This window comes from Thamnophis elegans, chromosome 13, assembly GCF_009769535.1.
Source record: "Thamnophis elegans isolate rThaEle1 chromosome 13, rThaEle1.pri, whole genome shotgun sequence".
Taxonomy (NCBI): Eukaryota; Metazoa; Chordata; class Lepidosauria; order Squamata; family Colubridae; genus Thamnophis; species Thamnophis elegans.
The window spans coordinates 15,908,541-16,035,413 of NC_045553.1; the positions used below are offsets into that span (position 1 = coordinate 15,908,541).

The following is a 126,873-nucleotide window of genomic DNA, read 5'->3' on the forward strand; positions in this document are numbered from 1 at the left end:
GGTGGTGATGATGATGATGATGATGATGATGATGATGATGATGATGATGATGATGATGATAGTCATAAAGTGGCTCACTGTCTGACTGGACCCATTTTTACTAGCATTTTGCAGTGCCAGTTAAGCAACTGCCATAGTTGTGAAATGACCACTGCAGTCATTAAGTGAATGCTGTGGTCCTAAAGCAAACACTGTGGTTCTTGTTCGCCATGGCTGGGTTTTTGGTTTTCTTTTTTTGCAGGAAATCTGAAATAAAAGCTGGTTCCAACAAAAAGCACTGTAAATCATAGTAACATGACCACAGGGTGCTGCAGAAAACAGTAAATGGAGGGTAACTGCCACTTGCCAAACACCCAAAACATGGTCACATGACGAGGGGGAGGGTGTCAAAACTTCTATAGCTTTGGGGTATGACATCATAACTTGGCTAAGTGGCTAAGCAATCAGTCATATGCTGAGGACTACCTATACCTCTTTCATGTCACAAGACTTACTGCCAGGCTACCACCCACCTTTCTTCCTTCCTTCCTTTTCTCTTTTTCTTTCCTTCCTTCCTTCCTCCATCCCTTCCTTCTCTTTCTCCCATTCTCTTTCCTTCCTTCCTTCCCTTTCACCCTTTCATCTTCCTTCTTTCCTTCCTTCCCTTTCTCCCTTTCATGTTCCTTCCTTCCCTTTCTCCCATTCTCCTTCCTTTCTTCCCTCCCTCCCTCCTTCCTTCTTTCCTTCATTCCTTCCTTTCCTCTCTGCATTCTTTTCAGAGTCTCAACATCTTTCTAGACTGTGGTGACCAAAACTAGATGCAATATTCTCAACTGCAGTGGAATTGTGGGTATGTAATACAACTTCCTCCCTTCTTTCTCTTTCTCCCATTCTCCTTGCTTCCTTCCTTTCCTTCCTTCTTTCCTTCCTTTCCTTCCTTCTTTCCTTCCTCCCTTCTTTTGTCCTCCCTCCCTTCCTTCCTTCTTTCTCTTTCTCCCATTCTCCTTGCTTCCTTCCTTTCCTTCCTTCTTTCCTTCCTTTCCTCCCTTCTTCCTTTCCTTCCTTCTTTCCTTCCTTTCCTCCCTTCCTTCTTTCCTTCCTCCCTCCCTCCCTTCCTTCTTCCTTTCCTTCCTTCTCTTTCTTCCATTCTCCTTCCTTCCTTCCTTCCCTTTCTCCCTTTCATCTTCCTTCTTTCCTTCCCTCCTTTTCTCCCTTTCATCTTCCTTCCTTCCCTTTCTCCCATTCTCCTTCCTTTCTTCTCTCAACCCTTTTCAGAGTCTCAACATATTTTTACATTGCAGTGACCAAAACTGGATTCTCAATATTCTCAACTGCAGTGGAGTTTGGGGGGGGAGGGTGATACAACTCCCTCCCTTCTTAGGACCACAGGAAAGAGCCAAGGTGGCGCAGTGGTTAGGGTGCAGTACTGCAGGCCACTTCAGCAGACTGTTATCTGCAGTTCAGCAGTTCTAATCTCACCGGCTCAAGGTTGACTCAGCCTTCCATCCTTCCGAGGTGGGTGAAATGAGGACCCAGACTGTGGGGGCAATATGCTGACTCTGTAAACTGCTTAGAGAGGGCTGAAAGCCCTATGAAGCAGTATATAAATCTAACTGCTATTGCTATTGCTATCTGACTTCAAAGATCTGAATGGTGACTGGGTGGCAAGCAAGGAACTGCAAGGAACTCTTCATAGCATCCGCACAGACTTTTGCAGCCCAGATCACACAGAGGGGCAGCCACATCTCTTGGCTAGAAGGACTTGGCAAAAACTGCTGGGACATGGATGCCAAGTAGGATGAGCCCTGGTTAGTACACAGATCATGTACCACCAGGAGATCCTAGGCCGAGATGGAAAGTCAGGGGAAAAAACCAAGAAAGCATCAACAGCTTAAAAAGTGCATGCATGTGTCCGTCCAGGCTGAAAGAGAAGCTTGCAAGGCTCCCTTCCTTCTTTCTGCTGTCCTACAGTGCCATCTTTGAAGCTGGCCAGGCAGCCACATTGCAGCTTCTCATTCTCAGGAAGCAAAGGGGCCGTGAGGATTTTGGGGAGGGGGCAGGGAAATTCCTCCTTCCTCCTTGAGCTAAGCTGGACTTTTAACAGAAGTGGAGCCCTCCAGACCAGGGTAGCAGCTGGACGCCTTGATGCCCGTGCTTGGTGGGTTTTCTTTCATGTTATGGTCAAAAAAGCTGGGGGCCAAATGATATGGACCCCATTGTGACTTTTCTCTGTCTCCTGGAAGACCGGGCGCATCCGCGGAAGGTTCGTGCGTGCAGCAAACCTGTCAGCCTCTGCTTTGCTGTTGCTTTGACTGCCATGAAACGGGGAGGGAGGGCATGGTATTTGGGAGTGGTTACTCATTGTGCTGGAGGAAGGTTCTGGAGTTCAGCTACCTGTCTGACTACGCATGCGTAGGAGATTCCCGCCAGGACTAACGGCACCGACATTCCATCTTCATGATGCCTTTTGAAGTTATCTCACACCTGACACTTGGGAGAATTATGATTGGACTGGAGCCGTGATGCCAAGGGGTGGGGAATGGGCTATTCTATATATCAATTGCTTTCGCGCCTAAATAATCAGACTTCGCTTCGCTATGCCTTTAATCATTTATAATTAGTAAAAGTACACTTGATTTCTACACATGGAGTCTCGTGGTCTTCTTTCCTAATTATCTAATGGAGAGGTTCTGACAGTAAGCGAAGTCTCACTCACACCCCACCAGGAGATTTCAACCTTCTGTGGGGGGTGCACTTACAAGAAGAAACGAGGGAGATGTCTTTGCGAGCAAGCGATGAAGAAATTGAAAGGGAAACCGCTGACCCATCATTACCTGGAAGAATGGCTGGGCTAGGAATAGCGGACCCTGTGATTCCCCCTCGATGGTCCTTGAATGTGGAGCAAAAAGAGGACAGCGAAAGTTGGGATGCTGGAGTTACCAGGAGAAAACAAAGGGCGAAGCCAATCGAATTGGAAGAAATCTTGCCCGAACGAAAACCCCGAGGAAGAGACCAAACGGAAGACTTTGAACAAAGGTACTCTATGCAAAAATTTAGGGAGGGTGAAGAGGCCGAGGGAGGATGGGAGCAAACTAACCCAGAAACAGCTTCTCCCCCCCCCCAACCAGGGCGGTTGCCAGAGCAGGGGGGGCCCCCAGAAGATGCAGAATGGCAAAAGTCCCTCCCTTAACTGTAAAATATGACGGGAATCCCAAAAAACTGGGTCTCTTCATTATACAAGTTTATAACTATATGGAAATTTATGGACCCGATTTAGAATCGGATGAAATGAATGTGCGAATGGTGTTACTTGCTTTGGAGGAAGAGGCAGCTGAATGGATGATGAGCCTGCACCAAAGCAATTCCCCCCTCCTGAGGAATTTTGATGCTTTTATGACTGCGTTTAAGAGAAGATTTGATGACCCCCTAATTGAGAAACGGGGAAAGTTGAAATTTATGACCCTCAGGCAGGGAGATAGACCGGTGACTCAGTATATTCAGGAGTTTCAACAATTCTTATATGAGAGGCTGGTCTCAGGATGCCCTTTTGGACCAATTTGCATTAGGATTAAATGAGGACATTTATCAACAATGTGTTAACAGACACCTTCCCAAGCGCGTTACAGCTTGGTATGAAAATGCAGCAGACATTGAGCTCGATTTGATTAGACTTCAACGTGCGAGGGAAGAGAAAGCAGGAAAATCACCCCCCTCCAACTCAGGAGCCCCCTTTCCGAATCAGGAGTGAAGGAAAGGGAAGCTCCACCGGCAAAGTCAAGCCGTTCACATGCTTCCATTGTGGGAGGGGAGGCCACCGCGCCCCAGAGTGCCGCGCTAAACTTCCCACAACTACCCCACCCCCTGCCAAGAGGGAAGGGAAGACAAGCAGGGCCCCAGACAAGAAGAAGAAAGAGGCTGCCTTCGCTGCCGATACCACCCCCCCGCGCTTCAGGCAGGACGTGGAGGGAGAAGCTGATGCCACCACCAGCTCCTCTGATGACTCAGATGACGATGCCTTGCCTCGCTGGGTGAGTTCAAATAAAGGCCCCATGCTGATCCCAATAGAATTAAGGGTACCGCCCGATGGGGTGTCAGAACAGCTTCCCGCCCTCCTTGACTCGGGCTGTTGCAGATGTATGATCAACCCTGCAATGGTGGAAAAACTGGGCCTCAAGTTAAGGACTTTGAAAACCCCTATTGTGTTTTGCCAAATACATGGGTCCATAGCAGGGGGTGGCCCGGCCCATTTCTATACTGAACCTCTAGAGATGAAAATGGGCACCCACATAGAATTAATCTCTTTTATTGTGGCTCCTGGAATGGACAGACCCCTGATTTTAGGCCTCCCCTGGCTTCGAAAATGGAACCCTCGCATAAATTGGAGGGAAGGATGGCTGCGCATTCGCACGAGCATGCCTCCAGACGGGGAGGGCGTTTCCCTGGAGCCTGCTGGCTGCAGCCCCGCTTTGGCCGCCAGGGGTCAGGAAAGAATTGAGGGAGAGGAAAAGATTCCGAAAGTGTATTGGGACCTGAGAGGAGTTTTTAGTGAAAAATCTTCAGATAAACTTCCGCCCCACAGACCTACTGATTGCTCCATCGATATTTTGCCTGGTGTCAAGCTTCCAAAGCCCCAAATATATTCCATGTCCCCTAGAGAGATGGAGGAAATGAGAAAATTCATTGATAAGAACTTGGAAAGAGGTTTCATCGAGCCAGCATGACCCAAGGTAGCTGCACCCGTATTATTCAGAGAGAAGAAGGATGGCTCCCTGAGATTATGTGTTAATTTCAAAAACCTAAACGGTATCTCTGCCCAAAACCTCTACCTGTTGCCGCTGATGAAAGACATGTTAGCCCAATTGGGGAAGGGCCGCATTTTCACTAAACTGGACCTCAGAGAAGCGTACTATAGAGTCCGCATAAAGGAGGGGGATGAGTGGAAGACTGCTTTCAACTGCCCCCTCGGTTGCTTCCAGTTCCGAGTGATGCCCTTTGGCCTGCAGGGGGCGCCTGCAGTTTTCATGCAATTAATTAATGAGATTTTGCATGACCATCTTTACAAAGGCGTTATCGTATATTTGGACGATATCCTTATTTACACTCAGACTTATGACGAACACGTCACGTTGGTCCACACTGTCTTGAAAAAGCTCTGCGCCGCTGAACTGTATGCCAAGTTGTCCAAGTGTGAGTTTCACCAGGAGAAGATTGATTACCTGGGGTATCGTATCTCCCCCGCTGGTATTGAGATGGACCCTGGTAAGGTGAAGGCAGTCACTGAGTGGGAGGCGCCCTGTACACGCAGGCAATTGCAGAAATTTTTGGGTTTTGCCAATTTCTATCATCAGTTCATCCCTTCGTTTGCCAAAATTGCGCTTCCTACCACTAACTTGTTGAAGTCCAAAGGTGGGCCTAAACCTAAGCCTAGCAAGCCATTGGATTGGACCATGGAGTGTCAGGCGGCTTTCGAGAAGTTGAAACGCCTCTTTGCGGCGGAACCAGTTCTGAAGCATCCAGACATGGACAAGCCTTTCGTCGTCCAAGCTGATGCCAGCAACGTGGCTGTTGGGGCTGTCTTGCTTCAAGCCAACGACCAAGGTAATTTGCAACCTTGCGCTTACACCTCCCGCAAGCTCACGGACACAGAAGACGTTGGGCAATCTGGGAGAAAGAGGCATTTGCAGTACGCTGGGCCTTGGCCACGTGGCGCCACTTTCTAGAAGGCGCTAAGCACCCCTTTGAGGTGTGGACTGACCATAAAAACTTAGAGGCTTTGAGGACTCCACGCCGCCTCTCCCCTAAGCAGATGCGCTGGGCTCAGCATTTCAACCGCTTCAATTTCACACTCAAGTACATCCCGGGAGGGAAGAATTTCATGGCTGATGTTTTGTCCAGACTCCCTCAATACAACTGCTCTAAACTGAGTATTGTTCAGCCTGTCGTTCCCGCATCCAGCCTTGCCGCTCCAGTGGTCACTCGACAGCAGGCGCGCTCGAAAGTGGAGGTGCCTCAAGATTTCCTTTCTGACCTCAAACGGGCCCTTCCCCAGGATGACTGGTTCCAGCAGCAGCAGGGTGAGTGCACAATGAGGGACGATTTACCGTGGATCGGAGCTAAGCTTTACGTCCCCGCCTCTCTTCGTCTCATCGTTCTCCAACGGGCTCACGATTCCAAGTTGGCGGGTCACTTTGGATTTGTAAAGACATTGCATTTGGTGAAGAGGCAGTTTTGGTGGCCCTCCTTGAAAAAGGACATTGAACTTTATGTTGCCAGTTGTCCGGTCTGTGCAGCCGCTAAACGGCCACCTGGAAAACCGCAAGGCCTACTCCAATCTGTGGCCCGCCCTGTCACCCCTTGGAAGGAAATTTCTATGGACTTCATTGTCGAACTTCCCGAGAGCCAGGGGCACACCGTCATTTGGGTGGTTACTGACTTATTTTCAAAACAAGTTCATTTTATTCCATGCCACAAGATTCCTTCTGCGAAGGCACTGGCTAAACTCTTCATTTCTCACATTTACCAGTTGCATGGGGTGCCTGATCGCATCATTTCTGATAGAGGTGTCCAGTTCACTTCTGTTTTCTGGAAGGAATTTCTTAAACGCATTGGCTCCGCCCAGGGACTAAGCTCCGCCCACCACCCTCAGACTAATGGGGCTTGCGAGAGGACTAATTCTGTTCTGGAACAATAGTTACGTTGTTTCATCAATTATCAACAAGATGATTGGGTGGACTTGTTGCCGCACGCTGAAGTGGCCTATAATAATTCTGTCCATAGCAGCACTGGGTTCACTCCTTTTCGTGTTGTTTTTGGTCAGGATTTTGTTCCTATTCCTGAACTTCCCCTTGAGCAGCCACAAGTTTCTTCCGTCTCTGAATGGAGCGAACGTTTGAGCCATGTTTGGCCTTTAGCTCTTAGTACTTTGGATGCTGCGCATCGTGCTCATAAGAAACAGGCTGATAAGAAGCGTGCGCATCCTTACCAGTACAGAGAGGGTGACCTGGTTTATTTGTCCACGAAGTTCCTTCAAACTACACAAAAGTCTAAGAAATTGGGACCTAAGTACGTGGGCCCGTTTCCCATCATCAAGATCATCAATCCTGTTTCAGTTTGTTTGCAGCTGCCCAAGCATCTCAACCGTGTTTATCCTGTGTTCCACGTTAACCTCATTAAGCCCGTTCGTGTCTCCCCTTTACGTCCATCTGTGGACCCTCCGCCTGCCCCCCTGTTGATTGATGGTGAACAACATTTTGAAGTTCGTGAGATATTGGACTCTCGGCGGTGGCGGAATCGGATACAGTACCTAGTAGCTTGGAAGCATTTTCCTCCATCTCATACCGAGTGGGTGGACAAGTCCCATGTCCGTGCTCCCCGACTGCTTCGACAGTTTTATTCTGCTTATCCTGACAAGCCTTGATTCCCCCCCCTCTTTTTCTCTTCTGTTCTTTGTTGTTCGTCTGTTTGTCTGTGTTTTGTCATTTTCCAGGCCTGAATGCCTTTTTCCGGAGGACGGCCGGATGTCAGCCTCTGCTTTGCTGTTGCTTTGACTGCCATGAAACGGGGAGGGAGGGCATGGTATTTGGGAGGGGTTACTCATTGTGCTGGAGGAAGGTTCTGGAGTTCAGCTGCCTGTCTGACTACGCATGCGTAGGAGATTCCCGCCAGGACTAACGGCACCGACATTCCATCTTCATGATGCCTTTTGAAGTTATCTCACACCTGACACTTGGGAGAATTATGATTGGACTGGAGCTGTGATGCCAAGGGGTGGGGAATGGGCTATTCTATATATCAATTGCTTTCGCGCCTAAATAATCAGACTTTGCTTCGCTATGCCTTTAATCATTTATAATTAGTAAAAGTACACTTGATTTCTACACATGGAGTCTCATGGTCTTCTTTCCTAATTATCTAATGGAGAGGTTCTGACAGAACCGGTGGTAAAAATGAGTGAGACCCACAACAACTGCGAGCTACACCTCCCAGGAATCTCTGGGGCTATGCAAATGCAATACAAATGCAAACAGGGACGTGAATAGAATAACAGAGTTGGAAGGGACCTTGGAGGTCTTCTAGTCCAACCCCCTGTCTAGGCAGAAAATCCTACACCACTTCAGACAAACCTCTTCTTAAAAACTTCCAGTGTTGGAGCATTCACAACTTCTGGAGACAAGCTGTTCCACTAATTAATTGTTCTAAACTGTCAGGAAATTTCTCCTCAGTTCTAAATTCCTTCTCTCCTTGATTAGTTTCCACCCATTGTTTCTTGTCCTGCCCTCAAGTGCTTTGGAGAATAGCTTGACTCCCTCTTCTTTGGGGCAGCCCCTGAGATATTACAACACTGCTATCTAGTTCTTTTCATTAAACTAGACATACCCAATTCCTGCAACCGTTTTTCATGTGTTTTAGCCTCCAGTCCCCTAATCCTCTTTGTTGCTCTTCTCTGCACTCTTTCTAGAGTCTCCACATCTTTTCTACATCATGGCAATCAAAACTGGATGCAGTATTCCAAGTGTGGCCTTACCAAGGCATTATAAGGTGGTATCAACACTTCACATGATCTTGATTCTCTCCCTCTGTTGATGCACCCTAGAACTGTGTTGGCTTTTTTGACAGCTGCTGCACAGGGCTGGCTCATATTTAAATGGTTGTCCACAAGGACTCCAAGATCCCTCTCACAGTTACTACTATTGAGCAAAGTATCACATATACTGTAACTGTGCATTTTGTTTTTTCTTGCCTAAATGTAGAACCTGACTTGCATTCTGAACCAGCTGAGGATTCCAAGTGTTTTCAGGAGTGGTCCCATGGACAGCACTTTGCACGTAGTCCATATGAGATGTGGTGGGGATGAGGGATGGTGAGCAGTTTCCCCATTCCCAAGATGAGGGAAGCGGGGGCACCAAGGGCCTCATCCAGAGCTGCCATCTCTTTTTCCAGCAACAATTTTCACTCCTGGAGAAAACTCAGATTATGAGACTTTCTGTCCAGAAAGCATAACACTTGTGTTTTCCTCCAGTGATCTTAACTTAAGCTAACATAAAGTGGGGTTCAATGGCAACAGGAGGACTGCTTCAAAAAAGAGGACCCAGGTTAGGCTCCTACTGAAAACATGGCTGCTCCGTGCTGCCCAAAACCCTCTCCTGCTGCGTGGCTCCCAGAGAGGGCTGGGAGAAATGTCCATCTGGGGTCAGTTCCAAGTGGGGAGAAAGACACTGGAAACAATGGTGGCTGTTTGGAAAGATGGTTTTAATGGTGAACAGGACCACGTGGTTTGAGGTTGTGGGCAAAAAAGGGAAGAGACACTGAGTGTACCTGGGTTTTATGCCCTCTCTGGGCTTTTGAATTTGAGTTTGTGTTCTGATTAGTTGGCAGACTCCCATGGGGCCATGCAGGGGCAACTCTGCAGGCTGTCTTGAGTCTTAGGCTTGGTTGACTCTTGCTGGGTGATGATGTAATGAAAGGGCTTTGGGATTCCTATTATGGCTCTGCCTGAAGGAGGTAGATCTTTGTTATGTAGAATAGACTGGTTCAGGCCTTAATGGCCTATTGACAAAGGTGGAGGGGGGAAGGATGAGTTTCTGCCTCCCTTTTAGGGGAAATATTCTGCCTTTTTAATATTTCCTAAAATATCTCATTTTCCTAGGTGGGTGCTAACTTCCTACAAGGATTTGGCTCCAATTCCCATTTCTCCGGCTTCTCTTGACCCAGGTTGGCTGCTGGTTATGAGCAGCCAGCTGGGAAATGCCCTGCAATGGTCCAGTTCACACATATTAAGAAAGGATTGATTTAAAAGGCAGGTTCTGATAAAATTTCAGCTTCCTGCAAAATGTTGGTGGCTGCACTTGCAAGACCGTGCTAAACCAGAGATGAGGTGAGATGAGATTCTCATTTATGGGATGTGTGAAGCACAGCATTTTAATGATAGGAATTGAACAGGGATGAGTTTTTGAAAAGGGGCTGAGGACCAGCAACCCTGCTATGCCAAGAGAGCAGGGGACCTTGCAGGAAAGGGCCTTGCCTTCAAGCAGGCATTAATAAAATATCTCAAAGTCTGATGTAATTTGCTTAACGGGGCAGAGGTATCGTGTGTGTGTGTGTGTGTGTGTGTGTGTGTGTGTGTGTGTGTTCCAGTATAATCTGGAACACCTCAAGCAATTTCAACCAAACTTGATACACAGATGATGTACTCTCTGAAAAAAAAATATTGTGGGGGTAAGATACCCCTAACACCCTCAGGGTATGTGTCCTGTTAAGATACAGTCTGATGTGCCTTGAGATGGCTTCGACTGTACAGCGCAGCAGAATTGCTGTGGTAACAGCTTCACAGTACTCCACAAGGGGGCTCCCTCTGGTAAGGGAGAAAATTCAACATTAAAAATTACATCTGGTCTGGACATTTTCCCCCTATAAATAAATACCTGGGCAACACCAGGCTATCAGCTAGTTGGAAATAATAATTAAAAAAAATAGGTAACCCTTGACTAACAATGGTAATTGGGACCAGACTTTGCTGAACAAGACAGTTGTTAAGTGAGTCAACCCTGATTTTATGAACATTTTGGCCAGAGTTATTAGGAGAGCCACTACAGTTGTTATATGAATCACGTTGTTAAGGAAGGGTGCTCCATCACTGGAGATTTTTTAAGAAGAAGTTGGACAGCCTATCTGAGCAAGGAGTTGGACTAGAAGATCTCCCAGGTCCCTTCCAATTCTGTTGCTATTTAACAGATTAACAGAGTTGGAAGGGACCTTGTAGGACATCTAGTCTAAACCCCACCTACACAGGAATCCCCACGTCTTTGCCTTTTAAGCACAATTTTGCTTTCCAGCCTGGAATCTCCTGTGTTCCCCTTTTATGCCATTCTTCTTAGCTTCTGAGTCAAGGCCAGGTCAATGCTTTTCCCACAAGCTGGAGCAGGGGAGGCATAAGATCCACTCCCCTGTTTAAAATATCACCTTTCCAATAAGGGTTTATTTACCAGAAACTCAAATCCCTTGGCTGCCACTTCCTCTCTTTTAAGAGACCCGATATTGCCCCCTGCTGGTGAGATCCTAAACTGGGCTGTCATATTAACTTTCCAGAACGATGCCCTATTTGAACAACGGCTGCCTAGCCGAGTAGTATAAAGTTATTACATCACTGTCAGTTTTATTTTCCATGTCTTTCCTAATGGCCTCCCCACCCATGAACTAAGGGAGCACTGAGTCTGCATGCTCGCTGGGTGCATCTAAAGTAGAGCAGCGAAGATCAGCGTCACAGAACAAGAGCAGGCTGTGAATTGTCTGTCACACAGATCAACACACACCTACCTGGGGAGGGGATGTTCACTATTAGCCCTCCATGCTTGTCGTGCAGGAGAGAGTAAACCGGTTGTGGGAGCCTCATCCCTGGAAGAGCCAGGACTGCCATCTGTCAGAAATGGTGTAGGGTCTCCTTCTTGTGTAAAGGGGTTGGACTAGATGAACCTAGAAGGTTCCTTCTGACCAGGGGTGGGTTTCAACCGGATCGCACCGGTCCCTGCGATCCGGTTGGTCGCCGAACCCGGAAGTAAGTAACTTCCGGGAACGGCGAAGCCCCCCCCCCCCCCGCGCCCGCGCACGCCCGCACACTCGCACCCGCTCCTTACCCGGTTTTTACGAATTCTGCGCTTCCACGCATGCACAGAACACATAAAGCGCCTGCGCGATCCTCCAGGAGCAGCTGGAGCATCACGCAGACGCTAGTACGCATGCGCACCCGAACCGGTTGGAACGGGGCGAGAAACCCACCCCTGCTTCTGACTCAATCTGTATCTGTATCATTCTCCTGCCTGGCTTGTGAAGGCTGGTGTGGCCTTTTGCTTTTGGGCCTGTTCCTTGGCGCAAACCTGTTTTTCCACCTTTTTTTGACCTTTTCAAAAAGTGTTCGTATTTACACTTCTTTTGCAGGATTTTGCACTGAGAAGCCATATGGTTTGCCAACAGAGGGGGGCGCCTTTTCTGCCATTTACACCTACAGCCCCAAAGGATTTTTTTTTTGTACCTCTATGGGAAGCCACCATTCCCTCCTAGAAGAATGAAATACTTTGAAGAATATTTAAAACAGGCAGATTATTATATTTCCCCAAAGGGAGAAATGGAGAAACATGTTTTTTTAGAGACAGAAAGCAGCTCCCAATTTCCTTAATAGCCCACAGCAGATGTCAGTGTTTCAGAGATAAAGAGCTTATTGAAAGAAGACAAGTATCTAGACAGCTCTCTTCATAAGCAAATACCCTCATCCAAGAGCCAAAACAGGACAAAGCGATTAAGCCACAATAGGAATTGCCCATCACTTTCCAGAACACAAGCCTCTTCATTGCAACATCTCAGAGCAATCCAACCAAACCTGGGAGCTCAGATTAGGTGGACCAGATTAGCTCAGACAAGCAGCTAGGATTGACCTTTCCTCTTTTGCCTATAGAGCCAGCTATGACCCCTACATAACCCCTACATGGCCCCATGGGAGTCTGACAACAGTACGGTATGCCAGAAGAGGTAGTGAAAATCTGGTGGATCGGACCAGACCGGTAGTAATGGTAGCCTTTAAAAAGTAAAAGAGAGGGGGGAGGGAGGGAGGAAGGAAGGAAAGGGAGAAAGAAACAAAGAGAAAGACAAAGAAAGAAAGAAAGAAAGAAAGAAAGAAAGAAAGAAAGAAAGGAAGGAAGGAAGGAAGGAAGGAAGGAAGGAAGGAAGGAACAGCACAGCACAGCACAGCACAGCAATTTAGCCCTAGAAGTCTACTCGGAGGTCATCTAGTCCAACCCCCTGCTGCAGCAGGAAACCTTATATTGTCTGGATTATTTTGGTGCCTCTTAACAGAGAGGAAAATTGCCAGAAAGAAAGAGTTTACTAGGACAAGGCTGCCATGCAGAGGAAGGCAGAGATAGTCCTTGACTTATGACTACAATTGAGCCCAAAATTTTGGTTGCTAAGCAAGAGCATTGTTAAGTGAGCTTCACCACATTTTACAAGTTGGCCAAGCCCACCCAGTCACAGGACTGCCAACCACACCCATACAATAGAGCACGCCCACAGAATAGGTAGTCAACAATTCTGAATGCCATTCCTGACAACAGCCAATAGAATACATGTCCTTGCACAGGAACAGGACGCTTGCAGCCACAGTTCTAGAGCCTTCATGCCCATTTCTGACAAATGGCGGTACAGTCTCTTCTTGAAAGCCTCCAATGATGAAGTCCCGTTGTGGGGAATCAGGCAGAGCTCAGGACACCTTCTCCAGTTTGCCATGGGCGGTCACCACTTGAGCCAAGGGGCTACAATCCACCACGGTGGGGTGGGTGGGGCTTTTTGAAAGTCCTGTGCAAGAAGGAAGAATGAGGAAAACACTTTATCTGCTCTGGGGAAGGAATTAAACTCTGGGAGAGACTGCTTCAACCCTGCTTTAAGTCAGGAGGTGGAAGCAGTGCCTTCCAGTCGTGCAACTTTGTCACCTGAAAATATTTCATTGGTGATTCTTGACCTTTCTTAACAGTGAAACTTCTACCATTTCAGATAAGTGACTGTCTCTAGACTCTACTTAAAAACCTCCAGTGATGGAGCACCCACAACTTCTGGAGGCCGGCTGTTCCACTGGTTAACTGTCCTCACTTTTAGGATGTTTCTCCTTAATTCCAGGTTGCTTCTCTCTTTGATTAATTTCCAACCATTATTTCTTGTCTGGTGCTTTGGAGTATAGTTTGACCCCCTCTTCTTTGTGGCAGCCCCTCAAATACTGGAATGCTGCTATCATGTCACCCCTAATTCTTCTTTTCTTTAGACAAGCCAAACCCAAATCCTGCAGCTGTTCTTCATTTGTTCTGGTCTCTAGGCCTTTAATAATCTTAGTTGCTCTTCTCTGAACTTTTTCCAAAGTCTCAACATCTTTTTTGTAGTACGGTGACCAAAATTGGTTCAGTATTCCAGGTGGGGCCTTACTGAGGCTTTATAAAGTGATACTAATACTTCGTGTGATCTTGATTCTATGCCTCTTTTTATATACGGTAACCCAGGATGGTATCAACTTGATATTGTTCTGTATGCAGCACTCCATATTGCAGGGATTTGGATGAGGAGACAAAGAATTACAGATACTCTCAGAGTTGCATTATCTCCACCAAATTCTAGTGACTTCTTGCAGCCCAAATCTAGAAAATCTGTTTTCTCTGATCCTGAAGTTTAAGTTATGCTCATGAAGGATCCAATGATGGAATGTATGTCCAGATGAGGCCCTAGGGATGAGGACCCAGGTATGGATGGAATGGACATGAGAATGAGGAATATGAATTCTGATAAAGCATTTTCTCTTGTCTTCATCTCTTTGCCTTGACAATTAAGAGCTTTGCTCCTTTCCTGTCTCTCTCATTGCAGAGGGAGGCGGGGGAGTAGGGGGGGGTTGCTGCCTCAGACAAAAGTTTTAAACTGCTTTCACTTTTCTCTGTGGAAGGAGGGTGGTCGCAGGGGAGCTGCTTCAGATAAAAACTTTTTGCTCTTTTATTCTGCTCTGCAATAGGAAGGGAGGGTAGCTACACATGAACAGCGAGACAAAAGTTAGCACCTTAAAACCACTAGTCAGGATATTAGGAACAAGAACAGCTTGCTTATAAGAAAAAACCCCAAACCCACACAGCTGGCACATTTGCAAGATACCCATGACCTGGGGTGAAAAACAGGTGACGTGACATTCAGCTATTTAATAATTAGGGTGACCAGACGTCCCGCATTTGGTGGGACAGGCACGATTTTTCATCATTTTTCCCGCGTCCCGCCCGCTTCTCAAAAAACCCCGCTTTATTTTGGCGCTCGCTGGCTCCCCCGCCCATCATCAGCTGCCGCTAGCTCGCTCGTTCCGTTCCCCCATCTATTCTATTCTACACTAAAAATCTAAGCCAGCCCAGCCTCCCGCTCACTGATTGGCCTGGACTCCAGCCAATCAGTGAGCTGGCTGGGATGGAAAACGCGGTGTGCTTAAAGTTTTCCATCCCAACCAGCTCACTGATTGGCTGGAGTCCGCTTAGCACGCCGCATGAGTCGCAGGAGTCTCCATTTCATTTCGCCTTCGCGGCCGTTTGCTTTGTTTTGCTGCTTCACTGGTGAGTAAACTGGGAATTAGTAACCTGCGCGGGGTTAGTGAAACAGCCGCCGCTGCCCTCCTCCCCTTCCCTGTGTGCGAGAAAGGCGCCTGCTCGCCAGCCCGTGCCAGCCCACTCACCCTTGGGCTCCGGGGGCAGCACCTTCCCAGCTCCGCCGCTGCCGTGCTGCTGCTTCCTTTGTGCCCTGCGGAGTTTTCCCTGTGTCTCCCAGGTCGTGCCCATCCTGTGTGCGAGAAACTCCGCAGGGCGCGAAGGAAGGTGCTGGGGAGGTGCTGCCCCCGGAGCACAAGGGTGGTTGGGCGGACTGGCGAGCGGGCGCGTTTCCCTGTGTCTCCCAGGTTGCGCCCATCCTGTGTGCGAGAAAGCCGTCCGGGACGGCTTTCCCAGCCTCTGTGCCCCTGCCCCCGTTCCACCTCCTCTGGCTGGCGGCCAACGGGAGGGAAAGGCGGGAGAAGAGCAAAGGTGACGATGGTGCTGCTCTTCTCCGCCCTCCGCTCACGCCTCCATGCCCACCCCAGCCGCCCGTTCACCCCGGATCCAGCCACCTAAGCAGATCCCTCGCTGCCCAGGGCGGCTTTCCCAGCCTCCTTTCTCTGCCCGCGCCCCGGTTCCACCTCCTCCAGCTGGCAGCCAACGGGAGGGAAAGGCAGGAAAAGAGCGAAGCCCTCCGCTCGCGCCTCCGTGCCCACCCCAGCCTCCCGTTCACCCCGGATCCAGCCACCTAAGCAGATCCCTCGCTGTCCAGGGCGGCTTTCCCAGCCTCCTTTCTCTGTCCGTGCCCCGGTTCAACCTCCCCCAGCTGGCAGCCAATGGGGGGGAAAGGCGGGAGAAGAGCGAAGCCCTCCGCTCGGGCCTCCGTGCCCACCCCAGCCTCCCGTTTACCCCGGATCCAGCCACCTAAGCACATCCCTCGCTGTCTGGGGCAGCTTTCCCAGCCTCCTTTTTCTGCCCGCGCCCCGCGCCCCGGTTCCACCTCCTCCAGCTGGCAGCCAACGGGAGGGAAAGGAGAAGAGCGAAGGCGACACTGGCGCTGCTCTTCTCCACCCTCCGCTCGTGGCTCCGTGCCCACCCCAGCCTCCCGTTCACCCTGGATCCAGCCGCCTAAGCAGATCCCTCGCCGAGCGGCTCTTGCAGGAGATCCTCTAAGGAAAGGCTTGGCTCGCAAACTGTCTTCAGGAGCTGCGCAGGGCGAGCCCGGTTCTCGCCCTTACTTAAGACGGCGGGCCCGTCCTCGCTTGCGGGGAGCCGCCTAAATCTTGGTAACCGGCCGGACAGGCGGCAGAGCTTCCCGGCTGTTGCAAGATAAGGCACGCAGCTTCCTTGGGGAAGCAGCGCTCACCGCCTCCTGCCCGCAAAGGGCTTGTTTGCTCTCTTCGGAGGATGCTCCCTTTTCAGGGCAGGGATTCCTCTTCCTCTCTCTCTCACACACACAAACACACACTCAATCATACTCATACTTTTTTTTAAAAATCATACTCTCTTTCACACACACAAACACCCTACTCACGCTCAACTTCCTTTCTCTCTCACACACACAAACACACTCAGTCATTCTCTGTCTCACATACACACACCACTCACAATCACTTGCACTCTTCCTTTCTCTCTCTCCTTCACACACCCACCCCATTCTTAAGAGACCTTTGTCCAGTGTATCTCAATTAGGGGTGGGGACGTTTTAAAGCTGGCCCGTTGCAAGATATATTTTTTTTTTTTTGGAACAGAGAACTGCCTGAATACAATCTGTATCATTCACTGGAACCAGAGGTTTACTCTTCCAAGCTTTGGGACTTGTGCTGGAGAGCCCATCCTTAGGGAACTTCTCTCTATTTGAATGTGTGTATTGAGACAGAGGGCTGTCTGTTTTCTTTTTTCCACTGAATTGGTGAAAATTACTTTGTAAACTTAAAAAAAAGAAAAGAAAAATGGGCTGGAAGGAAGAGAGAACACTTTGAGTTAAGATGAGCCACAAGATTTTAGGGAAACAAGACAGGGAAAGAGCAGAAAGACAGAGAAGGTGAAGGTAGATAGGCAGAAGGAAGGAAGAAGGAAGAAATAGGAAGGAGGGAAGGTGAGAGGATGGAAGGAGGAAGGAACAGAAGCGAAGAGGAAGAGAGAAATGGAAAGAGCAGAAAGACAGAGAAGGTAGATAGGCAAAAGAAATGAAGCTGAAAGAATGGAAAGAGGAAGGAAGAGAAAAGAAGGAAGGGAGTGAGTGAGGAAAGAAGAGAGGATGGAAGGAGAAAGGAAGGAAGAGAGGGAAAGAGCAGAAGACGGATAAGGTGAAGGTAGATAAGCAAGAGGAATGAAGGAAGAAGTGAGGTGTCTCGAGGAGGGGGAAAACATTTAGTGACCAAAGTTACAATGGCATTGAAAAAAGTGACTGATGACCATTTTTCACACTTAGCGACTGTTGCGACCATTTTTCACACTTAGCGACCGTTGCAGCATCCTCATGGTCACGTGATCAAAATTTTGGCAACAGATTCGTATTTATGCTGGTTTCAGTGTCCTGGGGTGACCTTTTGACAAAATATAACATTTTTAATCAAGCCCCCCCCCCCCCCCCCCCGCAGGTCAAAGGTGTCCCTCTTTACCAATCTGAAAATCTGGTCACCTTATTAATAATACAAGTGTAAGGCAGGAGTAAAATCCAGCAGGTTCTGACAGGTTCTGGAGAACCGGCAGCAGAAATTTTGAGTAGTTCAGAGAACTGGCAAATTCCACCTCTGGCTGGTCCCAGAGTGGGGAGGGAATGGAGATTTTGCAGTATCCTTCCCCTGCCATGCCCACCAAGACACGCCCATAGAACTGGTAGTAAAAAAAAATGAATTTCACCACTGGCGGTAAGGGTTTAGGGGCGCTGAAATCCAAATAACCAATCAATATTATCTGTCATGCATGAATTATTAGGGGAAGGGCAAAGGGTTGAATGTGATCATCCAGTGACTTTAAAAACTGCTGTAAAATTCTAATCTGGGCCCTTGGTTAGCTTTTCAAACTGGTGTCCTTATATCTTGGTACCAAAATAAAAGTATAATTCTGCATCACACCTTGTGTCCGGTGACTTATCGGCTTTGACACCAAGCAAGAGTCCAGTTTTGGGGACAACACTAATTCTGCCTAACATGGGATTCCTCTGTGTTGCTTGGAATTGATTTTCACTGTATGTTTTTTATGCACACATACATATCTGTTTCCGCGAGCGAAGGTATCTTAAAACAAGGGAAAGGACTCACCTGCCCTATTTTACCACTAATGTAGTCAGTGGATTCATTGAAGTTTAGGTAATGTATGCTCCTAGAAGCTAATTATCTGATCTGAACAGAAATAACTTTTTTAAGTTTGTGAACTGAATTCATTATTTCTGCAGTTTCTGTGCTGATCGGCTTCCTGATTGCTTTCTATTTTCAGAAACAACCAAATATTTTTAGAGTTCCCTTTCTGAATATCACTTGCTGTTTTTGAATGCCTCCATATTCAAATCAAATATTCTGCCCTTTGATGAGCCTTTTAAAATATGAAAGTGATAACTACAATCCCAAGCTAAGTTAAGAGAGCAAAAGTTAGATTTCAATGGCTGCAGGATTTGGGTTTGGCCAGTCTAGAGAAAAGAAGGACTAGGTGACATGATACCAGTCTTCCAGTATTTGAGGGGCTGCCACGAAGAAGAGGGGGTCAACTTATTCTCTAAAGCACCAGAAGGCAAAACAAGAAGCAATGGATGGAAACTAACAGTACTGAACAGAAGGACCAAGGGAGACATGATTGCATCTTCCAATATTAGAGGGGCTGCCACAAAGAGGAGGGGATCAAGCTATTTTCCAAGGCACCTTTGAAGGCCAGACGAGGAATAATGGATGGAAGCTGATCAAGGAGAGATTCAACCTGGAAATAAGGAGGAATTTCCTGACAGTGAGAATAATTAACCCATGAAACTGAAGTTGCCTTCAGAAGTTGTGGAAGCTTCATCATTGGAAGCTTTCAAGAAGAGACTGGATTGCCATCTGTCAGAAATGGTGTAGGGTCTCCTGGTTAGGAAAGACGTTTGGACTAGATGACCTACAAGACCCCTTCCCAACTCTGTTCTTCAATTATTCTGTTAAGGACAGAGTATGATACTAGTGTTCCAATATTTGAGGGGCTGTCACAGAGAGGAGGGGGTCAAGCTATTTTCCAAAGCACCTGAAGGCCAGAGAAGGAATCATGAGTGGAAACTGACCAAGGAGAGATTCGACCTGGAAATAAGGAGGAATTTCCTGACAGTGAGGGCAATCAACTGATGGAACAGAAGTTGTCTTCAGAGGTCGTGGGAGTTTCATCCCTGGAGGCTTTCAAGAAGAGACTGAGCTGCCATCAGTCAGAAATGGTGTAGGGTCTCCTACTTGGGTGGGCTGCAAGGTCCCTTCCAACTCTGTTAATCTATTAATGTCTCTTAATGATGGTTGCAGTGTCCTGGGGTCACCTGATTCCCCTTTTGCAACCTTCTGACAAGCCAAGTCCAATGGGAAGCCAGATTCACTGCAGTCATCCACTTAACAGCTGTTGCAAGAAAAGTCATAACATGGGGCATACATTTTGAGTTCCCTACCTACAGGTTCCTTACCTGTACTTCAGGAGGAGGAGGAGGAGGAGGAGGAGGAGGAGGAGGAGGAGGAGGAGGAAGAGGAGGAGGAGGAGAAGTCCCAAGGAGGCTGAGAGGCAGTGCTGATTTACTGCTAGGTGGACGCTGCAAACAGTTGCTAGCTGGAACGTGGCTTTTCAAGATTCCAGCCTCTCGGTCCTTTAACAGCTTTGCACACACACACACACACAAACACAAACACACACACACACACACACACACACACACGCCAAGCAGATTTTCCAGTCATGGAGTCTTTCTTCCATTATTTTGGCCTTGGTCCATCCTTCAGATGCTGATGGGATTTTATGGGTTTAGGAAAGGGTCCAAAGGATAAAATCCTTTTGCTTCTAAGAATCAATTAAGGCAATTGCATCATTTCTCTCACTTTCCTGGTGCAGAAAACAGTCCCAGCAGAGAAGTCATTCTTCTTCTTGATCTGCACTTCCAAGGAGATGTGGCAGGAAAGCAATTGGAAAGGTGCTGTGGTTGCCCATTGAGGGCATGGTGCGATTGGCACCTCTCCTGTCTTCAGGCTGCCCTCACTGTTTCTGCCAGAAGGACAGTTCTAGTCCCCGGGCTGGCCTAATGGGGCATTCAGCATCCTTCGCCTTCAAGGACATCATCAAGTGACCTATAATCCCAATACTTACTTCTGCGGGTCTTCCTGTTGAGAATGCCTGCCATTCTGAGATTTAACAGATCAGCAGAGTTGGAAGGGATCTTGTAGGTCATCTAGTCCAACCCTTGCCCAAGCAGGAGACCCTACACCATTTCTGACAGATGGCAGTCCAGTCTCTTCTTGAAAGCCTCCAGTGATGAAGCTTCCATAACTTCCGAAGGCAACTTCTGTTCCATCGGTTGATTGCTCCCACTGTCAGAAAAATTCTCCTTATTTCCAGGTTGAATCTCTCATTGATCAGTTTCCATCCATTGTTCCTTATCTGGCCTTCAGATGAATATAATAGAGAGTGTAATGGGAATGGGAGTAGAATAGGGTAGGGTAGGGTGGGGTGGGGTGGGGTGGGGTGGAGTGGGGTGGGGTGGGGTGGAGTGGAGTGGAATGGAGTAGAGCAGAAAACAGAGTTGGAAGGTACCTTGGAGGTCTTCAACCCCCTGCCTAGGCAGGAAACACTACACCATTTTAGACAAACGGTTATCCAACATCTTCTTTAAAACTTCCAGTGTTGGAGCATTTACAACTTTTGGAAGCAAATTGTTCCACTGATTAATTGTTCTAACTGTCAGGAAATTTCTCCTTAGTCCTAGGTTGCTTCTCTCCTTGGTTAGTTTCCACCCATTGCTTCTTGTCTTACCCTCAGGTGCTTTGGAGGATAGCTTGCCCCCCTCCTCTCTGTGGCAGCCCCTCAAATACTGGAAGACTGCTATCCTGTCTCCCCTGGTCTTTCTCTTCACTAGATTAGCCATGCCCAGCTCCTGCAACTGTTCTTCATATGTTTTAGTGTCCAGGCCTTTGATCATCCTGGTTGCTCTCCTCTGCACTTTTTCTAGAGTCTCAGCATCTTTTTTATAGTATGGTGGCCAAAACTTGATACAATAGTCTAAGTGTGGTTTTACCAAGTTTTTATAGAGAGGTATTAGTACCTCTCTTGATCTTGATTTCATCCCTCTGTTAATGCAACTTACCAGGAGTGAGAAAAGGCCTTTAGCCATCTCTTCCCCAAACCTTTGAGTACAAAGAAGGATGCAGCCATTCAGGGCAGTCCTCAAATTATGCTCAATGCTCATCATTGCAGCTACAATGATGCAACCTCCACCTGTTTGTGATGTGTGTTGCAGCTCTTGCAGCAAGGATGGGACTGGCTTCTGTTTCCAAGGGATGGGGAGAGGCTCTGCTAGGACCCAAACAATCCAGAAACCGCTTTGTGGTTGGGAAACGTGAAATTTCAGATAATCCCTATCGATTCTCAAGTGGTGTGACCAACAGCGTTGCCTCACAAACTGACCTTCACTTTCAGCCAGCGCTTGCCTTATCTGCTCGCAAGCCTGCCAAGGGCATCGCAGTACCACTTGGAGAAGAGATAACCAGGGTTTTTTCCCCTTCCAGTTCTTTTTCTACTCTGATAGGTGAGCCAGGGTGGGGGAGGGGTGGTGGGATGGAGAGACTATTTGCTGCAGTTGCAAAGAAAGCCAAACCTGGCACAATCCGATCTACTGGAAGCATGGGTGGATTCCAGGCTTCCCATCACCACCACCACCTCCTGCCCCATCAGCTCAGCTTGGTTTGGTTTACCTTGCCTAAGTATTCGAACCTTACATATTTATCTCCATATTGAAACTCATACTTGCTTACAGTTGTTGGCGATGAAGCCCACCGCCAGTTGAAGAAAATGCAATAAACTTACATATTATAGGTGGGTATATGCATAATTCTGTATTTATTTGTATTTATTTATTCTGGTATATTATGTAAGTATATGCAACTGTATGCAATGAAATTTCCTTTTAATGTATGCTGATTAGTATACATTCAAAGTGACATTAAAGTTATTATTCTATTCTACTCTATTCTACTTGAATGATGTCTTTCCTGTCATAAAATTCCTATTCTAGTCTAGTCCAGTCCAGTCCTGTCCAGTCCAGTCCGTTCTTAATTCCTAATTCTATTCTACTCTACTCTACTCATCTAGTCTAGTCTAATTTATATTCTGTTCTATTCTATTCCATTCCATTCCATTTAGATTGTGTCATTTCTGCTTATTATCTGACCCAGTGGGACTAAAAGTTATTAAAATCAGGGGGAAACATGGGTGAAACAGAAAAGGCACATCATGAAACAATACTTTGTAATTGTAATTATTACTTTACACAATATATTTTATATTTTATTTCCATTAGGTGTTTTTATTTCTCTTGACTACCATATAAAGGTTAGATTACCCCCGCCCCGTTGCACTAAACAAATGTTATTTTAACCATGGTTTGCTGCATATACAACCAACCACTGAGAAGGAAGGAGGGAGGGAGGGAGGGAGGGAGGGAAGGATAGCAATAGCAGACATATACTGCTTCACAGTGCTTTACAGCCCTCTCTAAGCAATTAACAGAGTCATCCTTTTGCCACCAACAAATCGGGTCCTCAATTTACCGACCTTGGAAGGACGGATGGCTGTGTCAACCTTGAACTGATCAGGATTGAACTACTGGCAGTCAGCAGAATTAGCCTGCAATACTGCATTCTAACCACTGCATACCATGGATGGATGGAAGGGAGGGAGGAAGGAAGGAAGAGCAATAGCACTTAGACTTGTATACCACTTTAGTGCTTTCCAGCCCTCTCTAAGCAGTTTATACAGTTAGCCTCTTGCCCTCAACAATCTGGCTCCTCATTTTACCCACCTCCGAAGGAAGGAAGGTTGAGCCAGTGGGACTCGAGCTGCGGTCAGGGTCCAATTAGCCTGCAATCCTGCATTCCAACCACTGCGCCACCCCGGCAGAAGAACGCTCTTTCCAAAAGCCCAGAGGGGAGGGGGTGGACGGGGAGGGGGCGCCCCGCAATTCCCCCTCCCTCATTCCCTCCCTCTCTGCATCTCCAGCAAACTTCCACTTTCCCACCGGGGCCGCCTGTAGGGAGTTTCCACGGGGAGAGACGGCGTCTGATTGATTAATTCCTTAGCTGGAATTCCTCTTTCCAAAGCGGCGCACGGGGCGCGGTTGTTCTTGACCAACCCAGCCTGGCCAGAGGGCACCTAGTTGGGCAAAGCTGCCCCGAGGCGTCGCAGCTCCAGATGGGATTGCGCAATCCTCACGCATCTCCCCTCGCGTCTCCTGAATTGCCCGGGGCGGGGGCGGGGCAGGAGAGGGGGCGGGGCTTGACGTGGGTGTGTCTCGAAGAAGCGGAGAACAATAGGCAAGCCCCGCGGTGGGCGCGGGCCGGGCCGGCAGATCCACCAATCAAACGCTCCCACCGGCTAGTGGGCGCGGCTAAGGGGGAGGTGGCGCCTATATAAGCGTGCCGGATCGTCGGATCGTCCTTCAGTACTTGGTGGGCATGGCCGCTCGCTGTTGCTTCTCCCGGGCGTCGCTGCGCGCTGCTCAGTCCTTCGTCGCCCCGAGCCGTTCGCACTCTTCCCCGGCTGCGGCTCCTGCTGCTGCAGCGCTCCCGGACCAGGATGCCGTCCCCACCGACGCGGTCCCCGCGCACGGGACGCACCTCCGCCAGCACCCGCCGCCGCCGCCCCAACCGCGGACGGTGAACTTCTCCGATGCCCGGGAGGCTTTCCGGAGCAAGAGCAGCGGCGAGCTCCTGCGCGGGCTGCTCGTGCTCCGCCTCTGCGCCCTGGAGCCGCTGGTGCAGCGCTCCGAGCAGGTGAGCGGGAGATCCGGCCGCTTCTTCCTTTCCCGGAAGAACTGAATGGCCGCGGGGGGGGGGGGGGGGGAATGGAGAAAAGGGTAGAGCTTCCGTCTTCAGATGCAGTCTATCGGCATAACGGAAACGGGGCTTTTGCCTTTTGTTTAAAATGAGGCTGGTGTTGTTTTAGACGCGAATTTCCCAAAGGATGAAAAAGGAAACGATGGATATGGAAGAGATCGGACTGCCATTTCTTCAGAAATAGTGTAGGGTCTCCTACTTGGGCGCGGGGGTTGGACTAGATGACCTCCAAGGTGCCTTCCCACTCATCTGTCAATCTGTACCCTAGGGCTGTTAAGGACTTGGCACACACCTCGCGTTCGTGTAACGGAGGAGCGTTAACGTGCTTGTGGGAACTCGGCGGGTGGTTGTCCCCTCCTTGGGAGATTTCTAAGAGTGTGGGGGGGTCTTCTACGGTTGACTGGATCCCCGGGACATTCGTGGGGTTGTTGAGGAGATCTTGGGCTGTCAAACCGAGGAGTTTAAGTCCCCAGAACTACAGCAGTTGGTGACCTCTGGACTTTGCAGACAGCTCAAAGGAGCAGTGAGGAGTTTGGAAGGAGCAACTTTAGGATGGAGTTCCAAAATGCAAAGCTTGAATCTTCCTTTATCAGCACAAATAGTGATGGCTCTGGAAATTATCCTTCCTAAGAAACTGGGGAGTGTTTTTTGCAAAAGAATTAACATTCTTTGGGGTTCCAATTTTGTTAATCTGTAATCTCAGAGGAATTCAATCTCGTGACTCCCAAGGCTGGTTAAGGCCTCCTGAGAAATGACTTGCACTTGGGTCAAAGATGGCACATTCTTCCCTGCAGGAGGCACATTTCCACCACCTCAAGGGTTCATTCAGAAATACTGGACTGGTCCAGGTTCCAGTCTGGGGTGTAGAGTAGAATAGAGTAGTCAATTCTTTATTGGCCAAGTGTGATTGGACACCCAAGGAATTTGTCTTTGGTGCAGATGTTCTCAGTGTACATAAAGAAAAATAAAACAGCATACATTCCTCAAGAATCATAAGGTTTTATGGGGAAAGGGGGTAATAGGACCAGTGTTTACTCTGGGGCTGCCTCTGGGGAGTTTTAAGTGAGAAAGCCAGCCCTGTGACTGCTCCCTCTTTCCACAGTTGATGCACCTCAGCCAGAAGCTGCTGGGCCAGCAGCTCTTTGAGAAGCTGATGAAACTGACCTTCTATGGGCAGTTTGTGGCTGGAGAAGACCAGGAAGCCATCAAGCCTCTCATCCGGCGCAACCGTGCCTACGGCGTGGGCTCAGTGCTGGACTACAGCGTGGAGGAAGACCTGACCAGCGAGGAGGCCAAGAAGAAGGAACTAGAGTAAGAGACTAGTGTGGCAACAGGCAGCAGTGAGGGAGGGCTGCGCTGTGTGCCAAGTGGTGCCCATCCCCTCCGCAGCAATCATTTGGAGAAGTTGAGGTCATAGCCCATTACATAAGAAGGGGCATGACAGGGGGGCGGGGGGGAGCGTTGGCTTACGGAGGAAGGCTGGTTTGGGGGAGGATTGGAAAAGAGGAATGATGTAAGGAGGACCCCAGCAATTAATCGACAGGAACTATTCCAATGATGTGTAACAATAAGCAAGTTTGCCGTGGCCTTTGCAATCTCTTGGGTTCGGGTTTCAGTGATGAGTCGGAGTGGAGCCATGAGCTGCTGGGGCTTTGAGACGTTCCTCCGGGATCTTTTTCTCCTTCCCACAAGGCCACAGGGTGGTGGGGGAGGAAGTGGGGAGCTGAACGCCAACCCTGCAGTTGGGGGAGGCTATCCGTTAGATGAGTGGAACCGGTTAGACCAGGGGTGTCAAACTGGATTTCATGCAGGGCTGCACCAGGGTTATGTTGGACCTTGGGGGGCAAAGGTTGGGTGTAGCAGGCTCGACATCACTCGTGTCAGGGGCACCTGTGATGGCCCGAGCACTCGGCCAGCGAAAACCGGCTCCTGATGTCCATTTCCAGCTGTAACGGCCTCCTGCAACCCTCTTCCAGCAAAAATGGGCTCCTGATGTTCATTTCTGGCTGCAATGGCCTCCTGCAAGCCTCTGCCAGCAAAAACGGAGCTCTGTTTTTGCTGGCAGAGGTTGCAGGAGGCCGTGGCAGTCGGAAATGGACATCAGGAGTCCCATTTTCATTGGCAGAGTCACCAGGGGCTGGTCCCTCGCTATTTCCAGGTTTTTCCTGCGGACTGGATCCAACCCACGGACCTTGAGTTTGACAGTCCTAGTTTTACACCAACATGTCTACGAAATGGATCTGCATTGGTGCTTCCTTTACAACTAATTTGGAGGAAGAGCTTCAGCACATGCGATGCGTGTCCTGCCCATTTTTTCTCTCTGCCTTTTCCTCCAGAATCTGTGAGGTTCTTCTGCATCACTTGCAAAGCAATCCCAGGCTGTTCTACAAATGATGCTTTAAAAAAAAAATTGCAGCTGCCGTCCTGGCAGCTCGTGCTAACTTGCCCAGAGCGATACTTGTGAGGTTTAAAACGAGAGCATGTGCTGGCCTATAGCATTGCAAGTATGAGGAGAGCAGGACAGGGGGTCCCAAACGTGATGCGGAAGGGAGGGAGTCCCTGCAAATTTTATTCCACTAGTTCAGGGGTTCCCAAGGAGGTGTGTGTGAGATGTGAGACAATATTCCAGGGGGCGCGAAAATGTGGGTTTAGAAGTTTCAAAATTATTGTGTATGTGCATAATTATATGCATATAATTATTTACTTTTTCAAGGGCTGCGAAAATATATCAGCATTCTAGGGGTGCAGGGTATAGAAAAGGTTGGGAACCCCTGCACTAGCTGATGCTGACTGTAGGGGGCAGCACTCATTGTCATTTTGAAGCTATGAGCCAGTGCTGTCCAAAGATATTTCTGTAGGTCATGTGGCCAGCATAACATCACAGAGTGCTGTTTCCTTCCTGCTGAAGTGGTACCTATTTACTCGCATTTGCGTGCTTTTGAATTGCTAGATAGGCAGGAGCTGGGCAAAGACAGGAACTCACCCCGTTGTGTGACACTTGGTTTCAAACCCCGGCTGTCAGATTTCCATCGGACAATCCAGGAGTCTTAACCACTGAGATATTTCATTGCCCTAAATGCAATTGGAGAGAGGCGGTTTGATATTTTCCTGCCCAACAGATTCTTAAAATGAAATTATATTGCGGGTAGAGGGTAGAGCTGGACTTGGTTGATCAGGATAATTCTCCAAAACAGAAGAAAGGAGGAGAGACCAGCAGTAGAAAGATCAAGTTTAAAAACGGGTCAAGTTAGAGCAGAGAGAAAAGCACCAGGATGCCTCCCCCCTCAGGGCATTCCGTGATAGGGAGGGACAGCTGGGCAGCAGCAGAAACTGAGCTAATGAAGAGAAGGACTGGGTGACAGTGTTGTGGCCTATTGGCCCCTCCATCAACCGAATCGGAGGAGGAGGTATGGGAGTTAGGGCCAGCATCAAGGCAACCTGAGAGCTCCAGGGGGAAGAGGTAATGGAGCTGGCAGAGAGAGAGAGAAAGAGGCAGAGCCTGGGCCATCCATCAGCCCTCAGGTGGAAAGTCAACAGCCCCCAGGTCTGGAGATGGCTGATGAGGAAGAAGAGGAACAGCTGGGTCCAGTGCCTGACACACAGATCCACAGAGGAGAGGAGAGCAGTGGAAATCTATGGGCCGGTCCTTGGGACAGAAGAGCTATCGCTGCTAGCGAAGCCCCACCCTAGCTCTGGGGATCAAAGGCAGGGGATGGAGATGAATAGGTGTGGCCAACAACTATTCATCTCCCTGCCAGACGTACTTGTTAGCCTGCAGCGAGAGAGAAACTTTTTGCCACGCTGCTGGGATTCTGAGTTAACTTCAGAGGGTTTGCCATGTTTGGGGAGCTGGGTCAGAACAGACAGCTTCTTCCAATTTTCTGTCTCGGAGAAAGAGGGGTCAACCAGTTCTCCAAAACACCAGAGGGCAGGACGAGAGGTAACGGATGGAAACTTACCAAGGAGATCCAACCTAGAGCTCCATCACTGGAGGTTTTTATGGGACAGCCATTTCTCTGGCGCTTGAGCAGGGAGTTGGACTAGAAGTGTCCCAGCTATGTTTTTTTTGCTGTGGGGCTCCCCATAACTTGCCTTCTCCCCACCCAGCCTCATGTTGTGAAGAGGTTACATAAAGGGATCAGGGTTTCATCTTTCCAGCAACATAACATGGCAGATCTCCAGGAATGCTGGCAATGTTGGCCTGGTGAGAGAAAACACCCCTCCCCTAGTCGCAGAAGGTCTGTGGGGTACTCGGGGTCACCTCCTACCTCTCAGCCCAAGAGCTGATTGGGTAGAGGGAGAAGATTTGGATCCTAGTTCTTCCTCATCCATGGAACTCACTCCCCCCACCCCCAGTCCATGCTACCACTCGGTGGGCCAGACCAGGAAATCCACCCAACAGGAAGGTTAGGGAAGGCGACGAGGACTTGACTGGAGAAGGGCTGCAATGACAGAATCTTGCCAGTCTGATTCTGCTGGGTCTCCTCACTCGTACAGTGAATTAGTGTCTACCTGAGCCACCTCCACATATTCTAGATTTTTAAAAATGCTTCGGCCACTTTTGCCTAGGAAGCAGTCCCTGCATTTCTCGGTCAAGATTGTCTTCCTTACTCTCTTGAATACCTTATAGGGTGGTTGTGAGCCAAATTTGGTGTGTGCAGGTTTGGAGAGAGCAAATGCATATTCCATTTGTATGTCTGCTCATCCCACTGAGGGACTCTGTGCCATGCTGAATCCTGAAGGAAATAAAAGGTGCAGGGTCAAGGTTATATGGTGCAGTGGTTAGAGTTGCAGTATGGCAGGCTACTTCTACTGGCTGCCGGCTGCCTGCAATTTGGCAGTTCAAATCCCACCAGGCTCAAGGTTGACTCAGCCTTCCATCCTTTCGAGGTGGGTAAAATGAGGACCCAGATTGTTGGGGGCAAAAGGCTGACTCTGTAAACCGCTTAGAGGGGGCTGTAAAGCACTATGAAGCTGTATATAAGTCTAAGTGCTGTTGCTATTTCCCTCCCTCCCTCCCTTCCATAGTGTACAGTGGTTAAGAGTGCAGTACTGCGGTCTACTTCTACTGACTGCCGGCTGACTGCAATTTGACAGTTCAAATCTCATCAGGCTCAAAGTTGACTCAACCTTCCCTCCTTCCAAAGTGGGTAAAATGAGGACCCAGATTGTTGCGGGCAATGGGCTGACTCTGTAAATGGCTTAGAAAGGCCTGTAAAGCACTGTGAAGTAGTACATAAATCTAAGTGCTAGTGCTATATGCTGAAAGCCACCAACAGACCATTTTGGAGGATGTGATCCCTGCCCCCATCTCCAGAAATAGTAGGCACAAGAGGCAAATGCTCACCCACTCAACACCCGAGTAATCCAAAGCCAAGCTATCGTATTTGGTAGCCCAGTTCTCATCCTTTGCAGAGATGAGTGGAAAGGGGGAGTGATTTTTTCCTGTCTTCTAGAACCCTAAAGCGACCAAAGAAGAGTCAAAACTCTCACTCCATGTGGCCTTCCTCAGTCACCAGAGGGCATCCTGTGACCCTCAGCATTGTGGGAGGAATATGTTGTCCACTTTGCCCCAAAAAGCCTGGTGGGTGTTTGTCAGGGGACTGGGTAGGTTCCCTTCCAGTCTCTAAGGCAGAGTCCTCGACTGTGGCTGTTTTAAGATGTCTGGACCAACTCTCTGAATTCCCTAGCCAGTCCTGCTGATATCCACCCATCTCAATCAGAATAGGGCTGGAAGGGACCTTGGAGATCTTCCAATCCAACCCTTGCTCAAACAGGAGACCCTATACCATTTTAGACAAGTAGCTGTCCACTCTCGTCTTAAAAACCTCCAGTGATGGAGCACCTACAACTTCTGGTGGCAAGCTGTTCGATTGGTTAGCTGTCATCACCGTTAGGAAGTTTCTCCTTAATTCCAGGTTGCTTCTCTCCTGGATGAGTTCCCATTATTTCTTGTCTTGCTTCTGGTACTTTGAAAAATAAATTGTCCCCCTCTTCTTTGAGGCGGCCCTTCAAATACTGAAATGCTACTGCTATCATGTCCCCTCTAGTCCTTCTTTTTTCTAGACTAGCCAGACCCAACCTCTGCAACCAGTTTTAGTCTCAAGGCCTTGGATCACCTTCGTTGCTCTTCTCTGCACATTTTTCCAAAGCCTCAACATCTTTTTTACTAATGTGATGATCAAATGTGCAGTATTCCAGGTGTGGCCTTACTAAGGATTTATGAAGTGATACTAATACTTTGCATGATCTTAAAAAGCGGCCACAGTGGCTCAATGGCTGAGACGCTGAGCTTGTTCAGCGATTTGAATCCCTAGCGCCGCATAACAGAGTGAACTCCCATTACTTGTCCCAGCTTCTGCCAAACTAGCAGTTTGAAAGCACATAAAAATGCAAGTAGAAAAATAGGAACCACCGTTGGTGGGAAGGGAACAGCGCTCTGCCATGCTGGCCACATGACCACAGAGACGTCTTTGGACAGCGCTGGCTCTTCGGAGATGCACACTGCCCCCTAGAGTCGGGAATGACTAGCACCTATGTCCGAGGGGAACCTTTACCTTTAAAAAGCGACCTGGGTTGAGAAACGCAGCTGCTCCAAAAGCTTGCTTGAGGTCACCCCTGGATTTTGCTCGGTGCCTCGGCTGCCCCTCCCTTTGGTGCCTCTGGGCACAACTTGTTCTGCGCATTTTCGCTTCCTGTTTGCATTCTCCCCTAGAGCCGGGCTGGTTTCCATTGGAATCTGGAAGCAGGAACTGATTAGGGAGGGAGGGAGGGAGGGAGGGAGGGGGCCCCCTTGGGAATTTGCTTGCGCCCGGCCCAGGAGGAAACCCGAGAGGGTCTTCGCCCTCTTTGCGTCACAAGGCGCAGTGTTGTTTCTTTGTGGGACACAGTGTGTTCCTCGTGACTTGCCAATGAAACAGCCTTCCGCTTTGCGATTGGCTGAGGGGCGACATGCCCCCTCTCCCAGATTGGCTGCGGGGGAGGCAGATTCCTTACGCAAGAGAAGCAGCTGCCAGAAACATGTGCGAAGCTGAGCTGGAATCCGTCTTTGTCCTGCTCCTCTTCCTGCCTGGCCAGGTGAGATCAGTTAATCCGGCTCTTGGCAAGCCTGGTACTCTGTGCCATCTGATCTCCAGGAAGGCAGTTCAGGGTTTGTTTTGCAAGCTTCCATTCATTTCAGTGCATGGGCTGTGCCAGGGAATTGGCCTTGGTCTGAGGATCACAATCTGGTGATCTTCCCCACCTACCAATAAAGGAGAATATTTATAGCCCAGGGTTGAAATGAGGTGTCCTTGGTGCTCTCTGAGCTTGGTGGTTTTCTTGCAGACATTTCATTTCATGCACTGATTGTGTTACCTAGTTTGGGTAGAGGTATGCCTAGTGAAAAGAAGAACTAGGGGTAACGCGATAGCAATGTTCCAGCATTTGAGTGGCTGCTATAAAGACGGCGGTGGGGGTCAACCAGTTTTCCAAAAACAAGACAAGAAATAATGGATGGAAACTACTCCAGGAGAGAAGCAACCTGGAACCAAGGAAAAACTTCCTAACAGTGAGGACAATGAACCAGTGGAACAGCTTGCCACCAGACGTTGTGGGTGCTTCATCACTGGCGGTTTTCAAGAAGAGACTAGACAGCCACTTATCTGAAATAGTATAGGTTCTCCTGCTTGAGCAGGGGGCTGGACTAGAAGACCTCCAAAGTCCCTTCCAGCTCTATTCTGATTGATTGATCTCATTACCATGCGGGGGTGGTGGTGTTAATGTCCATTTGTCCCAAGGCTGTGCTGATCTCCGGCAGGACTGAGCAAACTCTATGGCTTGGCATGGCCCCTGTCGATTCCACAGTCAGTGCATATATACAGTGCAGTGGTATAAGGTCTCCTGCTTGAACAGGGTGTTGGACTAGAAGACCTCTAAGGTCCCTTCCAGCTCTATTCTGATTGATTAATCAAACACCTGCAAGAAAAACAATCAAACTCAGAGAGCACCAAGGACCCCTCAACCTTGTCTGAGCTGGAGATGGGCTGAATTAAGGGGACTTTCTGGAACAGGAGTCCCCCGTCCCCCCCCCCCCCCCGTGGGCTACCAAGGGGCACTTTGCAAAGACTTTCTCTCCCATCCTGTCAACTTTGGGGAAGTTTTGTCTTTGGAATGAGCTTGTCTAAAGCCATCCATTCTTTGCTGTTGTTTGTTTAGTTCACAAAACCTCCTGGGAAATTTGCATTTTAGGTCTTAAGTTCTTGATTAACTGAATCGGTTAATCAAGTTTAACTTGATTAGCTTTCTCTGTCACTTTTCTAGGCAGCTTTTCCTGCCCCAGAGTAAATACAGACATGCCCTGGCACTGACAGTTCCTGTCAAAGGCCATCAGACACTTAGTGACTTCTGGGCTGGAACTTCAGCCGGCATTCCCTGCCAGGTTGCTGGGAAACAGACACACACAACCTTTACTTACCTTGAAAAGTAGGCACAGCTCATTGGACTGTGGAAAAAATGCAAGTCACAGCTATATGGTATCTTTATAACAACCAAAAATGACGGGCACACTTGGGGATTTTTGGAATTCATTGACAAGGTGTCATTTAAAAAAAACAAAACAGAATAGATTGGCTCAGGCCTTAATGGCCTATTGACAAAAGGGGGGGGGTGAATTTCTGCCTCCCTTTTAGGGGAAATATTCTGCCCTTTTAATATTTCCTAAAATACCTCATTTTCCTAGGAGAGGGTGGGTGCTAACTTCCTACAACTGCAAAGCCCACCTATTCTGATATTGCCAAATGTACATGTAATGAAGACTGGCAGACCCCAGTCCTAACTCTTCCGGTTGCCTCTGGCCAGCTGTGATCCCCTTGTCTGGGCTGCATTCAGTGCTTGCAGAGTGACCCATGGCAGAAAGTAAACGTTTTCTTCCTTCCTTCCTTTCCCAGCTCCTGCGTGTCTGCATTTGAGAAGGAGACAGGCAGTAAGTAAAGTTGCTGCGGAATCCTCTGGCCTCTTTTAATGTCCCACCACTTGTTTGGGGGTCTCCGGTCTGCCCTGTGGGGGGCCTCGTGGCTTTTTGCCCTGGCAGCCAAGAGGCAACATTTTTTCTCTGGTTGCTTTTGACCAAGGAACCCAAAGGTGCTTTTGGCAAGAGGCAACTGGACTTTTTGGTTTGTTTTTTCTTTTGAAGACATTTCGCTTCTCACCCAAGAAGCTTCTTCAGCTCTGACTGGATGGTGGGAAATGGAAGGATTTATACTCCTTGCAGACAGCTGGTCATTTGCATCCTTTTAGAGGGTCCTTGAGGCCACCTGGAGGTTGAGCTGTATAGTCAGGGTCACCTGAACAGCCCTCTCTCAACAGAGGGGGAGGGAGATGACATCTATATCTACAACACAATCCTTTCAGCTGTTCCAAGAAGGCTCCACGTCCATTTTCACCACTTGGGAAAACTCCAAGTGGCCTCCATGACTCTCTAAAAGGATGCAAATAACTAGCTGTCTGCAAGGAGTATAAATCCTTCCATTCCCCGCCCTGCAGTCAGAGCTGAAGAAGCTTCTTGGCTGAGAAGCGCAACGTCTTCAAGGAAAAATCAGAAAAACCAGTTGCCTCTTGAAAAAAAAAAGCATCCTTGGGACAACCAGTTCCTGGATGATGGAGAATCTCCATAGACATTTCACCACGAACTGCTGACCAGGGAGCCCCGGAGGACGCTGTAGGACCAGAGGCCCCTTTCGGTCTTTTCATGGCACGTCAAGGGGTACACACACCCAAAGTGGTGGGGGCCCAGCTCTTTTCCAGGGTGAAGGGGGGATTTCTGAACAGTAAATGGCTGCCCTATTTGTTCCTTAGCTCCTCAAATGTGCTCAGAGAAAAACTGGCCCAAAGGGCTAAGACTGTGATAGCGAACTTATGGCACCCATGCCAGAGGAGACACACAGAGCCTTCATTGTGGGCATGCATGCCCTTCGCCAGCTGCTCTTCTGGTTTTTGCTTTTCTGGTGCTGGAAAATGGCTGGGAAACAGTCCAAAAAAATAGGGTGGTTTTCAGGCTGGTTTTGGCCCAAAAATGGTCTGAAAATGGCCCCCCAAAATGGCCAGAAAACTGCCCAGAAAATGGCCCAAAACAGGCTGCTTTCAGGCTGGTTTTGGCCCGAAAAACAGCTGAAAAAATGGTCTGAAAATGGCCCAAAAATGGCTGGAAATGGCTCAAAAAACAGTCTGAAAATGCCCCAAAAATATGTATGTGCCAGCCAACTGGTCTTTGGATTTCTGGCACTCTGGTGCGCGCATATGCACGTATGCACATCCTGGTTTGGCCACTCAGTGCCAGAAAGATTCGCCATCACTGAGCTAAGAGATTGGCCCTGGTTCCTTGTGAGGGGCTCTGGAGTCCCCAAATGGATGCCTCTCCTCCAGGCTTGGTCACCCTTTTGGCCTGGCTGACTTTGCTCCCACTTATGAGTGTAAGCAGATTAGGCCATGTGGGAGACCACAGAGAGAGAGAGAGACAGAGGCAACCAAGTTAAACCATTATAATTAACAAGGATGGTCACAACCAGCTTTCTTGGTTGAGCATTTCCTAAAATCGCTTGGAGGGAAGGGGGCTTGGTGTGGCTTGGGGTGCGAAGTGGCTGGAGATTCTGGGGCTAAGGGGGCTCCCTTCCCTGCTGGTTGTCCTTCCCAGAACAGAGAGAGAAGCGCTATAGTGTCCATCACAAGTTTGGGGACCGGCGGGATGGTGTCACTGGCGCCCGAACCTACTTCTACGCCGATGAAGCCAAATGCGACCGGCACATGGAAACATTCCTGAAATGCATCGAGGCCTCAGGTGAGCAGCTGAGCAGACTTCAGGGGGGGGGTCAGCCTCCCCCCAAATCGAAGGTCCTTCCTCCCACGAGATGGGCATAAGGGTGCAGGACCCCTCTGTAGAACCTGTCTTCCAAGCTTCTAGGGCAAACATATGGCCCTAGATGATGACCAAGGATCAGGCCAATGGGGGAGAAATGAGGAGCTGCAGTCCATGCAGACCTTGGGTTGTCTCCTCCACTTTGACTGCCCTCAAACATGTTGCCGGCTTTCTTGGCAACTTCCCTGCTGCTTTTCAGTTCTGCTAATGGAAACCAATCTGCTCGGAGGAGATCTAGATCAGAGGTCTTCAATCTTGGCAACTTTAAGACTTATGGACTTGGGAGTTGAAGTCCACAAGCCCTAAAACTTTGCTGGCTGAGGAACTGCAGGAGTTAAAGTCCACAAAGCTTTGCCAGCTGAGGAACTCTGGAGTTGAAGTCCACAAGTCTTAAACTTGCTTAGTTTGGAGAGCTCTGATCTAGATTGAGGGAGTTCAAGAGTCCCGGCTTGGCGTCACTCTGGGTTCACCTGTCTCAAGGCTTCCAGAGAGCCAGGGTGGCTCCTGACCTTCCTGGTCCTCAGGACAGGATGGCTAAAGTGCTCCTGGAGAGGAGATGCCCCTTTGGCTGATGATCTTTCTGCACCCGAAAGGCCCCGAGCACTAACTCTCTTGTTTTTTAGGAGGAAGCTCAGAGGACGGTTTCTCTGCCATCAAGCTCACAGCGCTGGGGAGGCCGCAGTTCCTGGTATGTGATCACCTCTGGATAGGCCGTGTTTGGTTTCTTGGCTCCCTGCTTGCCCCATCACCGTTTAGCTCGGGCCTTCGGGTTAAGAAAGACCCCGCAAACTGCCCGATGTGGCTCTGGCAGTGCCTCTCCCTGCTGGCAAAGACAGCAGTGGGGTCCCCTCCATGGAACAGGGTCAACACTAACCATCCCAGTTGGCACATTCTAAACAAAAGTGAAACTTTATCGAAAGCTCCATGTAGGAGGTACAGCAGAAGCAAAGTTGGTTCTGAGGTTTTCCTGTGAAAACCGGCGTAGGAAAACTGTCAAGAGTTTGTTGCATAAATTCAAATCCAGAAGCAAACACAGATAACTGATGCAACAGGATTCATTAACTTCTTCATATACATAAGAATAGATGAATAAATGTATGATAAAACACAAGGCAGGAAAGTTACAGGCAAACACAAGCAGTTAGTTTCATTTTAGCAGACAAGCCCAGACAGGTTGCTAGTTTACTTCTCAGAGCAGCAGACTGCTTAAGTTTCTGCTTCAATTCTCTGCACAGACTCAGATCTGTTTAAGCTCCCATTGGCTGACTTAGTTGTTATGCCTATTCATTGACTGACCTTGTTCCCACATCTCTCCCAATCATGAATATTTTAACAAAAACATCCCTTTTCTTCCCTGGGCCTCCCGCAGTTCATTGTCCACCAATTACATGCTGTGCTTTTGTTTGGGGAAAATGTTCTGTGCCGTTGGAACAGTTCTCGGAGTTTGGCCTTGGTGGATATCTCTTCTCACAAGCAACAGAAGGCTCTTTTGCATTCCTCAGTTCTCCCCCCTTCCTGGGAATTTACCACCACCCCCCCAAAAAAAAACCTCTCATATGCGGCGCTCCCAAGGTCCGTTTTCACTGGCAGAGGGTTGGCGGAGACTGCGGCAGCCGAAAACGAAGCTTGGGAGCCCATTTTCACTGGCAGTAGCACTGCAGTCCAGTCCTCCTTTGTTTCTAGGGTAGCCCCACGGGCCAGATCTAAATACCCTGCAGGCTGAATCCAGCCCCTGGGCCTTGAGTTTGACACTCCTGTTCTAGTGCTTGTTGTGGTGACTGAATCCTAGATCCCCTGGGGAACCCTTTGGAGACCCTCCTCAGGAGGGCATCTCTGGCCAAGCCCCTCCTTGCATCTCGATATAGATAGCCAACCAGCAGGCACTTCATTCCTGTGAAAAGGCCAGGCTTCCTTGGGGCTTATTGTTTGAAAGAGTCCAGTTTCCATTGTTGTTGTGTTTTAATGGACTCTAGCATCCAATTTGCATTTAAAAGTTGGGGGAGGGGGGAAAGTACCTGCTAACTCTAATTTTGATGAAATGGCCGTGGGACTTGGGTTTTTAGCAGACGGGATTCAACCACTGTGGATCTTAATGGAGTCCCTCAATTTAGAAGGAGCATCTTTTTAAAAAAAATTAAGTGGTGCAGTGGCCTAGAGGTGGAGCTCTCGCCTCACAATCAGTAGCCTGTGAGTTCGATCCGCAGTAGAGGCAGATATTTCTCTTCTCTGGTTACAATGAGAATATATCTGCTGAACAAAACTCCGCATTGGCAAAAGGAAGGGCATCCGGCCATTCAAAAACGCTGCTAGCTCCATTCAGTTGCCCAGACTCCACCCTGCAAGGGATTATGGAGTCGTTAAATGATGATAGGCCTTTTGGGAAAAATAGGGACCAGAAATAAAGACCAGAAAATGAATTATTTTCTGCTTCAGGAGAATCAGATGTTTCTCTCTCTGGTCACAATGAGAATATATCTGCTGAACAAAACTCCACATTGGCAACAGGAAGGGCATCTGGCCATTTAAACACTCAGCTAATTACCCAGATTCCACCCCACAAGGGTTTATGGGATTGTTAACTGATGATGATTTTTTAAAATTTCTTTGCTAGTCCAGGACAATAGTTTGCCTTTCCTCATTGATACCTAAATGCTTATCCGAGAGGTCTTGACCCACCAAGGTCCAAGGCCCATCCAAGGTTCCTGGTCAATGCAGGGGACGTTCCCTGGACTGACCAGACCTCTCAGGGATGTAGGGCAGATGTTTTAACTCAAGACAGGGCTGCTCACTCGGTCTCTGCTTGCCTCCAGCTGCAGTTCTCGGAGGTTCTGGTGAAATGGAGAAGCTTCTTCCACCAACTGGCTGCTGAACAGGGCAAGGTGGGCTTGGCAGCTCTGGAAACCAAGCTGGAGATAGAGAAGCTGCAGGTGAGTTTCTGATGGGGGGGGGGGGTTAACAAAACAGAGTTGTCTAAAGGAGACCAAATTTCTGCATTGAGAGAAAACACCTGTTGGAAAACAGACACAGGAAGCAAAAGTAGAATGGTCTCCTTTTGATTTGACTGCATTTCAGGTTTTAAGTCAATATGTTGTTGTACCAGTGAAGAGATCCCTACAGAGGAGAATGTGATTAGGAAAATATTAGAATGTGCAGAAATGAACAGATTGACCGATTATTATACAATTTGGGAATCTTTTTACTGGTGGTTAGAGAACAGACACAAGAATTAATAGTAAAAGAAGTTATCTAAAGTATAGAAAATGTATTAATAGTCAATATAACTAAGAGATTTCAATAAATTACAGTGGGGATTGTTATAATATTAGATACTTAAGGTATTGGAAATTAAGCTAAAATGAGATTAACTTATGAATGATTGCAGATTTAAGTGTTGGCGCAAAATATGTATTCCCAGACAACACACTGGTTAATGGAAAATGGATTGTTGGTGTGTATGTATATGTGTATGCGTACATACACACACACAAACATATATATACATACATACATACATACATACATACATACATACATACATACATATATATATATATATATATATTTAAAGTCACAACCCCTGGTATGCCCAAATATGGGAGGAAGGTCACACTTCCACTCTCTGTCTTCGGCTCGTCACAAGAGACCATCCAGACAGAAACCCAATATTTTTTACTGTTGCCTTTTTGTTACATTTGTTATATACACATACATACATACATACACACACACACACACACACACACACACACCATATTTTTTGGAGTATAAGACACTCAGAAGTATAAGGTGCACCTAGCTTTTGGGGAGGAAAACAAGGGGAAAAAATCTGCTTCTGTCTCCTAGCAATTTGCCTCCTTGCAACAAACAGCAAACAGTACAGACAATATACCTGCTTGTAGTGTTACATTTCAGACTATACTTGTATAGATACTATTAAAATTGATGTGGCTTTCTGGAAGTATACATTAATTAGCACAAAAAAAAATCTGCTTCTGCCTCCCAGCAATTTGCCTAGTAGAGCAAACAGCAAGTTTCCCTTTCAATTTCAGAATGGGCCTCCCAATCATCAGCTGTTTCAGGCTGCTGGGATTGCCATAGCCTATTGCAGCCTCCGCAAGCCCCATTTTCCCCATTGGCTGCAAGGAGGTAAATTGCTGGGAGGCAGAGACCAAAGGGTGGGTACGGTGGGTGGGCACAGCTACATTTGGAATATAAGATGCACACACACCCTCTTTTAGGGGAGGAAAGGTGCGTCTTATATACTCCCAAAAAGTATGGTGTATTTTTTGGCGTATAAGACACCAAAATATATATAAATATATAAAGAATTAAGAACTGATTGGGCACTGCAGGACTGAAGGGACTCTCTCTGGTTTTGGCAGGAGGCCCTGGCCAACCTGGGGATTGCCACCAAAACTGAAAGCCAACAGTGGTTCGCGGGCGAGAAATTGGGCCTGACGGGGTAAGTGCAGTTCAGCTGGCTGGTTCTGGCTTCCATGAGGACATCGGCCGTATTATTGGGGGAGGTGGAAGAAGGTAGGTCATTTGTGCATTCAGGTCCTCTCTTGGCTTCTCCAAAGACACATTTGTGCTTGAAAACAATTAGGGAGATTCTCAGTCATCCAGGTGTGTCAAAGGTGCTTTTCCAAGAGGCAGTTGGACTTCCTGGTAAGTTCTCAGAAAGTCCAGTTGCCTCTTGAAAAAGCACCTTTGGGACAACTGTCTCAAAACGAAGCAGGAGAGGAGGCCCTGGGGTGCACCGGTGTGCGGGTTGTTTCTGCCAGCATTATAGCCAGTTCAGTGCGCTCACAATTTTGCTTGTGCATAGTTGCCTATAAATAACTCTGCATCCACAGAACATTAAAAAATAGGGAGGGAACAGTTCAGGGGCATGGCAGGCCTGGGTCACTGCTGGTTCCGGCGACCCAGGCCGGCATACCACTACCGATTCGGCCAAACTGGGCCGAACCAGTAGGAACCCACCTCTGCCTGGGTGATGGAGCAGCTTCCTTGCAAAGAAGCAGAAACAGGGTGGCTTAGGGAAGACAGACAAGACCATGGAGATGAGAGCCAACCTCCCTTTCCCCCAGTCTCAACTTCTAAAGCTGAGCAGTGGGCGACTCTGGAGCAGTAAGGAGCCCCTTCCCCCCAATTGCGAAATAGCCTCGCGGCCATCAATTGGGCACCTTCATGGGACAAGACGAACCCACAGAGGAAAAGGCCCACCAGGTGTGATGGCTAAACATTATGCAGCCCCTCCATTCACCAGAGCTTGACTTCAATCTCTTTTCTCAGAACGGTGGACTTGCTGGACTGGAATAGTTTGATCGATGGCCGGATGGAGATTTCCAAACTTCTGCTTGTCCCAAACCTGAAGGTAAACACACCAGACCTTCCAGGAAGTCCTTGGTGGTGATGGAGCGGGTGGGGAATGTAGTGGTTTTGGGAGACTTCTGGATCGACATTGGGACCACATCTTTCTTGGTTTAGGACAGTGGCTGCTTTAAGGGGTGTGGTCTTCAATTCCCAGAATTCCCCAACCGGCATAGCCTTGAAGCTGCCATGGTTGAGAAATGTTGGCTTTAGGGAGCTGCAGTTTCAAATTCCCCCCCAAATACAGAAAGGCTGCACATTTTTTCCCCCTGCCAGGTCGCATTCAATTCAAGGATTCACAGTCAGAGTCAATTATGTGTTGTTCTCTAAATATGCTAGTCCTCAGTGAGTTGTCTATACACACACACACACACACACACACACACACACACAGCCCCTGGTAAATATCAGGCTACAAAAATCTGTAGAGGGATGTTCATTAGTTTCACAATATCTGTGAAGCAGATTCACAGCATGTAGGATTGGTGGTTTATTTATCTTTAAATTTTATTCACTAAATTGATAACGCCGCCCGTCTCCTATCAAGCAACACTTGGCACGCGTGTAATCTCACCTCCGCAGCTGAGTAAGGAGCAGGGTGGCACCTTCTCTTCCCCTGTTCTGAATCGGCTGCAGAAAATTCATCATTTGGCCAGGCTTGGCAGCTTCTAAATATGTCAGGGATGATTCCTTGAGCCTCTGCTGGAAGAAGATAATGGACAGAAGAGATAAAGGACCAGGATGCTCTTTGGCTGGCAGTTGGGAGCATCTGTGGCTCCCTCCTCCCTTCCCCCCACCCCCCCTCCCCCTTGTTCAGAGCCACCGTTACAATGACAAGCCTATTTAATTGAGAGACGAGCCCATTGGCTGATCTTTCAGTGGCTTGGACAGCGTGATGCCATTGGGGTAGGGCAGGGTGGGCAGGATCTCCTGGAGAGCCAGCCCACCATCCATCTCTGGGCTGCAAGGGCAGGGCAGGCTCTTTAAGGCCGAGCTTGGTTTTCATTATCGCTGTGCAAAAATTAGACCTGGGGACTAGATTTGAGCCAATCAGGTGGACCCATCAAAGTTCCAGGCATCAGACATTTGCCTGCAGAGGGTGTGCTGTCCCACTCGCTCCCATGCACACACAGTGGTTTAGGGGGTTTATTAATATTCCTCAGCAATTCCCTTCACCAAAAACCCAGAACTATTTCAATGAAGTCCAGCCAAGAGCACATGGAGCAATGGCCAATGAGTCCACAAGGCACTTGAAAGTTTCCCAACCAAGATAATCCCCAAGACAAGAGGGTCCACCAGGCCAGAAGAATCAAGAGCTCACAAGACACGACCCAAGGTCAAGGCAAGGTGGTCAATCCCAACAACCAGGAAAAATGCAGCTAGGAAATGAATACTTTATTCCCAGCATCATCTCCATCCACCTGCTGTGCTAAATAGCCAGCTTCTGCTTCAACCCATCACCTCAAAAGTATTGGATTAAAATTTGGAAATGGATACAGCAAATTACAGAGAAACAAATAGAATATAAACTGGAACTCTTTCTGCTGGGATTAACCAAGGGGAAATATAGAAAGAAAATTAAATACATACTAATACCCATGTTGACTACAGCCAGATTAATGTTTTCCCAATGTTGGAAACAGAATAATATTCCCCCAGAAGAATTAGTGATTCAGAAAATTCTATATTGCGCAGACATGGACAAATTAACATTAAGATTAAAGGATAAAGAAGAGTCTGAATACTATGAAATTTGGGATAATTGGTATAAATGGTTGCATAACAGGAATAAAGTTAATTCAGCCAAGAAACAATAGAGAAATGTATAGAACTGTAGATGAATGTATTTAAATATAGAAGTGATATAAGATTAATATTTCCAGGTATGATGAAACAACAATGTTAATGGGATGATTGTAAGATGTAATAGAGGGGAAAACAATAAAAATTTGATCAACCCAGAAGGCAGTTCCTCCTCCTCCTCCTCCTCCTCATCATCATCATTGACTGGCTGCAGCTGGATGCTTTCCCCACCTGGAGCCTCAGGTGGTCTTGCTGTAGCTGTGCTCCAGCCAAATCCCCTCAGCTGGTTGTTTAAAGCCATTGATCAATTCCCTTTCTGAAGTGACTGGGACTAGTTTTATCTTCCTCCAAACTGACATCTGGAGAGGAATTTGGGGAAACATCTGGGGGAGTCATCACAGGAGGGGCACAAACTGACTCCAGACCCTCCCCCCACCCCAGATTGGCCTGGCTCCCTTTAGGGATTCAAAACTAGCAGCTGGAATGATGAAATAACCTCAAGCTCCACATTTATGTCTGGAAATACTTTCTAATCTCATCTCTCAACCTTCCCAGACAGGCCAGCTTGAGCCGCTCCTCTCCCGCTTCACCCAGGAAGAGGAGAGGCAAATGAAGCGCATGTTGCAGCGCATGGACATCCTGGCCAAGGTGAGACACTCCTCCCCCCCCCCCCGGCCCATAGCACTTTTTGCAGTACGGTGACCAAAACGAGATGCAATATTCCAGGTGGGGCCTTACTAAATATTTATAAAAAGGTACTAATACTTCATTTGATTCTGATGCCCTGTCTCTGTTGATACAATCAAGGATGGCATTAGCTGTTTTGGCTGCTGCTGCACACGGCTGGCTCCTGTTTCAGTGATTATTAAGAGCTAATCACCATCTTTTACTCTTCCTTTTTAGAAAGCCGTCGGGGTGGGCGTGAGGTTAATGGTGGATGCAGAACAGACCTACTTCCAGCCGGCCATCAGCCGCCTCACCTTGGAGATGCAGCGGCGATTCAACCAGGAGAGGCCAGCCATCTTCAACACGTATCAGTGCTACTTGAAGGTGGGATTTCCTGGTGGTCTCCTACCTAAGTATTGATCAGGTCCAACCTGACTTGCTTACGAGCCCAAAGCAGTCATCAAACTTCCCCCTTCATCCTCTACATTGGCCAAAACAGCTGAACAAGACAGGTTGCACTAATGGATGACAGGAATCATCATCATCATCTTTTAATGACCCTTGCGGGGTGGAATCTGGGCAACTGAATGGAGTTGAGTGTTTACTGGCCGGATGCCCTTCCTGTTGCCAATACAGAGTTTTGTTCAGCAGATATATTCTCATTATGCCCAGAGAGAGAAATATCTGTCTCTGCCTAGGATTGAACTCATAGCCTTCTGATTGTGAGGTGAGAGCTCCACCTCTAGGCCACTGCACCACTCTAATGGTTGACAGGAATGCTGGAGGAAAAAAGGCTTGAGATATATTGAAGATTGAATTTATTTATACGGAATTCTAACTGGTATTTTTAACTAAAGAATCCTAAATCAGATCATATTGAAATGTTCATTGGGATCAACAGAATATAAAGATCACCCATCCTTTAATATCTGCCAGAGCCCTTAGACGTATATGTCGCTTCACAGGGCTCTCTAAGCGATTTACGGAGTCAGCCTCTTGCCCCCAACCATCTGGATCCTCATTTTACCCACCTCGGAAGGAGGGAAGGCTGAATCAACCTTCAGCCGGTCAGGATCAAACTGCTGGCAGTGGGATGTTTGTCTGCAATACTGCATTCAAACCACTGACCACAAAGGGAGGGAGGGAGGGAGGAAGGAAGGAAAATAGCAATAGCACCTAGACTTACTGTATTTTTCAGAGTATAAGACACACCAAGGTTTTCAAGAGGCAAATAAAAAAGAAGTTTTTGCACTCTGCAAACTTCCCAAAAACGAGCCCATTCCCCCCCCCCAAAAAAAGGCATGAATAGCCTTTAGGGGGCTTGCAGAGTGCTCCTGGGGAGGGGGCAAAAACCAGCAAAAAACGGCCCGATTTTCATTTTAAAAAGGGGGATGGATAGCATTTAGGAAGCTTATACAGTGCTCCTGGGGGCTGGGGGGAGGTAAAATTGAGCAAAACATTTTTTGCTCATTTCTGCCCTCCCCAGCCCCCAGGAGCTCTCTGAAAGCCTCCTAAAGGCTATGCACAGCCATTTTGATGAAGGGGGCGGGGTTTCAGGAGGCAAAAAATGCTGTATTCAGTGTATAAAACGCATCCAGATTTTCACCCTCTTTTTTGAGGGAAAAAGGTGTGTCTTATACTCCGAAAAATATGGTATATACCGCTTCATAGTGCTTTATAGCCCTCTCTAAGCGGTTTACAGAGCCAGCCTCTTGCCCCCAACAATCTGGGTCCTCATCTGACCCACCTCAGAAGGATGGAAAGCTGACTCAACCTTGAGCCTGGTGGGATTCGATCTGCTAAATTGCAGACAGCTGGCAATCAGCAGAAGCAGCCTGCAGTACTGCAGTCTATCCACTGCGCCTCTTGATGTGCTTCTTGATGCTGGAATCGAGCAGTGTGGAGAGGATCTTCCTCCACTAATATAAAATTTAGTTAATTTTTAGAAAGGAACAGATCTCAAGGTCTTTAGGTTATAACTGCCAGGAGAATCCTGTTTTGCCTTGGAAACCTTCAAGGTACAATTGAAGGCACATTCTCAGGCTCCTCTTCCTCCTCTTCCATCCATCCAAACAGGAGGCCTATGATAACGTGACCATCGATGTGGAGCTCTCGCGCCGGGAAGGGTGGCATTTCGGAGCCAAGCTAGTGAGAGGCGCATACATGGAGCAGGAACGAAGCCGGGCGTCTGAAGTGGGCTACGAGGACCCCATCAATCCAACCTATGAAACGACGAGCGAGATGTACCACAGGTGGGGAGAAGTCGGCTCTGGGTTGTAAGAGGGGAAGGGACACCTGGCAGGCCAAGCTGATCCCTTCATCCCTCTTTCCTGCAGATGCCTGGACTACATCCTGGAGGAGGTTCGGCACAGCCGGAAGGCCAACGTGATGGTTGCTTCTCACAATAAAGAGACGGTCAAGTTCACCCTTGGCAGGTAGTGGTCAGTGTGAGGCCCACCAACCCATCTTTTATATATATATAACATTTTATTTATTTATGTTGTATGTTTGCATACAATTCTGATAATAATATTACCATTTAAGTCGGGGGGGGGGGTTCAGCTACTGCTACTGCCGGTTTGCTCAGGGATGCGCTGCGCACTTGCGCACATGTGTAGTACTAAAAAGAAGCTCATGTGCAGAAAGCAAGTTGGTGGCCCCCATGGCACCGCCGAGAAAACCGGTTCGGGGGCGTAGCAGACTGAGCTACTACTTACTCGACCGGTCCGAACTGGTATAATTGTGTATGTATAGCAATTATAATACCATGTTTCCCCCAAAATAAGACAGGGTCTTATTTTCTTTTGACCCCCAAAATAAACACTTGGCCTTGTTTTGGCGAGGTCTTATTATTTTTGAGGTGCAGGAGGCAGCGAGCCTGGTCACCTCATGGCTGCTGCTGTGTTGTGCATCACTGGGCTTGCCACTCTTTTTGCGACAGCCATTAGCGTGACAGAAAGAGCACGGTGGCTAGGGTTGTGGGAGCAGCGGTTAGGTAAGGGCATGTGGGGTGCATGCAGGGGTGGGTTCCTGCCAGTTCTAACTTCTTCTATAGAAGAGGTTCCACAAATCTACCATGCCATTTAGAACCGGTTCCAGCTCCTGCCCATCTGCATCACGCTTGCCCCGTCCGCTGCTCACTGATTGGCTGGCTCACCAATGGTCCCCCCCCCGCCTCTAAGAGTCCTATCTAAATCTTAGTCTTAAAGCTGTCAAGTTTGAACATCCCTGGTTTTTTTTTTTCTAAAAGGTTAGGGGTGCCAGGGTCTTGTAACTTGACAGACTTGTGTGCTTCAAATGCCAGAGTTTCTGAGCCTGTAACATTTTGGTTGCTAAGCAAGAGCGTTGTTAAGTGGGTTTCACCACATTTTACAAGTTGGCCACGCCCACTCAGTGACATGGCTGGAAAGCCACTCCCACTCAGTCACATGAGTGCCAAGCCACTCCCACTCAGTCACATGGCTGGCAAGCCACTCCCACAAAGTAGGCCACACCTACAGAATATTTGAAATCCACCACTGGGTGCATGGGACATTTTCCCCCCTCCCTTCCCCCCCTCGCTTTACCTCATGCTGTTTGCACAGCAACCAACCAGAGGAAATGGGGGGGACCAGTTGTGCATAAGTTTAAATATTTTCAAGGAGGGCTTATTTTAGCGCATGTACTCAAAAGCCCGATTGGGTTTATTATCCAGGGAGATCTTATTTTTGGGAAAACAGGGTACGTTCTATTATATTTCAGTATACATAATATTTTCCCAATTTCTATTTTCTACTTATTTTTTCTAACACTTAATAAAATAACCACCCTGTTAAAAAAATTCTATATCTATCCATCATCTCTTGCCCTTTTTAGAGTTTTAACTCTTAATAATTTTTTGGATGAATCTTTCCTGCTTCTCCTCTGGTACCTTGCAACTCCTTTTATCGTGTTTATTTAAATATTTCCTCTGCCATGGCATCTGTCTCTTGCTGTTGGATCTCTAGAGCAGTGGTCACCAACCTTTCTGACCTCAGGGACCACTACATTCATAATTTTAAATCCTGCAGATCACTAATATGATCTGCCTAATGATCGGCTTGGTGGGCATGGCTAGGTGGTCGCCTCGCCAGCCTCTACTCACCCCTCCCCTCCCAGCCACTCCTCCCCTGCCTGCCCGGGCTCCTTAGGGCCCCAACAGGAAGCAGTTGTTGGAGCTAAGCAGCCACCATGAGAAAGAGTTGGCAAAACAGCTCAGTTCAAATTGGATCTGGTCGAGAAGGAGGCTCAGCAGAAGCACCTCACTGAGGACTAGGAGCATAGGCTTTCCAAGCAGAGGGAGGGCCTGCGGGAGTGCAAGGCCAGGTACCGGCACCTGGAGTCTCAGCAGGCTGAGTTGGTCAGCCAGTTCCGGGCCATGATGCAGTCCCACTGGAACCAGGCCCTCTGGCTCTTCGCCACCAGCGGCCCTTCCCCCCAGCCTTTGTCCAAAGCCCCTCATCAGGAGACCGAAGCAGACCCCAAATCAAAATTTCTGCCCCCCCTCTGACCCTCACAAAAAGACCCCAAAGGGGGAGACTCTCTGCAGCAACATAAGCATTCATGGCACATGTCCAGCCCAGGGGCCGTAGTTTTAGGACCCCAGATTCAGTGCAATACAGAAAATGCCAATAATTTTTCTTCAGTAGGTGATCGCTGCCCTGGAGCACCCATCCGCAGTTCCCCCATCTGATGAAGCCTGAATTCTCCTCCTAGAATTCTCAAGCCAGGGCCATCTTGCCCAGGACACTCTGCAAGATGGTGTCTGCACACCTGGAAGGGGGGTTGGCTATTCTTCAACATCTGGAGACTGTCCGGGGGTTGTCTTCTGAAATCCTTTCTTCTTTGCAGGATGGCAGACCTTGGCATCCACCCCTCGGAGAACAAGATCTACTTTGGGCAGCTCCTGGGCATGTGTGACCAAATCACCTTCCCTCTTGGTAAGGCAGGGCTTCCGTAAGAGTGATGTGACTCTTGGCCAATGGCGGAGGGCAGTGGGGGGCTGAGTTGAAAAAGGTGCAACCAACTGACTTCTGAATTCAATCCCCCCTCCAGGTCAAGCTGGGTTCCCCGTGTATAAATACGTTCCCTACGGCCCCGTGAAGGAGGTCCTGCCTTACCTGTCCAGGAGAGCCCAGGAGAACCGAGGCCTCCTGGCACGGGCAGAGGAGGAGCAGCAGCTTCTCTGGACTGAGCTGAAGAGGCGCCTGTTTGCGGGGACCCTCTTCAACGTACCGAGCCCCCCTTGAGTACTTCTCCCCTCGGCCTCGCACTGGGGCAGCTTGGACAGGGACCCCAGTCGTGGACGCTTCCTTGCAGGCTGACCGGATTCTCTCTCGCCCGGTGCCAGGGTGGCACAGCTTTGGGGAGGGGGGGGCTGGCAACAGAAGCCCCGAGTGTAGCAGCTACTCTAGCATTACAGGCCTTTGTGGCACCTGCCCCTTGCCATCTCCCAGATTTGACACCGAGTATTCTGGAATCACCTTCTCTTTGTCACCCGTTTGCTCTTCCACTTGTCCGTCTCTGGGATGAAGGTGGCTGTACCAATAAAAATTCTTTTCAGAAACTGCTGGAGTGACAGCCGTGTTGCAGAAGAGCCTTTTCCCAGGACAGTTGCTGAATGTCCGGTTGGTCTCTGGGTGAGATCACCCCCTCCCCCTTTTCTGAGGTTTGCAGCTCTTGCAAAACCACAATCTACTTAGCCACAGTTTATTAGTGAATCGAGCAGGTTTGCAAGGGCTTAGAAAGGAGTACGATAATTATCAGAGTTATCATGGATTAAACAAGGTGCACCAGAGAAATCTTAGTTTGCTTTGACAACCGAGCTAGATTACTGGAGGAAGACTTTAATAAGGAATTGGGGAAAATGTGGACACACCCTTCTTGAATAACTTGAAGAAGGTACGATTGAGGGATTGGGAGTGGGCTGAGCTACTACAGCCAGCCCATGGTCCTTAAGGGAGGAGAGATGCAGGGGGTACCCGGGGTTCCAGCCTGGGCCAAGGACTCGTCAAGATCTCCATAAATGTCCAAGATGAGAAATAGAGGGATTCTTATAATGTTTGGAGATGATGCAAACCTTGGCAAGAGTGGGTTGCACCAGAATACAGGCTCGAGATTCAGAAGGTCTAGATAGACGTGAACTCTGGGTCCGATCTAGTTGAACAACCGGTTCAGTGATCACATGTTTCCCGTGTAGTTTTAGTTGGGAAGTAACACAGCTGAGGCACAGCAATCCACTCTGCCACGCTAATCAGCTGAGAGGATCTAGGAAGGTAAAGCACAAGGGCAAGCGGGTGGGCCAACCTGATCGTCGCAGCGAACCAGTTTGCCCAAAGCGGTTCAAACCGGCTGAATCCCACCCCTGGTCCTATCTAACAACATGTTCAGACATGTAAGGTTCTGCATTTGGCAAGAAAAACCAGGTGCACAGGTACAAAATAGGGGTGCTACCTGGTTCAGACATAGTGTTTGCAAGGAGGATTTGGTGTCCTCGTAGACCACAGATTTTGCATGACCCAGCAGCATGCCAGAGGTGCTAACGGAGTCAGTACTGTAGAGGTGGAGATGGGATCATACTCAAACAATATCTTCTCCAGTTCCAGTCACCACAATTCAAAAAAGAGTCAGGGGACTTAGAGAGGGGGCGGAGAAGAGCAACAAAGAGGCTTGAAGGCTAAGTCTTATGAAAAATTGGTTAAAGGAACTGAGTATTGTTTAGCCTAAAAAAGAGAAAGCTGGGAGGACGTGCTAATTCTCCAATCTTGAAGGGTTGACACAGGGAAGAGGGGGTGAATTCTATGTTCTATAGTGCTCAAGGGTAGAACAAGAAATAAGGGATGGAAGCTTTTCTGAGAATTATTCAAGCTCAAATAGGAATTTCCTGGATGTTGGGAATTATTAAGCAGTGGAAGAGTCCTGAGGGGTCGCTCCATGAAGGTGTTCAAAGAAAGGCCATTTGTCTGGGCTAGTTGGAGGAGTCCCACTCTAGAAGGCCTCCCGGTTCCACCACAAAACCGCGGTAGACAAAAGCGCGCTCGATGAAAGCGCGTACGTGACGTCATCACAGCGCGACGAAAACATCGCGCTGTGATCGATAAATGTAAAATTAAAGCGAAAACCTTACCCTAACCCCCCCAAACCTAAACCTAACCCTTAACCTAACCCTAAACCTAACCCTAAACCTAACCCTTAACCTAATGCTAACCCTTAACCTAACGCTAAACGTAACCCTAACGCTCTAAACCTAACCCTTAACCTAACCCTAACTCTAACCCTTACCTTTATGTGAATCGGCTTGCTTTAATTTTATTTTTATTTCAATTTTTAATTTTTTTTGTCGCGCTGTGATGACGTCACGTACGCGCTTTCGTCGAGCGCGCTTTTGTGGACCGCGGCTTTGACGGGTCACGGGCCTCCCAAGTCCCTCCCAGCCATAAGGGCTTGTGGCTGGATCCCCTTCTCACCCTTTTTGGTCAAACCATGATCAAACATTGTTCCGTTCCTAAGTCTAAGGAGGCATCCCCTGACCAGGGGAGTTCTTCAGTGGACAGTCTTCCTCCTGGACTCATGGAGGCTTCATCCAAGGAAAGGTTGGACAACCATTTGTCTGGGATACTGAGGATTTCTGCCCTGGGCCATAGGATGGACTAGGAGGCCTCTAAGGACTCTTACCAAACCCAGGATTGTAGTGCAGTTGGCTGGGAAGAGGTTGTAAGGCAGGAAGTGTCATTGGAGTTAAGTCGGGTTGTCCAGTAAAAAGCTGGATATGAAACTTGATGAAAAAAAAAATAAGATTTTACATTTGGACAAGAAAAAACAAATGCACAGATATAGAATAGGTGGTGCCTAGCTCAAAACTGCAAGAGGGGTCTTGGAGTCCTGGTAGACAATCACTTAAATATGAGCCAGGATTGAGCTGCAGCTGCCAAAAAAGCCAACAATCCTAGCCAGTATTAATAGAGGAATATAATCAAGATCACGTGAAGTGTTCGTATTGCTTTATAATGCTTTGCTAAGATCACACTTGGCATCCTGCATCCTGTACTGCACAAAAGATGTTGAGAGACTAGAAAGAATGCACAGAAATGCAACCAAGATGATTAGGGGACTGGAGGCTAAAACATGAACGGTTACAGGAATTGGGTTTGTCTAGTCAGAATTTGTTGCAGCAATCACATCCAGAAAGCACACACAGGTAACTGATTCAGCAGGATTCATTAACTTCTTTATATACATAATAACCCATAAGTAAACATACAAAACCAAAAGCAGGTTTTCCAATGTGGTAGTAAAATACAAGCAAAACATAGGCAGAGGAGAGAACAGTTTCTGTTTCAGTTCAGAGCAGCAGACTAGAGCTCAGCACAGACTCAGAACTTTAGTACAGAACAGTTGAGCTAAGCCACGCCCAGGCTCCTTGCTGTCTCCTTATTGCTCACAGCAAATTCTATTTCAGCTTCCAAATAGCACTCTGGCTGACCCAGTTGCCGTGTTTATTCATTGGCTGATCTTGTTGCCATGTCTCTCCCAAGTCATGAACTCTCATATACATTGACACTAATGGAAAAATAGTCTGATGAAAAGAAGGACTAGGGGTGACATGATAGCAGTGTTCCAATATTTGAGGGGCTGCCACAAAGAAGAGGGAGTCAAGCTATTCTCCAAACCACCTGAAGGCAGGACAAGAAGCAATGGGTGGAAACTAATCATGGAGAGAAGAAATTTTCTGAGAGAACAATCAGTGGAATTGCTTGTTTTCAGGAGTTGTGGGTGCTCTATCACTGGAGAGTGGACAGCCATTTGTCTGGAATGGTATAGAGAATCTCCCGCTTGAGCAGAGGGTTGGACTAAAAGATCTCCAAGGTCATCAACAGAGGGATGCAATCAAGATTAAGGGAGGTACTAGTACCACTCTATACAGCCTTAGTAAGACCACACCTAGAGTACTGCATCCAGTTTTGGTCATCACACTATAAAAAAGATGAGACTCTGGAAAGAGTGCAGAGAAGAGCAACAAAGATGATGAGGGGACTGGACGCTAAAACCTACGATGAACGGTTGCAGGAACTGGGCCTGGCCAGTCTAGTTAAGAGAAGGACCAGGGGAGACAGGATAGAAGCCTTCCAATATTTGAGGGGCTGCCACAGAAAGGAGGAAGTGGGTCAAGCTATTCTCCAAAGCACCCAAAGGCCAGAAAAGGAACAATGGATGGAAACTGACCAAGGAGAGATTCAACCTGGAAATAAGGAGAATTTTTCTGATAGAACAATCAACCAGTGGAACAGAAGTTGCCTTCAGAAGTTGTGGGAGCTTCGTCCCTGGAGGATTTCAAGAAGAGACTGGACTGCCATCTGTCAAAAATGGTGTAGTGTCTGTTTGGGCAGGACGTTGGACTAGATGGACCTACAAGGTCCCTTCCAACTCTGTTAATCTATATATACAGATAAGTCTAAGTGCTACTGCTATTCCTTCAGCCTGCAATCCAAAAGGTGTCCACTAGGTGGCAGCGCACCACTCCATTCGGGACAGCCCAGCTACAGGAGAAAGCAGCATTAATCAGCATGACAGAATTTTAAAAAGCCAGGAACCTGAAGGCAGCAGGAGGATCCTGCAAAAGAAGACATCTTTATTGCAATGAAAAGCCAGCAGATCATAAAACTTTATCTCTCAGCAAAACAGAAAATAAACTCTGCCTCTCAATCCAGCCAGGTGTGCACGTTGCATAGAGAGAGCAGAATTCAGCTACATGTACAACTGATGAGAATTTAGGCCAAGAAATTTGCCTAAATGTGGGGTTATCAACTCTGAGCCTGCTGGCATAAAACAATATAATGAAACGTGTAGGGGTTGATAAGCCCTTCACTGCATGGCAACCTTTGCGTATTAAGCTACCAAAATGTCAGAGTTGCGAGACTTCTGTGTCTTCTAGAGATGCCTCAGCCACACCTGGCTTCTGCTTTTCAAGTGCTGGAGAAGGTTTTGGATTTCTCCTGGAGCATCTTGAGCTGGCTTGACTGGCAGAGGGGGCCAAGCAGAGGTGAAATTCAGCAGGTTCTGACAGATTCCGGAGAACCAGTAGTGGAAATTTTGAGTAGTTCAGGGAACTGGCAAATACCACCTCTGGCTGGCCCCAGAGTGGGGAGGTAATGGGGATTTTGCAGTATCCTTCCCCTGCCATGCCCACCAAGCCACACCCACAGAACCAGTAGTAAAAAAGTTTGAATTTCACCACTGGGGCTAAGGGTGTTACCCTGGTGTCATTCAGTTGTCCCTTCCATTTCCTGCAGCCCCCTAACTATCCACACTTTTCAAGTTGGAAAAGTCAAAGCGAGTCCTCCGATTTAAAGGAAAAACAGGAAGCTGAAGACCAGGGAGAGAATTATATTGTGCAAAGCTAAAAACAACAACAACATGCAATCATAGAAGGGACCTTGAAATTTAGAATAGAATGGAATATGGAATATGGAATATGGGAATACAGAACGTAGAACAGAAGAGAAGAGAAGAGAGAATAGAATAGAATAGAATAGAATAGAATAGAATAGAATAGAATAGAATAGAATAGAATAGAATAGAATAGATAGAACAGAAAATAGAATAGAATAGGAACAGAAAATAGAAGAGAGAATAGAATAGAACAGAACAGAACAGAAAATAGAAGAGAAGAGAATAGAGCAGAAGAGAATAGAGAATAGAACAGAACAGAAAATAGAATAGAGCAGAACAGAACAGAAAATAGAATAGAATAGAACAGAAAATAGAAGAGAAGAGAAGAGAGAATAGAATAGATAGAATAGAACAGAACTGAAAATAGAAGACGAGAATAGAGAATAGAGCAGAACAGAACAGAGAATAGAACAGAACAGAACAGAAGATAGAATAGAGCAGAGCAGAACAGAACAGAACAGAAAATAGAATAGAATAGAAAATAGAAGAGAAGAGAACATAGAATAGAATAGAATAGAATAGAATAGAATAGATGATTAGAGGACTGGAGGTAAAACATATGAAGAATGATTGCAGGAACTGGGTATGTCTAAAGAAAAGAAGGACTAGGGAGGACCTGATAGCAGTCTTCCAATATTTGAGAGACTCCTACAAGATGAGCAGGTCAAACTATTTTCCAAAGCACCAAAAGGCAAGACAAGAAGCAATGGATGGAAACTAATCAAGGACAGAAAGCAACCTAGAACAAAGGAGAAATTTCCTAACAGTGAGAGCAATCAACCAATGGAAGAGCTTAGCTTCAGAAGTTGTGAGTGCTCCATCACAAAGGTTTTTAAAAAGAGACTGGACAACCATTTATCTGAAATAATACAGAGTCTCCTGCTCAAGTGGTGGGTTGGATTAGAAGACCTCCATGGTCCCTTCCAATTCTATGATTCTGTGTTTTATGTTCTATTATCACTTCTCCTGATCTTGATACTATCCCTCTGTTGATTCAGAGAGGACTGGCTTTTTTCTCTCTTTACTTCCTCCCTCCCTCCCTTCCCTTCCCTTTATTTCCTCCCTCCCTCCCTCTCCTTCCTCCCTCCCTCCCTTCCTCTCCCTCCTTCCTTCCTAGAATAGAATAGAATAGAATAGCAGAGTTGGAAGGGACCTTGGAGGTCGTCTAATCCAACCCCCTGCTTAGGCAGAAAACCCTACACCCTGTTTGGGGGCACCCGATCCCCCCCCCCCAGGTTGTCTGACGCCTCCTTCTGCTGCTGTGCAGCTGTAGGGTCAGGCTAGGGACAGGGTAGGGTTAGATTAGAATAGGGTGGGGTTAGTTTAAGTTAGGTTAGGTTAAGGTTAGGGTTAGGGTGAGGGTGGGGGTGGGGTTGCTAGCCTGATGGCCTACCGACGGGCTGCCTCCACTGGGAGTGTCACGGTACAGCTGGGAGTGGGGTTCCCCCCGCCCTTTTTACCGTGGGGTTTCCCTGGCTCCCGGGTGTTCTCTGTTCCTGGCGGGGGGGGGGGGTGATGTTGCTGGCCGCCGTTGCCTGTGGGTGGCCCTACAACTTCCGCCATCATTTATCACCTACGGCCTGCTTGCTTCTTGGACTTTCCTGGCTTCTCTCTGGACTATTGCTAGGTTATCATCAGATGCCCCGCTATTATTTTTCTGGACTTCGGACACCTGTATGGGAGACTTCGACACCATCCCCCTTTGGCCTCTTCGGACTAAATAACTTGCGATAGTGCGCAGATTTATACTTTATAATTTTTATATATTGGTAACTGTACAAAATTTTATAATTTTAATATATGGGGAGTGTGTGGTATGAGTGTGATTGATTGAATGTTCCCACTTTTTATCATAATATTGCTGTTTTTTTGTTTTTAATTTGTTTTGTGGGGATTGATTGACTGTATGTATGGGTATGTTTGGTGGGCCGGGAGCCTAGTTGGGTGCCTCCTGTACTGCTTTAGCGGTGTCAGGGGGGCCCAGGTCCGGTCCCGGCCCTTGGATGTGTGTGTCGAAGGGCCTGCCGGTGATTTTGGCGGTAGGGGGAGAGGGTGGAGGGACCACAGATGCGGGAGTGGGCCGGAATATTGGGGTCATATTGGGGAGGGGCAGATATGGTGGGAACTTCAGGGCGAGCCATTACCGGGGAAGGAGGGCTCCCTATGTCAGAGGGCTCCCTCTTTCCGGCCCTGTGAGTTCCACTCCAAGGCCAGATTGCGCGAGTAGTCAGGACCCTGGTCTCAGGTTGCTGTTGCTAAATGCCAGGTCTGTGGTTTACAAGGCTCCCCTCGTCCAGGACCTAATTGTAGACGAGGGGGCAGACCTGGCATGTATTACTGAAACCTGGCTGGGCCCGGAGGGAGGAGTCCCCCTCACCGAGATGTGCCCAGAGGGTTTTCAGGTGCTTCATTAACTGCGACCCCAGAGAAGGGGCGGAGGAGTGGCCATTGTCATCCGGCAGTCCTTAGCTCCCCGTAGGATCCCTGCTCCGGAGCTTGTCGGGTGTGAGTCCTTGCTGGTGAAGATGGACCTTGCGGGTCAAGTGGGCTTGTTGTTAACGTACCTGCCTCCCAACAGCGTGACAACAGCCCTCCCCTTGCTCCTCGAGTCAGTAGCTGAGCTGGCAGTTGAGTTCCCCAGACTTATGATACTGGGGACTTCAATCTGCCTTCGCTCGGCGAACACTCGGATGGAGCACAGGAGTTCATGGCTTCCATGACAACCATGGGCTTGACCCAAGTAATCCAGGGTCCGACTCACTCAGCGGGCCATACACTCGACCTCGTATTTCTCTCGGAGCAGTGGAGTTGTGATCTTGGTCTGAGGGGTAGTGAGACCTTGCCCCTATCATGGTCGGACCACTTCCTACTAAGGCTTGACTTTCGGAGACCAATCCCCCGCTGTAGGGAGGAGGAACCGATTAGGTGGTTCCACCCCAGGCGTCTTATGGATGCCCAGGCTTTCCAGACAGCGCTTGGAGTTATGCCTGATACTCTCGCCCGCAGCTCGGTGGAGACCTTAGTCACTACTTGGAACTCGGTGGCGGCTGAGGCTCTCCACCGGATTGCGCCTTTACGGCCGATCCACGGCAGTGGATCCAGGAGGGCCCCTTGGTTTATCGAGGACCTCCGGGAGATGAAGCGCCAAAAGAGACGCCTAGAGCCCCGCTGGAGGTCCAGTAAATCCGAGTCAGACTGAGCACTATTAAAAGCTTGCATCGGAGCATACCTCTCGGCAATACGGACAACCAAAAACAACTATATTGCCGCTCTGATAGCATCCGCTGAGTCCCGCCCTGCCGTCCTGTTCAGGGCGACCCACTCCCTCCTAAATACGAGGGTTGCAGATAACCCTTTACAGGGTAGAGCAGAGGAATATGTCCAGTTCCTCGCGGACAAAGTTGCTCGGCTTCGGATGGACCTGGACTCCAATTGCGCAGAGCCAACCGGGGTACCGGGGGAAGGTCTTGACCAACATCTCTGGACTGACTTTCAACCTGTTGCCCCTGATGAAGTGGACAAGGCCATGGGAGCGGTGAGTGCTGCCACACATCTACTGGACCCGTGCCCCTCCTGGCTGGTCGCGAACAGCAAGGAGGTGACACGGAGCTAGATCCAGGCGATGGTGAATGCCTCTCTTCGGGAGGGCTTCTTCCCACCGGCATTGAAGATAGCGGTGGTGAGACCCCTCCTGAAGAAGCCATCGCTGGATCTGGCCATTTTGAACAACTACCGTCCAGTCTCCAACCTCCCCTTTATTGGGAAGGTTGTTGAGAAAATGGTGGCCTCTCAACTCCGACGGTCCTTGGATGAAGCCGATTATCTGGACTCCTTTCAGTTTGGATTCAGGCCTGGCTACAGCACGGAAACCGCTTTGGTCATCCCTCCATCCTAGTGTTCCTTGACCTCTCAGCGGCCTTCAATACCATCGACCATGGTATCCTTCTGCGACGGTTGCGAGAGGTGGGGGTGGGAGGCACCGTTTTCTGGTGGTTCTCCTCCTACCTCTCGGACAGGTCGCAGTCGGTGTTGGTCGGGGGGCAGAGGTCGACCACTAGGCCCCTGAAATATGGGGTTCCTCAGGGTTCGGTCCTGTCCCCCCTCCTGTTTAACATCTACATGAAGCCTCTGGGTGAGATCATTCGACGGCACGGGATAAAATACCATCAATACGCGGACGATACTCAGTTGTATCTGTCTGCCCCGTGCCAACTCAGTGAAGTGGTCGACGTGATGTGCCAGTGCCTGGAGGCTGTCAGGGTCTGGATGGGGGTTAACAAGCTTGTGCTCAATCCAGACAAGACCGAGTGGCTGTTGTGTTTTCCTCCCAAAAATTTGGTTAGTATTCCATCACTCAGGCTGGGGGGTGAAATTTTACACCCCTCAGACAGAGCTCGCAACTTGGGAGTCCTCCTGGATCCACAGCTGACTTTAGAACATCATTTGTCGGCTGTGACCAGGGGGGCATTTGCCCAGGTTCGCCTGGTGCACCTGAACCGGGAGGCACTCGCAACAGTCACTCACGCCCTCGTGACCTCAAGACTGGACTACTGCAATGTGCTCTACACGGGGCAGCCCTTGAAGAGCATTCGGAGACTTCAACTTGTCCAGAATGCAGCCGCGCGAGCGATTGTGGGTGTACCTCGATACACCCATGTTACACCTATCCTCCGCGAGCTGCACTGGCTTCCAATCGGTCTCCGGATACGCTTCAAGGTGCTAGTTATCACTTATAAAGCCCTTCATGGTATTGGACCTGGGTACTTGAGAGACCGTCTGCTGCCAATTACTTCCCAAAGACCCATTAGTTCGCACAGGGTCGGCCTCCTCCGGATCCCGTCTACCAGCCAATGCCATCTGGCTACGACCCGGGGGAGGGCCTTCTCTGTTGCAGCTCCAGCCCTTTGGAACGAACTCCCCGCGGAGATTCGGACCCTCTTTCTAGAGTCTCTACATCTTTTTTACATGGAGTTAATCCAAAGCCTTGGCTAGTAGTTGTCACCTACAAAGCCCTGCATGGTATTGGATCTGGGTACTTGAGAGACCGCCTACTGCCAATTACCTCCTCTAGACCAATAAGATCCCATAGATTAGGCCTCCTCCGAATTCCATCAGCCGGCCAATGTAGACTGGCAACTACCCGGAGGAGAGCCTTCTCGGTGGCTGCTCCGACCCTCTGGAACGAACTCCCCATGAGAATTCGCACCCTCACCACCCTCCAGGCCTTCCGCATAGCCCTTAAAAGCTGGCTGTTCCAACAGGGCTGGGGCTAGTGATTTGTAACCCCACTCGAATGGCATGACTGTTGTGTTTTTAATGATGTATGGTTCTATGTTTGTAACTTGTCTGTCTTTCCCCTCCCTCCAATTGTGAGCCGCCCTGAGTCCCCCCAGGGAAAAGGGCGGCATACAAATAAAGTATAAACTAAACTAAACTAAATTTCCGGGAAGTGTCTCCTACAAGCGTGGGAGAGGCAATTAGCTTCAACCCAACCCTGCTTAACTTCCCAGACAGACCAGCTGAGGGCCACCAGAGGCCAAACCGTTTGAGGGACTCTCAGATTCTGCTTTGGTTCTCCTGAATTCTTGGGGTTTCCCTTCTGTGAACTTCCCTCTTTGGTTTTCAGCCTTCAAACTACTGGAGATAATTCCCCGAGATCCGGGCACTGAGGATGGGTCGTTCGGGGAATCCCACAATCTGCACCGGCCAGTCCCGGGCATCCAGTCCCAGCCACGCCCGCAAAAGTCCCGCAAGCGCAAAAGGGCGTCCGTTCACACGACCCCCGCAAGTGCCGCCGCTTCCAGGCCAGCCTCCCTGGCAGGGGAATCGCAGCGCCCAAAGCCGCGGAGAGGGGACCCCGGCGGCCGCTTCGGAGGGCAGCAGAGCGGCCGGGCAGGCCGGGGCTTCCCTCCCTCCCTCCCCTCTTCTTGCACGGCCCCAGAGCCTCGCAGCCAAAGGCACCGAGGCGCATCCGGAGCGCCTGGGCGGCTGGGGCGCGCGGGGCAACGGGGCAGCGTTGACTGTCTGGCCGCCCCGCCAGCTGCTCCTGCCGCCGCCCGGGACCGAGGGCCGAGGGGGCGTCGGCGGCTGCTCTCGCGCTGCCGCTTCCGGCCGGGATGCTGGAGCAGCCAGGCGGAGGAGAAGGAGGAGGCAGAGGAGGAGCCGCCGTCGGGGAGCCCAGCTGCCCCAGGAGGGCCGCAGGAGAGCGCAGCTCCTCACGCATGGAGGAGACGCCGCCGAGGGCCCGGCTCGCCGGCGGGGCAGCGGCTGCGGGGGCCGGTCGGGCGCTCCTGACTCTCGGCCCGCGGCTCTTACTCCTGCCGCTGTTGCTGCTCTTCGGGGCCGGCGGGGATGCGCAGGAGCTGAGTCCGCGCGGGAGGAACGTCTGTCCGGCGCCGGGGTAAGAGGCTCCTTGGGCAGTGGCGGGACGGGCGGGAGGGGGGGGCTCCGCTGGCTCGTCCTCGGGGTCCGGCTTGGGGGGCGGGAGATGCGCTTCATCCCGGCCAGAGTTGCGGGCGAAGCTCCCGCGCCTGCTGCTCACGGGAACGCCGCCGCCCCTTCCCTCCCAGGCCGAGAAGGGGTTCCGGCTTCCCAGCGGAGGAAGGCGGCATTATTCCCCACTCAACCTTCCCTCTCTGTCCGGGGCTGCGGAACCGGGGCGGTCCGGGGGGGGATGTCCAGCCACCCCGACGGGGGCCATGGAGGCGCGAGGATCCTCCCCCCCAAAGGCCAGGCGGAGCCGGTGGAGGGTCCCCGCACGCAGAGCTCATCCCGCCCCTGCCGCTGACAGTCCCGGTGCCCCCCCCCCGTGGCCCGAGCGCATTTTGACACGCCGCCCCCACCCCCCGGCAAGTTTTGCTCTAGGCGCTTCTCCTTAGAGCTCCGGAGGTAGCGCGTTTGGGGCGAGGGGCTCCCCTGAGTTAGAGAGCCGCTTGAGCAGGGCAGAAGCTGGGGGGCGTCCCATGGAGGGGCGCTAATTGCAGCCTTCTTGAACGCCCGTGTTTAAATTCCGAGGGAAGGGGGCCAGCAGCAACCCAGCTTCCCCTTCCCCGTCTCTTGCTCTCGCTTCCTTCCCTCCCAGCAAAAACCGCTTTCTGCCGCGCTAACCCATCCGCGCATCCCGGCTCAGAAAGCGGATTTCGGTCCCTTCCTCCTAGTGCCCGGGAGGAGGGAAAATCCCCCCAGCCCCCCATTGTTCGCTGACAGCCATGTTGGGCAGCGAGTGCACGACTTCCAGAACGAAAAAAAATCCACATATAAAAGTCAGGCGCCGAGGTTTTGGGAGACCCAATAAGTCCCCCCCTTTTTTTCCATGAGGTTCAAAGAACAACAACTAACGCGGCACCCCCCCCTTCCCCTCCCCAACCCTCCCCTTCCAAGTGTAACCTAAAACCTAGTGGAAAGCGAGGCTACATCTGTTTTTGATTTAAAGTCTTGCAAACAAGCTCTCTTCGGGCCTTTGCAGATTCTGCGGTGGAATTTTTGGCTGAGCCTCATTCTGTCTCCCCCCCCCCCCAAACCCTCAAGTTTCCCTGGCCCACATTTTTCCTACCCAGACAATGTCTGTTTTGCAATGGAAGAAGAAAAAGGAAGAGGGTGCAATTTAGCTTTTTGTGGGCATTAGAGAATGTCCTCGCTCTTGCAGATTGTGGGCTCTTGTTGCTATCAAATTTTTAAAAATCAGTTTTGATTGCAGACTTAGAGAAATGGGGGTTCACACAAATGAGGAGTTTGCTTGCTTGCAACAGCAGAAGAAGCTAGAAGCAGCTGGACCCTTGATTGCTCGGAGCAGGTTTCCTAACATGGCAATTTTTTTTAAATTTCTTAAATATTAGCAAACCAGATCCTCCAGATGAACCCATTCAGTTCCATCTCAAAAAACCCCATAGGAGGAGAGAGCTGGCACTCAGCACACTTTTGGGGATTGCAGCTCCGGTGTGCTTTTCCATTGATGTGTCAACTAGCATTAACAAAGTAAAACTCAAAACACTGTGTGGCTGTTCTGGCTTGGATGATGTCCTGGGTGTTTGTTTGTTTATTCTTAGCAACAATATAGATTTCCCCTATACAATATATAATAAACTAAATTACTAAACGTAGGGAGAATCAGGACAAGTTATCTTATTTTGTTTGTTTTTTTGATTGATTGATTGATTGATTTGTAATGGTCTTTAATGGGACCTGCTGTATGTAGTTTTTGATATGAGTTTGGGTAACTCCCTGTGGAAAAAAGGCACAAAAACTTTGCCATAATGATTTCTATCTCTGCCAAAGGAGAGCCTCCCTCAGAGAAATGCAAAAGAAATTTCCGGACATCTGAAAGGTAGATGTCCCTTTTGGCAGGGGAAGCCACAATGCGGATTAGTATATGTTTGAATAAAGGTGGGCTCTGTGTGAGTTTGCCCCCAACCACGGGGAGCCTCACCAAGCTTCAGTCAAACTAAATTTAGCAGGATATCAGCAAAATGTGGTCCCATCTTAAAAACTCTTAAGACAATTCTTTTAATCAAAAATAACAAATGTATTGGTGTATGTAAACAGTGTTCGGAAGGGCTGCTTAACGTGCTGCTGTTTTCTAGGCTGTTGATTTACATCAACAAAGAAATTACTCAACAGTAATGATCTTCTCTCAGAATCTTTAAAAGGTCCCTGCTCCCCCACAGAGGCCAATAGTGCAGAGACTGGCATAACATTTCTATTTTCTCCCACATAAGGTGGGGAAATGCCACCTTCCCCTTTCTCTCTCCCAGGAAAACCATTGTAGGTGTCAGACAGGCCAGTGGGGGGAGGGGGCAGAAGGTCAGAAAGTGTTCAGAAGTTGGAGTAAGAGAGGCAGGTTGAGAAGCACTGTGCTGGCAGCCTCAGGCACCTGTAGGCAGGCAGGGGATGGGCAGGCCGTGGACAGGCCAACCCAGGAAATCAAAGATGGCACATGTTTGAATTTTTGTCCATAATGGTCTTGTCCAGAAGCATCCAGTTTTGGTCACCACATTACAAAAAAGAGCTTAAGACTTTGGAAAAAGTTCAGAGAAGAGCAACTAAGATGATTAAAGGCCTGGAGAGGCAGTGGATTGTATCCAGGGGTCATTGTGTTTTACTTAACTTCCCTCCATTGATTTTCTCTCCAACATAGTTGTATTTTTTTACTTTATTTTGGTTTTCATTGCTCCTTGTTGCTCTTTGTTGCGAATAGTAAACGAAATGAATGAAATTGCTAAGTGAAAACCCAGTTAAAAGGAAATCACAGGAATATGAGAAGAAGACCATCTCTTGAAGCTGGTTCTATGCCAATTTGCCACAGCCATCTCCCCACAGCCAATGCGACAATTTGCCACGGGACAAGAGTTAATCTAATATCAAAGAAATGGTAGAAAGAATCATTAAAGAGCCGTGGTGGCACAGTGGTTAGAGTGCAGAACTGCAGGCTCCTTCTGCTGACTGCTGGCTGCCTGCAATTTGGCACTTCAAATCTCACCAGGCTCAAGGTTGACTCAGCCTTCCATCCTTCAAAGGTCAGTAAACTGAGGAGCCAGATTGTTGGGGGCAACAGGCTAACTCTATAAACTGCTTAGAGAGGGCTGAAAAGCACTGTGAAGCAGTATATACGCTATTGTTCTTCCTTTTTTCCTTCCTTCCTTCCTTCCTTCCTTCCTTCCTTCCTTCCTTCCTTCCTTTCTTCCATGATGTGCAGTGGATAGAATGCAATTCTACCAATTGTTATCAGTTCAGTCCTGACTGGCTCAAGGTTGACTCAGCCTCCCATCGTTCCGAGGTAGGTGCTTTTGCTATTGTTCCTTTTCCTCTCCCTCCTTCCTTGTTTCCTTCCATGGTACGCAGTGGTTAGAATGTACTATTGCAGGCCCAGAGCCAAGAGTTTGATCCTCCTTCTATCCTTCCAAGGTTGGTAAAATGAGGACCCAGATTCTTGGGGGCAAGAGGCTGACTTTGTAAACCGCTTAGAAAGGGCTGTAAAGCACCGTGAAGTCTAAGTGCTATTGCTATTGCTAAAGAAAGGATGCAAAAGGAGGGACATAATGAAATGTGAAATAAAAGCCATTTCAATTCATTGAAATGACTTTTATTTCAAGTCATTGAATTGTTAAATTGTACGGCGGTGAGTTGGCTGTGGCGAGTTATCCATTTTCTGCTTGAAGCTATCCAGGGGGATTCCCCCAGGATTGTTCTCAAGCTCCTTGCCCCCCCCTCCCGTGTCCATAAAGTGTCCATGAAGAATGGCATGCTAAACCACATGCCCCTCCCTCCCCCACTGTCCAGAAATCAAGCCAGACTCTGCTGCCACCCAGGCACCCCTGGCAATCCAAGAGCCAGGCTCAGCTTGCTGGGAAATCAATCCATAGACTTTGGCACAACCAAGATGGTTCAAAGGTGGTTTCACTCACTTCCTGCAGTAGGTCCCCTCCTTATTCATTGCAGTAGGTCTGCCTTCCCCAACAGGATCCCCTCTGGGGATGGGGGATTTCAGTTCCTATCATCCCCAGCCAGAGTCGTCTGTCCATTCTGAACAGGGAGTGTGGAAACTGTGTTCTGGCTCCCAGATTGAGGGAGATTCTTTGAATGGCCACTGATGGGCCAGTTCTATTTTTACTCTTTCTTTTATCGGTCCAAATATTTAACAGGCGGCCTTTGAAGAGCCCTTCCTGGGGAAGCGCAGAAGCAGAATGGGGAAGCTAGATTAAGAACAGAGCCATTAAGACTAAATAATAAAAATACAAGATCCAAACCTCCAGCCTGCATTTTTAAATTAAAGAACGACATGGAATAAAAAGTTTTTATTGCTCATCTGATACCAGGTCCTTGGATGAAATCCCATGTCTCGCCATGAGGCATATATTGTTATTGGTACATATTTCTTTTGATCTCGAGGCCGTCAAAGTTGCAGGTAGATGGGGAGTAAATGAAGCCAGATGTGCAGATGTGAGAGAGGCTGGACTGAAAAGAATCACCAAACTCATTTATGGCATAAACAAAGGGATAGAATCAAGATCAAGTGAAGTGTTAATAGCAGTGGTGAAATTCAAATTATTTTACTACAAGTTCTGTGGGCATGGCAGGGGAAGGAAACTGCAAAATCTTCATTTCTCTGCACTTTGGGGCCAGCCAAAGGTGGCATTTGCCGGTTCTCCGAACTACTCAAAATTTCTGCTACTGGTTCTCCAGACTCTGCATTTATAATCCCGTAGTAAGACCTCACCTAGAATACTGCATCCAGTTTTGGTTGTCATGATGTAAAAAATATGTTGATACTCTCGAAAGTGTGCAAAGAAGAGCAACAAAGAGGGTTAGGGGGCTGGAGGCTAAAACATACGATGAACGGTTGCAGGAACTGGGTATTTTCTAATCTAGTGAAAAGAAGGACTAGGGGTGACATGATGGCAGTGTTCCAATATCTCAGAGGATGCCACAAAGAAGAGGGAGTCAAGCTATTCTCCAAGGCACCTGAAGGCAGGGCAAGAAGCAATGGGTGGAAACTAATCAAGGAGAGAAGCAACTTAGAACTAAGAAGAAATTTCCTGACAGTTAGAACAATTAATCAGTGGAACAATTTGCCTCCATAAGTTGTAAAAGCTCCATCAGTGGAAGTTTTAAAGAAGAGATTGGACAACTCTTTGTCTGAAATGGTATAGGGTTACCTGCCTAAGCAGGGGGTTGGACTAGAAAACCTCCAAAGTCCCTTCCAACTGTTACGTTATGTTACGTTCTGTTGTGTTGTGTTGTGTTGTTATGTTATGTTATGTTATTCTTTTCTATTCTTTTCTATTCTTTTCTATTCTTTTCTATTCTTTTCTATTCTTTTCTATTCTATTCTATTCTATTCTCCACTCTACTCTATTCTATTTTAATCTGACACCAGGATACTACTCTAAATTTGCGGGTCATCCTTTAAACCAGTCTGGACTCCAACAGAAGGAAGCAGCCTCCTGAATGCTGGGTTGGACTGCAGTTTTTCCAATTCTAGATGATTGGTCAGCTACAATCCCCAATTTATGACCTCATTTGCGATTTGAATTTTGATTGCTAAGCAAGGCAGTTGTGCGAGTCACACCCAATTCTATAGCCTTTTCTTTTGCCACTGTTATTAAGCAATTCATTGCAGATGTTAATTTTGGTCCTTAATGGAATCCAGGTCTCCTTCGCCCAATGAATTTGTTTCTCAGAAGCTGGCTGGGATGACTGCGGGTGGCGATCACATGACCCTGGGATGTGCAATGAATGCATGACAGTTGCCATGCACCCAAATGTTGAGCACACGGCTTTGGGACTAGGACTAGGACTAGGACTAGGACTAGGACTAGGACTAGGACTAGGACTAGGACTAGGACTAGGACTAGGACATGGAATGGAATAGAATAGAATAGAATAGAATAGAATAGAATAGAATAGAATAGAATCTGGAAGGGACCTTGTAGGTCATCTAATCCAACCCCCTGCCCAAGCAGGAGACCCTACACCATTTCTGACAGATGGTCTCTTCTTGAAAGCCTCCAGTGATGATGCTCCCACAACTTCTGAAGGCAACTTCTGTTCCCTGGGTTGATTGTTCTCACTGTCAGGAAATTCCTCCTTATTTCCAGATTGAATCTCTTCTTGTTCAGTTTCCATCCATTCTTCCTTTTCTGGCCTTCGGGTGCTTTGGGAAATAGCTTGACCCCCTCCTCTCCACGGAAGCCCCTCAAATATGGGAAGACTGCTATATGTCTCCTGTGATCCTTCTCTTCACTAGACTGGCCATGCCAGTTCCTGCAACCGTTCATCGTATGTTTTAGCCTCCAGTCCCCTCATCATCCTGGTTGCTCTTCTCTGAACTCTTTCTAGAGTCTCAACACCATTTTTGTATTCTGGTGACCAAAAACTGGATTCAGGATTCTATGTGTGGCCTTACTAAGGCTTTATAAAGTGGCAGGGGTGGGTTTCTGCCAGTTCTAACCTTTCTATAGAAGAGATTCCACAAATCTACAGTGCTGTTTAGAACCGATTCCAGCTCCCTCCCCCCGTCCATCCACACATCATCAAGATGAAGAGCGAGAGGGGGAATTCTGGGAGTTGAAGTCCATAAGTCTTAACGCTGTCAAGTTTGAACACCCCTGGAGTTTTTTTTCTAAAGGGTTAGGAGTGCAAGGGTCTTGTAACTTGACAGCTTTAAGACTTGCATGCTTCAAATGCCAGAGTTTCTGAGCCAACATTTTGGTTGCTAAGCAAGAGCGTTGTTAAGTGAGTTTCACCACATTTTACAAGTTGGCCACGCCACCCAGTCACATAGGTGGCAAGCCACTCCCACAAAGCAGGCCACACTACAGAAGAGGTTCTAAATAAATTTGAAACCCACCACTGTATTAGATCCTCCATGGTTGAGTCCCTGAGGTCAGAAAGAGATGACTTCAAAGAAAGGTTCTTTTATTTATTTATTTTTTGTATGAATTCCGTAGATAAATAGAAGCTCCCAAATCAGCCCCAACAGCTGAAGATTAAACTCATTCTTTCAGTTGCATCCTGAAACTCCAGACAGATGGATTTCTCTGCTTGCTTTTGGGAAACTGTCAGTCCTATAGTATTATTAATAATCTCTGCCTGTCCTCCTGTCTGTGCAAAGCCAAGTGAGGGAGAAGGGTTTTGGGGTGTCAGCTGTTTTTTAGCAGCAACTGCTTTCACAGTCAAAGTTCGACATTTATTTGCAAGACCCTGCAGAAAGAATTCGCCTGCATTTTTCCCTATCAATTTTTACTATTTAGTGTGAGAGCAAAGACCATTTGCTTTTAGAATCGCCTTCCAAGGGAAATTCATTTGGGCAGAGTGCGGTTTTCCTGCATCCATTTCAGTGGCAAAAAATGGGTGTGAGTGAGTCTCCTTTCTTTTCTCCTGCATCGTCTCTCTGTGCTGTGCAGCCTCCCTGCTCTCTCCATTCATCTCAGAAGAACAGGAATGCATTGGAATGCCTTCTTCAGAGGGAGAAGTGCTGGGCAGCTAGGGAGCTGCAAGATGAGGGGGAGAGTTAGTGGGATGGGATGGGATGGAATTGGAATTAGGATATGATAGGATATAGAATAGAATAGAATAGAATAGAATAGAGAGGATAGGATGGGATAGGATAAGAAGAATATAGGATAAAATATAGAAAATAGAACAGAATAGCATAGCATAGCATAGAATGGATAGGATAAGATAAGATAGGATAAGATATAGTATAGAATATAGAATGGAATGGAATGGAGAGGAGAAGATAGGATAGGATAGGATAGAATATAGAAAATAGAATAGAATAGAATATAGATTAGAATAGAATAGAATAGAATATAGAAGGGACCTTGGAGGTCTTCTAGTACAGGCCCCTTGCTCAAGCAGGAGAACCTACACTATTTCAGATAAGTGACTGTCTAGTCTCTTCTTTAAAAACCTCCAGTGATGAAGTACCTACAACTTCTTCTGGCAAGCTGTTCCACTGGTTTAATTGTTCTCACTGTTAGGAAATTACTCCCTTAATTCCAGGTTGCTTCTCTCCTTGACCAGTTTCCAAACCATTGTTTCTTGACCCTGCCCTCTGATACTTTGGAGAATAAGTTGTCCCCTTCTTCTTTGTGGCAGCCCCTCAAGTATGGGAATGCTGCTATCATGTCCCCCCTAATTCTTCTTTTCTCTAGACTAGACAAACCTAAAACCTGCAGCCATTCTTCGTATGTTTCAGTCTCCAGGCCTTTGATCATCTTAGTTGCTCTTCTCTGAACTTCCCCCACCCCAAGTCTCAACCTTTGTTGTTACATGAATCACTGCAGTTAACTGAGTCACCCAGTCATTAAGCAAATCTGGTTTCCTCCATTGAATTTATGTTTCAGAAGCTGTCTGGAAAGGTCACAGATGTTGATCATGTGACCCAGGATGCTGCAACCATCATAAATAATATGCTGGTTGCCAAGCACCCAAATTCTGATCACATGATTGTGAGGATGCCACAACAGTCACAAGTCATAAGACCAATCATAAGAAGTCACTCTTTTCAGGGCTGTTGCAACTTCAACTTCAGTTGTTCCATGAATTTTTGAAGATGAAGGCGATACGTATTAGCTCGTCTTTTGGAGAGCAATGTTTCATAGCTGGAGGTTCTCAAGAAGATTGGACCACCTTTTGTCTAGGATAATATAAGGCAGTGATGGCTAACCTTTTTGTTGTTGGGTGCCAAAATGTGAGCGCATGCGTGTGCTATAGCATGTGTGCGTGCACGACCGCCCTTGCATGCATGCACACACTCCCACGCTCCCCACCCCCCACATGCACCACACTGCTTGCCTCTAAGCTGAGTGTGGTATTTCCTTCATGGGGCGGGGCGGCGGTGTGGTGTGTGTTTTCACCCTCCCAGGCTCCAGGAAAGCCTCCGGAGCCTTGGGAGGGCGAAAAATTAGCCCAAGGGGCTACCAGAAGTTTGTAAACAGTCGAAAATCAGCTGGCAGGCACACCAGAGCTGACAGCTCGCAAGTGGCAGATATGGCTAGGCATGCCCACCGTCATGTGAGCATAAGAACTCTGTCCTTGGTAAGAAAATGGATAAGAAAAGTATGTGTTTAACATTACATGTTTTCACAGCAGCAAGTATATATTCACACAATACTGGGAAAATGAAGATACACCGCGAGATGAAGAGATAGTGAAGAAGAGATGAGATTGCACTTTATCTAACTGTATGTATGTATGTATGTATGTATGTATGTATGTATGTATGTAATATATATTATATATAATATATATATATATATATATATAATATTAATATATATATATATATATATATAACATACATACTACATACATACATACACACACACACAAACACACACTTTTTTCTCTTTTTTCCAAGAAAGGATGTTAAAATGAAATATGTACATTGAAAAGGAACTATAAATACCATCAACATAAAACAGAGCTTGCTCAGAAGCTGAAATACACCAAGTAAATGATAAGAGTGGGAAGAAAAGAGGGGAGGCAGGGGAAGGGAAAGGGATAGATGAAAGGGCAAGGAGGGAGAAAGAGGAGGAGAGAAATGAGGAGTGGAAAGGGGGGAGAGGAGAAGGAGAGAGGAAGGGGAAGTAGGGTAGGGAAGGATGACAGAGGGGAGAAAGGAGGTAGGGAGGGGGAGGAGAAAGAGGAGAAGAAAATGATGGATAAGGATAAATATGGTGTATGGAGAGCAGAAGAGCTAACAATTATGTTTTGGGAGCTGATAGTAAGATGAATTGATGTAAACATTTAATAATAATAAATGATGTTGGTATGTAATAGTAATATGTGATTATATGTTGTGAAAATGGAAAAAATATTTTTTACAAAAAAAGGAAGAGATTAGATTGGCAGAATGAACAGTTTGAAATTAAACAGAGAGAAGATGCAAGTCATTATCAAACATGGAATCTATTTTTACCAGTGGTTGAAAAAAAGATTGTGGGGGTTAGGAATGTAAATTATAATGATTAAGCAATAATTACCCAGACAACACAATGTTCATTAAGCACTAAGATGTGTATTTAATAGAAAAAAAACAATTTTAAAAAAGAACTCTTGCCTTGGGCAGGAACTAAACTAGAAGACCTCCAAGGTCACTTTCAGTCCTAAGGTTTTATGGTTAAAAATGTCAAATTAGGGATGGGCAGCCTTTGGAGGCTACTCTCATCATTCATGACTGAGATGGATATGCTTCCAAACATGGAGGCTGTTTGGAATGATGGTTTAATGATGAAAGAAACCAAAACATGGTTCTCTGGTACAGCTGAACCCATGGAGCTGAGAGGGGGGGGGGGGTTAATACCTTATTTTGCACTTGAGCTTCCTGTTCCTGTGCAAGGACATATATTCTATTGGCTGGTGTCAGACTCCCATGGAGCCATGTACAAATCCTAGCAGTTTGTCTGAGCTATATGTTTGGTTGAAATTTGGTCTGCTGATGCAATGAAGGGGCTGTTGGGCAATTCCTATTGTGCTGAGGGCTAATCTTACCTTTGTTCAGACCTTGTTACAGGGAATTTACTTATGAATAGAGCTATCTATTTCTTTATCTCTTAAGTGCTGACATCTGCTGTGGGCTATTAAGAAAGGTGGGGGCTGCTTTCCAAGAGCATGTTTCTCCATTTCTCATCCAGGGAAATAATATTCTGCCTTTCTAAATATTTCTCAAAATATTTCATTCTTTTAGGAGGAGGGTGGTGCTAACTTTACAATTGGATGCAGCCATCAGGGGACTGATGGAAAGGGTTTGTGGCTGGAAGTTTTCCTCTGGTTTTAGCCATGTTGCTGTTGGTTGTATTTTCACAACTGTGGTTTGCTTACTTGGTATAAGCCGTCATTTTCGTTTTTTTGCCATCTTCAGAGTGCTGAGACCAGAGGTGGGTTCCTACCAGTACGGTACGGTACGGCCGAATAGTAGTAACTCAGCCGAACACGTGACCATACCGGTCCTATCCTCGACGCTACCAGCTTTATTTTCTGTTCTGCACATGCACAGAACAATCTTCATTGAAAAAAAGTAATTTCCCCCCTTTTTTAATGGTGTGCGTATTCCAGTCCCAGAGAGGTCCCAGAAATAGGCTGTTTTTCTTTTTTTTTTTTTTTTTTTTTCTTCCTGCAAAACGGAGGCGTTTTCCCTTCCCCCCAGCCTCCAGAAGCATTCTGCAAGCTTCAGCTGGGCTGGCAGAAGGGGAAAATGCCCCCATTTTTGCACAAAAAAAACCCAGTCCATTTCCCGCCCATTTTTCACAAAAACGGGGGCCTTTCCAAGTGTTCAGGAGCCTTGGCAAGTGTTTTTTGCTTGGCCTGAGATGTGACGATCCTTCGCAATTTCTCTAACTGAGTTTTGTCTCCTCTTGCAGGTCCTCTGGATTGTTTGCTGCCCAGGATGGAGACAGCAGAGGAGGAGTGCCCGATAGGTAAGATCTCAGCTGTCCTCCTTTTCAAGGCCAGTCAGAAGTTCTGCACAGCCTCCATGGAGTTTGGAGGAAGGTGGGCAAAGGTCTGACCCCGGAGTGTGTGTGTGTGTGGTGACTGTGAGGAAGGGTCCCTAGGGGTCTCTGCTGCGGGAGCCCCAATATTTCTGCTTCACTAACTGCTTCATCAACCTGGGCCAGAATGTGGAACGGGACAACTTGCTGCAGCCAACTCACCTCGGCAATTCACTGCAGGACAACCTGCCATGGGGCAACTCATCATGGGACAATTTAGCAATTCAATTTACTTATTTAAAATAACAAAAAGCCCTTTCATGTTCATCATTCCCTTTTCATGTTGTCCCTCCTTTTGCACCCTTTCTTCAATGATTCTCTTCCACCATTTCTTAGTCTAACTTTTGTTCCGCAGTGAGTTCTCCTGCCATGAGTTAGAGCCGAGGTGGCGCAGTGGTTAAATGCAGCACTGCAGGCTACTTCAGCTGACTGCAGTTCAGCAGTTCGGCTGTTCAAATCCCACTAGGCTCAAGGTTGACTCAGCCTTCCATCCTTCCGAGGTGGGTAAAATGAGGATCCGGATTGTTGGGGGCAATATGCTGACTCTGTAAACCGCTTAGAGAGGGCTGAAAGCCCTATGAAGCGGTATATAAGTCTAACTATTGATGGCAATTTGGCTGTGACGCGATGGTCTGAGTGAGCTGGCCGTGGCAAATTGCCTAGACCCCCTGGGGCTGAGGTCTGTGTCTCAAGGAGGGAGCACACTGTGGTTTTACGCAGCACAGTTAATCTGATTGCATTGAATTAACCCAATTTATACAACAAATTGTCAATATATTGAACAATGTGGCTAACCGTTCTGATTCATCTTGTCCAGTATGCCTTAACTGGTTACTGAAGCAACCTAGTTTCCAGATTCTCGTGGTATTTTGAAGCATAAACTTAGCTTATTGGTTGGCTTTGCATAAAATGGGGGGTTGTTGGTGCTCTGGAGCTTGGTTTGCTTGCTAATATTTTCTTATTCAGCGAGGTCACATCTTCAGGACTAGACATAATAGGTCAAGTCATCAAAGTAAACTCACCAAGGTTAATCCCAAGAAAGACGAATGAGATTGCAAATGGAGCTGCTCATTCCTTGGTTAAGTGAATTGTTAGAACCCTACTATGGAAAGGATGTGGTGGCTCAGTGGCTAAGATGCTTAGCTTATTGATCAAAAAGGTCGGTGGTTCAAATCCCTAGCGCCACGTAACAGAATGAGCTCCCGTTACTTGTCCCAGCATCTGCCAACCTAGCAGTTAAAAAGCAAGTAAAACATGCAAGAAGAAAAATAGGGACCACCTTTGGAGGGATGGGAACAGCGTTCCGTGCGCCTTCAGCGTTTAGTCATGCTGGCCACATGACCATGGAGATGTCTAGACAGTGCTGGCTCTTCGGAAACAGAGATGAGCACCGCCCCCTAGAGCCGGAAATGACTAGCACAGGGGGAACTTTTACCTTTACCTTAAAGGAAAGGTTGGAAGGAACCTCAGAGATCATCTAGTCCAGAATCCTGCAGAATGCACTTAAATTGATTCCCAACAGTTCGCTGTCCAGCTTCTGTTTAAACTCTTCCAGTAGTCACCTCACAATGTAGTATGTTCCCATGTTGAACAGCACTTAAAGCTGGGAAATTCTTCCAGACGCCCAACCGAAAATTCACTTCCCTGAAATTTCAGCCCCTTTCTTGTCTTGGAAAAAGTTTGAACAATCCTTGTGCTACTCCCTGCAGTCGTTGGTTCTGTAGGGCAGGATGAAGAAGGGCTTCAGATATTCCTCCTGCTCTCCTTCCGGGGGTCCTTCCCACCTTGGTTGCTCTCCTCTGAACGGTCTCCTCTTTTTCCACTGTGGTCAGACTGGATGCAGAATTGCACCCTGGTCCTGAGCATAAGATAAGGATGTACACCTGTGGCCATAACTTGCCTTGGTCCAGTGGGCAAGGATCCCCAACTATTGTGAGAACCAGGAGGGCATCCTGAGGGTGCATAGCAAAAGGTCAAGAGCTGGGCTTAGAGAGGGGCAGGACTACTTAACAAAGGGGCCAGAAACCAAGCAGGGAAGGTAGATGGACAAAGATAACCACTTTCAGGAGCCTGGGTGGATGTGGTGAAGTCCCCAGGGACCAGGTCCTTTTGGGGGTGGGAATGGGGGTCTTGATTGCCACCTCCAACAAATGCACTTGATGCCAGTCTCCTGCACCCCACCGCACTCCTCCCAGCCCCAAGAGTGCCACTGCTGGGCATGGGGCCATTTGCTCCAGAGTGCTGAGCTGCGGCTTCTACCCTATTTCCCCAAAGGGTCAGTGGGGGCTTAACTGTCATAAGGTTCTAGTCCACCGCCACCCCCACAGTCGTTCCTTGTGGCTTTGGGCCAGTTGCCTCTTTGCAGCCCAACCTACCTTATAGGGCTGTTGTGATGAGGATAAATTGGAGGTGGGTACATCGCCATGAGCTTTTACAGGTACCGTATTTCCCTGAAAATAAGGTATAATTATATTAATTTTTGCTCCAAAAGATGCAATAGGGCTTATTTTCTGCTTAGGTCTTATTTTGGGGGGAAATACAGTTCTAAAAGTGTCTAGCTGGCTGACAACCTTAACTGGGGCTTATTTTGGGGTAGGGCTTATATTACGAGCATCCTGGAAAAATCATTCTAGGGCTTATTTTCTGATTAAGTCTTATTTGGGGGAAAATACGGTAGTCCTCGACTTATCACCATTACAGAGGTGATACACATCATGTTCATGTCATGTGCTGGTCATAAAGTGTTTCATCATATGACTGAACCAACTTTACAACCGTTTATTGTGGCGGTCATTAAGCGAACCAATTGTTTGCTATGAAGCCTTTTTGACAAAAACCAGAAGGAACCACGGAATGCTGCAAACAGCCCTAAAATACAGGCCCCTTGCCAAATCCCCAAAATGTGATCATGTGACCAGGAGGAGTATTGGCTAGCCGTCAGAACTTTGGTAATAGTATCTTTTGGAGGGGAGTTCAAATGGCTGCTAAATAACTCATTGTAAAGTCAAGGACTAGAGCAGTCCGGACATCTTCAAGTTGCCAAGGTTGAGAAACACTGGACTAGAGGTATATAGATAATCCTTAACTTAAGAACACAATTGAATCCCCAAATTTTCTGTTGTTCAGTGAGTTTTCCCCCTGTTTTATGACAATTCTTGCCAGAGTTGTTAAGTGAATCGCTGCAGTTGATAAGTTAGTTACCCGGGTGTTAAGTGAATCTGGCTTCCCCATTGACTTCGCTTGTCAGAAGGTCGCAAAGGCGGATCGCAACGTCCTAAATTTGAGCCAGTTGGCAAGGGTCTAAATTTTGATCATGGGAATGCTGCAAAGGTCGTAACTGTGAAAAAAAGGTCACTTTTTTCAGTGCTGTTGTAAGTTTGACCGGTCACTAAGTAAACTGTCGTAAGTCAAGGACTGGAATCTGCCTGACAAATTGTCACTTCCTGAAAGATTTAAAGCAGGGGGGCTGGAAGAAATCGGTCAGGAGAAGACAGAAACTTTACTTATGTCCTAGAGAACATATCCAGTGCTACACAGAAGCTCACCAGAAATGTCACTCATTGTTTATGGCTGGGGAATTCTGGGAGTTGCAGTCCACACCTCTTAAAGTGGCCAAGCTTGAGAAACACTGGTTTATAGGTATCAGATTAGTGGTACGCATAAAATAAAAAGCTTAATTTTTGCAGGCTTTTCTTGCAGCAGAATTTGGGTTGACCGCTAAGCTCCAGAGCCTGCCTGTCGCCTCCCTGCCAGGCTCCCCGATCCTGGAACTCCGGTGGAGAGCCAAGGAAGGGAGCCCGTAGCTGTCTCTCTGTGTGCACCATTGTCTGTGCCTGGCTCGGCTGGAACTTGGCCTCCAGAAGTTCCGGTTCCAGTCTTTTGCAGGCAGAGGAGGGAGGGGCCGAAAGGCGAAGCAGGCTGGCCGTTCTCGGGACTTAGAGTCCCAAGGCACCGATGGGAAAAAAACTTGGAGAAGTTATTTTTAGACTCCTGGTCAATGTGCTGCTGTTCCAGCTGGCAGGGGGGAGGCCTCTTCCTTTCCTGCCCAGCCATATTTTGCAATGCGTTTAGTCTCCAGAGCTTTGGGGGGGGGGGGGGAGCTAAAGCCACAGAACAACTTAGTGTGGAAATTCATTGGATTGGGGTGGGTGGGGGAGGGGACATCCAACTTGGAAGCAGCTCGAGGTTCCTACCTCTGTCCTAGGAAGCCAAGCCAGAAGTGAATGGTTGGGAGCAGAGGTGGGTTTGGCCCGGTTCGGCTAAACTGGTAGTAACTTGGCAGCTTGGGTTGCTGGAACCAGCAACGACCCATGCCTGCCACACCCCCAAATAGGTTCTCCTACAAGGCCGCCATCTTGTTTTTTGCTTCTGTGCGTGAGCAGAACAATTTTCAGTGGAAAAAGTTATCCCCCCCCCATGTTTTTAAGGTTTTGCGCATGCGTAGACCTTTTTATTTGCAAATTTGCCTGCACGCAAAATTTTCGAGGCACCAAACTTGTAGAAATGCAAGTAGCAACCCACCCCTGGGAGGCTGGAGGTGGTGCCACTTGTGCACCTCTCTCCTTACAGGAGTTAGCACCCACCCTCTCCTAGAAGAATGAAATATCCTAGGAAATTAAAAAGGCAGAATATTATGTTTCCCTGGATGAGAAAGAGAAACATGGTTTTAAAGACAAAGCAGCTCCCTGCTCCCCTTCAGCTTCAGGGTGATGGGATTAAGACATGGCCCTGGAGACATTATAGGATTAGTCCTCCCCCATCCCACCACATGCACCTGGGAAGATTACATCACCCAGCAAGGCTCAACCAAGCCTGGAGACTCAGACAGCCTACAAAGTTAGCTAAGACCCCCTGCCCCCTGGGAGTCTGACAGCCAATGGGATACATTTCTTGTACAGGAACAGGAAAACTCTAAGGCAGGGCCCAAGAGAGCATAAATATATCCTCTCTCCACTCCATGTGCTCTTTTGCCCAGACCTCCCAAGGTATGTGATCCTGCCTACCATTAAACCATCTTTCCAAGTAGCCTCCATGTTTCCAGTGTCTTTTTCCCCACTTGGAACTGAACCCAGATGGGTGGGTTTTCTTCCAACATTCCTAGGATCCAAACCAGGGGTGGGTTTCTGTCGCCATTACTGCCAGTTCGGTGCGAGCACGATTTGCCTGCACTCTGCATGTGTGGGCAATTGCCCTAAATAGGTCTGCATGCACAGAATCAGTGATGAAATTCTTTTTTTTACTGCCAGTTCTGTGAGCAGGCTGGTGGGGGTGGCAGGGGAAGGATACTGCAAAATACCCATTCCCTCCCCACTCTGGGGCCAGCCAGAGTGGCCTTTGCCGGTTCTCCAAACTACTCTAAATTTCCACTACCGGTTCTCCAGAACCTGTCAGAACCTGCTGGATTTCACCCCTGTGCAGAACATTAAAAATGTCCAAAATACATGCCGTGGCGACCAGGAAACCAGTTCGGGGGTTCTGAGCCTGCCGTCCCTACTGGTTCAGCAATCCATTGCAATTTGCACTACCGGTTCACCCTAGTAGTGATGGGTAGTGCAAATGGGTAGCAACCCATCTCTTTTCCAAACCATGTTTCCAGGATTTTCCAGCTTTTTTAAAAATGGAAATATATTTTTTAAAAAGTATTTTATGCCAGTTCAATCCAATCCAGGGGTGTCAAACTCAAGGCCCATGTGCTTAATCTGGCCAGCAAAGGACAGTCTGTGGTGCCCTCTGGCAGCTAAAATGGGGCACAGGGGGGCCACACATGGCCCATTTCAGCCTGGGCAGTTTCCTGCAGCACTTTGCCAGCCCAAACAGGGCCCGGGGTGGGGTGGGAGGCACACAGGAGAACTACAATGCTAATCTGCCCCTCAAAGAATCCAGTCTGCACCCCTGATCTAATCGAGGTGGCGCAGTGGTTAGAGTGCAGTACTGCAAGCCACTTCAGCTGACTGCTAACTGCAGTTCGGCGGTTCACTCTCACCGTCTCAAAGGTTGACTCAGCCTTCCATCCTTCCGAGGGGGTAAAATGAGGACCCAGACTGTGGGGGCAATATGCTGACTCTGTAAACTGCTTGGAGAGGGCTGAAAGCCCTATGAAGCGTATATAATAGTCGAACTGCTATTGCTATTGCTATTGCTATTCCATTTTTTAAAAGATGAGCAGACATTGCATTCTAACATGCAACAGCTCTCCTCCCTGCTTTGAGGGACGGTGAGTCCTTCCCCAGGCTGCGAATTCCCCAACCTTCTGTCTCTAAGGCCCCTGACTTTGACACCAGGGACCTTAGAGACAGGAAGAAGCATAGAAGCTGCAATTTGTTAGCCCCCCCCCCCCCCCCACCACACCACGGAGTCTCCACAAATGTGCGAATATGGAATGGCTGTGAACACGCTCCCAGTCCCCCTGGATATGGCAACCCTGGCAGGGCCCAGGGACACAGAGGGGAGACATGTACCTCCACTTCTCTGTGCGCAACATAATCCTTTATGCCACCACACTTGAAATGTTGGCCTTAGCAACTTAGAACTTTGCCGCCTTCAGTCTGACCTAAGCGTAGTACATAAATCATCTGCTGCAACATCCTACCTGTCAATGACTACTTCAACTCACCGCAACAACACACGAGCACACAGTAGATACAAACTTAAGGAAAACCTCTCCAAACTCGATTGCAGAAAATACGATTTCAGCAACAGAATGGCCAACACCTGGAATGCTCTACCTGACTCTATTCTTACATCCTCAAACCCTCACAGCTTCAATCCTAAACTGGTTACCGTGGTCCTCACCCCACTCCTAAGAGGTCTGTAAAGGGGGCGGCATAAGCGCACCAGCGTGCCTACCGTCCCTGTTCCTAATGTCCAAAACCTGTATATACATATATATCTAATCTAATACATGCTTGATGAAATAATAAAATAACTTAAATATAAAATAACTTAAAATATAAAATAACTTAAAATATAAAATAACTTAAAATAAAATAACTTAAAATATAAAATAACTTAAAATATAAAATAACTTAAAATATAAAATAACTTAAAATATAAATAACTTAAAATATAAAATAAATATAAAATAATAAAATATAAAATAAAATAATAAAATAATAATAAAAGTCAAACATTAAAAGGCCAGATGGAGGCACTGGCCAGTCCCATGGAGCCAAGTCAGTCTGAAGAGCACTGGGGCCCAAGGGGCTGGAGAAGCAGCAGAATTGGGGGGTGCCATTGAGAGACAAAGGCCAGCAGAGATGAATGTGACTACATTTGAGTGCAGCAGAGGGCAACCCTTGGCTGACCATCTGGCTGATCAGGAGGGGAAGCCAGGTTGGGCCAGGACTTGGCTGGGAAGAAGCTAGCAGAGTCTGGCACAAGCCGGATCGGAAAGGGAAGCAGCAAAATCACTTTCCTGCTGTCTGTGGTGTGTCAAGCAAAAACCTGAGGTTTTAAATGAATACACCATTTTCATATTGTATATTTATAATCCACCTTGTCTTTCAAACGAGATCGCTTAATAGGAGACAGCCGTGTGTGGCAGCAGCCAAAAAAGCTAATACAAACCGTTGCTTGTATAACTAAGGTGACCAGATTTTCAGATTGGTTAAAGAGGACACCATTGACCGGGGGGGGGGGGGGGGGGGGGGGGGGGGGGGGGGGGGGGGGGGGGGGGGGGGGGGGGGGGTGGGGGGGGGGGGGGGGGGGGGGGGGGGGGGGGGGGGGGGGGGGGGGTGGGGGGGGGGGGGGGGGGGGGGTGGGGGGGGGGGGGGGGGGGGGGGGGGGGGGGGGGGGGGGGGGGGGGGGGTGGGGGGGGGGGGGGGGGGGGGGGGGGGGGGGGGGGGGGGGGGGGGGGGGGGGGGGGCTTGATAAAATTTTATATTTTGTCAAAAGGTCACCCCAGGACACTGAAACCAGCATAAATACAATCTGTTCCAACAAAATTTGATCACGTGACCATGAGGAGCTGCAACGGTCGCTAAGTGTGAAAAATGGTTGCAACCATTGACTTATAAATAGACTAATGTTCTGAAAACCTGACCTAAATACTATATATTTTAAATAGCTGTAACTATGCTGAAAAAGTTGTTCTCAAGGTATTGTGATAAATGCAATAAAAGAAGGGAATTCTTCATGAACTTACGGAAAAAGGAGAGTATTGTAGTAAATGGGCAAATAATTACCAATCAAAGAGAATTTGCACCTCAGGGTTGAAAGAGATGTTTCTCTTACTCTTTTCCTCTTCCTCTCTTCTCTCCTCTGTCTCTCTCATACCTCTTTCTTTCTCTTTTCTCTCTTCTCTTTCTCCTTCTTTTCCATTCTTCTTCACTTATTCTTTCTTTCCTCCTCCTCTCTCCTCTTTGTCCTCTTCTGTTCTCATCCTTTCTCTTTGTCTCTCTTCTCTTTCTCTCTCCTTCTTTCCATTCTTCTGCACTTCTCTCTCCTTCTCCCTTCTCTCTCTCTTTGTCTCATTCTCTCTCACCTCTTTCTCTTGTCCTCTCTTCTTTTCTCTCCTTTTCCATTCTTCTACCACTTTCTCTCCTCTCCTTCTCCCTTCTCTCTCCTCTTTGTCTCTTTCTCTCTCTCTTACCCTCTTTCTCTTTTTCTTTCTTTCTCTCTCCTTCTTTCCCACTCTTCTGTCACTTTCTCTCTCCTTCTCTGTCTCTTTCTGTCTCTCTCCCCTCTTTTTTCTTCCTCTCTCCCACTCTTTTATCACTTTCTCTCTACCACCCAACCTGCCCCCATACATATCTTCTACTGATCATGTTTGCAATAATTTACCTTTTCTAAATAGGCGCAGTTCCCTTACTGGATCCCTCGCTCAATCAAACACACACATACACACACACAAAACCATTTTTCTCCAAACTTTGGTCACAGCATAGTTCTGACTTCGGCTGGTGGGAACAGCTTTCTCCTTTCCCCATCCAGTTTGGCAGCGAGTCTAGCGGAGAGCTGTCCCCATCCCCTGTGACCGGGGCGGAGCGGGGGTAGCGAGAAGGCAGGCCCGGCTCTTCTTGGCTTCTGCCTCTCCTTGCAGCATACAAGAAACCCCGCGATCTCCGGTCTCTCTTAAGATACGGAAACTAAGCCCGGCGCCTGATACAGACGTCACAATAGGAACGGCTCGTGGTCACAGATCAAAAGAGGAGATCGCAACGGAGAAAGAGCATCCATTAGTGCTGCCCTCCCTCCCTTCCCTACTTCTGCGCCCGGACTAGTTTCCCCTCCCGCCTCGGAGGCACCCCGCTCACCATCTGCCGGTGGGCGTCTCTGGCGATCCCCTGCTGACGGCGAAAAAAAGGCCCAACAGCATGCGGAGGGCGGAGAAGAGCAGCGCCATCGGCGCCTTCGCTCTTTCTCCTGCCTTTTCCTCCCGGTGGCCGCCAGCCGGAGGAGGTGGAACCGGGGCGGGGTCACAGAAAGGAGGCTGGGAAAGCCGCCCTGGATGGCTTTCTTGCACACAGGACGGGCGCAACCTGGGAGACACAGAGAAAGGCGCCCGCTCGCCAGTCCGCCCACCCACCCTTGGGCTCCGGGGGCAGCACCTCCCCAGCGCCGCCGCTGCCGCGCTACTTCATCGCGCCCTGCGGAGTTTCTCGCACACAGGACGGGCGCGACCTGGGAGACACAGGGAAAACTCCGCAGGGCCGAAGGAAGCAGCGCAGCAGCGGCGGAGCTGGGAAGGTGCTGCCCCGGGAGCCCAAGGGTGGGTGGGCGGGCTGGCGAGCGGGCACCTTTCTCGCACACAGGGAAGGGGGGAGGGCGGCGGTGGCTGTTTCACTAACCCCGCGCAGGTTACTAAAGGCCCTCAGCAGCAGCAGCAGCAACCGCCGCCGACCTCGCGGCGGGCGGTCCTTGGGGGCGCTGCGGAAGCCCTGCCAAAGCGCCCCTTTCCCGGCTGGAGCGGGATGAGCAGCGAGCGGAGCCTCGTTTAAAACGATGGCCGTGGCCGCTCGTTCGCTCTGCCGCTCTTGCGTGGAGGTCTGAGGAGGCAGAGGGGTGGGAGGGGTGCGAAGGAACCAGTGCGGCGACGCTGGGAAGGTGCTGCCCCCGGAGCCCAAGGGTGGGCGGGCTGGCGAGTGGGTGGGCGCCTTTCTCACGCACAGGGAAGGGGAGGAGGGCGGCGGCGGCTGTTTCACTAACCCCGTGCAGGTTACTAATTCCCAGTTTACTCACCAGTGAAGCAGCAAAACAAAGCAAACGGCCGCGAAGGCGAAATGAAATGGAGACTCCTGCGACTCATGCGGCATGCTAAGCGGACTCCAGCCAATCAGTGAGCTGGCTGGGATGGAAAACTTTAAGCACGCTGCATTTTCCATTCCAGCCAGCTCACTGAGTGGCTGGAGTCCAGGCCAATCTGTGAGTGGCAGGTTGGGCTGGCTTAGATTTTTAGAAATAGATGGGGGAGCTAACGAGCGAGCTATCAGCAGCTGATGGGCAGGGGAGCGAGCGAGCCCCAAAATAAAGTGGGGGTTTTCTAGAACGGCCCGGGACACGGGAAAAATTATGAAAAGGCATGCCTGTCCCGCCAGATGCGGGACGTCTGGTCACCCTAGTATAAACAGAGGCACAGAATCAAAATCACGTGAAGTATTAATGCTGCTTTATAAAACCTTAGTAAGGCCGCACATGGAATGCTGCATCCAGTTTTGGTCACCGCTTTATAAAAAAGATGTTGAGGCTTTGGGTAAAGTGAGAGAAGAGCAACAAAGATGATTAGAGGCCTGGAGACAAAAACATATGAAGAACAGTTGCAGGAATTGGGCAGGGCCGGTCTAGAGAAAAAAGGACTAGGGGTGAACTAATAGCAGTCTTCTAATATTTGAGGGGCTGCCGCAAAGAAGAGGGCATTGGTCAACCTATTTTCCAAAGCACCAGAGGGCAGGTCAAGAAACAATGGGTGGAAACTAATCAAGGAGAGAAGCAACCTGGAATGAAGGAGAAACTTCCTAACAGTGAGGAAGAAGAAGTTGCCTTCAGAAATTTTGGGTGCTTCCACTGGAGGTTTTTAAGAAGAGACTGGATAGTTACTTATCTGAAATGGTATAGGGTCACCTGCTTGAAAAGGGGGCTGGACTTGAAGATCTCCAAGGTCCCTTCCAGCTCATTCTATTCTATCTCTGTCCTCTTATCACCTTTGTTCCTCTTTTCTGCAACTAACCAATTGAGAGAAGCAACCTGAATTAAGGAGAAACTTCCTAACAGTGAGGACAATTAACCAATGGAACAGCTGACCTCCAGAAGTTGTGGGTGCTGCATCACTAGAGGTTTTTAAGAAGAGACTGGACAGCCACTTGTCTGAAATGGTATAGGGACTCCTGCTTGAGCAGGGGGCTGGACTAGAAGACCTCTAAGGTCCCTTTCCGCTCTATTCAGATTGATTGATCTCATTGGGGTGGGGGAATAATATCCATTTGTCCAAGGGTTGTGTGGAGCTCCAGCAGGATTGAGCAAACTCTATGGCTTGGTGTGGCCCCGGTTGTTCTAGAGTCAGTGCATGCGGTGTCCCTTGAAGCTTCCCTCCGAAGCCTCCGGATGGGAGTGTGCCATCCCCCCCCCCATCCCGTTTGCCTGTCCTTGGAAAAGCTGGATAATAACCAACTAATCTTCCCCAAAGTCCTCCATAGGTGCACTAACCGCTTCCCTAACTCCTACTTTGCATGCGCCCTCGTGCCCTGGACTGACAGAGGTTGCTCACCATGTGCCAGGGAGCTGCTCTCTCCACTCATCAATGGGGTAAGTATGCCACCTTTCCTCTGGCGGGCATTGTGCCATCCCTTCCCTCTGGCGGGTATTCTTTCCCCTCCACCCCTTTCCTCTCTGCTCCAGCTAACATAGCCTCTAATCTTACTTCAGTGCCTCCCTCCATTCCTTCTCCCCATCCTTTTGGGAGGCATTGGGCAAATTTCCCTTTGATGCTCCCCTTGTGGGAGGGGCTGTTTGGGGGAGCCAGGTTGTGATCTGCCATTTCTCCCTTGGGGGCAATGGGTTGAATTGGCAACCTAGGGAATGGTGAGGCTTTCGGAGGCTCCTGGGAGAAGTTGGTCACCTTCACTGCTCCACCACTTGCAATCTGCAAGTAAAAGCTTTGTAGGATCTGGAAAAGTGGGGAGATGGGTTTGATGTGTCTCTGCAGAACTTTGGTTTGCAGTCAATGATGGAGGCTGTCTAAAGCAGGGGTCTCCGACTTTCGCCACTTTAAGCCTGGAGGACTTCAACTCCCAGAATTCTGGGTTAAAGTCCGCCAGGCTTAAAGTGGCCAAGGCTGGAGGCCCCTGGTCTTGGAAAACCACTCTATTGTCATGCAAACTGGCTGGGGAATTCTGGGAGTTGAAGTCCGCCAGGCTTAAAGTGGCCAAGATTGGAGGCCTCTGGTCTAGGAAAACCACTCTATTGTCATGCAAACTGGCTGGGGAATTCTGGGAGTTGAAGTCCGCCAGGCTTAAAGTGGCCAAGGTTGGAGGCCCCTGGTGTAAACGCTTTTACGGTCATTTTGCAAAGAATTTGGAGACCTTTGTGGTAAATTAAACATCTTCCTACGAGAGAAAAATATCACTGGTAGTCCTTGACCTATGACCCCAATTGGAAAGGACATCAAGGAAGTGGTTAAGTGAGTTGCAGCTGATTTTGCAATCCTTTTCATTAGGCCAGTGTTTCTCAACCGTGGCAACTTGAAGATGTCTGGACTTCAACTTCCAGAATTCCCCAGCCAGCAATGCTGGCTGGGGAATTCTGGGAATTGAAGTCCGGACATCTTCAAGTTGCCAAGGTTGAGAAACACTGGTGTAACCCCTAAGATACTGCAGTAATTGCAAATGTAAGGATTGGTCATAAGTCACTTTTTTCAGCATCGTTGTAACTTCAAACAGGTCGCTAATCAATTACTGTAAGTCGAGGACTTACTGTGCAGGTCATCCTCGACTTACAACAGTTTCTTTTAGTGACCGTTCAAACTTGCAACGATACTCAAAAAAGTGACTGATGACTGTTTTTCACACTTACAATCAAACGGATGCCGCATCCCGTGGTCACACAATCCAAATTCAGACGCTTGGCAACTGATTCATACTTATGACCATTGAAGCGTCTCCAGGGGTCTCGTGATCCCCTTTTGCGACCTTCTGACCAGCAAAGTCAGTCCGGAGACCAGATTCATTTACCACAGTGTTTCTCAACTTTGGCCACTTGAAGATGTCCGGACTTCAACTCCCAGAATTCCCCAGCCAGCATTCACTGGCTGGGGAATTCTGGGAGTTGAAGTCCGGACATTTTCAAGTGGCCAAGGTTGAGAAACACTGATTTAGCAACTGTGTTACTAACTTAACAAGCACTTAACATTCGCTTATCAACAGGGGCAAGAGAGGTCGTAAAAATGGGGCAAAGCTCCCCTTAGCAAATTTTTCACCTAGCAACGTACATTTCGGGCTCCATTGTGGTCGTAAGTCGAGGATCATGGAATAGTTTCCCTGGTCGAAAACAAAAAAGAAAGTACTAAATATACAAGTATGTATTCAAGAGCCAGATCTAAAGGAGGGGAAAAAAACATAGCTAGGATAGACTAATGAAGGTAAGGGAATATAAGAAATGATACTAAATTATATTCGGGTTTGTGGAAATACCATCCCAAGGAAACATAAACTGAGATTTGAAAGAGACACCTATAACAACAGGAAAGGAAGAGGAGGAGAGAGAACGAGAGGAAGAGAAGGGAAGGAATAAAGAGGTAAGGAGAGGAGAGTGGAAGGGAGAGAAAGAGAAGGAGAGAGGGGAGGAAGGGAAGAGGAAGTAGGAGTAAGGGAGAGGTAAGGGAAGAAGGAAGGAGAAGGAGAGGAAAGGAAGAAAGTAGAGAAGAAAGGGAGGGAAAAGAAAGGGAAAATGAGGTCATGTTAAAACAGGAGGAAGGGATGGTAAATAAAGTAACCCAAACTGTATATTATAACCTATTAAATGAAATAATAAATGTATAAATGACAAGTGTAAAGAAGAATAACAATTATGTGAATGTATATTTATAATGGTATGTAAGAGAATAAAAAATAAAAAATGTTTCTTTAAAAAAAAAAAAAAAGAATCCCCAGAAAGGCTCAAGGGGCCAGTGAAAGCAGAGAAGAATTCCTGGTATAAATCACAGGAAACTAAACCCGGATGGGGAAATTCCCATTTGTGCCCTCCTGGTTGATTTCTCTCCAGCTGGAAGGCCCACCACAAAACCTCCAAGTGTGGGGAGGGGAGGGAATGGGGGATAAGTCCCCGGAGCCCCCTCACCTTCTCTTCTCTCCCCCTGCAGCCATCTGCGAGGGCAACTTCACCTGTACCAACAACGAGGTGTGTGTAAGGCCCAACGAATGCCGCTGTCGCCATGGCTATTTTGGGGCCAACTGCGAAACCAGTAAGCGTGGGAGCATCCTCCAGACTGGGGAGGGCGGGGAGGGGCAGTGGGAGGGGGAAGGAAACACCTGCATGCTTCCCCCAGGGAAAGAGGGCCATCATCAGGGGCCAGAACCTCCAGTGCCATCTAGGTCAGAGTTCTCAACCCCTCAGCGTCCAGAAAGTTGCAGGTTTGAGAATTCCCAGCTGTCCAGAAGAGAAAATAAATGGGGGAGGGGATGATCATCATCATTATTTCAATTTTAATATCTCATCTTTTTAACCTTGCTTTTGGGTGCTCCTTGTGGGCTTCCCAGGGGCTAGGAATCCAGGACCCTCACTTGGGGGCTTCAGGCCAGTCACCAGCATCCCACCTTGCTGGATTGCTGTGAAGGAAATTTTGGATGTGACCCCCCCCCCCCCCCCGATGTGCCGCTTCTGTCAGCGTTCCAAATATCATCCAGAATTATATCAGAGTCCAAGGCATAGCTTTCATAAAAGTTCCAATTTAATAAGAGAGACATGTTGGTACAATCTGTGGAAACCCAAATCTGAAATCCTGTATTCTCAGAGGAAAGGCAGGGAAAGGAAAGGATTTTATTAACCAATGAAGCAGGATGGTTTTAGGGCAGACTGGGCCACTTTTAAGATTTGTGGACTTCAACTTCCAGAACTCCCCAGCCAGTCGTGGTGACGGAGGAATTCTGGGAGTTGAAGTCCACAAGTCTTCAACCTGCCAAGTGTAGAAAGTTAGCGCCACCCTTCCAGAACAGTGTTGGCGAACCTTTTCGGCACCAAGTGCCGAAATGGGAGCATGCACATGGGGGAATGCCCCCAGAAGCTGCTCTTCCGGTTTCCGGCATTCCTGTGTACGCAAAGACCACCTGGACAGAACTCGGAAAAGCAACAGGCAACAAATGGAGAGATGGCTCTGTGAGCCACTTTCAGCATGCCTGCCATAGATTCAGCATCGCAATCCTTGAAAAATGAAATATTTTGAGAAATATTTAAAAAGACAGAATATTATATTTCCCTGGATAAAAAATGGAGAAACATGCTCTTGGAAAGCAGCCCCCACCTTCCTGAAGAGCCCACAGCAGATGTCAGCACTTAAACGATAAAGAGATAGATAGCTCTATTCATAAGTAAATTCCCTGTAGCAAAGTCTGAAGAAAGGTAGGATTAGGCCTCAGCCACAGTAGGAATTGCCCAACAAGCCCTTTCATTGCATCAGCAGACCAAATTCAAACCAAACATAGTTCAGACAAACTCCTAGGATTTGTACATGGCCCCCTGGGAATCTGGCAACAGCCAATAGAATACATATCCTTGCACAGGAACAAGTTCAAGTGCAAAATACGGTATTAAATTCCCCCCCCCCCTAGTCTCAGCTCCATGGGTTCAGCTGCACTAGAGAACCATGTGTTTGGTGGTTCTGCTTCATCATTCAACCCTCTTTCCAATCCGCTTCCATATTTCCAGTGTCTTTCTCCTGGCTTGGAACTGAACCAGATGGATATTTCTCCCAACACAAGTTTGGAGACACCTGCTTTAGTGCAAAGAAGATTGTCTGATAAATGCATTTTGTTGACTCTGAGTGCAAGTGGCAATTCCAGTCCAATTTACGTTCCCAATTTAAATTTATGAAATAGAAATTTAATAAATAAAAATTTACTAGCTGCATTTCAAGGCTGACTCATCTGTGATTTAAATCTTGTATTTCGATTTAATCAAGGACCCGAGGGACTGTACGATAATAAAATGTCAAACCCCAAACTGAAATTTAAAAAACATGTAAATTGAAAGTGGTACAGAAATTAAGTAAGCATTAATCCGCAGTGGCGCAGCAGTTAGAATGCAGTACTGCAAGCTTCTTCTGCTGACTGTCAGCTGCCTGCAATTTGGCAGTTGGAATCTCACCAGACTCAAGGTTGACAGCCTTCCGTCCTTCCCAGGTGGGTAAAATAAGGAGCCAGATTGTTGGGGGCAAGAGGTTGACTCTATCAATCATTTAGGGCTGTAAAGCACTATGAAATGGTATATAAGTCTATTGCTATTGCTCTTTCTTTTCTCCTCCCTCCTTCACTCCCTTCTTTCCATAACATTGCCCACTGCCAGCAGTTCAATTCTTACTGGCTCAAGGTTGATTCAGCCTTCCATCCTTCCGAGGTGGGTAAAATGAGGAGCCAGATTGTTGGGGGCAAAAGGCTGACCCTGTAAACCGCTTAGAGAGGTCGGTAAAAGTGTTGGGAAGCAGTCTGAAAGCTATTGCTGTTCTTCCTTCCTTCCTTTCCTTCTTTTCCTTCCTTCCTTCCTCCCTCCCTTCCTTCCTTCCTTCTTTCCTTCCCTCCTTCCTTGATGCACACATGGTTAGAATGCAGTATTGCAGGCTAATTCTGCCAACTGCTAGCAGTTTGAGTCTCACCAGGCTCAATGTTGACTCAGCCTTCCGTTCTTCCAAGGTGGGTAAAACCCAGATTGTTGGGGCAATATGCTGATTCTGCAAACCGCTAAGAGGGGGCTGTAAACAGTGGTGGATTTCAAAATTTTTTAGAACCTCTTCTGTAGGTGTGGCCTGCTTTGTGGGAGTAACTTGCTGGCCATGGGACTGGGTGGGCGTGGCCAACTTGTAAAATGTGGTGAAACCCACTTAACAACGCTCTTGCTTAGCAACCAAAATGTTGGCTCAGAAACTCTGGCATTTGAAGCACACAAGTCTTAAAGCTGTCAAGTTACAAGACCCTTGCACCCCTAACCCTTTAGAAAAAAAACTCCAGGGGTGTTCAAACTTGACAGCTTTAAGACTTGTGGACTTCAACTCCCAGAATTCCTCCTCTCGCTCTTCATCTTGATGATGTGCGGATGGGCGGGGTGAGGAAGATGGAACCGGTTCTAAACAGCACTCTAGATTTGTGGAACCTCTTCTATAGAAGAAGTTAGAACTGGCAGGAACCCACCCCTGGCTGTAAAGCACCGTAAACAGGTATATAAATCTAGGTACTATTGCTATAATGGGAAGCGAGACTCCCCAGGGGGCTCACCTGCTCCTGCCGTCCCCTGCAGAGTGTCCCCGCCTCTTTTGGGGCCCGGATTGCAAGGAGCTATGCAGCTGCTACCCCAACGGGCAGTGTGAGGACGTGACGGGCCAGTGCACATGCAACGCCAACCGCTGGGGCCCGCGATGCGAGAATGTCTGCTTGTGCAAGCACGGCAAGTGTGACCAGAAGACGGGCAAGTGCTCCTGCGAGCCGAACTGGTGGGGACCCCAGTGTGCCAGCGCCTGCTACTGCAGCCTCAACTCGCAGTGTGACCAGAAGACAGGCCTCTGCCTCTGCCAGCCGGGCTGGTGGGGGCGCACCTGCAACAACCAGTGCGCCTGCAGCACCTCACCCTGCGAGCAGTTCACGGGCCGCTGCCAGTGCCGCAGCCGCACCTTTGGTCCCCGTTGCGACCGTTACTGCCAGTGTCACATGGGGAAGTGCAACCAGGTGGACGGGACCTGCACCTGTGAGCCAGGCTACCGGGGCAAGTTCTGCCGTGAGGCCTGTCCGGCTGGCTTCTACGGACAAGGCTGCAGGCGACGGTAAGCAGGGGCCTCTTGGGGGTCTCCCACCCCCCAGGGATTCGGAGAGGGAGGGCACATCTGCAACGCTCAGCCCCTACCCAGCCCCTTTGTGCCTTTCCTCAGAACAGTTCAGGGCAGCGTTTCTCAACCATGGCACACTGAAGAGGGGCAGGCTTTAACTCCCAGAATTGTCCGGCCAGCCATGCTTGCCAAGGTTGAGAATTGGCATCCTGGACCACCCAGCAGACCCGCACATGATCTTCCCAGAAAGTTTGGGCAAGAAGCAATCTCTTTATCATCACAGCTCAGATCTACTACTTGTGCCATGTCCATCTTTGGACATTGGCGATCACATTGGCGATCCTATTTTTCAACAGCCGTACAAAAAAGTGCCACAGAGTTTTGTCCAAACTGGTCCCTTGGATTTTGAAGCCACAATGTTCTTCTTCTGCCTGGACCTCCTTTGCCTTCAATCTTCCCCTGGAGGATTAAGGGAAGGATGCCGTATTTTTCCAGGTGTCGCATCCCATGTCCAACATATTCTAACTTTCGCTTTTTAATGGTTTTGATCATTTCCCTTGGCTTTTCCAGGCGGCTTATCCCTTCCTCATTTCTGACTTTGTCAACCCAGTTTATACGTTAACAGTCGCCTGTCAATCCACATAAATCAGCCCTACTGGAAGAAAAATGTTCCTCTTCTTCCTCATCAGCCACCTCCAGACCTGGGGGCTGTTGACTTTCCATCTGAGGGCTGACAGACAGCCCAGGCTCTGCCTTTGTCTCTCTCTCTCTCTGACAGCTCCATTCCCTCTTCCCCCTTGGAGCTCCCAGGTTGCCTTGATGTTGACCCTGACTCCCATGCCTCCTTCTCCTCCTCTGATTCGGCTGCTGGAGGGGCAGACGGCCAACAAACTACCCGGCCTCATGGCTTTCACATACTCTCTGCTCCATCTCCACAGGTGCGGTCAGTGTAAGGAGCTGCAGCCGTGTACAATTGTGGATGGCCGTTGCCTGGCCTGCGAAGCTGGTTGGAATGGCACCAAGTGTGACCAGATCTGCTCCCTGGGCTTTTATGGAGAGGGCTGTGAGCAGATCTGCCCACCCTGTAAGGATGGCCACACCTGCAACCATATCAACGGGAAGTGTTCCCACTGCAATCCAGGCTGGATTGGAGACAGGTGAGTAGCTGATTGTCCCTGAGTTCCAAATATTGTCCTTGATCGTATCCTGCCTCTGATGTGTTGGTGTATCTTCCCTTTGCAGCCCTCAGGGTGACCAAGCCTAAGAATTCATCATGCACATGTATGAAATACTCTACACATGTGTGTTTTGGGTTCTAGATTACCCCTTCAAGGGATCGCTCAGCCTTTATTTGATCCCAGATTAATTCATTGCTGCTTCTTCAGAACCTGATACTCTTAGCCCAAATTACCACATTCATTATTCCAGGGCCTCCGTCTTCTTAGAATTAGAATAGAGCTGGAAGGGATCTTGGAGGTCTTCTACTCCAGCCCCACTACTCAAGCATGAATGATGGGAAACTATCTTTCAATGATCTTCTCAGCTGTCCTCACCACTCTCTATAGGGACTTTCTATCTGAGGCGCTGCGTCCACCAAACCAAAGAGGGATGCGGTTTGTGGTTAAAACATTCTCAATTGTGCCTCTATAAAAAAATGTTTGGGACAGAAAGAGAAAGATGTGCTCTTCTCATCTGATGCAGGAAATGCCGATGCAGGTTTGCATGCTTCACTAAGGATGGTGTGTGGAGACACCAATTCAGATTGTAGTTATCTTCATCCCTAGATACTTAATACTGTTGACCACCTCTACAACTGCATCATTGATAGAGTGGAGTATGGCTGTGCCAGCTCTTTCTAAAACCTCCTGCAGCCAGCACCCCAAAGTCAACCCCTGAACCCCAAGTAGACGAAGCCCTGTCTCTACTACCCCTGTTTGTCTTGCTGCCCTTTTCTCCAGGTGCCAGACCAAATGCCGCAACGGGACGTATGGTGAGAACTGTGCCTTCGTCTGCAGCAGCTGTTTTAACGGGGAGTGCCACTTTGAGACTGGGAGGTGCCTCTGCCAGGCCGGGTTCCACGGGACATTGTAAGTGAGCATCACGGGGGAAGGCTCAAATCCCCCACCACCCACCCCTGTATGCACCTGGGCAAGGCTGGGCTTAGCCAAGGAAACTGAAAGGCACTTTGCCTGCTGAATCAAAGCAAAATGGAACATGCGCTTTCTTCAGTCTGAACAATGTATGTTTCTGACTTGTTACAGGTTCCTCTTCTATTTAGGACAAGGTGACTTGTGTTCTTTAAGCCAAATCAACAAACACAGGAGTGCCCTGTTTCCTGTTGGGGCCTCCCTTGCTAATGAGGACACTTAGATCTGTGTTTTACAGCACGTGTTTCTCAACCTCAGCTTGAAGCTTCAACTCCCAGAATTGGCCAGCCAGCCAGGCTGGGGAATAAATCTAAACAGAAGTCCTCAACTTGGACAATTTGGGGAGGGCAGAAAATGGCTCAACGGCACAACCGGAAGTTTGGAAACGAACTTCCGGTTGACCCATTGGGCCTGTTTTTCGCCTTCCCCAGGCTCTAGAGGCTTTCCTGAAGCCTGGGAGGCGAAAACCGCCTCCCCCAGCCTCCAGAATGCCGAAAATCAGTGTGCGCCGGAGCTGGCAAATATGTCTCCGCATGCCACCTGTGCCATGCGTGCCTAGGTTCGCCATCACGGTTCTATAGTGCTCAAGGGTAGGAGAAGTAAGGAATGGAAGCTTTTTAGAGAATTATTCAAGCTCAAGTCGGAATTGCCTGGCTGTTTGGAATTATTAAGCAGTGGAAGAGTCCTGAGGGGTCACTCCATGAAGGTGTTCAAAGAAAGGACATTTGTCTGGGCTCGTTGGAGGAGTCCCACTCTAAATGGGCGAGAAGGCCTCCCAGGTCTGGAGCTGGGAGGTGAGGACAGTTGTGCCAACAAATATGACTCTGTGTGCCACCTGTAGCATGCGTGACATTGGTTTGCCTTCACGGCCCTAGGGCCCTGTGCAATGTAGTGAGCTCTGTGTCTTAGTAGGTTAATCCTATGATGTCCTGGAGGGTCCTGTCTTAATCCCTTCATCCTGGAGCTGAAGGTCTTTTGTTTTGTAGATAGGGTCGCCCAGTCTCTCTTAATGGGCACAAAGTATCTCCTGTGTCTGCTTTCTGTCTTTTTAAGAGAATGAGTCTCTATTTCTTATTTAGGGAAATATAATATTCTGCCTTTTGATATTTCCTAAAATTTCATTCTTCTAGGAGAAGGAGGGGTGCTAACTTTCTGCAGTAATAAGGCCTAATTTCTTAATCTCAGCAGCTTTTATTTGTGTGGATTTCTGCTCTCAGAATTCCCCATCCAGCCTGCTTCCCTGGGTTTCAGATAATAGCTGCTTCTTTTAATCCAGACTCAGCAATGGTCAGCTCCTATGCAGGCTCCCAGAACCTCTTTTGACCAACTGCCTGATTGGGTTTGTAGGCAATGAAATACTTTAAAGGAGCAAGAAGATGTGCGTCTCAGCCCTGCAAAGGTTTAATGCACCCTTCTCACTTCTATTGGAAGAAATGTCCATCTGGGTTCAGTTCCAAGTGGGGGAAAAGACTGGAAACATGGAGGCTGCTTGGAAAGATGGTTTAATGGTGGACAGGATCCCATGGCTTGAGCTCCTGAACAGAAAAAGGGGCTCACATGCTTTCAGGTGTTGGGTGAAGAAGAAAAAGAGAGAAAAAGGTCTTGCTGAGTGTTCCTGGGTTTTTTATACTCTGTTGGGCCCCATCTCTTTGTTTCCTGTTCCTGTGTAAGTAATGTATTCTGATTGGTTATCAGACTCCTAGGGGTGGGTGGGTAGGTCTTAGCTAACTTTGTAGGTTGTGTGTCTTTTGAGTCCCAAGCTTGGTTGAGTTCCCAGATGCCATGTGGTGAGTTTCTGTAGAAGGCTAATCCTACCTTTGTTACGTAGACTAGCTTAGGCTTTTTAATGCCCATTGAGAAAGGTGGGGGCTATTAAGATGAGTCTGCTTCCTGCCTAAAACATGTTTCTCCATTTCTGATGCAGGGAAATATAATATTCTGCCTTTTCAATATTTCCCCATTTTTCTAGAAGAAAAAAACAACTGATTTCTTCAGTTTCTAGTTAAGGACAAAGAATGGAAAGGATCTTAAGTTTTTTCCTCCTCCCCAAAGAGAATTGTATGATCCTACCCACTCTCAAAAAAGTAGCTTTTTTAAAATACCAAAAGAGCATCTTTTGCCAGCAGAAAGTTGTCTCCCTATGGTTGAACAGAGAAGCACAAGATCTTCATTTCCTGCCTTCCACAGTTCTTTAAATTTAGCAGAAAAAGGACATCCTGGCCACTTCGTTGTGTTTAGTCATGGCATGCTTATTCAAGACAAAGCTTGCTGTGTTTTCAGCAAAGAAAACTGACTTCTCCCTCCGAGTAAAGGGGGGAATCTTTCTACCGACCGTTTCTTTTTCTATTATATATGTAAAACAAAATTATTGCTAGCTTGGGATTCTCTTTGTCTTTTTTTCTCCAACATCTGCTTTCCCAACCTGGGGCACTCATGAATGTGTTGGGATTAAAATTCACATCATTCCCAGATGGACTGCAGGATGCTAATCAGCTCCAGACAGTTGGCACTCACCTTCCCTAAAGCATTGTTTCTCAACTTTGGCAATTTTGAGTTGGGTGGGCTTCGACTCCCAGAATTGCCCTGGTTAGACAATTCTGAGAGTCAAAGTCCACCCAACTTTAACAGATTAACAGAGTTGGAAGGGAGCTTGTAGGTCATCGAGTCCAGCCCCCTACCCAAGCAGGAGATCCTATCTACACCATTTCTGACAGATGGCAGTCCAATCTCTTCTTGAAAGCTCCCAGTGATGAAGCTTCCATAACATCTGAAGGCAACTTCTGTTGCATGGGTGGATTGTTCTCACTGTCAGAAAATTCCTCCTTATTTCCAGGTTGAATCTCTGCTTGGTCAATTTCTATCCATTGTTCCTTGCTTGGCCTTCAGGTGCTTTGGAAAATAGCTTGACCCCCACCTCTCTGTGGCAGCCTCTCAAATATTGGAAGATGCTCTCCTGTCTCCCCTGGTCCTTCTCTTCACTAGACTAGCCATGCCCAGTTCCTGCAACCGTTCTTCATGTTTTAGTCTCCAGACCTTTGATCATCTTAGATAGATTCAGATTAATAGAGGTGAAAGAGACCTTGAAGGTCATGTAATCCAACCTCCATGCCTGAGCAGGAGACCCTAGACCATTTCTGACAGATGACAGTCCAGTCTCTTCTTGAAAGCCTACAGTGATGAAGCTCCCACAATGTCCAAAGGCAACTTCTGTTCCATGGGTTGAATATTCTCACGGTCAGAAAATTCCTCCTTATTTCCAGGTTGAATCTCTCATTGTTCAGTTTCCATCCATTATTCCTTGTCTGGCCTTCAGGTGCTTTGGGAAATAGCTTGACCTCTTCCTCTCTAGGGCAGCCCCTGAAATATTGGAAGACTGCTATCCTGTCTCCCCTGGTCCTTCTCTTCCCTAGACTAGCCATGCCCAGCTCCTGCAACCTTAAATTGCCACGTTTGAGAAACACCATCCTGAAGAAAAGTGATTTGACTTTTGCAAGTATAAAAAAACCACATCCGCACAATGAAATTACAAGCTTTAGGATAGTCCAGTGGGGATCTCAAGGTTAACTGGCTCCAGGATCTATGAAGAAGACAAGAAGCAGCTTCTGAATTTAGTTCAGAGATGGGTCCCCACATCCCCAAAACCTCCTTGTAGTTCTTGAAGCCATCTTGGTCTACAATTGCTGAAAATTGTCAGTTCCTGTGGTTGAAAGAATGGTAGAATCGGTATCTCTGTTCCCTATAAAACAGCAAAACAGTCCTAGATATTGTTACCAGATTAGAGGATATGAAAATTATCCTTTCATTGTCCCTTGGACATCATTAATCATCTATAATCAAGCCCCAAAGCTGGAATATGTTTCGTCCTTTCTCCCTCCCTTCTTCCTTCCTGCTTTTTCTTTCATCCTTCCTTCCTTTTTTTCGGTTCCCTTCCTTCCTCTTGCACAGCTTTTGCTGAGTTCCAGGCACCTCTGCATAACACTTTTGGCACATTTGTAAACAAGGTTGGGCGGGGGAGGGAGGGAGGGAGGGAGAGAGAGAGACATCTGGATTTTCTTCCTTGAGATGTGTTGTGGCATGCGTTGCTCTGGTCAAAGGATGAAAGGACTTTGATGCAGATGGGAAGCCCTGGGACATGCTAAAAATAGGTTTGGTGGGGAATTTTTCCTTTTGGCTTCTGATGGATGCGTGTAGTCTTCCCAGTCAGTTCGAGGGTTTGCCTGGGTTTGTTGGTGCCGTCAGAAAAGCTGAAGGTTGGCTTAGGCAGCGTTTCTCCATCTTGGCAGCTTTAAGATGGGTGGACTTCAACTCCCAGAATTCCCTAGCCACATTCAAGTTGCCAAGACTGAGAAATGCTGGTTTAGGATTCTAGGCTACCCATCATCAATCACAATGAACATTTATTGGGTGGGGTGGGGGGGTGAGTTAAAGAGTGTTCCAGCCGGGAGTGGTGCGGTGGCCTAGAGGTGGAGCTCTCGCCTCATAATCAGGAGGCTGTGAGTTTGATCCTCGGTAGAGGCAAATATTTCTCTCTCTCGGCATGATGAGAATATATCTGCTGAAAAAAACTCCACATTGGCGACAGGAAGGGCATCCGGCCATTAAAATACTCTCTAGCTCCATTCAGTTGCCCAGACTCCATCCTGCAAGGGAATATGGGGTTGTGAAATGAAGACGATGAAGGTGATGAAAGAATGTTTTGGCCCCTCCCCACAAGATGATTTTCATAGCCCATCACAGGTTGGCAGTGTGAGTCTGCCTACAGCACCTCCTGAGCCGGTCTGCAGGACATGGCATCCAAATACACTCTTGGGGGAGGGGGGAGCATAAAGATTGCTGAGCCTTTAAGAACTCGTCCTTGCCTGAAACCATCAACCTGCAAAAATATTAAAATGCAAAATTCTGCAGAACTGCAAGCTCTCAAAAGGGTCTTCCAATTGAAAACAGCAGGGCAGGCAGGAAATGCGTTCCTTTGTGAGCCGGCCAGCTTGTAGCTGCTGTGAGGAGCCAGGAAGCCTCTGGGCCAAACCAGCACATGGCCCTGAGGAAGGCAGGATCCGAGCCAAGGAAAAAACTCTGGAGGTCCAAGAGGCATCAGCATTCCTGGGAGAATTGGATGGCCAAAGGGCAGCTTTTGCAGGCCAAGCCTCTTCCCCTGGCTGCTCCTTGAGGGTGAGCCCCCTCCAGCCAGTCTGGACCAGGGCTCCTTTCTTCAGGGTTAGCTCACTCGGCTGGTGGGAGGAGGAACGGATTTCCAGAGGGAAAAAATTGCAGCCTACAGGAACCATTTGCACCACTCAGGTGACCCCGAGGACACAGACAAACCTCCAAGTGGCCTCAACAACCCTCTAAAAGGATGCAAATGACCAGCTGCCTGCAAGGAATATAAATCCTTCCATTCCCCACCATCTGGTCAAGGTTCAAGGTTCAAGGTTCATTTTATTTATATGCTGCCCTATTCCCGGCGGGACTCAGGGCGGCGCACAAACCCAAAGGAGGGGAAGGGAAACACAAGAACTACAACAAAAAGTACAGGGAATTTAAAACAACCAACAGCCACACGATTCGAGAGGGGAAGGGAACTCATCGACCCCAGGCCTGCCGACACAGCCAGGTTTTAACGGCTTTTCAGAAGGCCTGGAGAGAGGTGAGGGTCCGAATCTCTGCGGGGAACTCGTTCCAAAGGGCCGGAGCCGCCACAGAGAAGGCCCTCCCCCGGGTAGTAGCCAGATGACATTGGCTAGTAGATGGAACCCGGAGGAGGCCTAATCTGTGTGACCTAATGGGTCTTTGGGAGGTAATTGGCAGCAGGCGGTCTCTCAGAGTTGAAGAAGCTTCTTGGATGAGAAGTGAAACATCTTCAAAAGAAAAAAACAGAAAATCCAGTTGCCTCTGGAAAAAGCACCTTTGGGATAACCATGACCTGGATGACGGAGAATCTCTACCGACTTTGCAAACTACTATGAAACCAAAGGTGCTTTTTCAGGAGGCGACTGGACTTTCTTGTTTTTTCTTCTGAAGACATTTTGCTTCTCATTCAAGAAGCTTCTCAGCCATACAATTTGGGATGAACCCCCTTCAAATGGTGTGGGAGCATGAAAAGATTTCCAGAGGAAAAAATGGCACAGGAACCATTTGTACCACTCAGGTGACCCTGAGGACACAAATAAGCCTCCAGGTGCCCTCAGGGACCCTCTAAAAGGATGCAAAGGGCCAGCTGTCTGCAAGGAATATCAACCCTTCCCTTCCCCACCATCCAGTCAGAGCTGAAGAAGCTTCTTGGATGAGAAGCGAAACGTCTTCAAAACAGAAACCAAGGAAGTCCAGTTGCCTCCTGAAAAAAGCACCTTTGGGACAACCGTGACGTAGAGGACTGAGAATCTCTACAGACTTTTAGCTATACAATTTGGGATGAAGACCCTTGGAATGGTGGGGAAGTAGGAACGGATCTCCAGAAAGAAAGAAATAACCGCCGACTACAGGAACCATTTGCACCACTCAGGTGACCCTGAGGACCAATGATGGGTTCCTACCGGTTTGGACCAGTTCGGCCGAACCAGTAGTAGTTTGGTGGCCTGGGTCACTGGAACCAGCAGCAACCCAGACCTATGCCTCGTTCTCCCTACAGAACAGCCCCCAAACCAGTTCTCCCGTAGGTGCCGCCATCTTGTTTTTTGCTTCCGCGCATGTACAAAAGCATTTTTATAGTATTGCGCATGCGCAAACAGTGCACATTAAGTGCACATGCTGCATGACCATGAGAGAAACGGCAGTAGCGGCTGCCAGAACCCACCTCTGCTGAGGACACAAATAAACCTCCAAGTGGCATCAAAGACACTGTAAAACAGGAGTGTCAAACTGGATTTATTTGAGGGGCAAATCAGCATTGTAGTTCTCTGTGAACTGGCGGGGTTGGGGGTGGGGATCGGGGACAGATGCCTCCTGCAGCACCCTGCCGGCCAAAACAGGGTGCAGGGTGTCCGCACCCCCCACACACACACTTCATTTTTACCCTGCCTGGCCTCCTGCAGCACTCTGCCAGCCGTTTCCAGCCCTTTTTTGGCTGGCAAGGTGCTGCAGGAGGCCACGCAGGGCGGAAACAAGGCACAAGGCACACCCATGGCAGATCTGACACTAGCAGAGTTCATAAATTGGGCACATCTGCCCTAGTGGAGAAGGTAACCATAAGCAAAGATGACCCAGGGGGTGGCTCTTATAGGTCAGAGGAGCAGGACTTTCCTGTGCTCAAAGGCCACATCTCTTTCCTTTTTTAAAAAAAAGCTGCCCATTTGGGAGGAAAAATGCATGCTCTGAGTCTGTAATTTTTCACTTTAATAGGACCCAAATGGGGAAAATCACCCCACTTCTAAGAATTGCTTTTGAATCGGGGAATTACTTACTTGGCTCTTGAAAAACCCAGCTGCGCCACAGGGCTTAGAATTTAAAAGACATTTCAAAGTGAATGGAGTATTTTTAGCCTTGTAGGTCATTCATTCGGCTCCTTCCGCTTCTCCAAACTTCCCAGGGTTGCCCAAAAGCCCCCCTCCCCCAGGGGGGGGCTCTGGGGAAGTTAGATACCCCCAGGGAGGTGTGGCTGCATCCTGCATTTGGTTGACCCACTGGACTCAAGGCAAACCATGGAGGAAGTGCTTGCTGGACACACAATTTGGAGGGAGACTTAAAAAGAGCTCAGGGCCAGGAATATCCAAGAGAAGGGTCATAAAAATCAAAATGGAGGCCATGATTATGACTGAAGCCCCCTCCCCTTTTCAACATACATGAGAGATGGTGCTTGTTGCAGCTGCCAGATGGATTATTATTATTATTTTTATATGCCGAGGATGCTTGTGCTCAGGGTTTGGGTTTGGCATGGAGCCAGATAGTTTTGTGGTTGGGGGCTGCCTCATTTTTTCCAGCCTCTGAGGACCCCAATGGGGAGGTAAAGCAAAGGCACTGAACAGGCAGGGCCCCAAATGTTGGTTCTCCTTTGTTTTTTGTGGGGTGTACGACAAGCTTTCTGGGGACTCACACATCTATTCTGGTGCTTATTTAAAATAAATTTTGAAAACTTGAACCAGCAAATTTTAACAATGCAATCTTTATTTATTCAAAATATGTATATAACTACCAATCATAAAATAACTCTGGGTGATTTGCAACCCATAAAATAGTGTAAAGGCAATGGTATAAAAACCCATAAAAATAAAGATACAATCCAGAGACCTACATTCCCTCTAAGGCAAAGAAACAGATGTGCAAGATAAAATGTCTTGTGGGCACCAGCTGGATTGGGCACCAATAAAACATGTCCATAATAAACTTTGCAGCTCCCAACATTTATTTAATCTTACTATCAAGTAAATTTGGGCAGCTAGAGAATTAGAAGTTACATGTTATTTGAGGGGCTGCCACAGAGATGAGGGAGTCAACCTGTTTTTCAAAGCACCTAAAGGCCAGACAAGGAAGAATGGATAGAAACTGAACAAGGAGAGATTCAACATGGAAATAAGGAGGAATTTTCTGACTGTAAGAAGAATCAATTGATGGAAAATAAGTTCCCTTCAGAAGCTGTGGGAGCTTCATCACTGGAGGCTTTCAAGAAGAGACTGGACTACCATCGGTCAGAAATGGTGTAGGGTCTCCTGCTTGGGCAGAGGGTTGGACTAGATGACCTACAAGGTCCCTTCCGACTGTTAATCTGAATATCTGAATAAGGCTGGTTTAAAAGGGGGCAGAGTAGTATAGGATTCAGTGTGTAATGGAAATCCATGGAGTTGTGGAGCGAGTTGCACCATTGCATGGAGTTGTGAGACGGTTTCATTTGAAATCCCAAAGGTTCTTTTTTCAAGAAGCAACTGGACATTCCTGGTTTTTCTCTGAAGACGTTTCGTTTCTCATCCAGCTCTTCTCCTCATTCTCTTGCACGAGAAGCGAAACGTCTTCTAAGAAAAACCAAGGAAGCCTCTTGAAAAAGCACTTTTGGGACCACCATGACCTGGAAGGACTGGGACAATTCATTTGAAGCAGAGGAGAAATGCACAATATTTCTATTCAGGCATCCACCAAAGGTGCCTACAAGTTGTGCTGTAGCTCCTGGGCATCATGTTGGAGACCCTGCCATTAAATGTGGCATTATCCCGCTGCCCTTTCCAGTAGGGCTTCTCTGAGTAATTTAAATGGAAGATTGTGGTGAGCTCCAGGTCTGCCTTTGAAGGTCTGACCTCTTTTGCCCTCTCTTCTTTCGCCAGCTGCAACCTGACCTGCCCGACTGGCCATTATGGTGCAAACTGCACTGAGCTGTGCAACTGCCATGATGACACCTGCAACCCCTTCACCGGCATGTGCCACATGGGTAAGTCCCTGGCCAACCTTTCCCCAAAGCTTCTTGCCCCAGCTGGGTGGGGGAGGGTGCAAAGTGTGCCCCCCCCAAGGTTCAAAAGGCAGCCACAACAGCCTCCTCACTTTGTTGCAGCTGCCCTATTGCCTTTTTTTCCCAACACACTCTCAGAGTTGGGATTCAGCCGTTTCGGACTGGTTTGGGCGAACTGGATGCTAATTTTACATCTAGTTCATCAAACTGGTAGTTGGGAGGACTGGCTGGCCCTGCCCACCCCACCCTGCCCCTCCCAGAAGGCTCCATGCGGCCCATTTTGGATGCCAAGTAAGTGTAGGGTCTGCATAGAGGCTCTAGGAGGACGAAAAACAGGCCTCTCGGAAGTCTGGAAACGAGCCAGTTTCTGGCCTCCAGAAGGCCAGCGGAGGCCGTTTTCACCCACCCGGAGGCTCGAAGAAACCCTCCAGAGTCTGGGGAGGGTGAAAAGCCCCCCCCCCCCCGGTGGTGCAGGAGTCTGGGTAGGCCACACCCCTGTGGCCACACACACCAGCAACTGGGCAGAGAACCGGTTGCTAACATTTTTCAATCCCACCCCTGCACACTCTGCAATCACAACACACACACACATCCCACCTTGCAAGGACAGGTGTGGTTTCCTCTGCCCACTGACTCTTGCCAACCTCTTTTCCCCAGAGGCCAATCAGCGGATGGGGCTCATTGGTGCCGGAGTCCTCCTGACGTTTCTGCTCTGCCTCGTCCTCTCGCTGTTGTCCTGCTGTTGCATTTGTCGAAAAAAGGATCAGGCACGGGAGTGAGTACCCACAGGGGATGGATGGGGGGTGGGGGAGAGTGAGTGGGAGGAGGGAAGCTGCAGAGAACCAGTCTTCCAGAAAACGACTCCTGCCTGGAAGGGATGCCAAGACGGGGGAGGAAGGATGGGCCAGGAGGCACTTCGATCTGGCCAGCTTCCTTCAGGTGCCCAATTTCCTGAGAACAGTTACTGCTATTCCTTGAATTATGAGCACAAACCAGTTAAGTGACTTTTGCCCTAGTTTACAACCATCCTTGCCACGGTTGTTAAGTGAATCCCTGCAGTGGTTAAATTAGTAACACCGTTGTTAAGTCCATCTGGTTTCTCCATTGACCTTGTTATGAGAAGGTCGCAAAATGGGATCATAGGATGGTGGAACACTGCTGCCGTCATAAATGCGAGTCGGTTGCCAAGTGCTTGAATTTTGATGACATGAACCTGGGGATGTGGCAGCAGTCATAAGTGTGAAAAGGGGTCACAAATCACTTTTTCAGTGATGTCCAAACTTTGAATCGCCATTAAGGGAACTGTTATAGGTCTACCTGTAACCAATGGAAGAACTTGTGTCCCGTAGTTGTAGGTGTTCCATCACTGGAGGTTTTCAAGGAAAGTTTGGACAACTATTTGTCCAGAAGGTTTGGACTTCAATACCCAGAATTCCTCTTGCGGGCTGGGGAATTCTGGGTATTGAAGTCCAAACGTCTTAACTTTAAGATGGGCAAGGCTGGAAAATCCTGCCTTATTCCATCCATAGCTGTAGATGCCACTTTCCCCTGCCTTCGGATTACAGCCACCCACCCACCCCCACCCCTTCCCTATCACCTTATACAGATAGGATAGGTGAGATGCAGGGAAATCTAAGACAAAAGGAGCAAATTATAAAGATGCAATGCAATATGACCCCTATTGAGGGCTGTGTTGGTGCAGTGGTTAGAATACAATTACAATTTCTGCCAACTGCCAGCAGTTTCATCCTGACCCAGCCTTCCATCCTTCCGAGGTGGGTAAAATGAGGACTCAGATTGTTGGGGGCAAGAGGCAGACTCTATAAACCACTTGGAGAGGGCTGGAAAGCATCATGAAGCGGTATAGAAGTCTAAGTGATATTGCTATCCATGTGGCAACTTTTGACTGTGGTCTCACCGGGTTGTCTGGCTTCCTTCACAGCATTCGCCAGGACTTGGCTCATAAAAAATCTTCAAGGCACCTTTGTGGACAGTTCAGCCAAATCAGCTTGAAGCTGCCCCGGATTCCCCTTCGCCATCAGAAGTTGCCAAAAGTTGTAGGTAAGGATCCACTCCACGGTCTTGGCCACTGTTCCCTCTAGCTAATGGACTTGAAACTGGAAAGGGGGGGGGCGCAGATGCCAGGAGAAAGATTTTGGCCACACAGTCGTCACTGCTAGATTGAGAATAGAATAGGAGTGGGAGTGGGAGTGGGAGTGGGAGTGGGAGTGGGAGTAGAATAGAATAGAATAGGAATAGGAATAGGAATAGGAATAGGAATAGGAATAGGAATAGGAATAGGAATAGGAATAGGAATAGGAATAGGAATAAAATATAATAATAATAGGAATAGATTAAAATAGATTAGAATAGAATAGAATGAGGAATAGAATAGAATGAGGAATAGAATAGAATGAGGAATAGGAATAAAAGAGGAATAGGAATAAAATATAATAATAATAATAATAATAATAATAATAATGATGATGATGATGATGATGATGATGATGATGATGATGATGATGATGATGATGATGTTGTTAACTGGACACAAGCTGATTTGGACCTTTTGGACCGAAAAACCAGGAAACTAATGACAATGCACTACAGTTTACATCCACGTGGTGATACTGATAGACTGTACCTGCCCCGAAAATCAGGTGGCAGAGGATTATTACAAGTGAAGCAAACAGTTGAAGAAGAAAAACATGCACTGGCTGATTATTTAAAAGAAAGTCAAGAACATCTATTAATCGAAGTAAAGAACAAAAATCTACTGAAGGCCCAACAGACGAAACAAGAATACAGAAAAGATGTGATAAAATCAAGAATGGAGAGTTGGCAGAACAAAGCACTGCATGGCCAATTTCTGGAAAAAATAAAAGATAAAGTGGACAGTGAACAAACTTGGTTATGGTTAACAACAGGTACATTAAAGAAAGAAACAGAGTCACTAATCCTGGCTGCGCAAGAACAAGCTATCCGCACAAATGCCATTAAGGCCAAAATCGAAAAATCCTCTGATGATGCCAAATGCAGACTTTGCAAAGAAGCTGATGAAACTGTTGATCACATACTCAGCTGCTGTAAAAAAATCACGCAGACTGATTATAAATTGCGGCACAATTCAGTAGCACAAATGATCCATTGGAATTTGTGCAAAAATTATAATATTAAAACAGCAACAAACTGGTGGGAACATCAGCCTGAAAAAGTCACCGAAAATCAGATGGTCAAGATCTTGTGGGATTTCCGTATACAAACCGACAAAATACTGGCGCATAATACACCAGACATCACACTGGTTGAGAAAAATAAGGTTACAATCATAGACATCGCAATACCAGGTGATAGCAGGGTCGCTGGGAAGGAACATGAAAAAATTGCAAAATACCAGGACTTAAAAATCGAAATTCAACGACTATGGCACAAACCAGCAGTGGTAATTCCAGTGGTAATTGGCACACTGGGTGCTATTCCAAAAGCACTGGAATTACATTTAAAACAGTTAAAAATTGACAAAATCACCATCAGTCAAATGCAAAAAGCCGCACTGCTTGGATCTGCACGCATATTACGAAAATACGTTACGACGTCCTAGGCCCCTGGGTGGGGCCCGACTAGTAACCAATGCCAAATCCGGCGAAACAACTGGCCGCTGTGATACAATTGAATAATAATAATAATAGGAATAGGAAAGAATAGAATAGAATAGAATAGAATGGAATTCTTTATTGGCCAAGTGTGATTGGACACACAAGGAATTTGTCTTTGGGGCATATGTGTAACTTTTTCCAAGACCTGATTTTGGGCTTACGTCCTATTGGATGGTTGCTTGTAGAGAGTCAGGTACCTTGGTCCATAGACCAAACGAAGGACCCATTGGGATCCCCATGTCAAAACAACTTACCTTATGTGAGGTCAGAACCAGAAAATAACATTCAACACAGCACAGTCCTTAAACAAAATGGTTCGGTTGAGATCTGCATATGTGCAATTGATTGGAGTAGATTGCGGGAGTGACACCGAAATATAATTTTATCATATTTTATCTATATCTTAAATTATTGTATTCTATTCCAATTTAATTTTAGACTGCATTTTATTCCAATTCCATTTTAAATTGTATTGTATCAAATTCCATTTTAAGTTGCTTTTGTTTCTGGAACTTTGCACGCTGCTACGGCCCTAGGATTAATCAATAAAGACTCAATGTCAATGAATAGAATTCTTTGTTGGACACATAAGGAATTTCTCTTTGGTGCATATGCTCTCAGTGGACATAAAATAAAAGATGCATTTGTCAGGAATCATAAGATACAACACTTTAAAAACCCTCCTTTTAAGCTAATGTTTGAAAATCAACAAAGCAGGGGCAGGTTATTCAGCCAGTCAAACTCTTTAAGATCAAGGGACATAATTTTAATGAGGCCCATCTGTCTGAAGCTGCCTTCTTGATTTTTGTCACCCCCCTTTTCAGTTTTGATTTTTTTTTTTTTTGTTCCCCAAGCATCAATGTCGGATTCTTGACTTGGCATTCCGCCTCCAAACTATTTAAGCTTTATCTGGTGCTTCCAGTGAACAGCCTGGCTTTATTTCAGCTGTGGAAATATTTGTTATTCTTGGGCTCCAAGTTCTTTTTTGAGTGCATTCATAGGCAACATTGGGACTGTTCAGCTTTGGCTTTCTCTGTATCTGTAATTGAACAAAGACTTTCATAGTGATGTGTCACAACAAGAAGAATTAGAATAGGATAGAATAGGGTAGGGTAGGGAGGGGTAGGGAAGGGAAGGAAACGGTAGGGTAGGGTAAGCTAGGGAAGGGTAGGGTAGTATAGGAAGGATGGGTTAGGGAAGGGTAGGATATGATAGGATAGAGAAGGATAGATAGGGAAGGGAAGGGTAGGATAGGGAAAGATAGGGAAGGGAAGGATAGGGTAGGGCATGGTAGGTTAGGGAAGGATAGAGGAGGGAAGGATAGGGTAGGGAAGGATAGGAAAGGGAAAGGTAGGGTAGGGAAGAATAGGGTAGGGTAAGATATTATATGGTAGGGAAGGGAATGGAAAAATAGGGAGGAAGGGGAGGGGAGGGAAGGATAGGAAAGGGAAGGATAGGAAAGGGAAGGATAGGTTAGGGAAGGATAGGAAATGGAAGGGGAGGGGAGGGAAAAATAGGGTAGGGTAGGGTAAGGTAGGGTAGGGTAGGGTAGGGAAGGAAAGGATAGGGTAGGGTAGGGAAGGGAAGGATAGGGAAGGAAAGGATAGGTTAGGAAAGGGAAGGGTAGGGTAGGGAAGGGTAGGGTAGGGAAGAATAGGGTAGGGAAGGGTATGTTAGGGAAGGGTAGGGTAGGGTAGGGAAGGGTAGGGTAGGGAAGGATAGTAAAAGGAAGGATAGGGTAGGGAAGGGAAGAATAGGGAAGGGAAGAATAGGGAGGGGGAAGGGAAGAATAGGGTAGGGAAAGACAGGGTAGGGAAGAATAGGAAGTGGAAGGGTAGGATAGAGAAGGATAGGGTATGGTAGGGTAGGGAAGGATAGGGGAGGAAAGGATAGGAAAGGGAAGGGTAGGGTAGGGAAGAATACGGAAGGATAGGGAACGGAAGGGAAAAATAGGGGGAAGGGTAGGGTAGGGAAGGATAGGAAAGGGCAGGATAGGGTAGGGAAGGATAGGAAAGGGAAGGGTAGGGTAGGGAAGAATAGGGTAGGGTAGGGTAGGGAAGAATAGGGTAGGGTAGGGTAGGGAAGAATAGGGTAGGGTAGGGAAGGAAAGGATAGGGTAGGGAAGAATAGGGAAGGGAAGGATAGGGAAGGGAAGGATAGGTTAGGGAAGGGAAGGGTAGGGAAGAATAGGGTAGGGAAGGGTAGGGTAGGGAAGGGTAGGGTTGGGAAGGGTAGGAAAAGGAAGGGTAGGGAAGGGAAGAATAGGAAAGGGAAGAATAGGGAGGGGGAGGGAAGAATAGGGTAGGGAAGGGTATGGTAGGGTAGGGATGGGTAGGGAAGGACAGGGTAGGGAAGAATAGGAAATGGAGGGGTAGGGTGGAGAAGGATAGAGTATGGTAGGGTAGGGAAGGATAGGGTAGGGAAGGATAGGGTAGGGAAGGATAAGAAAGGGAAGGGTAGGGTAGGGAAGAATAGGGTAGGGTAGGATAGGGTAGGGAAGAAAAGGATAGGGTAGGGAAGAATAGGGAAGGGAAGGATAGGGAAGGGAAGCGAAAAATAGCGGGGAAGGATAGGGGAGGTAAGGATAGGAAAGGGCAGGATAGGGTAGGGAAGGATAGGAAAGGGAAGGGTAGGGAAGGGAAGAATAGGGTAGGGTAGGGTAGGATAGGGAAGGAAAGGATAGGGTAGGGAAGAATAGGGTAGGGAAGGGTATGGTAGGGAAGGGAAGGGTAGGGAAGGATAGGAAAAGGAAGGATAGGGTAGGGAAGGGAAGAATAGGGTAGGGAAGGGTAGGGTAGGGAAGGGTAGGGAAGGGAGGGGATGGATAGGGTATGGTAGGGAAGGGAGGGGAAGGTTAAGGTAAGGTAGGGAAGGATAGGAAGGGGAAGGGAAGGGAAGGGGAGGGAAGGATAGGGTAGGGTTGCAGAGCAGAGCAGACTGGGAAAGCACTGTGTAGATCATTAGTCGAACCTCCCCCATCCAAGCAGGAGAGCCTACACCAATTCTGACAGATGGCTGTCCAGTCTCTTCTTGAAAGCTTCCAGTGATGAAACTCCCACAACCTCCGAAGGCAACTTCTGTTCCATCGGTTGATTGTTCCCACTGTCAGGAAATTCCTCCTTATCCTTTTCTCCTATCTGGAAATAGCTAATTCAAAGGATAAAATCCCCAGAGCTGTTTATTAGGACGAAAATAAGAGTTTTATCAGAGGAAACAAATGCATGAGACACTCTGATGTCCAGTGAGAACCTTATACAGGTAGTCCTCAACTTACAACCACAATTGAGACCAACATTTCTATTACTGAGACATTTGCTAAGTGAGTTTTGCCCCATTATAAGACCTTTCTTCCATGGTTGTTGTGTGAATCACTGCAGTTAAGTTAGTAATACAGTTGTTAAGTGAATATGTCAGGAAGTTTCTCCTTGATTCCATGTTGTTTCTCTCCATGATTAGTTTCCATCCATTGACACCTCCCCCTCTTCTTTATGGCAGCCCTTAATATAATTAATTATTAATATACTTTTAATGATTAATGTACTGAATCACTTTAGTTTACATGTATCATGATAATATACAGTGCAGTACAAAATCTTTATTTCCCTGTCTCTCCTTGTTCTTTTCTGGAATTAAGCATTTAGTTGGGATACAGATTCTTTGTATTTTACTTTTCACTTTTATTTTCACAAAATCAGCAGATAGCCATTTTCTCTCTTTTTGCTTCCAGGCTATTTTTATTTGTTTCATCTTTAAGAGCCGTGTGTCTTTCAGTCTGAGTTGTCCCAGAAATCTCTTTATCAAATCCAACCCATTAAATCTAGTTTTTGTTTTCGCTGCTGTGGTATATTGTTAAAAAGATTGGCCTGATAAATTTGTTTCCTTCAGTTTTAAGTTTCTTTAGTTTTAGGAAACTTGGGATCTGAACAATAGTCAATGCCTGGTTTTTCTTTCTTTCTTTGTTTCCTTTTGCTGACTAAACGGAGCTTTTCCATCTTCGCCTGCAAAGCAGCTCCTCAGTTTGATGTTTGTGTTTTCCATCCAATGATGTCCGTGTTTCTTTTAAGTTGCTGTCAGTGTTTGCTCTACTGCAGTGGTTCCCAAACTTGGCAACTTTAAGACTTGTGGACTTCAACTCCCGGAATTCTCCAGCTCTGCCTGCTGGAGAATTCTGGGAGTTGAAGTCCACAAGTCTTAAAGTTGCCAAGTTTGGGAACCACTGCTCTACTGGATTTTCTTGGCAGAACACAATGGATCTGTCTTCTGCTTCAGTCACTAAATCGCGTCAAATATTCCTATTATTTCAGATGCTATTTTACTTCCAATTTTAGCATTCTGCAGAAAGCCCTCGATTTACGATCACTGTGGAGGGCAAAAATTCTGTTGTTAAGTGAGACATTTTTAAAGTGAGTTTTGCCCCATTTTACGACATTTCTTGCCACCTTTGTTAAGCGCAGTTGATAAGTTAGCAATCTGGTGGTGTACTTGTGAATCTTGACTGCTTGTCAGGAGGTCACAAAAAGGGAATCACATGACCCCGGGATGCTGCAACGCTCATAAGTATGAAGCAGTTGGAAAGCGTCTGAATTTTTGATCACACCGTCATGGGCTGCAAAAGTCCTAACTATGAAAAACAGTCATAAGTCACTTTTTTTCAGCCCCATGGTAACTTTGAACGGTCACTAAATGAACTGTTGTAAGTCGAGGACTACCTGTGTTTGTCCATCATCAGTAGGAATGTTATTTGGTTCTACTTTGACAAGATGCTGTGAGGCCTCCTAGAAGCGCTCAGTTCCTGCTGCCTCTGCACCTGCAACTGGAGCACGGACTTTGAACACCTGCTGTGGTTGACTTACCTGGGAACAGAATTGAGATCTTTCTCTCATTTTGAGTTGCAGCTGACAGCAACCTCAACCCTTTGGGTTATAAAGATGGCTGTTCCTTCTTTCCTATCATTTTTTTCTTGGCCCATAATAGAAGATGTGAAGAAAAGAAGAATTAGGAGTGGCATGACAGTAGTATTCCAGTATTTGAGGGGCTGCCACAAAGAAGAGGGGGTCAAATTATTCTACAAAGCACCAGAAGGCAAAAAAAGAAACTAATCAGGAGAGAAGCAACTTGGAATTAAGGAGAAACTTCCTAACAGTGAGGACAATTAACCAGTGGAACAGATGGCCTCCAGAAATTGTAGGCACTTCATTGCTGGAGGTGTTTAAGAAGAGACTAGACATCCACTTATCTGAAATGGTAGAGGTTCTCCTGCTTGAGTAAGGGGCTGGACTAGAAGACCTCCAAGGTTCCTTCCAGCTCATTCATTCTATCTTCTTCTAAAGTTTTTTTGGTGTGAAGTGACCCATTCCATTCCAGTTCTAGAATGTCAATCTGTAATTTCTGCTTTGACAATCTCAGGAGTGTCTTGGTTTACTGTTCTGATAGTCCTTGTGTGATGCATATGGCCTCTCCTTTTGCCTCTGGACACAGCAATCTCTGGACCTCCCTTTGGCCTTAATCCGGTGGCATCATAAACCTCAGAGCTGGCCATATTTGCCCTCCGTAACACCATACTTGGAATATGGCATTCAGTTTTGGTCGCCATGATGTAGAAAAGATGCTGAGACTCTAGAAAGAATGCAGAGAAGAGCAACAAAGATGATTAGGGGACTGGAGGCTAAAACATATGAAGAACGGTTGCAGGAACTGGGTATGTCTAGTTTAATGAAAGGAAGGACTAGGGGAGACATGACAGCAGTGTTCCAATATCTCAAGGGTTGCCACAAAGAAGAGGGAGTCAAACTATTCTCCAAGGCACCTGAGAGCAGGACAAGAAGCAATGGGTGGAAACTAATCAAGGAGAGAAGCAACTTAGAACTGAGGAGAAAATTTCCTGACAGTTAGTACAATTAATCAGTGGAACAGCTTGCCTCCAGAAGTTGTGAATGCTCCAATACTGAATAAGTATAATCTTTATTGTCATTGTAGTTAAATACAATGAAGTTGGAAGCTGGAAGCTTTAAAGAAAAGATTGGACAACCCTTTGTCTGAAATGGTATAGGGTTTCCTGCTTAGGCAGAGGGTAGGACTAAAAGACCTCCAAGGTCCCTTCCAACTCATTCTATTCTATTTTTTCCAAATCTCGTTGGGAAAGGTCCTGAAAGCCGCAGCGCCAAAGCCCCTGGAACGTTTTCCTCCCAAAATGATCCTTGGAGCTGTGTTTACAGTAGCACGCTGGGTCTGGCTTCCCTCCCCTCGCCAGCATAGAGGCCCTTTCTCCGAAGGAGAGACTCGGACTGAATGAGTCTGTGTGTCTGCACTTCCTGGCCTTGACTGCTGCTTGGAGATTTTGTATAAACAATGGCAGCGAGAGCTTTCCCCTTGGCCTCTGTCGTGCAGTTGTGTTCTTTGCTGGCACTCCAGAAGCAGAGACCAATTGGGCCACACAATCCAAGGTGCATTGCTTAGAAATGGAGCATCCCGGCTAGTCCCGCTGCCCATCCTCAGACCAGGATTTGGATCAGGAGTATCCAAATTTGGGAACTTTAAGATTTATGGACTTCAACTCCCAGAATTCCCCAGCCAGCAGTCCACAAGTCTTAAAGTTCCCAAGTTTGGATACCCCTGATTTAGATGAACCTGGTCCAATTGAGCCAGCTCCTTTCAAACCCTGCTTCCCAGCAGCTGCTAGCCAGATGCTCCATCCAGGAAATGAAGAGACAGGAGCCACAACAACTGCATCTCCAGGCTGTGCAAAATACTGAGACGAGCCAGCTGGATTCCAGCAACATGCTCAGCTGAAATGGGGCCTGCCTCTTGCAGTCTGCAAACCATAGGAGATGGGTTTTCATGTTGTGGGAAGCTTGCTAGTGGGGATTGATTCAATAAACCAGGACTGAACCATGGTGTAAAGCAACTCAAACTATACCGGAACCATGTAAACTGTTGAGACTCGCTAGCTGTGTGTCCCAAGACGTGCTGAGCCACAGAGCCTGGAAATTGTGCAGGGAAGAGCCAGAAAGATAATAAAAGGTCTGGGGACTAAATCATATGAGGAAGGGTTGAGGGGGCCCTTGATATTTGTACTCCGAAGAAGAGAAGGATCGGAAGAGAAGAAATAATTGTCTTCCAGTACAGAACTTCAGGGATTGTCTATGGAGATTCTCCGTCCTTCAGTCATGGTTGTCCCAAAAGCGCAACTGGGACTTTCTGGTTTTTCTCTGAAGATGTTTTGCTTCTCACCCAAAAAGCTTCTTCAGCTCTGACAGGAGGGTGGGGAATGGGAGGATTTATACTCCTGCGTGTCCTGTTATCTGTTTGAATGAATTTCCAGAGGAAAAATTGCAGACCATTTGCACTACTCTGGTAACCCTGAGGACACAGATAAAACCTCCAAGTGGCCTCAACCACCCTCTAAAAGGATGCAAATGACCAGCTGTCTGCAGGGAACTTAAATCCTTTTATTCCCTGCCATCCAGTCAGAGCTGAAGAAGCTTCTTGGATGAGAAGCGAAACGTCTTCAAAGAAAAAACCAGAAAGTCCAGTTGCCTGTTGAAAAAAGCAGCTTTGGTACTACTTGAGGGATTATCACCGAGAAGAGGGGATTGACTTATACCAGAGGGCAGGCCCAGGGGTGGGTTCTGGCTTCTTCTACTGCTGGTTTGCTCAGGGGGCACTTAATGGACGCTATGTGCGCATGCACAGAAGCAAAAAACCAGATGGTGCCGCCTATGGTTCAGGGGTGTGGCTGGCCAAGTTACTACTTACTCAGCCAAACTGGGCCGAACCAGTAGGCACCCACCTCTGGGCAGGACAAGAAGCAATGGGTGGAAACTTGTTAAAGAGAGATGCAAAAAAGAAGGAAGGCGAAATTCCTGCCACCAAGAAGAACTTAGCAATTGGAATAGTTTGCCTCCCAGAGTTGTGATGGAGATTTTTCAAGACAAGATTGGACAACCATTTGTCTGGGGTATTATAAGGACTTCTGCCTTGAGCAGGGGGTTGGACTAGAAGACCTCTGAGGTCCCTTCCAGCCCCATGATTCTATGTTTTATGTAGACTGGCTTGCTCCCTCTTCCACTCACTTCCTCTTTCCTACAGGATTCTTGGGATGGCAAAAAAACCCCAAATATGGACTGTTGGTTTCAGGTTGGGCTCATGTGCCGTGCAGATTCAAACACCCAGATTTGTAAACTGGGCTTCACAGCTGTTGTTGTTGTTGTTGTTGTTAGCTGCGAAGTTGTGTCTGACTCATTGCGACCCCATGGACAACATTCCTCCAGGCCTTCCTGTCCTCCACCATCCTTTGGAGTCCATTTAAACTCATGCCTACTGCTTTGGTGACTCCATCCAGCCACTTCGTTCTCTGCCGTCCCCTTCTTCTTTTTTTGCCCTCCATCGTTCCCAGCATGAGGCTCTTTTCCAGGGAGTCCTTCCTTCTCATTAGGTGGCCAAAGGATTTGAGTTTCCTCTTCATGATCTGCCCATCTAAAGAGCAGTCAGGGTTGATCTCCTCTAGGACTGGTAGGTTGGATGGCCTTGCAGTCCAAGGGACTCAATGCAGGAGTCTTCTCCAGCACCAGAATTCAGAATTCTTTGGCGCTCAGCCTTTCTCATGGTCCAACCTTCACAACCATCCATTGCGACTGAGAAAACTATAGCCTTGACTATATGCACACTTTCCTTGGCAGGGTGATGTCTCTGCTTTTTAGGAGGCTGTCTAGATTTGCCATCGCTTTCCTCCCCAGCAGCAAGCGTTTCTTAATTTCACAGCTATGTGTGATGCTAATTCTCAGTGCTTTGGCTGAAAGCCCCCAACAAGCAGCTTCAGGGCTTACTGGACCCATACCCCGATGCTGCACTCTCCTGCGTCCTGTTTTTGCCCCATGGCTCCCTTCCCCTAAAGCACTCTGCATGCAGTTGCCAGGCTCTGCATTCTGGAGGGCTGAGTGTGGCCGCCTGCAGAGCCATTCGGGCCTGACCAGCCCCATGTCCTCCTGCATTGCTCCCTCTGCCTGCCCTAACTGGCACTCCCTGAGCGCCCCTACATTGCCAGAGTTCTCTTATTTCACCAGAATGAAATGCTTTGGTGCCAAGCGCCTTTGTTTGGCTTGGCACACGGGCCCTGCCATATGTTCTCATTGCCCAGATCCACATGGCTGCAGTGCAGAGGGGGTGAGGTTCCAGACAGAGCTTTGGCTTCTTTCCTTCCTTCCCTCCCTCACTCCCTGTCCCCTTCCTTTCCTTCCTTCCCTTTCTTCCCTCTCTCCTCCCTCTCTTCCCCTTCCTTCCTCCCCTGTCCCTCCCTCCTTTCCTTTCCCTCCCTTCCTTCCCCATCCAAGCCATATCCTTTCTTAGTGTCAATCCAAAAAAGGAAGGATGGCTTCGAAGCACCCTATGAAGGCAGTTATTCCAGACCCTGCAGCCTTTGCCTCCTGCTACCTTCCCACTGGGGGGGGGGGGCGCTCAGAGCCACGAAGCCCCCCACTGAAGCTGCCCCCTCTAAGAATCACAGCAGGCCAGAGATTGCAGCAGAATAAACACCCAGGCAGGGATGGCAAGAGGCCCACAGAGGAAAGTCTTCTTCAGCCACTCTGGGCATGATTTATTTGGCAGTGACTCACCCAGAACCAGAGGTCCGAAGGCATCGGAAACGCCGCTTCCCCTCCAAGTTTTGCTGCACACAGAGGCCCTTCTGTTGGGCTCACCTGGTGCATCACTGCCTTGGCAAAGATCTGACTTCAAACCCCTTTAAAGTGGTTGTATCTTTTCCCGGACGTCTGTGGCCGCTTTCAATGTTCCCAACAGAAGTTACATAGATGCCCAAAGACATTTCTAAAGGACACTTTGCCCCTGAAAGTCCAATCTTTGCACAATGCTGCATATGGGATATAGTCTTCGTTTCCAGTCTCTTCTTAAAAACTTCCAATGCTGGAGCACCCACAACTTCTGGAGGTAAACCATTCCACTGGTTAATTGTTCTCAGCGTCAGGAAATTTCTCCTTTGTTCTACGTTGGATCTCTCATTGTTAACTAAGAAAACTGCCTGTCTAGGGAGATTCTCAGTCCTCCAGGCCATGGTTGTCCCAAGGGTGCTTTTTTTTCAACAGGTAGCTGGACTTTCTTTGTTTTTCCTTGAGGACGTTTTGCTTCTCATCCAAGAAGTTTCTTCGGTTCTGATTGAATATTGGAGGACGGAAGGATTTATCTTCCTTTCAGTCATCTGGTTGTTAGCACTTTTTCTGAGAGTTGTTGAGGCCACTTGGAGGCTTTATCTGTGGTTTCAGGGTCCACATTCTGGACAGAGAATGTCTCTGGAGATTCTCAATCCTCCAGGCCATGGTTGTCCCAAAGGTGCTTTTTTCAAGAGGCAACTGGACTTTCTTGGTTTTCTTTGAAGACGTTTCGCTTCTCATCCAAGAAGCTTCTTCAGCTCTGACTGGAGGGTGTGGAATGGAAGGATTTATACTCCTTGCAGACAGTTGGTCATTTGGTGAGCCATTGAGGCCACTTGGAGGTTCGTCTGTGTCCTCAGGGTCACCTGAGTGGTGCAAATGAGTGTGGAGTCTTCTTGGAACTGTTGAAAGGATTGTATTGTAGATTGGAGACAGATGATGTCGTATCCCTCCCCCTCTGTTAAGAGAAGTGACATAGATGGCATCCTTGACCCTGCTTTCAAACCAGAGGACATCTCTGTCCAACGTCTCTATCCAGTGTCTTCAAAGAAAAACCAGAACGTCCTCTTGGAAAAGCACCTTTGGAATAAGACAACTATCATGTCACCCCAGCTCTATGCTGATTGATTGATTGATTGAACCTCCCTTCTCCGACCTCTTTGTGTCTTGCAGTGGCTCATCATGACTTGGAGAACACCCTGAACTGCAGCTTCATTGAACCTCCTTCTGTGGTCGATCAGCCGTCACCCTCCTGGTCATCCAGGGGCTCCTTCTCTTCGTTCGACACCACAGATGAAGGACCCGTCTACTGCGTGCCCCATGAAGGTCAGTGGAACTCCTGGCACAAGCCAGACTCTGATCACGCAAGCTGTCCCTTGAGAGAACTCAGATCTGGCCATTGAAAGCGGTACTCAGTGGTCACCAAGAGCAAAGGGTATCATTTCCTTGGCTGGTGATTAGGAAAAGTTGGGATAACAAAAAAAAACTGTAAGAGTGTATACACAAACACACACTAACACACACACATACAGACACGTTGCTGGGGACCCAATGTCAAGGTTGGGCCACTGCTGTCTAATAATGCCCCAAATGTAATCAAAATACCTTTCTTCTTCTCCTCCTCCTCCTTCTCCTCCTCCTCCTCCTTTCATATCCGTCATCAGTTGTTGGCGATCATGTTGGTGATCCTATTTTTGTCAACAGCCGCATGAAAAAATGCTGCTGAGTTTTGTCCAAACCATCCCTTAGATTTGGAAGCCACGATGTTCTTCTTCTGCCTGGACCTTCTTTGCCTTCAGTTTTTCCCTGGAGGATTAAGGGAAGGATGCCGTATTTTTCTGGGTGTCGCAACCCATGTCTGAAATATTCCAACTTTCACTTTTTTATGGTTTTAATGATTTTCCTTGGCTTTCCCAGCCAGCTTATCACCTCCACTTTGTCAACCCAGTTGCCTGTCAATCCACATTTCAAATGCTTCTCATCTCTTCAAGTGGCTTTCTGTCAGAGACCAACTCTCCACTCCATAGAGCAGGGTAGAAAAGATGGAGCATCTGACAAGCCTGATTTTCAGTCTTAAGCTTGTGAAAAAAGGCCATGTCATTTTTTCAGTGCCGTTGTAACTTTGAATGGTCACTAAGTGAACTGTTGTAAGTCAAGGACTACCTATACTACAGACGTGCCCAACTTTCCCGTATCCCTGATGAAGTTCGTTGCCCTCTCATTTTGGCTACCAAAACATCTCCAGAAGGTTTTTCCCTTAACACAAACGGGACCCACTTCAAGTTTTCCTTTGCAAAACTGAGGACTAGGATGCTGATAAGCCCAGTGGAGTTCTCTGGAATGAGAGGGGTGCGCCGTGGCCATAGCAAGGCAGGCTGGAGTCTCCATTCTGCATTTGGATGGCTGGGCAGTGGTCAGAGCTCCCCATAGGATCTGAGCTCCTAATTTCTCCTCTCCTGTTATTTTGGCAACCGTTATGGAGCCGAGGAATTTGACTCGATTCCAGCTCCACCGCAGCCCTTTTGTAGCAAATAACAGCCCTTCACAAAGGGCCCTGTAATGCCTAAAGAATTCTTGGGCCACACATACATGACTTTGAAAGAGAAAAGCAGCACCATAATTATCAGGCAGAGATGTTCCCACCAGTGGAAATTAACTCCTGCAGACACAGAAGCTCCTTTCGCACAAGATGAAAACTCTGGGACTGCTTTGGCACATGTTGGGGAAGGGGGCACGCATGAACAGGAAAAGGGCCCCCTCTCTGTGAGAACAAACTTTCTCTCTCCAACCTTGCTTCCCACACTCTCTAGTTGACCCCAGCCCAGCTCACTGTCGCCACTCCTCGCCTGAGGGATGTCTTCCCTTCCCTGGCTATCAGCTTTCAAAAGACACATAAACGCAAACACAATAGCAGTAGTCCTTCGACTTATATGCCACTTCACAGTGCTTTCCAGCCCTCTCTAAGGGTTTACAGAGTCAGCCTCTTGCCCCCGACAATCTGGGTCCTCATTTACCAACCTTGGAAGGATGGAAGGCTGAGTCAACCTTGAGCCAGTCAGAATTGAACTGCTGGCAGTGGCAGAATTAGCCTGCAATACTGCATTCTAACCACTATGCAGAAGGAAGGAAGGAAGGAAGGAAGGAAGGAAGGAAATAGCAATAACATTTAACACATATATCACTTCACAGTGCTTTACTGCCCTCTCTAAGCAGTTTTACAGAGTGAGCCTCTTGCCCCCAATAATCTGGCTCCTCATTTTACCCACCTCAGAAGGAGGGAAGGCTGAGTCAACCACGAGCCTGGTGAGATTTGAACTGCTGAACTGCAGCCAGCTGAAGTAGCCTGCAGTATTGCATTCTAAGCACTGTGCCCCCTTGACTCTGCACACACCCCTTCAAACTCACTTCAGATCCTGGCATGACAGCCAGCTACTCCCTCAGCTTTCAGAGCTGCTGGGTTTCAGCCTCTTGAAATGGACTGTCCTCACAGATACACCCTTTAATATGCTAACCCTGGTTAGTTTGTAGTTGGCTTGTTTGTTTTCTGAATTTAGAGTGTTGTATGACTGGCGTGTTCAGTTAGCTTTAAAAAAAACCCAAAGACCTATTGTGTTTTTCCAAGTAATGAGTTAATGTAATAAGCGAGTTAACTGTTGGGGAAATATGCATGATATCCGTGGGTGAAAAAACTTCAAACCTCTCAAAATGCTTTCGGTACAAAAGCCACACATATTTTGAACACACAAAAAAATCCCTTCCAAAACATCACAATCTAGTGGTCTCCAATTTGGCAGCGGAGAAGGATTGTGCCTTCAACTGTTGCCAGGAGGGATCTGTAGGGAAATGTGTAGCTGTCTCAGACTCATTATTGGAAAAAGAAATGTTTGCTAATCTTGATTTTTTTAAAACAAAACAAAACACTAAAAGTCTGTTCAGCATCATGAACAGACTGTTTAATTTTATCTCAAATTTTGCATACCAATCCCTTATTTTAAAAAATAAATAAATACTGAAACCTTTCACCATCAAACTATATGAATAACAGGCATTTGCTTCTGCTTCTTTGACGCAGAACCCATTGGGTTAGAGAGCATCCCTCGGTGGTAGGAAAGGATAAGGTTGTGAGTCTTTGTGATTTCCAGGTGAAGCCCAAGACGGTGCAGCCACGTCTGGGGAAAATCAGAAAAATCTGGAGTGTACAGTAGTATAAAATACACTTTTCCCAAAAGATTTCCACAATTTGGCCACTACTGTAGTCCCAACAAATAGAATGGGGGGGAGCAGGCCTTTGACTGCACAAGTGTACCCATATTCTTGCTTCTACCTCCATCCTCCTGGGAAACCCCAGCTTCCAAGGGCTCCACCTTGCTAAAGGGAAGGAAGCAGCCCTGCTCATACATTTTTAAATTCTGCCTGGGCCACAGCTTCACCCTGGGCTACGTGCAAATCATTTGAACATCAGTCATTAAGTAACAGCTAAAAGGAACAGCTCTTTCCTTTCTGTAAAATGAAATAAAATCCACCCTGAGCACTAACTGTATTCTGTGCACTCAATACGTAAATGTTGGACCCAAATCCCTCCTTTTGCACAGGTTGCTCTGTCACACTCGCTTGGTGTGCAAAATTCTTCCAGGGCTAGAAAGGAGGAAGCCCTGTGGGGAGCAATCTCCAAGGATTGCTTGAGAATTTTCAGATTTGGTTTTTCAGGGGTTTCTCCTTGAAGGGAGTGAAAATTCTCAGGCTGGCTAGCAATGTATTTTCTAAGGCTTTTCTTTGCCAATGCAGCCTTCTGACAATAGATCTCTTGCAATGACTTCTGAAAAGATTAACAGATTAGCAGAGTTGGAAGGGACCTTGTAGCTCATCTAGGCGACCCCCCCCCCCAAAAGCAGGAGACCCTACACCATTTCTGCCAGTCCAGTCTTTCTTGAAAGCCTCCAGTGATGAAGCTCTCACAACTTCTGAAAGCAACTTCTGTTCCATGGGTTCATTGCTCTCAGGAAATGTCTCCATAGTTCTAGGTTGCTTCTCTCCTTGATTAGTTTCCGTTTATTGCTTCTTGTCCTGTTCTCAGGTGCTTTGGAGAATAGCTTGAACCCCCTCCTCTCTGTGGCAGCCCCTCCAATATTGGAAGACTGCTATCCTGTCTCCCCTGGTCCTTCTCTTCACTAAACTAGCCATACCCAGTTCCTGCAACTGTTCTCCATGTTTTAGTCTCCAGGCCTTCAATCATCTTAGACAGGTTCAGATTAAGAGTTGGAAGGGACCTTGTAGGTCATCTAGTCCAACCCCCAATCCAAGCAGGAGATCCTATCTACACCATTTCTGATAGAGGGCAGTCCAGTCTTTCTTGAAAGCCTCCAGTGATGAAGCTCCCACAACTTCGGAAGGCAACTTCTGTTCCATGGGTTCATTGCTCTCACTGTCAGGAAATTCATCCTTATTTCCAGGTTGAATTTCTCCTTGTTCAGTTCCCATCCATTATTTTGTCTGGCCTTTGAGTGCCTTGGGAAACAGCTTGACCCCCTCCTCTCTGTGGCAGCCCCTCAAATATTGGAAGACTGCTCTCATGTCTCCCCTGGTCCTTCTCTTCACTAGACTAGCCAGGCCAGTCTCTCCATCATCCTGGTTGCTCTTCTCTGCCTTTTTTCTAGAATCTCAACCTCTTTTTATTTCTTTCTTTTTTTTTAAAGCAAAGGCTTGGAGGAGGGCAATTTTGGGGATGGGTGGATCAAGGTTTACCCTACCCTCAAAGTGTGTGTCTGTGTGTGTGTGTGAGAGAGAGGGGGGGAGACGAGACAGAGAGTCTTCCCTGCCTCTTTGCAGTTTGGCTCAGTTGACTTGATGGCCCCCGCCTCCAGCCCCCCTGACGGCTCTCCCTTCCTTCCCTCCCCAGAGAGCGACCACAAGGAGCGCGTCTCGGCCCCGAGCAGCACCCTGGAGAAGGCGCCGCAGCCTCTGCGCAAGGGGCCGGCGGTGGCGGCGGCGGCGGAGGAGGCGGGCGAGTACACCGTCTTGAAGGAGGGCCCGGCGGACGGCGGCGAGGCGCCCCTGCTCAAGTCCTCGGACAGCGAGCGCTCCTCCTGCGGCTCGGGCTCCGTCAGCGGCGCCCTTTACGCCCGCATCGCGCGCCTCTCCAAGCAGTCCCGGGAGGAGGAAGAGGCCCCCGCGGCGGAGCCCAGGCCGCCCAAACCGCCCTCCCCAGAGCGGGCCAAGCCGCCCCCGCCGGACCCCTCCACTAAGCCCAAAGTCTCCTGGATCCACCACAAGTACAACGCGACCCAGAGCAACTCCCTGCCGGCCGCCGCCGAGCTGCAGGCGGAGCGCCGGCCCGGCCCCTCCAAGCGGAAGCGGAGCCCCGGCGAGGCCGCGCGGGCCAAGGAGAGGGCCCCCAAGCCCCCGCAGGAGCCCGGCAGCCCCGAGGGCCAGCCCGGCCTCGCTCAGGCCAGGCAGCGCAGCCGGACCGGACCGGAGCCCGCCGAGAACCTCAACGGTTCCCTGCACTCCGCGCTCAAGAGGATGGGGGCCCCGGCGGCGGCGGAGAGGCGGCCGGCCGAGGCGCTCCGGAGCCCCGCGCAGCCCAAAGCGCCGCCCGGCTTCTCCGAGGCCGCCACGCTGCTGGCCGCGCAGCTGAAGGAAAAGACACAGAGCCTCCAGCGGGGCGAGACGGCCGCGCGGCCCAACGGCGTGAGCCCTCTGCCGGCCCAGCGGGAGAAGCCGGCGCCCCCGCAGAAGGCCAAGCAGGCGGCCGCCCCCGCCGGGCAAAAGGCCGGCAAGCCGTTGCTGCCCACCTCCGCCCCGCTGCAGAAACTGCTGGGGCCCGAGGCCAAGAGCGCGGAGAAGCAGAGCGCCGGCGGCAGCCCCGAGGCGACCCCCGCGCCCGGAGAGCCCGCGGCCAAGAAGACGCCCATCAAGAAGCCGCCGCGCAAGAAGGGCCGCGAGGGGGCCGCGGAGCCGCCCAAGGCAGCCGCCAGCTCCCCGCAGACTGTACAGTAGGGCAGGAGGAAGCCGAGGCCAGCGGAGACCCTGCGGCCTCTCTTTGGATGGGGTCCCCCTGGGATGGGCCGAGGGGCTTCCGGGGACCTGGCGCTGGCGCTGGGCTCTGGCAGGGAGGGGGTGAGGGTGGGGTTCCATTAAACCAGCGCTATAACTGCTTCTCGACCTCCGCGGAGACTCTCGCAGGCCGGGGGGGGGGGGTAGGGAGGGGTCTGAGACTGGGACAGTCGGGCAGGACTCAGCAGAAGGTCCTTTTCTTGGAGGAGGGGTGGCTGCATTTCCCTCTGGGAAGCCTCTTGCCCCTTAAAGTGGGAGGCAGGCTTCACTTGTGGGGGGGAGCACAATCCCTGGGAAGTGTGGGCAGATTCTGCAGGAAGATGGGTGTATGTGTGTTGGGGCTGCTGCTGGATCATCTGTGGGCTGGAATCAGAACAGACCTGATTTGGGCCAGTGGTGGAATACAAATTTTTTTGCTACTGGTTCTGTGGGCATTGCAGGGGAAGGATATGCCATTGCCACCCCATTCCAGGGGGAGGATGCAGCAAAATCTCCATTCTGGGGCCAGCCAGAGGTGGCATTTGCTGGTTCTCCGAACTATTCAAAATTTCCACTACAGGTTCTCCAGAAGCTGCTGGATTTCACCCCTGGATGGGACCCTTCCCAGGAACCAGGCAGTGGGCTGTGAATTGCCGATGCAACAGCCTCCATCCTCCTCTTGGGAGCTGGGTGGGGGGCAGCAGTGAGGAGGCTTTGAATGGCTCCATCTGGTGCTTCCTCAAATAAAAGGATGGTATTTTTAGCTCTGCCTCATCTTTGGACTTCTGTTCCTGGTGACCCATTTGTCTCCCCCAGGTCTATCTTCCCCTCCTTAAGGCAGGGGGGCTCAGGATGAATTCAGCAGCTGACTCTATCATGGACAGCTGGCCAGAAGGAAACCGGTCTCCTCTCCTTGGATTTCTCAGGCGGGTTTCCTGGGGGTCTCTTTCGCGAGGACTAACGGGGGGGGGGGGGGTGCACCCTGCTCCAGCCCTCAAGGCAGCTTGGGTTCTTGGCATCCTAGGAGAACCTTCTGGCTTGGGGTCAGCACTACAGCAGTGGCCAAAATTGTGGAAACCTTTTGGGGGAGGTGTACAGTAATGTTGAGGTTTGATGGCTGATAACAACCCCACTTTTTTTTAATAGTACCATAAAATTATATATCAATTTAATACTGAATGTAATGCAATAACTTTTATGAAGGATTTGTTATTAGAATAACAATTATAAAGAAAAAAAGTGAAACATGTAGAAAAAAACGAGATATACAAAAATTATCACCATAGAAAAAACAAGCTATACAAAAATTATCATTATGTCAGTTAATACTTAGTTGGGTAACTTTTAACATGAATTACGTCCTTACAATGTCTTCCCATGGAGTGAAATAAGTCTTTTAGCTCTGCAGTTGTTATAACGTGAAACCAAGATGGAATAGTTGCTTTTATTAACTAGGTTTTATTGCTGGCTATATTTGACTATATCGTTTCAAAAAATACAGATACTTGTTGCATTACATTCTTGATTAAATTATCTTTCCAATGATATATAATTTTATGGTACTACTCCAAAAATAAAAGTGGTGTTATTAACCATCAAACCTCAAAAATACACTTTTCCCAAAAGGTTTCCACAATTTTGGCCACTACTGTAGGTCTTTTCAGTCCCGTTCTCCTGCTGTCTTCTGCCTTCTGCTGTCCTCCAGAATGATCCCCAGAATTGCTCTTCTTATCAGGACAATACATCTGGAAGACACCTCACTGGGGAAAGCTGACTATGGCTTGTGGGTAGGTTGGTTGCTGGCCCATTAATTTCCTGTAATTCTCCAAATGAACATTGTGCCAGGAGATTATGGGAAATTTCAAAGAGCAACTAAGGTTCTCCCCACCCTAAAAGTGTTTCCGGCTTGGATGAAGTCGCCTTAAGGCCATGCTGTATCCAGTTTTGGTCACCACATTAGAAAAAAGGATGTTGAGAGTTTGGAAAAAGTCCAGAGAAGAACAACTAGGATGATTGAAGGCCTGGAGACTAAAACATGAAGAACAGTTGCAGGAACTAGTTATGTTTAGAGAAAAGAAGGACGGGGGGGGGGGGGCGTGAGAGCAATATTCCAGTATATGAGGGGTTGCCACAAAGAGGAGGTCATCAAATTATTTTCAAAAAGCATCAGAGGGCAGGACAAGAAACAATGGATTGAAACTAATCAAGGAGAGACATAGAACTAAGAAATTTCCTGACAGAACAATTAACCACTTTCCTCCAGGAGTTGTGAATGCGCCAACACTGGAGAGTTTTAAGAAGGGAGAGGACAACCATTTGTCTGGAATGGTATAGGCAGTGATGGTGAACCTTTTCAGCACGAAGTGCCCAAACATGCATGTGCTTGCGTGTGTGGGCACTGGAGCCCCAAAGACCAGCTGGCTGTGTGCACATGCCTGTTTTGGGGGCGTTGTCAGCCCCAAAAAATGGTCCAGAAATGGCCTGAAAAACAGCCTGTTTTTTTACCATTTTCCAGCACTCTGGCACTTGCAAAGACCAGCTAGCCGGCATGTGCTGGAAACCAGAAAAACAGCTGGCAATGGCACACATGCCCACAGAGAGGGCTCTGGATGCCACCTCTGGCACGCGTACCATAGGTTCACCATCACAGGTATACGTTTTCCTGCCTGAGCAGGGGTTGGACTAGAAAACTTCCAAGGTCCCTTCCAGCTCTATTCTGATTGATATCTGAAGAACAGTTGCAGGAATATGAATATGTCTAGTCCTAACCCTAACCCTTCCAGGAAGAAGACCTGGAAGAGGTCTTCTTAGTCTGTTAAATCTATAATCTCTCTGTGTCTCTCTGTCTCTGTCTCTCTCTGTCTGTCTCTGTCTCTTTCAAACTATCATATGTCTCTGTTTCAGGAACATTGAGGAAGGCATTGAAGGGAGAATAAATAAAACAAGATTACAGCCATACATAAAAAGTTTGACTGCATAGCTGTGGACTCCATCTTGACTTTTTTGACCAACTCCCTGTGCTCCTTCTCTTTTTATAGGTGACATCAATCAGAGTTTTGAAATATGCCACAGACCATTTTGCAGATACACATCTCTCTTAACCATAGTCCATGGCAGAAAGTGCACCCGCCTTCCTGTTAAAAGTACAGATGTAAGTGTTGTTGGGCTTCCAGCACCCAGCTTTCCAGCTGGCAAAGGACACTGCAGCTCCTCAGTCAATGGGCAGCTGGATGTTTAAGGAAAGGAATATGTTGTGAATTTAGGCAATCCTGTGGAGCTTCAGTAAATTTAACAATACTGGCGATGCCAGGCCAAAAATGGGAACTCCATATAGCACTTAGCACTTAGATTTGTATACCGCTTCACAGTGCTTTACAGCCAATTGTCCCTAATAGTCAGCCTCTTGCCCCCAACAATCAGGGCCCTCATTTTACCCAATTCAGAAGGATGGAAGGCTGAGTCAACCTTGAGCCTGGTTGAGGTTTGAACTGCCAAATTGCAGGCAGACGGCAGACAGCAGAAGTAGCCTGCAATACTGCATTCTAACCACTGCGGCTCATATGCTGTATAAAATCAAGCCACAATACAAGAAATAATATACCTCTAGAAATTCTCAGTCATCCCGGTCATGGTTATCCAAAGGGAGCTTTTCAAAAGGCAACTGGACATTGCCTGGTTTTTTTCCCTTGAAGACATTTCGCTTCTCATCTAAGCAGCTTTTTCAGTTCTGAAGAAGTGAGAACTGAAGATGCTTCTCGGATGAGAAGCTAAATGTCTTGAAGGGGGGGAAAAAACAAAAGAACTCCAGTTACCTTTAGAAACTCACTTTTTGGACAAGGAACAATATAATTTAAAAACCAGTCCAACGATAAACAATCACACCAATAACGATAGGGATTTTCCTGTAGTGCATAATCACCAAAAGACATCCAGAAAAAACTGGCTCTTAACTACCCTCACTTTTATTGACACCAGTGTGTTTCTAATCTGCCATAGCCAACGTTCCCGGGATGATTTAAATGTCATTAAAACCTTTACATTTCTTTTTGGAAAAGGAAAGAGCAGGCATTTGGTCACAACACTGACATGATATATGACTTGGGAAGAAGAACCTACTTCCAAGGCTTGCCAGCGTTTGACCTCAAACTGCAGCAAATGAGCAGAAATGCCAGAGAGAAGATGGCAGCTTCCTCCAGCTGGTTAAGTTGCTGGGAGAATTGCAATAGCACTTTCAATAGCACTTAGACTTACTGTATTTTTCGGAGTATATGATGCACCTTCCCCCCCACAAAAGAGGGTGAAAATCGGTGCATCTTATACACTGAGTACAGCATTTTTGGCATCCCGAAACCACACCCTGCAAAAATGGACGCGCAGAGGGTTTGGGAGGCCTGTAGAGTGTTCCTGGAGTCTGGGGAGCGCAAAAATGAGTGAAAGCGGGCCCATTTTTCACAAAAAGGGGTGTTTTTGCCCTCCCCAGCCCCTAGGAGTGTTCTGTAGGCCTTCCAAACCCTCTGCATGGTCTGTTTTGCAAAAAACAGGCCCATTTTTTGCTTGTTTTTGCCCTCCCCAGCCCATAGGAGCACTCTACAGGCCTCCCCAACCCTTTGCACACCCCGTTTTTGCAAAAAAACCAGGCCCGTCTTTATGAAAAAAACTCATGCGTCACGTTTTTGCCCTCCACGGCCCCCAGGAGCATTTTGCAGGCCTCCCAAACGCTCTGCATGTCCTGTTTTTCTCACACACACACACACACACACACACACACACACACACACACACACACACACCGTGCAGAGGGTTTGGGAGGCCTGCAAAATGCTTCTGGGAGCCGGGGAGGGAAAAAGCTTTTTTTAAAAAAAATTTACCTCTTCCAAATCTTGGTGCATCTTATATTCTGGTGCATCTTATAGTCTGGAAAATATGGTATATACCGCTTCACAGTGCTTTTTACAGCCCCCTCTAAGCGGTTTACAGAGTCAGTCTATGGCCCCCAACAATCTGGGTCCTCATTTTACCCACTTCAGAAGAAGGGAAGGCTGAGTCAACCTTGAGCCTGATGAGATTTGAACTGCCAAACTGCAAGCAGCCAGCAGGCAGCTGAAGTAGTCTGCAGTACTGCACTCTTAACCACTGTGCCACCGTGGCTCATAGAGAAGATGCCAAAGGGCCACTTAGGACTGTTACATCACCCCTCTCAGCCATGATGTGCTCACGGGTTACCAAATAGACCAGCCATGGAGTAATCCATGCACAGCCTCCTCTTCATGGAGTTCAGAGTTTATCAACCTTGGCAACTTTTAAGACATGTCAACTGCCACGATGGCCCAACTAGCATCGAAGTCCCATGTCTGAATAGATGACAAGGTTGGGAGGCCCTGATGGAGCAGATGTATCTACAAGCCATGACAAGCTACACTTTCCATCTGTCGTCTTGGACTGAAATAAAGTCTGGTTGATACAATCCGGATAGTACTGTCTTTCCACAGGGAGAAGGCCCAAAGACAGTTGAAGGATTTTTCTCCATCGGGAGCCCACCAGGTGCTCTGGGTGGCTATTCTAGAGCAGGGGTCTCAAACTCAATTTCATTGAGGGCTGCATCAGGGCTGTGATTGACCTGGGGGGGACATGGCCAACTGGGTGGGCGTGGTCAGTTTGACGCCACTCCGCAAGCTGCTGGCATATTTCGTCTTCGCATTGGGTAGACCGGGTCGAAGCAATGTGGGCCAGCCTCTTACATTTTCCAGGGCA

General features: G+C 48.0%; 2 protein-coding genes across 2 annotated transcripts; both read left to right on the forward strand.

The window, feature by feature from the left end:
• Positions 1 to 23,702: 23,702 nt before the first annotated feature.
• Positions 23,703 to 48,429, forward strand: LOC116516866 (proline dehydrogenase 1, mitochondrial-like). The gene is made up of 14 exons (XM_032229511.1): positions 23,703 to 24,046; positions 25,212 to 25,420; positions 33,037 to 33,071; positions 34,779 to 34,922; positions 35,624 to 35,688; positions 37,811 to 37,927; positions 39,383 to 39,462; positions 40,296 to 40,377; positions 42,732 to 42,824; positions 43,080 to 43,226; positions 44,919 to 45,094; positions 45,179 to 45,277; positions 47,712 to 47,800; positions 47,916 to 48,429. Exons 1-14 carry the CDS (start codon positions 23,729 to 23,731, stop codon positions 48,107 to 48,109), a joined length of 1,848 nt encoding a protein of 615 aa, XP_032085402.1. The 5' UTR covers positions 23,703 to 23,728; the 3' UTR covers positions 48,110 to 48,429.
• A 10,721-nt stretch (positions 48,430 to 59,150) lies between these two features.
• SCARF2 (scavenger receptor class F member 2) lies at positions 59,151 to 121,621 on the forward strand. Its single transcript, XM_032230130.1, has 11 exons — positions 59,151 to 59,709; positions 71,174 to 71,230; positions 85,593 to 85,694; positions 88,736 to 89,255; positions 90,197 to 90,415; positions 91,217 to 91,345; positions 100,651 to 100,754; positions 101,430 to 101,547; positions 102,715 to 102,833; positions 115,264 to 115,416; positions 119,987 to 121,621. Exons 2-11 carry the CDS (start codon positions 71,200 to 71,202, stop codon positions 121,084 to 121,086), a joined length of 2,595 nt encoding a protein of 864 aa, XP_032086021.1. The 5' UTR covers positions 59,151 to 59,709; positions 71,174 to 71,199; the 3' UTR covers positions 121,087 to 121,621.
• The last annotated feature ends 5,252 nt before the right edge of the window (positions 121,622 to 126,873 follow it).

Coding starts and splice junctions, on each gene's coding strand:
- LOC116516866 (XM_032229511.1), top strand. CDS start 23,729: ATGGCCGCTCGCTGTTGCTTCTCCCGGGCGTCGCTGCGCGCTGCTCAG. Junction 39,463..40,295: donor GAGAAATTGGGCCTGACGGG/GTAAGTGCAGTT, acceptor CTCTTTTCTCAG/AACGGTGGACTTGCTGGACT. Junction 40,378..42,731: donor TGCTTGTCCCAAACCTGAAG/GTAAACACACCA, acceptor CAACCTTCCCAG/ACAGGCCAGCTTGAGCCGCT.
- SCARF2 (XM_032230130.1), top strand. CDS start 71,200: ATGGAGACAGCAGAGGAGGAGTGCCCGATAG. Junction 71,231..85,592: donor AGAGGAGGAGTGCCCGATAG/GTAAGATCTCAG, acceptor CTCCCCCTGCAG/CCATCTGCGAGGGCAACTTC. Junction 102,834..115,263: donor GAAGTTGCCAAAAGTTGTAG/GTAAGGATCCAC, acceptor TGTGTCTTGCAG/TGGCTCATCATGACTTGGAG.